Source organism: Brachyistius frenatus, unplaced genomic scaffold (assembly GCF_029030835.1).
Source record: "Brachyistius frenatus isolate BFR_SWC_R1_liver_20210118 unplaced genomic scaffold, ASM2903083v1 Contig_68, whole genome shotgun sequence".
Taxonomy (NCBI): Eukaryota; Metazoa; Chordata; class Actinopteri; family Embiotocidae; genus Brachyistius; species Brachyistius frenatus.
Genome location: NW_027210667.1, coordinates 46543 through 168438, shown reverse-complemented (window position 1 = coordinate 168438; position 121896 = coordinate 46543). Strand labels below are relative to the sequence as shown.

The 121896-nt window shown below is 40.7% G+C and overlaps 11 protein-coding genes across 17 annotated transcripts; 9 read left to right on the top strand and 2 right to left on the bottom strand.

The window, feature by feature from the left end:
* Nucleotides 1-601: 601 nt before the first annotated feature.
* Nucleotides 602-42624, top strand: fndc3a (fibronectin type III domain containing 3A). 4 transcript variants are annotated; one of them, XM_069707356.1, is made up of 26 exons: nucleotides 602-1057; nucleotides 3781-3921; nucleotides 14135-14210; nucleotides 24137-24213; nucleotides 24316-24556; nucleotides 24860-25159; nucleotides 25546-25604; nucleotides 26874-27040; nucleotides 27165-27224; nucleotides 27309-27447; nucleotides 28831-28884; nucleotides 28971-29095; nucleotides 29289-29463; nucleotides 30160-30246; nucleotides 31671-31809; nucleotides 32396-32464; nucleotides 32768-32886; nucleotides 33766-33871; nucleotides 34081-34256; nucleotides 34388-34501; nucleotides 34672-34821; nucleotides 35692-36038; nucleotides 36811-37023; nucleotides 37278-37444; nucleotides 38871-38995; nucleotides 40057-42624. In XM_069707356.1, the coding sequence occupies exons 2-26, from the start codon at nucleotides 3811-3813 to the stop codon at nucleotides 40369-40371; spliced, it is 3711 nt and encodes a 1236-aa protein (XP_069563457.1). In that variant the 5' UTR covers nucleotides 602-1057; nucleotides 3781-3810; the 3' UTR covers nucleotides 40372-42624. The 4 variants fall into 4 exon arrangements, with proteins under 4 accessions (XP_069563457.1, XP_069563456.1, XP_069563458.1 ...); XM_069707355.1 differs by having other exon boundaries at nucleotides 3778-3921; XM_069707357.1 differs by lacking the exons at nucleotides 602-1057; nucleotides 3781-3921 and adding an exon at nucleotides 12114-12880.
* A 3553-nt stretch (nucleotides 42625-46177) lies between these two features.
* mlnr (motilin receptor) lies at nucleotides 46178-49797 on the top strand. Its single transcript, XM_069707341.1, has 2 exons — nucleotides 46178-46961; nucleotides 49490-49797. The coding sequence occupies exons 1-2, from the start codon at nucleotides 46178-46180 to the stop codon at nucleotides 49795-49797; spliced, it is 1092 nt and encodes a 363-aa protein (XP_069563442.1).
* Nucleotides 49798-55518: 5721 nt separating this feature from the next.
* On the top strand, nucleotides 55519-68965 carry LOC138625990 (capZ-interacting protein). Of its 3 annotated transcripts, none has more exons than XM_069707353.1 (6): nucleotides 55519-55638; nucleotides 65650-65733; nucleotides 65930-66001; nucleotides 66470-66538; nucleotides 67381-67608; nucleotides 68165-68965. In XM_069707353.1, exons 1-6 carry the CDS (start codon nucleotides 55633-55635, stop codon nucleotides 68573-68575), a joined length of 870 nt encoding a protein of 289 aa, XP_069563454.1. In that variant the 5' UTR covers nucleotides 55519-55632; the 3' UTR covers nucleotides 68576-68965. The 3 variants fall into 3 exon arrangements, with proteins under 3 accessions (XP_069563454.1, XP_069563453.1, XP_069563452.1); XM_069707352.1 differs by having other exon boundaries at nucleotides 55520-55638; nucleotides 65647-65733; XM_069707351.1 differs by lacking the exon at nucleotides 55519-55638 and adding an exon at nucleotides 55672-55771 and having other exon boundaries at nucleotides 65647-65733.
* Nucleotides 68966-70428: 1463 nt separating this feature from the next.
* LOC138625989 (TPA-induced transmembrane protein) lies at nucleotides 70429-73827 on the top strand. Of its 2 annotated transcripts, none has more exons than XM_069707350.1 (7): nucleotides 70429-70920; nucleotides 71400-71477; nucleotides 71761-71847; nucleotides 72067-72199; nucleotides 72442-72554; nucleotides 73226-73296; nucleotides 73403-73827. In XM_069707350.1, the coding sequence occupies exons 1-7, from the start codon at nucleotides 70870-70872 to the stop codon at nucleotides 73587-73589; spliced, it is 720 nt and encodes a 239-aa protein (XP_069563451.1). In that variant the 5' UTR covers nucleotides 70429-70869; the 3' UTR covers nucleotides 73590-73827. The 2 variants fall into 2 exon arrangements, with proteins under 2 accessions (XP_069563451.1, XP_069563450.1); XM_069707349.1 differs by having other exon boundaries at nucleotides 72394-72554.
* Nucleotides 73828-79598: 5771 nt separating this feature from the next.
* On the top strand, nucleotides 79599-81362 carry guca1c (guanylate cyclase activator 1C). The gene is made up of 4 exons (XM_069707333.1): nucleotides 79599-79793; nucleotides 80259-80408; nucleotides 80864-80951; nucleotides 81226-81362. The coding sequence occupies exons 1-4, from the start codon at nucleotides 79599-79601 to the stop codon at nucleotides 81360-81362; spliced, it is 570 nt and encodes a 189-aa protein (XP_069563434.1).
* A 2173-nt stretch (nucleotides 81363-83535) lies between these two features.
* thrsp (thyroid hormone responsive) lies at nucleotides 83536-84169 on the top strand. The gene has a single exon (XM_069707345.1). The coding sequence runs from the start codon at nucleotides 83600-83602 to the stop codon at nucleotides 84017-84019; it is 420 nt and encodes a 139-aa protein (XP_069563446.1). The 5' UTR covers nucleotides 83536-83599; the 3' UTR covers nucleotides 84020-84169.
* A 76-nt stretch (nucleotides 84170-84245) lies between these two features.
* ndufc2 (NADH:ubiquinone oxidoreductase subunit C2) lies at nucleotides 84246-85252 on the bottom strand. Its single transcript, XM_069707346.1, has 4 exons — nucleotides 84990-85252; nucleotides 84726-84869; nucleotides 84328-84402; nucleotides 84246-84281 (listed from the first exon to the last, which is right to left on the bottom strand). Exons 1-3 carry the CDS (start codon nucleotides 85126-85128, stop codon nucleotides 84353-84355), a joined length of 333 nt encoding a protein of 110 aa, XP_069563447.1. The 5' UTR covers nucleotides 85129-85252; the 3' UTR covers nucleotides 84246-84281; nucleotides 84328-84352.
* An 899-nt stretch (nucleotides 85253-86151) lies between these two features.
* Nucleotides 86152-94956, bottom strand: LOC138625988 (tudor domain-containing protein 15-like). Its single transcript, XM_069707347.1, has 5 exons — nucleotides 94892-94956; nucleotides 94064-94132; nucleotides 87911-93688; nucleotides 87433-87572; nucleotides 86152-86734 (listed from the first exon to the last, which is right to left on the bottom strand). The coding sequence occupies exons 2-5, from the start codon at nucleotides 94093-94095 to the stop codon at nucleotides 86721-86723; spliced, it is 5964 nt and encodes a 1987-aa protein (XP_069563448.1). The 5' UTR covers nucleotides 94096-94132; nucleotides 94892-94956; the 3' UTR covers nucleotides 86152-86720.
* A 553-nt stretch (nucleotides 94957-95509) lies between these two features.
* Nucleotides 95510-99880, top strand: rab30 (RAB30, member RAS oncogene family). Its single transcript, XM_069707344.1, has 5 exons — nucleotides 95510-95647; nucleotides 96820-96918; nucleotides 97005-97088; nucleotides 97211-97394; nucleotides 97707-99880. The coding sequence occupies exons 2-5, from the start codon at nucleotides 96826-96828 to the stop codon at nucleotides 97955-97957; spliced, it is 612 nt and encodes a 203-aa protein (XP_069563445.1). The 5' UTR covers nucleotides 95510-95647; nucleotides 96820-96825; the 3' UTR covers nucleotides 97958-99880.
* Nucleotides 99881-100080: 200 nt separating this feature from the next.
* prcp (prolylcarboxypeptidase (angiotensinase C)) lies at nucleotides 100081-112078 on the top strand. Its single transcript, XM_069707343.1, has 9 exons — nucleotides 100081-100937; nucleotides 104766-104906; nucleotides 104992-105093; nucleotides 105441-105622; nucleotides 106064-106221; nucleotides 107393-107565; nucleotides 109428-109595; nucleotides 109711-109898; nucleotides 110621-112078. Exons 1-9 carry the CDS (start codon nucleotides 100773-100775, stop codon nucleotides 110889-110891), a joined length of 1548 nt encoding a protein of 515 aa, XP_069563444.1. The 5' UTR covers nucleotides 100081-100772; the 3' UTR covers nucleotides 110892-112078.
* A 3164-nt stretch (nucleotides 112079-115242) lies between these two features.
* LOC138625978 (protein FAM181B) lies at nucleotides 115243-117076 on the top strand. Its single transcript, XM_069707340.1, has one exon. The coding sequence runs from the start codon at nucleotides 115369-115371 to the stop codon at nucleotides 116329-116331; it is 963 nt and encodes a 320-aa protein (XP_069563441.1). The 5' UTR covers nucleotides 115243-115368; the 3' UTR covers nucleotides 116332-117076.
* The last annotated feature ends 4820 nt before the right edge of the window (nucleotides 117077-121896 follow it).

Below are 121896 nucleotides of genomic sequence, written 5' to 3'. Positions count from 1 at the left end.
ATAGATAGATAGATAGATAGATAGATGTGCATTACATTCATTAGGAATTAATTTGATGTTTTGTGAGATTTGAGCACTACTATAACTTCTACAGATATATAGCTAGAGAAAATAATAGCCTGCATCTAAATCCAGTTTTCTTTGTTTACTATATTTTCCGTACAGCAGGACACTGTATACAAATGCATGAATACCAGTGACAGTGCTGTTTACAGACACCGAATATTCCCATTAAAAAAACAAAACAAAAAAAAAAGCTGGTCACGGATCAGCACCGCCTGAGGTCATCTGGAGTTCAGGTGTGCAAAGACCGAGCCTGGCAGGGTCAGCACGATGCGACGCAAACGTGGGTCTCTTCAAGATATTCTTTATGAATGAAGTCGGCGAACCGTCCACAGACACGTCAACCTTAAAGTCGTCAACATGTTGGTAGACAAAATTAAGTTAATTAAAACAACAATGGATATTGACCACGTACACGAATCGGGGGGAAAAAATAAATAAATAAATAAATAAATCTTTCCCATGTGACAAACCTGGTAAATGTTTCTCGACGCTATCTCGGACTTTGGGATTCGTCATGAGTTGCTCCACAACGCATGCGCACTCAGTTCCGTAAGCGATGGCGAAATTCCTGCGTTTTATGCGAGGAACAGGGTTGGATGGAAAGTTACCTCGATAAAACCGGCAGTTAGGCTGACATTATCGACGCTTTGAATCGTCGCCGTTGCTCGCTATTTACTCAAATCTATTTAAGGTGTAATTCATACGAGTCATCGCCGTCCACATTTACGAGAGAAGCGCGTATTGCTAACTGTTAGCTCTGGTAGCATTTAGGTAGCTCACGCTAGTATGCCACATTTTGCCTTGTCGTGTTTATCTCGGTAGCTGGAAAGTTTGATCAGTCTCAGGGTGAACAGTCAACAACAACAACAACAAACAAACAAACAAAAAAAGCAGCCGGTCGTCGGAGCTTGAAACATTTCCTGCAAAGGAAAACCACCTCTCTGCATCGGCGGGTCGGTCGAGACTGCTGCTGCTGTGCCAACAGACCTGAGTGAGTAAAGGGAGCTGCGCTTATTGGGGATAATTCACTTGTGTTACGTCAGTCTACGAGTGTATTAACTTTGGGAATAATCTGTAAGGTTATTGTTTGTCAATACGTCATCTCCCGGTTAGATAACCGACAGCTATGACACGACGGTGAGCGCGCGCGCACACACACACACACACACCTGTAGCCAGAGTAAACAACCGGACCGTTACCGAATAAAATAAATAAATAAGAGGCACTATCTTTCAAATGTTATATTTTTAATATTAGTAGTTGTGTGGCACGGTAAATATGACGACTTCGTGTCTGTGGTTGTTGGGCCTGCTAACAATAGATGGGCTGAGCTTAGATGAGGATAAGTCAAATGCATGCATTTGTTGGCTGAGCAGCTGTTACACCAGGTGTCCCAGATAAACCTCACATTTGGACACGAGCTGAATTCACGTTAGTTATGAGACGTGGACGATCAAAATGTCCCCAATTCGTGATACTCCCGAGGCCTTATCCGTCATCACGGTGTTGTTCTCCGCCACGGTCCAATTCATGACAATTATGATTAATCAAATAAGAGTTGGCTCTGAAAAACACCCTGTTATTCGATCAAGATGTTTCCCCCTTTTTTTGGGGGGAGAGAGGGGTGGGGGGGCAAAACTGTAACCGAAAAACAGCTGCTGTGTCCTTTTTTTGACTGCTCCATCAGCTCCAAACAAATATGATGTACAGTACAGTCAGGGCAACAACAGCTGTTACCACGGTTTGGATACAGAAGTCGTGTTTATTGTGCTGTGATACAGGCTTTAGGGCCCTGCAACCCAACAGGAATGTAATAATCGAGCCAGCTGGTGCTGTGGTGGTAACTCCTGATTGTGTATATGAAACTTTTATGACTTTATCTTTTCCTAGGGAAGGGGGAAAGTACGCATGTCGCTCATGCAAGTATTTAGTAAGTGGAGTATACAAAGCACTTCATGGTTACCTCCACACCAGATCAAAATGACATCAAATTTGGAAAATTAATAAGGAACTCTCATATCATCATTTCCTGTGGGGGGAAAAACAAAATAAAAAATGCCCCTTTTGACTTCACCAAGTGCATGAAAGGTGGGTGGTCTGGTCAGGGGGGGATATAAAGGAGATACGTTCCTGTCATTAGGGATTCCCCCTCTGTTACTTATTTCCAGGTAGTTGTGAATGTGGTCTTGGCCAATCATTTTGAAATTGAAAATGCATTTACTTTCAAAAAATTTGGAGCAATATGCCAGTTGATTGCAGTAACTGATTTGGGGACCTGAGGGGGCACAGAACCGGCCTGGTATTTATCTAAAGCCTGCAAGTGTTCCAGTAGTTCCCTCAGATCTAGTTCATTGACCATCACACTGTAAACTGACTTGGTCGTTAAAGCTTAAGCAGGGGAGGGGCTAAAGCTAACAGATAAGCCAGATCACTGTGAGGTTTAGGGACGCATGCGCTGGAGTGTAATTAAGTTCAAGGACATGTTACATTTCTCTGTCTTAGTGTTCTCTTGTTTTAAAGAGAATTTTGATTTGCCATGTATTTTTTATTTATTTATTTTTTTTCATTTTTATTCCACAAACAGCCCGTCCTCAATCGGACACTTTGGCATTTTAATCTTTCATTGCAGTGATTTATAAGAAACATGGTGGATTTGCATTTGTTGATTGCTGGATTAACTGACATAACTCTTCTCCATTGCCATTTTTTTTTTTAATGTGAAGGATGTGAGAAGACGTTGGACAGCTCTGAGTACTTGACTCTATTTTCTAGAGGAGGAGATGGTTAAAAAAAACCCAAAACGGTTTCTTACAATTAAGGGGTTAACAATTATCCATAAGCTATCATTTCCAATTTGTTTTCATTTCTCATGCTGCTCCCTCCCAAATGTATAACCATGATCCAGAACTAAAACACTGCTTCAGACAACTCTTGGGAGAGTTTCGGAAGCGAAGCGAATTGTGTGCTCTGGTAGTCGTTAATTTCAAGATGTGAAATACGATTGAAAGTCCGTACAAGATGTTTTATTTTTAAAACAGATTGACCGGATGGTCTATGCTTTCGTTTAACTGAATTCCTGCCTGGCTAAACTGCTCTGTAGAGATTGACCCAATCTCCATCCATCTTACATTGGTGCAGTTTAGAGGGGACAGTGTGGCAAAGACAGGCTCCGAGTATACTTTCAGTCTCTGCTCACACATTGGTCACATGCCAAGCCACCCACCACCGAAAGCAAATTTTCACACGTGTACTATTGCGCAACATATTTGAATTCTGCATTTGCACCCAGTTTATCCATGCCAGGTATCCATATATCACTTTATTTAACCATGCTTTATACACCCATCCTTCTAAGTCTCTTTAATCTTACTGCCAAAAGCAATGAGATTCCCCAGTGTGAATTTTGCATTTTGAATTTACAAAGTACAGTATCTGCAAAAAAAAAAACGTTTGAAAATTAGTTTCCATTGTCATCAGAGAAAACATTGTGAATCACCATTTTACTTGTGGAAAACTGTACAAATTGTCTATAAATTTAGGTAATGATGCACTTAGTGTGTCCTAGCAGAGAAGCTGCATCCTGTGGAAACTCTGGATAAATGTATTCATCAGCAAAGGTCAAATGAGTGTCAAGAATCAAGAGGATGATGCCACAAACCTTCGTAGTATACTTTGTACATGTCTATTGATTATTTGTGTCTTTGTTGCAGCAGTACCTCTTCAGTGGTGTGAATGAGGGAGACATGGCAGACCACACGCCACCTCTGGAGTCTGGCCAGCTTCTCAGCCCTGAACTCCCAATCCTGGCCTCACCACCACCCTCAGCTATGGTCAATGGGGAAGGACCCCAGCAGGTACTCTTATACCTCTCTGCCCTCTCAGCCATTAGTAACGCGCGCTGCATTAAGTATGTTACGCCCAATTATAGTCGAGGGGATTTGTCAGAAGTGGTGCTTCTTAATTGTCTTGTCTGTTGTTGGCCTTAAGTGTGCAGTTGTTGAACTGTTTGACTCCGTGTAGTTAAGCTCACCAAGTGGGAAACGAGGGGATAATTGCACGTGTCGTTTTTTGTGCTTGTCAGAATTTGTTTTGGAATTGTGTGCAAAACACTGGACTAAATATTAATGTAATGAAATGCACTACATACATGAATCACCTATGAAATTGAGAAATTTGCAGTGGTGCACTTTGAGTACTTGAGCACATTCTGAAGTAGTAACACCAGAGGTGACAAATGGAATAATCAAAAAATATAGTAAACCCAGCTGTAAGAATTCTTCCACTCTTGTGTTGCTATAAGCTTATCTTGTGTTGTAGTTGTAAAACTGTGTCTTCTGGTACATTCAAATTTGCCTCTAGTGAAACCTGAGGGTTTTGAATGCTTGTTTCAGATGCAAAACAATATATGCAGATAAAGTTCTTTCTTGGTTAAGTATTGAAACAGCCCACATAGATTGCTGTCCTCCCTTCAGTAGCTCATGTAACATTGTTCATAAGCAACAGGTGCTTGTTACTTATGAAACACAGCTCTCTCAGTTTTGATGGCAGTTTTGCCTTATGTGCACAGGATATGGGGTTGACACTATCCACACATCATCTCTTGTCAGAGGGATATTGAGCTGCCCTGACAAGATTGGGTGATTTTCCTGTCATTTTAATGGTCATCAGTTCCCTTTGTTTAAATTTCCCTGACTTCCTGGGGGATAGTAGGGAACTCACAGTGCTAATCTTTTCAGCCATTTCCTCAGTCTCAGGCAGTTTGTCCTGATACGGCTTGCTAATATTAGCGCTGCCCTATGAACATGCCTTTCCACCTATCTGTGTCGTCTTCCTCAGTGGAAAAACCCTCACCTGAATCAGGCTTTGTTCGCGTAGAGATCGAATTCTGCCGGTTGTGTTCGTGGTGAGGGTGTTGTTCTCATGGAATTTAGTTACTTTACTACCTCCCACAAAGGTTACCTGATTGCCTGAACATGTCCAGTGTCACTGTTTACACTGTTTTATGAGGGCTAAAGGAACAAAATGGTGCTCTTCCATCCTGGCTTACATCATAACAACCCTGCTGCTTAGACCGATTTGAGCCACTGCATGTTCATGATCACTGAGATACATATATTACAATTATATACAAAAATGGTTTATTGCAATTGAGTTCAGATTTGACATGATTTCACATTTTGAACAATTTAACTATGCTTTAGACTTTTTTTGTTTTTTGTTTTTTTTGCAAAGTTTCACATGTTTACTATTTCTAACTTTTAAGACTGGAGAATTACTTTTCTTTGGTACACATTCTAGAATGTTCTGGTTTTGGATCGTTTAAAAATAACAAGATTGGTTTGTGGGAAATTATAGAGGGAAATTTGAATATTTGTTTTCTTTTTGTTGACAAAATTATTCAGCAAGTTTTCAGATCAATAACACTCTTAAAATAGAAAATAACAATAGAAAAGAAGATTTTTATCTCCAGTATTATGCACCTGTGAGTGAAATGAATCAGGTCTGCCACCCTACACCGACAACAGTGAACAATGGGGAGCAGTAGTTAGGATTACCTTTTCGGCACCATCCATTATGTATTTTTTTCCTGAAATGACAGAACTGGTTTTTGAGGTTGGTGTATTCCATCCGTGTCCGTCATTTTGAACAATGCTAAATGGTTGCATATCCTTGAAAATACAATGGCCTGTTATTTATCTTAATAAGAAGTTGGGTGACGTTTTCTAACATGCTAGTAGCAGCTCTGCTTCAGGTTGACCTTTCCTGCAAGAGACTTTCAAATCGATATTTAAGGCACTCTGCTTTCTTGTGTTCGATTAGTGTTCCTTAACGCCAGAAGAGTGGCGGTACACACACCAGCACACTTAACTCTTAGTTAAATTTCCAACAAATGGATTTCTCCCTGCACGCCCATAGTGTCTGTGTTTTTTTTTTAATTCAGTAAACCTTTTCAACGTATTAACATTCAAACTCTGTTCACCTGCTTAATGTAAATCTGCATTACATTACAATGTGTAGAATACACACATGACAAAGGTGACTGTTACTGATTTTGTGGCAACAGTCTGACCACTCTGTTACCACCTGTGATATTGACCGAGGGAGGAAAAAAAAAAAGGTTTGCCAAACCATTAAAAAAAAAAAAAAAAAAATCCACCGTGAAGGGATTTTCAAGAATTGTTTTTTGAGCGACACTGTGACTAAAGTGCAGTATATGTGTGTTGTGTAACTATCATGACAGCTGCAGAGTGAAGACTAGGAACCACTGGAGGGGTCTGGGTCCCGACAGAATGAGGCAGGACTGTGGTGACAGTGAAATGGATTCACAGCGATGGCTGACCCCTCTGTTTCTGACCTTTTTTTAGTTAAAAAAAGCTTTAAGGACACTTTATTCTTGGTGTTTTTTTCTCCCAGTCATGGCTTGGTTTTACCACTCTGGACCAATTAGTCAGTGAGAAGGCTGTTGTCGTGGAGTCATTACCTGAGATGATTCCTTTTAAGAGATGACTACAGTATGATTCACTGCTTCCTTCCATTTAAGCTCTCTTCCCCATTTAGTTTTTCCTGCTCTTGCCGTTGTGTTTGTAACTAAATTGGAGTAACAGATGAATCTGCCTGTTTCTGTCAATGTTTAAGCCTAGCTAATGGCTTATGTACCTAGCTGTTGGATTTGCTGATGGATATACATGTTTTCACCCATTTTGTTCATTACTCTTTGTTGTGAGACTCGTCATCTAATGTTTTTATGCTTTTTGTGTTTCTGGTTTTTTTTTTTTTTCTAAAATGGATTGATTTTAAAGCTGTGTTTTTAACCCAGGAGGCTGTAAGGGATTAGTAGGACTCCTTCATACAGACTACTTTCTATGCGGTTTCTGTTAGAAGTCCTTCCAAGGAATGGTCCAACCTTTTGGGAAATGCTTGTAATAACTCGTTCTTTTAAGACAGCATAGCACATTTGAGGGATGGCTCAGAAATAGCAGTGAATGGAGACGGAGGTGTTTTGCTGTTCAGTTGCTTGGAATTTCACATATATTCCTGCATGATCTTATTCTAACGTAGCCCCGCAGTTTTGACAATTTTCAACGGGAGTTCAGATTTAAAAATCCAAAACCTCCTTTTGTGGAAAACATGTAAAAGCACACAGCTACATAAAATGAACAGGGAACACACAGCCTTGAATATGTTGTCTATTTGTGACTACGTGTCATGCGTGGGCTAATATTACCGTGGGATAGTGAGACCTCACTCCCAATTCATCTGTCTTTTCTGCTGGCATTGTATGCTATAGCCAGACACAGGAGACAGGGCCTTGAACATGTGCCCCACACAACTTGCCTGAGGGCTGGAGATGTTGTGACAAAAATGCAACCCACTCTGCTTGTCTCTTGGTCAGCCACTGAATCATCTGTGAAGATGGGGGTGAGCCCAATATTTGTCAACTATTGTGAGAAGGCGGACAGTGCGTGACTCAGCAGTGTTTAAGAACACTTTCTCCTGAGCCAATAAGACAAACTATACCATTATTACAGCACCAATAGGAACAAGACCGACACAAGTACATGTAGTTCAGTGATGTGGAGTTCCTTGGCTGCTAACAGTAACCAATACATATTTGTTTATTGTGGCTGATAATGATTATTAAGACCAGACAAGGCCTTTCTTTTGACATGTGAAGTCTACAGATGCACTGTGATGTCACATACTTCTGGATTAAACAATGGTTTGACCGTGTTGTGTGAGGCTGCAAATCTTGTCTCAATAAGCTTGCTAATAGACCTCAAGCATCATTCATCCCCTCAGTCATCCTCACTGTGCTGCTGTGAAGAGACTCACTGCTTGACAGTTACTTCTGGTTGTGAGGAGGGGCGGATCGGATCGGTCTCACCTAGCTGTCAACAAGGATTCAACTCATTTTTAGGTGGAGAAAATCAGCTCTTACTGTTCTACGCAATTAGAGTTTGTTTTTAGCCTGTTTTCCTACAGTTCGCTGTTAGCATAATGAGCAGCATATGACTGTAAGAAATAACAGCTGTGGATTACAAGGGTGTTGACTGCAGGCAGAGTGGTTGCAGGCGTAGCACTTCTTCAAGATTTACTTCTGATTGTTTAACAGGTGTTTGATGAAAAAAAAAAAAAACTGCATGCAGACAAACTCAGCAGAACATTAATGTTAATATGTTGAATACAGTTGGAGCACATGGGCTTCATCATTAAAAGTGGACACAATGTGAAACTACCTGGACTTATGTTGGAGCAGGTTGACGGACCAAACAGAGTGACCAAGCCAGAAGGTACCTTGGCCTCCTGGAAGCTGATCTTGAAGGACATTTTAGACAGGAGTCCAAAGTGCCTTCAGTTTGATGACGGATTTCTTTGGAAGGACTAGACTCAGTACAGCACTTCACAAGTGTGGGATATGTGGTAGAGGAGCCAGATGGAAAGTGCTCCTAAGGAGGGGAAAAAAAAAACCCACATGAAAGCAGCACTGAAGTTACAGACGTCTATGAAAAATGTTCAAATGGCCTAAGTGAAAAAAAAATATATATATAGTCTGATTGAACAAAATTAAGAGTTGAGCTTAGATCTCTGTATCATTACTATCACAACATATTAATACCAGCTCTACGGTGAACAGTGGCAGCATCAGGCTGTTGGATATTTTTTGTATGATTCGTTAAAAAGAAGACCAGAGCCAAGTATTGGCAAAATCCTGAGTAAAATCTTATCAATAACATCCTTATTTATTTGAGATCTGATTTTGCAATAAGCAGGGCAGTGATCTAAACAATGCACCCATATCGATATTTGTAATCGGTTACAAAAAAAAAATAGAAGTCTGATCAAATTAAGAAAGAAATGGCGATTAAATAGGAAGTCCAGCTGCTCTGAATCAGTTGGTGCTTATACACACTTTCTTCTAAGTGTTTGACTAGTTATTCAACCACTAAAAAAAGGCTATTGGAAAAAAAATAATCTTGCAATTTTGTCCAAAATTGAAGTTCGTCTTCGTTATTATTCATTATTAAATGATATACCCAATAGCATGTTGAATTGGTATTTTTCAAACCAGAATTCAAAATGTTGAATTCTTGAATTTGTGCCTAGGTAAACCCACGAGAAAACATTTCAAGTGTTTATGAAAAAGAAGATTTTTGTTACAATCGTGAAAGTCTCTGTTTTGTTGTCTTTGGAGACACCTATGGTGATAAGTAGTAATTGCAGCTGTATTTTGGGGATTTCACTTTCCAGACATCCAAACAGTGGTGCCTGTGTAATATTGCTTATTTTTCTTTCGTAGTTGTAGTGACTCTTCTCTTTGTTTGGCTTTAGTAACCATTTACTTTCAACGCTAGCACAGACCTGGAAAAAACTTTATCCGCCGCCGCTGCTGTTTCTCAGTGTGCTGCTTCATACACAAGTGAGTTGAAGAGCAAGCATGTTGCACTGCTTGTGATTTTTCTGGGAATTTCGCAACGGACAGCCAACTCGGTCTGTTCATAATACTACCAATTAAAGGGCTTTTTTATTACTGGGCCTCAGGCTCAATCACCATTGTGCTACCCCTTTAAAAGACAGATTGCGACTTAACATACATGAAAATGGCGGTTTGTTCCATTTGCACTGTTAGTGATATTTAATTTTATTCACTTTGTTAAAACCTAATATTTGTCGGAAACATGAAATCACAGTAAACCGTGTCCATGTATTAAATAGTACTATTGGCTACTACAGTATATTTATATAATTACATGCATAATCACCTAATGCAAAGGCCAAAGTTACCATGAGTCAGTAGTGGTTGGTGACTATTCATAGAGTCAATAAAGTATGCAGAGACATAGCTAATTAACATAGTAAATAGAAAGCTAGTGGAAATCTAAAGTCTACTAAAAAGATGATTATTCACAAGAAGGTGCAGCAGCATATACGCCTCTTAGAAAGATTTGTTTTCCTGTCTTTTTTTCACCCTACTATCCATTATGCAACGTTTCCAGGGGATCTTGAAGGGTGTACGATCATCAAATTGCTTTGAATCATCATTGCACACGTAAGTGTATGCCATCAGCTGCAGGCAGACTGCGTTAGTTCCTGGCTAGTTCCGACTCCGGCAGAATTTTCCCTGTGTCATTTGGCTCCCGTTTCCTGTGCACCCAGCTGCTTTGTCACATCAATGCACAGTAAACAATTAGGAGGAACAAATAGTGAGAAACCCAAACTCTGAGTCACCACCGACTGAAAAACGTCAGAGCTAATAGCCCTGAGCGCACAGAGCAGGCCTATCTCCTGGGTAATAAAACATAGCAGTGGCCACCTGTATGACTGTGTGCTAGCTGATCCTCATTTTCTTTGCATACCTAGATGCAAATCTTTACAATGATGGGAACGAGATATATTGATATATTGGTGCTTTTGTCTTTATGAAAGATTTTGTCCACGCAATGTTCTGTTAAAAATATTTTCCCCACTGTGAATATGACCAGGAAGCCATTGCACATTGTGCTTAGTCATCTGTATTAAAAGTAACCTTTAGCGGTACCTTAGCAGTTTTTTTCAGAGTCTGTTATATTTACAAATAAAGTCCCCATACAGTTGGTCTATGATGGCAACTAGACATTAAGTATTTTACAGTAGAGTTGTTTGTGTACATTTTTATCTGCCTAGTGGAGTTATCAGAAGAGGAACTTGACTTATCTAAAATGTTATTAATCTTTCATTGCATCCCTTTTGTTTGTTCTGCAAAACAGTCAATTTATACACTAGATGCATTATAGATAATGCCTCAAACTGAGAAAGTAGAGTTGGTTTTTTTTGCCTCTTCTGAATGTCTGTCATAAGACTGAGGCCATTCTGAGGATGTTCTTTTAAATCCAAAGCTAAATAGGGAGGAGAATATTAGCAGTGAGATAAAGGAGAAAAATATATTGAATACCCTTAATTATCAACTCAAGCTTTTCACATCACAGTTTAATGTTGTTGTAACGTTTAAAGGAAGAACATTTAACAACAAACACACTGCATCTTGTTGCTTGTTTTGGAAGTGCAGAGGTAATGATTCTAGGTTTGTTTCATTTTGTTTTAGATTGTAAGGCTGCTGAAAGTTGTCCTCAGGCTGTATGATGTGGTCACCATCTAATTAGTGTTTCTCATGATTATTTTATTGTCAACATCTACAATTTGTATTTATTTTGACTTAAAAGCAAGTAAATTCCACCTGAAGGAGGGTCACCAGAGTTCACTTTATGCTTCAGTTAATAACAGCCTGCAATTGTAAAAGAAGAAGAAGAAGAAAAAAAAAAATTCCTAATTTAACAGATTCTCAGCATGATGAACAGATTAGTTAATACAAAATTGTAACCCCTGATCCATGTCTGCCATGTATCATTTCTGTTTCGTATTATTCGTCTTTCAAAATCAAATTTTTTTTTCTCTGTATTTCCCTGAAGCCACCTTACTTCTTAAGCCTCTAATACTTGGGCATTAGTGATCACTGCTAGCGGCTGTTTTTGCATAATTCCTTAAATCTAGATTTCGTACATATTTAGGCTGAGTAAAACCAACCGTTGAATTTCCATTTTGTTGAGCATTTTGATCTACCTATAGCACAGCAGTACCGGTGACGCAGAGTAGCTGTTAACTTGACACGTGCTGATCAAGTGATCAGCAGTGTCGCTTTAAGGAATGGTCCATTTAGAATGAATGAGGAGAAATACAGAAGCTTGCAAGCTGTATTTATTGTCCAAATGTGCCTGTTTTGACTGTCAGCGTGCTGCTTTTTTGATGTTTGAAGACTGTAATGAACTTGTTGCTGTATTTGTCACCAATGCTGAAGCCCTGCAATTGAACTCCCTTCCCTCATCTCGTCTCGCATTGATCGGAGTACTAATAGTGGATGTATGGCATGTTGCTCTGTGAATGAGAGAGAGAGAGAGAGAGAGCCAGAGAGAGTATGAGGGGGAGGGAGATAAGGGAAGGCGGGAGGGCGGGAGGGAGAGCGACTGTAGCGTAGTCGTATATGTCAGATCCAGAAGCTGCGTGGGTCGCTCAGCTCCCTCACGCCATTGTTGTTGTTGTGAAAAAGACAGAACAAAGGACTCCCCATGCTATGGACCCCACGTACCTTTGCCGGCTTAGCTGTGCTATGATCACACCCTGGTGGAATACTATTGAAATCAACCATATTAAGGAGCGTAGCAGGCGTTAACTGAGCTGCACACATGCCGTGACCGAGGCAAGAAGGAAACTGAATAGCAAACTGAGGCATCATCCAAAGTCCTTCTCATTTTTGGTCCTGTTTTCCTGGGTTCATCGCCTCCTTTTCCGGAGAGTGGCAACTGCTGATACGGTTTAAATCCCTCTGTGAAGGTTTGGCACGGACATCGCTGTGGCTTATTTGTTAAAGGAGTTGCTGTGGATACTGACGGTAGGGAGGCTGCACTGGAGCCAGAGGCAAGAGTGAACAAGCCGCCTGCTGCAGAGTGTGCCGCTATTGGAGCAGATGCGGCTTAACCAGGCTAAGCAAACATGAGATTCACGGCACACTTTCTGTGACGGCTGTATCAAGTGCAAGAGACCAAGTCGGCACGGCTGCAGTCCATGCAGCTTGTCTGATTCTTCCTGGACTTTGTGCAGGAGTTGATGGAAGTGAAGGGTGTAAAAGACCAGCCCAGCCAGATGTGATAGCATTGCAAGTCATGTGATTTTTCACAAGGGTTGGGTGATGTGGTGGAGGGTCTGCTAGACCCTCAACATCTTTTCTACTCATTGACTGCACGTATAGAGACGCTTGAATGAGAAAAAGAAATGCGGGCAACAGTAAGTAGCAGTCGGATCTTTTGCGAGCAAAATGTCCTTCTTTTGTTATTCTTTTTTTATTAATAGGCAGTAAATGTCACTGTCGATTTCAACTGTAACTTTCAATTTAAATTAAATGGGAAAAGAGAGAAGTAGTCCTGGGAGGGGTGTTTGCTTCACACCAAAGGGAGTGCATAACAAACACACTCCTGCACCCGACCGTGAAGTGGCCAGACTTTGATTCAATTAGACCTCACTTGCCCCTCCCACCACCACCACCATCATCTACACTTACTGCTGACGCTGCTTGTGATTCTTTGTATGAACATATGAGACCGTGTGTGCAGTCAAAGGGCTCTTTCCTCTCCCTGCCAAGCGCATGAATGAGAGCTGTATCAGAGATGGAGGTGCTGATGATTTCAGTGCTCGAAGGGAGCCATAGCCAAATCTGCTTGCGAAAGGAGGGTAGATTCTATGACAGCGACTTCCACAAGAGTGAGGTAACTAGTGCCCACACACAGCGCCAGGCAACAAAAACCTAGTTATGAGGGTTTTTAGACTTTATAAGGATGAGGTTAAAAAACAAAAATGTATGCATGATTTGAGATTATTTGGAAGGAGGTGTTTCAGATTATTGTAATTTTTGTTAATATCATCAGACCTGTTGCTTGGGTGAATAATACCAAAAAAAAAAGATGGTCTGTAATTGTACTTTTATTTGGCTGTTAGAAAATATTCCATTTACAGCAACTGAAATCATTTGAAAAGTTTACCGATAAGGTTTTTTTTTTTTTTTTTTTGTTCACTGTTTGCTTGACAGAAGCAGCATGACTCATTGTACGCAGCAGTATGTACCTGATCTTTCATGATGAACTGATTTTCTTTTCAATTCAATAACAAATTATGGTTCCTTTGACCATTTTTAATTTAAAATATTGAATTTCTGGAGTTTTAGACAAAGTGACTACTGGGTATTTTTGTTATTTTATGTAATTTTTCTATGCTAAAAGTGGGTTGAAATAATAATGGCATCATTTGATTCCTGACTTTTTTATCAAATTTACGGGTAATTTTTGATGTCATGTACAGTAATTTTAAGATTAATTCATTATTATCATTAAACATGATTAGCTTTTATGTTGTTGTGCATTTTTTCAGAAACAGCATTGCAAACTGACATTTCTTTTTGTTATCTTTTTCTAGTTATTAGGTCATTAAAGTTAGTCTATAATATGGTGTGTACAATGACTGGAATGCATCTCTGTTTCCCCACAGGTAATCCTGGTGCAGGTAAACCCAGGTGAAGCCTTCACTATTCGACGAGAGGATGGTCAGTTTCAGTGTATCACAGGTAAGAAAGTTTTTCTTCTACGACGTACACACCTGTTTTTTGTGTAATACTTGATTTGAATGCATATTGTCATATTCCAGTTGTAAAAGAGCCGAAAATGTTCATGTTGTAATCCATTTCGGTGTATTTGACAAATGTTTAATCATTAATGTCTTAATACTGGGAGAAAAAAACAAAACATGTTTCTAGCCTTCAAAAACTAAATGAACTGAAACAGTGACATCTATTGATGTATTTGTAGAGCACACACTTTACATAATTAAAAACAAATTTTGATTCGTTTTACATAGTTTTATACAGTTAAACCTTCTCTAAACAGATTTTGAGTTAATATACTGACAATATGAAAAGCTACAATATGTGAAATAGTATTTGATTAAAATTGAATTAAAGTTTCAGCATTACCCTCTAAGTATATATATATATATATATAACCATGCAGCAAACTTCTCACCTTTCATCGGTTATTGAATGGAAAAAATGGCACCTGTGTGATTTGTGCTGGACTGAAGGGCTTCCTCTGTGATGGCAGTGGGAAACTCAAACTGACGTTTAGCTGTTATACACAACTCATTTTATTATTATCTTTTCTAAATTCAGCCGGGAAATCATTAACTGAAGATAAGTATTGTATGTTGTTGATATGTCTGGTTACACACCTGTACAAACAGATTGTGTTTAAAGAAAACGTTTGACAAGTTAGCAATTTTTTTAGGAGCACAATAACACTCTTGAAAATCAGTGAGGAGATTTTTACTATTCATTTTTGTTTTGACTGAATAACAAAATGTAAATAAACTGAAACACTTTCCCTTTTTGGGAATTTAGAGAGAGACACGGAGGGGAAGATATATTATATTTATAGAAGATTACATTCAACAAGCACTTTATTGGGACCTCCTAGCAAACCAATACAACCACTCTGCAATACATTTTGCAAAGCTTATTGATTTTTACTTTTTGTTGACATTGTCAGAAAAGTGATAATTCCACTTTATGTATACTATCTTGGTGAGTATATGGAAGAAAAGGGTGCATTTTGTCAGTTTATGTGAACGTAATCTGAGTAACAGAGATAGAGCTAATTATTTTTAGCAGTCACCTTCACTTGGATTTATTCACATCTTTTCATTGTGTGCCTTTAAAAGGTAAGACGTTATTCAAGATGCAATGACGTATCTTTACAGAATTGATAGCGGGATGACAGCCACGTCTCGCAGCTCTCAGCCTGCTCCTTGACATGATTGCATCTTATGGTTTAAGCCAATACAGGGCATATTACAGCTTGAAAGAATGGGTTATGCAACAATATGTTTTAATAAAATTAGATGATATTTTTTTTTTTTTTTTTTAGAGTCACTTAGTTGATTAAGCCTGATCTCATCGATTCACAGGACTGATTCACATTCTGTTTTGAAAAAAAAAAAATTCACATGCCCATATGTACATTGAGACATATTTTGCTTGCTGTAATCAGTCCTTTTGTTTGCACAAACTGATTCGGTCCTTTGCGTTGTCACATACAGCTTCTCCAGGTAATGTCGGGATAAGTTCAGGTTTGCAAGACATGTGTAAGAGCAGATGAACACTACTTTAAAATGGCTGTAACTTTAAAAAAGTACCCAGTTGATTTGTTAAACTAAGACTGCTAAATTCTCATATTTCCTTTGCTGTGCTTTAAAAGTAAGCTCTCCTTACATTGAGGACTGTAGACTTATAAGCGCAACCAGAACCGCTTCATTGTTCATATGGTCACACGGTTGCTTTTTTTGTGAACCTATCTTTTTTTTTTTTTTTTTTTAATTAAGGATGGTAACCAAACAAGAGTTAAAAAGAAATGTGTAGTATCAGACCCCCAAAAATGGACCTTAATCTTTAGTTCAGTTTTTCTTTGTTTTCTTTTAAACAGTAACTCTGGTATTGTGTACACATACATACATCCACGATATTTATCTTTTTATTACATCACTTCCCATATTTCAATATGTATCATTTGACAGGCTGCTCTTGCTGTTTAATTTGACAGCTCATAAATGGTATAGTGTAATGATAATCTATTGTAATGTTAAATAAACGTATGGTATAATTACAGTTTTCAATCAATGAGATGAGTCAGAAAGGCAGTGTTTGAGTATAAAGTGTTACTCATTCTTCTTTATCCTGATGGCAGTCATTTCCTTTTGCACAATTTTGGATGATAAGGCTGGCTTTGAGACCGCAACAATGAAGTCTAGATCTAACATGTTGCTGACAGCATGAACGGAAGACTACTAGAGTAATTGTAGGAGGTAGAGTTGCGGTGCCATAATTGTTAACTATTATTCAAAACTGTAATTGCCTGGGAAAATATTGATCTGAAAAGGATTTGCTTGATATAGGGCTTTCTACAGAGGACTTCCTGTTCTGTATTGACATTTCTGTGAGTGCATAGCCGCTCCTTTTTCTCTCTTAAATTGTGAATTTAATTTAATAAGGCAAATTAAAGATGTTAACATAATTAAGGTTTGCACGTGAATAATGTTTGATACCCTTTGTGACCCCAGCAGACACAGGCACACGGCACTGTAGCCTAAATGTAATGACCTATGCTTAGATCGGTGTTTACGGTCTCGCAATTAAAATACACTGGTATGTCTTTAGCATTTGTCTATACCTTGTGGCGTGAATTCACATCCACATTTAGATGACAAAAGAAAAGATGGAAAGTGATGCTGCCCAGTCAGGAAGCCAGTTTGTTTACAGCACGGGCTCTGCTCCCCACTTGGGTCTGAGCTTCCACACCAGCCCCCCATTATGGACTGAATAAACCTTCCTAATAGGGAGAAAGCATACATAGTTTTTCAGTCACAGGAGAAACAAGGAGCCGAGAGGTGCCACATAGATCAGTGTGTCTGCTACTAACTGGCCTGTCACAGGGTGCACTCATCTCTCTGTCAGTTAAATAGAGGGATGACTCACCGCTTGCAACACAAGGAGGGAGGAAAAAGTGTGTGTGTGTGGTTGGTTTGTTGCGTCTTCATGACGGACTAGCTGTGTTCACTTAAGTGTTAGTTCTGCATATGTATGCTTCCATTTTAAACTCTCGTGTGTACTGCAGGACAACATGGCACAGTTATAAAGCCAGAATGATCTGGTTTGCGTGTATTTTTCAGGATCTGTCTCCCATTAATTTGTGTATTCAATCATGTATTTTTAGCAGCTGGATATGCGTAATTGCGACATTTTAGGGCATGACAGCCTGCGTAATAGGAACAGACAGTCTGGTAAAATGCAGTTTATAGAAGGCATTTGCCGTTTTTGATATCTGCCTTGGAGCAGGGACCTTTAGTGGGGGAAGCTAATTAGAGAAGCCATTTAGCATCCTCCTCCTTGCTATTAGGAGAGCTCTAAAGGGGTCGTGGACATGCCCTCGTAGCTTCAGCCTAGACCCACAGCTCTCCCTGGATTGGTCTTTCTTGGCATCTTCCACTAGATGCTAGGTCTGAAGGCTGTATCCCTGCCATCTTTAGCCACCTGATAAGCTTGGTGAATGATGAGGCAAGTCAGCATTGGGCCCATTGGGTTGATTAGATCCACTTCCTGATCTGACTAAGCCTGCTGGTGATTCACCATCACTTTGGATGATTCCGTCTCTGGTTGATTGCATACACTGTCTAGATCCACGAGGCTTATTGAGCCTGATAGAGATGTGCCTTCTCCACAAAAGTCAAGACAGCCATTCTGGCATTCTTACAGGAAACTAAAACGAGAGTGTGAACCTATCTTCACAATCCCATGTGCATGCATCCACCTGGCTCAGTTTGTAGCCATGTTGTGAGTTCACACCACACTCAGATGGTCCCACTGTCTATTTGTCCCTCCGAAGCCATAACTTTGAAACGGCTCATCTTATTCCTTATTGAGCTGCAGGTATGTGAAGTCTTTCTTTCTATCGGATGGACTTGAGGCTAACATGTCCTCTGTGTCTAAAACTCAGCAGGCAGGATGTGCACTGTTGAATGTCTGACAGATGGAGGTTAGGGGAAATCTATGCTGTAAATACTAGCATAGTCTGTGATGAGCGAATTTCTACCAGAGTTTAATTTTAGGAGGTTTAACAACAGGCATTTTCCATTATTTGTCTGTCGAAGACAATTTTGAGTTGAAGTCGGGCAAAGCAGCACCATCAACTTGAACTGCTTGAGGCTAGTCGGGCCTTGTTATCCTCTGAAAAATGGACCTTGGGCATAATACGCATTCTTAGGTTTTCTCTGAGTTGGCATTTATGGCGTTGCACTTGGCCACATACGAGAGGTATCCAAAACGTTTAGAGACTGCTCTCGTTGCATTGAAACGGAGAGCAGCACAATGTTGTGCACGGAGCAGGGGGAAGCTAAAGCCTTTATAAGTAAATAGTTCAAGTTATTTTGCGTGATCAAAATGAGCAGGTGAGTTACACACAGTTTTGTTAGCAGTTGTCCGTGGGTATTTGTGATTTCAACCTGAACTTGAGCTGACTTCAAATTGTGTGTCAAAGTAGGCAAATCAATAAAGAAGAAAAGGTGAATGGAAAAATGTAGATGATAGTGTATCGCAATTAGTGGCATGGTCTAAAGTGCATGATGCAAGTCGTGTCCAAATCTACTTTAAGTTTTATGACAGATATTGTGAGTGCAAAGTAACTACATGGTTCAGAGGGGTTGTACTTATTTCTTGTTAGGTGTGTTTTGGACGTCACATAAAATGAACCAGTGTTATCAACCATTGCCTTTAAAAGCCGGGTGTCCTTTGCACTTTGGCAGATTGCTATGACAGCGGATTTGCCAAGTAGTCGGAAAGGAACGCTGCAGAGGAACTGGATCTGCTTGTCCGCAGATTGATTGACACAAACATTATCTTTTATATTTGTCACCATTTTATTTTCAATCCTTTGCACATTTGTGCTGCTGTGTTGCCGTGTGTGGAACGAGCACATTGTACTTGCGTTCAGATGGACGCAAGTACAATTTGCTATTTAACCATCATGGTGTCTGGATGGGAAAATGACAACTGCATTTGTCTAAAACCAGTAAAGAGACTTCCGTTGCGTTTGGCACCACTTTGTGACGAATGTAAGAAAGAGCCTGTCAATTAAAAATGCATTTAAGTTGCACAATTTCACGAGCACCTTAGATATTGGATTGGATGAACTCATTTCAGTTTATTTGAAATGACTAAATATTCTACCATATAAGTATCAGTTTCCACAAAAATGACATAGTGGCATTATTTATCCTGTCTCGAATTCTATCCTTTGACCGTGCATCACTCCACCTCCCTTTCTTCATTTTCCTCCCTCTATTCACTCAAAACATTCGCTGAGCTTACATTGTAGCTGGAGAGTGGGCAGGTAGGACCACCATGAAACAATTGGCTTGCCCCGGGGACCTGGTTGCACCTTTGGTGCGTCCATTATTTTAACTGGGAATACACTGCAAGTTGCATGGACTCGTGTGACCATGAAGGATCTAAAACCTATGAGCACAATTGTGGCGTAAGTGGGTGTTTCGTTAACCACAACAGCCTCACCCAGACCAAACTCGTCACATACGGTTCACATAATTTGACTGCAAACATCAGACGCATTAGCACTTTCCTTTCATACGCATCACCTCCCCCACCTACTTCCAAGGACGTATACACAAACATGTGCGTGCAAATAGTTCAGTCACAGCTGTGCCAGTGAGTAAGCTCCAGGAATGACTGAGCTTGAGTCATTTTTCTAAAGCTCCGTTGGTACCACGGGAGACGGAGCAGGGGGAAAGGATGACGGTAGATGACGCCGAGAGGGAACAATATTTTTTTCTTCTTTTCGTCAGGGCTGGAATGTCCGAAGCAGGGTGATTTCATGTCCACTTTCTGTACTTGTGAAATCATTACCTCTGGGTGTGTGGGGTTCGCTTTTTGTTACATGTGGAAACGATGGGTTTAGAGTGAAATATTTATTTGTGAAATTGTTCAATATTTTAAAAATAATAATAATCCAGCCCCTGTAGTCATGGCCCTTCTCTGCCTCTGGTTTGGTGTAGTTTAGAGCAGCAGCAGCAGCAGCAGCATGATGTTCTGTAATAAGCACAAGCATGAAGGTTACTGATCCCCTCCCCTCCTGTAAACGTCATTCATACCGGTGGGATTGTAAAACCGTGTGGATGCCTTGACATATTTGGAATTCAGGCAATGTTCACCAACACGTAGGAAAAATAGCTACTTTTATAAAATTGTTCTGTTGTTTACCGTGCAGCTCCCCCCCCCCCTACCCCCCCTTTAGGCTCTGGTTTGCACACAGATCAACAAAGGAAGCCATTTTCCTCTTTCTCCTCCCCTGTCTGGCTGGATTGGTGATGGTTGGATGCTAACGGGTGTGTTCTTAAGAAGCAGTCTGGTCGAGGATGAGTCCACACATGCGTGGCTTCCTTATCTGCTAATAGAATGTTACGCTTATTGCAAATTACTACCCTCTTAATTGATGGAAGATATTTCCTGCCCGCGAGAAAAATGTGCTAAGAGGATCCTTTACGGTAATGCCATCACTAAAAATCAAGGTTATGGTTTTAAGTTGTAATTATTACATTTCTATTTCATTGACAGCTCAGTACTTGACTTGTTTCCCTTGCTTGCCTGTAATACTGATCCTATGTCAGGCAGCCTGCTTGCATTCCCTTTCCTTCCCTGTTTCTCCTCTTTATTTGTTGATGGAGACAATTTATTAGCTCTAATTAATAATCAAGCCCACTCTGTTTTTATGGGCCTGCAGTCCATCATGCTGCCACTGACAGCTCATTGGAAGCTCCGATATGAAACGGCTCTTGTGCTCGTTATTGACCCCTCTGCCTGTGTGCGTTCCTTGATTTTTACACCCTTCTCTTAACCCACACAGCCTCTATATAGTTTATCCTCTGCTTCTCTTTATTCTCCAAATCTTATTGACAGTTCATTTGCACATCGGATTAAACCTGACAGTTTGCTGGGATTGTTTCCAGTATTTCAGCGCCACGTCTGCCGAGTCTCCTGTGTTTGCAGTACGCCTTAGCAGACCTGTTTGAAGTCCCACTTGATTATGTTCGTTATGATCTCTATCCATTTTCAAACACGAGGAAACAGGTGTGTTCTCAAAGTGGCCTTAAAACCTTGACACATCGGGGAATGTATATGTATGTGAACATGTAGCTGGCCTTCGATACCTCTCTCCCTGTTGTTGTTTTTTGTTTTTTTTCTGGAAGAGACTGATGGTTTTTTCTGTGCCTTCTTCCCCTGGAAGGCTGGCACTCCACGGCCACGTCAGCACATCCAATGCTCCAGTTGACTCGGGGAGGGGGAGGGGGAAGAGAATGGCCCTTTTGTTTTGTTTTTTAGTTTTTTTTTTTATCTGATCTCTCAGCACTTGTGCGTCACTTTGATGTAACAGAGTGGGCGTCTTCCTCCCCCCCCCCCCTCCCACACACACACATCCCATTCTCCACCCTACCTCTCATTTCCCCACTCTTTTACAGTGATTAAAAAGTCCCTTGTCGTGGCTCTCTCACCTTGTTCTCTCTGTTGGTCTTTGTGTCCTCATGCTCACCAAGTGGGTATACACAAAGCCTTTCATTTAAAATGGACAACCTATAGAATGCTAATGTGATTCATCAGATTTTCAATCAGTCAGCCTCAGCTGGACTGGCAGGAATTATTTTAGCTAGTCATTAACCTAATGACTAACCCTAATCCTAATGCACAGCTAAGCAGTCTGCGGCCTAAACACAAGATCATTTATTTTTCTTAAGTGAGTAGAGTTAAAAGTACACACTTTTGAACTTGTTGTAATCTGAAATCAGTGATGGCTGAACCAGTGTGACTCCCCTCATTCAGGTTGAGCTCTCCCCTGTTTCCTGAATTGAGGTCTTTGTCCTCGCATACTCTGTTCTTAGGTAGGGAAATGACTCGCCTCTTATTTCCCCATTTGATTTTTGTGTAAAGAGGTCTGCCTGTTATCTGTCGTATCCGAAAAGGTTTCTTAGCGGGTAGCGGGTGCCCTGCAGTATAATGAGTACACAGTTATGTCTTCGTGGCCTGATTATAGCATGGTACACTGAGTCAGTAGGATAAAGTATAGAATGCTTTGTGCTTGACAGCAGTAAAGCATTTGATGCCAGACAATAGATGTGCATATAATGCAATTCTACTCATTGTTGTCCCGGGGTTGGTCCTAGTCATTAGACAGTTGTCACCCTGCTTCTCACTATTGACAGATACGTACACATCACATTTAAACCAAAGAAGTTTGACTTTTAACTTGTCTTCATATGCACGCTCCCTCTCTTGCTCACCCATGTTTGCAAGCTTTATGTTTCTCTACTCTCTATCAGTCTGTCTCCCTTACTTTTTTTTTTTTAGCTGGTTGGATAAATTATATTGAACCATCAATGTCACAGTATTGATTTGAATTTCCAAAAAGCATTGCCAGGCCATGAAAGCTGGGTCGCTATCAACCCCCAACCAAGAGAGGGTTGACCGGGTTGACCAACACATATGTACCCGACTGTGACGGTCTGAATGGGCGTTGTGCATCACTACTTTAATTATAACGCTAACATTGCTACACTGACTTGAAAGCATAGTCTGCCTCTGTATTGAGCTGTTGAGTAAAGCAGTGAACTCTGGGCCAGAGTCGGTCTGTTGTTGAGGTGTACTGCTCGCTCAGCTGTTTGGTGATTAGACTACTGCAGTCAAATGCAATAGCCCAACACTAAATCCTCCCTTCATGAATGTTTGATTTGTCATTTTGGAGGTTGCACTTTATGGTGCTTAAAAAAAAAATCTTTCTTTAAAACAGTTTCGACAAATACCTTTATGGAGGTACGGTTTGTTAAAGGGCTGTCTTATTAGACTGCTTTAGTTTTAGTTAGTCCACCTAACAAACTATCAACTGTATTTTTGCTCTCCCCTGAGAGCTGAAGGCTGGACTTAAAGGGGTGGTTTCTGGTGTCACTAAGTTGTGGGAGGTTTCAGTGTATCATCACACAGGCCAGCCTCTGTAGTCCTGGACCCATTGTGGCTGCTCAGTTAGAAGTGCTTTCTCTCCTCACACCACTTTTGGCCAAAATGAAGGAAGGCTCTTCCTCAAGAAGTTTCTGAGGAGGTCAGTGTGTGTTGCGAATCCTTTCGGTCTCTCCTGCTTAGCATCTGGCGTTGGGGGCCGAGTGCTTCTGTTTTACATTTGTAAGAAGAGATATGTGTGAATGTGCAAACTTGGCTCAGAGGGGGCTCTCTCTTTCTCTCTCCTCGGCTTTCTGCTGAGCTGTCACTTCTGTGAGCTGAGCTAAGCTGTTGAACTGGCCCTTACAAAAGAGCAGCAAACTTTGTTGTCTCTCAGCACTTTTGTAAAGTGGTATTCTTGCATTTGCTAGTATTTTTAAAAGTGTTTTTCTCTGCCAGGTCTTACTCAGGTATTTAAAAAATGAAGTAGTCATTGAAGATCAAGCTAATTTTGAAGAGTAAATTGACAAGAGGTAATGTTTGAGGTTAAAACCATTGCCATATGCTTTTAGTGGCTCAATGTGGGGAGTTTTTATGATTGTCAATCATTATTGAAGTCTATTTATTATCTGCGTAGTAGGGTTGAAGGTAACTGGAGAAAGTACTGACAGAAGTCAACAGACACATCCGATCAAGTTTACAAAAATGTGTTACCAATTTTGAATCCATTCATCAACTACTGAGTGACATCTTTATTGCGTTTTAAATTTACTACATTTCTGGTTTGTGATTCTGGCTGCCATTTTCTTCATAGCTATTGAGATCAGGCTAACGTTTGAATGCAAGTTCAACCCCGTGTACAACTCTTAACACTCTCAGCACATTTAACACAAATGAAACAGCTGTTTGTCCTGAGGGAAAGTGTTTGATTTTGCTCTTTCCCTTCTTCACAGGTCCTGCTCAGGTTCCCATGATGTCTCCAAATGGTTCAGTGCCTCCAATCTATGTGCCTCCTGGATACATTTCACAGGTAATCATTCTCTACTATTTCCAGTGCAATGTTTCTGACTGACTTCTTATCAAGCTCGGAGCAGCTTTGAAATCTGCTTTCCATTGTCTTGTTTCCTTTTAGATCATAGAAGAGAACGGCGTGCGGCGGGTTCTGGTTTTACCTCAGCAACCGGAGTTCCACCCAGGGGGTCACTCTCCTCTCCACCATCCTCCACCCCATGCCCACCTGTCTGCCTTTATCCCACACCCTGCCATGATGCCCCCTCCACCTCACCTGTACACAGGCATGGCAGGGGGTGTGGCTGACATGAGCGCTCAGTACATCCCCCAGTACCATCCAGCTCATATCTACTCAGAGCAGGGTGAGTTGGAGCCGGCAGTGTCTGGACTGTATTGTTATATTGAGATCTTATTTATTTGTTCTCAGCCCTTTATTTGCACAGTCAGTTTATACCATCAAGGCCTGAGTCAAACTGTTTAGTCTGTCAGCTTCTTACTCTTTAAGGAGGTCACCTCACTATTGCCCTGTGTGTATGTCTTTCTCATAATAACCTGAGAGCTTGGCCTTTTTGGCCTGCTTCTCTGGCCTCTTGACAGATCTTTTTTGTACTCCTCTTGCATGTGTCTGTACAAACCCACAAGTGTTGCCTTTTTTCTTGTTTCAGTCTCTACAGATTCTCACTCCCAACATGGACGCCCACCGTTTGTTCACAGAGACGACCGAACCAGCAAAACGCACGAGCGTCTGCAGAAGAAACTGAAGGAGCGTCAGGGAGGCGGAGGAGGAGGGCAGGTGAAGGACAGCCCTCCCCCGTCACCACAGAAGACTTGCAACAGCCCCCAAACAGTGGACATTCATAACGGCATCGGAGGGAAAGGGCTGGAGGCAGAGCAGGGGCAGCTGAGGCACGCAGTGGGCTGCCCTGACAAGCAGACAGGCAAGGGAAAAAAACGAGAGTCAGAAGGTAAGGACGGAAAATGGAAGAGGTTTGTCTGGGGTTACAATTGGGACAACTTATTAACAGAGTTTAAAACCGCTTTGTAAACTTGGCGGCTATTAACTAGTTTCTTTTGGCAACAATGTATTTGATTTAGGTCAATTGAAGCTGCTGTCAAAAGTGACAACCTCACCTTAGTTTAAAAATTTAAAAAATTCCCCCCATACCTTACAGACATGGCATACATAGCTAGATATATATTACAGTGGAGAAACAATTGCAAGCAAAACAGTTTTTTATTAGCTATTGAAATAGACAGTTAAATGTCACATGCTTTTTTTTCTTAATTTCAAAATGATGGTGGTATTTTTTTTTTTCCTTAAATCTGTATTGACCTGTTTTTCTCTCTTTAGAGCTGGACAAAGAGGCTCAGGCCCTGCAAGCACTATTGAGTACCATCAGTAAACCAGAGGTTGGTATTTGCGTCTATCAACAGTTTTTCTTTTCTTTTTTCTAATTAATAGAGTTTATATGATTTTATTTACACTGTGTTCACAAAAACCTGTAATGATGCTACTGCGCTGCATCATTAAACATTCTATTAACATTCATGATGAATTCTTGCATGGCATCTTCATAATGGAGTCAGACCTGCTGACTAGCATCCATGTGGGGATTTCTATTCCCAAATGTGCCCCCAAACATCTATGCCAGCAATTACTAGAAGCTTGTGTTTTGCTCTGAAAGGAGTGCTGCTTTTTAACTAAATAAACCCAGAGCACTCACACCTTCCTGGTAATATTGTTGGTGGTTCATAAAAAAGTCATCTATTTTGTGCGTTTACATATATAAAGAAATATATACATATTAAAAAGTATTTTATCCATTGAAAAATGGTGTTGGGTTCACAGCAGCGTTATATATTATTAAAAGTCTTTCCACATGGTGGGGGTGACAAATCAACGACGCAAATATTTTGCATCTAAACTATTCGCACCAGCAGCAATGCAAAAAACTGTATGATCCATCCGCTCCATGAAAGTTGTGGGTGAGTCTGCAAGACCCTTTGCATACGTGCATTAAATGCAGCCTGTGAATGAATATGCACCACAGCACAGTAGAAATGACACAATACTTGAAATTCATGTGACTGGTTGTTGACTTTATTTGCAGCTCAGAAAAATCAACCTTCTTCCAAAAAAAAAAAAAAAAAAAAAGAAATATATACACATATACATACACACACACTGGTTTGTTAAAGGACTGTGAATTGTGAAGTAAAGGACTAAGGTGAGCACTCAGGGCAGAGGGGAGGAGGCTCAGACTTGACCTGATTTAGTTGCTCCACATATAAATCCCACCTACAGCGTAGCTCAGGGTATTTTTAAACCTCCTCCAAACAGAAAGAAAAATCTTACGGTGGCACAGCATATCCCTGTCAAACGCTGAAAAAACCTTTTCCCAGTGTGGCATCAGTTTGCATGTTTTGATCACCATCTCTTTTCCTCTGCCAAGCAATGTGATTGTTGTGATAGATGCAAGAATGAGACATTTTATGTATAATACATTTGTAAGACTTGAAAACTTGGTACAGTATTTCTTACAAGATAACAATTATAATGGGGCTTTTTAAAAAAAAAAATTATTGGCTATATACTGCAGTTAAGGAATAGTTTGTATCCATGTTGGGGATTTGTGGTGTTACATAGACCTAATCATGAGCCTTGAAACTGTCATATAGGTGTCAGACATCCAGGCCAGAGGGGCAGTAGTGAACTGGAGTACACCCACCAGGCCAGAGAGCGAGAATGGCAGCGTGGAGGATGACTGCAGCCCCCCGGATCCCCTCAGCTTTGAGGTTTCCATCTCAGTTGGCGGCAAAGATGAGAAGTACCAGAGCATGTACTGGTGAGCACAAGCAGCAAGATAACACAACGCCAAACAGGAACTGTTGTTAGAAATTTGACATTGACGTTTATCTGAAAATATTGACTTTTTTCATTTTTTTTTTTTTTTTTTACATTCGATGCAGTGGGGAAGAACTAAGTGCAACTTTAGAAGACCTTCGACCAGCAACAGACTATCACGTCAGGTTGGCAGAACCCCCCGCCTGCTTTTAAATACAGTGTCAATACAAAGAGGAACAGTGTGTAAACACTTCGTTTTTTTTCCTCAGGGTCCAGGCGATGTTTAACTGTTTACAGGGAAGGCCATCGGAGGCTGTGAGTTTCACCACTTTAAGCTGCGAGCCAGATCCTCCCAATCCTCCCAGGAAGGCCAGTGGGACCAAGAACACACTTGTACTCCAGTGGAAGGTAAAATTGGAAGTTGTGTGATTGATGGAGTTGGGATTTAGAGCCACAGTTTTAAAGGTGGACAACAAGTAGCGACAGCATCTACAGTATGTGATAGAAAAACAGAATTCAAACATACAGTGTAATAACCAAACATTCAGAGCGTGGTTTCATTTATATGCAGTAATAATTCACAGGTTTTATGATTAATTATAAGTGGTGGTTGTGTTTGTGATACCTTCCACACAGATTTGTCCTCTCAAAGGGTTTGTTGGGAAGTGGGGTTGTCGGAGGATCTTCTCAATAATTAGTGTATTAACTCCAGTATGTCGGCTCGTTCCCAGTTTGGAGAGGCGGGCAGCTGTACTGGCACAGAAGCTCAGCAATGTGCGCTGTGGACGGTTCAGCATCAAAACGTGTTTTAGCCATTTATAAAAAAAAAAATTTAAATCCCCGCTTTTGACACCTTAGTTTGGATTTGGACTGATATGTTAAAATACCACCAGAGTCACACAATCTAACCCATCAAGGCAGTGGTAAACAGAAACTCACGTGTTCTGTGAAGTAAATTTAACATTTTTGTCAGAGGAGTCTGGTGGCTTTGATGCGAGACTAGATGGATATAACAGTGCAGTTTCCTTTTGGAAAGGTCTGTCTGATGGCTAAAAAAGATGTGAAAATATTCTAAATTTAGCATACACTTGAACTGATGAGGATTTTTTATTATTATGGTGGTTAAAATATATATATTGTTGCAAACCCCCAGAACAGCAGCACAAGCGGTCTGCTTCACCAAACATCCCATTCCAACCCCCATCAATTGTGGCTAATGCACTGCTTGTAGTTAAGAAGTTCATGCAATCCCACTTCAAACAATCCAAACTGTCCCTTTTAAGGTAGGAGAATTGGATTAATGACTAAAAGGTCACCCAGTTAAAATGCCCAAACTGGCTGGAAAAGGGAGAAAAGGTCAATCAAACAGCAATCCAACCTTCCTTCACAATTGTTGCTGGGATCCTCTTCAGTGTGGTAACTTGTTTTCCTTCTGCGGCTTTGTTAAAGTTGTTCCCTTGAGTAAAAGATATAGGTTGGACAGATTACCCCGCAGATTAGCAAAGCACCTAAAGAATAACTGTGCATGCTCAGCAGACTTTGAGGATCTATTGCTTAACATCTCTTATAACTGCCACCAAATACAGTGACAGATGGTGGTGCTTGGGCCATCTAAAAACAAACATACATTTCCTTCACTATGTTCTGCTTTATCTTGTCTGTTAAATGCATTTGTTTTCACTCTGCGTGCATAAATTCAAAAGCTGAAAACCCATTAAATTAATGGGGCATTGCTGTATAATATATTAGTAGTTTGTGTATTTTTATAAAACTGCGTGATTTCACCCACAGGCTCCTTGTGACAACGGCTCCAAAATTCAAAACTACATTCTTCAGTGGGATGAGGTAAATAGTTGTTTTTTTTTTCCTCATGACTGATGTTTTATGTGTAATTCTGCTCGTTTTTAAACTAACGACTTTGTTCTCCTCAGGGGAAGGGCACTGGTATTTATGAACAGTGCTACCATGGACCTCACAAGCAGTACAGAGTGACCAAGCTTTCTCCAGCTTCGAGATACTCCTTCCGCCTTGCAGCCAAAAATGACACGGGTGTAAGGTAGGCACGTTAACACGCTTAAGAGTATTTCCGGGCTGCCGCTCTCCCTGTTGTCCTTTTTTTTTTTTTTTGTCACCGTTTCTTCCATTCACTGTCTCCATCTGTTTTTGCATGTGCGTCTCTCACTCTGTCTCTCCTGTCTCTCTCTCCCTCCCATTCTCTCCCATCCTCCGTCTCTCTCTGCCCTCCCCAGCGAGTTCAGTGAAGTGGTGGACCTGTTCACCTCATGCAGTGTGCCATTGCCACCCTTCCCTCCAGAGCTGGAGATGGAGGGAGTGACCTGGCTGTGTCTGAAGTGGCAGAGGCCCACTAGTTCTCCAAAGGAGGATGACATCTTTTATATTTTGGAGATGGAAGAGGAAGGCACGGTATGTCTCTTGCTTAACTCGGTTAAAATGGCCGAATCAATTAGTCGTTGGAGATTGAAACACAGAAATGTCTTGGCGTTATCTGCATTTAGCGTAAATGCACTTTTATGACTGGTGTAAAAAAAAAATTCTGATGATATTTTAAATCATATTTACGCAGAAATCTAGAAAATTCTTCAGGGTTCACAAACTTTCAAGCACCACTATGCATACTGTTTCTGTGTCAATCTGTTTGACATTAGTGTATCTCCAGACAGTATAAGATACATATGTACACCATTAGCAAAGGACACCTACAGTTTTCACAATTTCTAATCAATTTCTGGGAGATGGGATATACTGGGACATGTTTCCTGGTTGATATGGATCCTTGTGTAGTTATTAATTGTCTTCAGGAATTCTCTTATTTATTTCAATCTAGCTAAAACGTTTTTTGTTGTTGTTTATTTAGTTTATTTTTCCTAACGCTGTTGCTCTAAAAGATACATTGACATTTGCTGCTACTGCCGCCTCTGCATGCATCTTTCCTTAAGCTGCTACCTGCAGATATAGTCGCTGCCATGGAACACAAAAAAAGCTCCCGTGCAGCTGCTCCTCCTGCAGACCACTTTGTTGTCTGTGCTACAGTGATTGTCTTGTAAGTCATTGCTCACCTGGTTGTTTTCTTTATCCTTTTGTCATTTATCTTTGTCACAGGGATATGGCTTCCAGCCAAGCTACGACGGTGACGAACTCTCCTGCACCGTGAGGGGTCTCCACAGGAGCACCAAATACAAGTTTCGGGTAAGAGAGCCTTCCGATGTGTTCAGTCAAAACTAGTGATCTGCAGGGTTAATTTAGGCTGAAGCAGTGCGTGTGTGCGTGCGTGGAGGGAGCAGATTTCAGTGAGGGAGGAGTGCTGAGTCCTGCGTTGGCCCTATGACTCATCTGTTTAAAGGATTCTGCCAGCCGAGCAGTGTGCAACCGACAGCATCAACAGGATGACTCCACTGCTGATCACACAGGGGGTCGCAGTGAGGAGCGAGTCGAGCAAGGCCTTTTGGCAGTAATATTACAGGGTTTGGGGACAGACTGTTCTGTTGTCACCATTTTCTTTCTTTCTTCATTCTGTTGCTCTTACCCTCTCCCATATTTCCACCCTCTCTCATCCTCTTCTGATAGCTCTATGGGATCACGGGTGACCATTGTTGCCATGTTATTGGCCGACAGCATGTCACTGACACGCGCTGCTCCTGCTAAAATCACGATTACTGGTAATCCAGTGAGAAACACTGGCGCAGATACTTTTCGGTCAATAAATTGAAGACCCTGTGTTGTATCTGCCTGTGAGGTGTCAACATCTGGAATATACAAACACAGGACATCTTTGAAAAATCTCTCACCATCTTCCCACGTCTATTTATTGGATAGATGGACAAAAATCAGCTGGATCTGAGAGCTGTGTTCCTTAAGTGACAGTAAATGCACTGTTGGTATCAACCATAAAATGACAGGATAATCCTTTAACTCGGATGCAGGGTTGTTCTGTCTTACGAATATGTTTTACAACTTCATCATATTCACTTTAGCTAAATAACTGTATTTGTAATCTGCAGTTCAACTCGGTTAACAGTTAAAGCTGAGAGCTGGATCACAGTTTCTCGAAGTGGCTCCCGTCTTAATACCTTATTTTCCTGCAACAAGTGGCAGTAACAGGTGCTCTTTATTTTCTGTCTGGGTGCTTCAGAAACATGAAATCCTAGTAATGCATAGATTTCTCATAGACATTGTAAGCTTTACTCACATTGCCAGAAGAATCCACAGCACAATATTCCTGAACGTGACGCTATTACCCAAACACACCATACACTTGAATGATCGAAATATCCATTCATCTGTCCCAAGCCACCCATCCTGCCTCATTTCTAATTACCCTGCTACACGGCATGAGGGGAGGCTGGGTGCTGTGGAGGTTTTGTCATGGTCTACTCTGCAGGCTCATAGGGATTTCTATTTAATGGCTGATGTGGCACACTGAAATGCAAATGCTGCTTATTGGCTCATTTCATGATTGCAATGCTTGTGGTGTTCAAACAGTTTTGTTGAAATCTTTCTGTAGATTTAAGGGGCAGAATCTTTTTGATAATTTGGTGTTTGACTTCACTGACTGCCTATGCAAACAATGGCCAATAATTCTTACCTTGCTTGTATTTGTGCACATCCTCCAGGTGGCGGCATACAACTCAGAGGGGAAGAGTAATCCCAGCCAGGTGGTGGAGTTCATAACAAACCCAGACAGACCCAGCAGTCCCTGCAGGCCTGTCATCAGAGGAAGAGTCCTGCCCAACAGCTTTAAGATGGCCTGGGGTGAGATTTCTTCCCAGCAGCCCTTTCTCTTATTAATATCCTTCAGTCTTGCGTGCAGTTGACATCCTGTTATGTCCAGTTTACTGTTTCAATTTTCACCTCGAGCCATGCTTGAACATAGATGAGACGGATGACATCCCAAATAGTCTGTGCAACACCAGACTGACAATTCTCTCCTTCATTCTCCTCCATTCAGACATCAGCATGAATTCTTCACACACTTCACTGGACAGACACATCACTCACTGCCGCGCTTGGTCTCTGCTTCCAGATTTCAAAATGAAAAAACATGTCTGCAGATCTGAAAAAAATCTGAATGAGTTTCAGAAGAAATTTGAGGGGCAAAAAAACCCCACGTCAACAGCAAATCATGCTTTATTTACATGTGCATTTCCTACTCAAAATACTTACTAACGAGTTGGGAGTTTTGAAAGACAGCGAGATTAGCTGTCATGAAATCGGTCTACATATTTCATCGTTTGTTGATCTGCCTGAGTACACATTTTAATAAATGAATACATTCCCAGACAAAGCATAATGTTTATATACTGAAAATGACTTCTTGGTTGTCTGTCTTCAAACTTAGAGCCCCCTAAGGATAACGGTGGAGCAGAGGTCACAAAATATGTTGTGGAGCTGTCAGAAGGTTTAAGTGGTAAGTTACACATGGTGTCAGAAAAAGGAGGTCAAATCTCCTTTCTCAAGTTCAGGGCATACATTTGCATAAGTCCCCTCGACCCTCTCATTTTTTTATGTTTTCGCCATGTCATAAGTGCTAAAAATGCAATTGTTGCAAGTAACTCGCTATAACTATCCTCATTCATGTTTTAAGACGTAACCAAATTATTTCTAGCTTTTAAAAAAAATAAATAAATAAAAATGGAAAAACCGGCAATTATGTCTATCAAACATTTGGACACTGAAAAAAAAAAATCATTTGAAATGTGTTTGCACTTAGGCTCATCGTGGGAGCTGGTGTACTCAGGCCCAGCTACTGAACATGTGTGTGAGGGTTTGAAGGCCGGCTGCTCCTACCAGACGAGAGTTTACTGCATGAGCGAGGGGGGGCAGAGCCCGGTGAGTCATTCAGCGTCGGTACACGTGCACACACCGTTGACACAAAGCCTGGTGTTTCACCACAGGAATTCAAAGAGATTGATCGGTAACAATTTAATTTGATTGCAGGGAGAAAGCATTGCACTTGTTTTTTTTTTTTTTTTATTAATATACTGCCTTGCAGCTATTTAAAACCTGATTGTTTTCCTATTGGCTTGTTTACTATTAATACAGTTCTTTGGCTTTTACTCAAACTGTAATTGTTAGGTCAGCCAGCTAATGTTGATCTGATTAATTTTTACACAAATTATTCTCGCTATGCATTCTGTGAGTGGTGAATTTTAGTAGGAAATGTTAATTCAGTCAGTCTCGTATGTGGGAAGATTAGACGATGCTTCCTGGTGTGCGAGTACGAGACAAAGCCCATTAATCGATTAACCCTCGCTGCATGTGTCGGGGGATATTTTTCCTAATTAGTTCAGTTCACAGACGCTCTTCATTAATATCTTCATCAGCTGTTTGTGCATGCATTTATTCATGACGGGGCTCGTAAAGAAACATGAGTCATGGTGGCGAGTTCCTGCATTTCAATGCAGCACAATGTGACATAACACTCACATGTTTCCGTTTGTCGTTGAAGTTGACTGTATTTTGCTTGCGAGACAATCTGTCTAACTTTATCTGTGAAAACCAGCATATTTCTCTGTATGCTCGTGTACTTTTTGAACGATGCATTCACATTTGTCTCCTCTCTCGTCTGCTGTAACCTGAATTAGTCTGATAAGCCTGGTGAAAATTGACAATTTGTATCCAGTGATACGTGTTATGAGAGGGAGGAGTGAGATAGTCAATCTGTTGTTTTCTGTGTTTCTTAATTGGTGTGTTGTCTTCCCTTGCAAGCTGTCAGAGACCCTGCAGGTCCAGACTCCCGCAGTGCCCCCAGGGCCCTGCCAGCCCCCTCGGCTGGTGGGCAAGCCCAAAGCCAGGGAGGTGCAACTGCGCTGGGGTGAGTCATTCCTCTCCAACTTAGATCTGTGTGGGATGCGTTTGGAGCTTCTGCTGATGCATTTATTTGTTTTGTAAACTATCTCAAAGCAGTGAACTTTGATTGTTCAGTTTGTATTATTTATCTGTTTCTATATTTTACCTTTGTGTATATGCTTTAGTATTTTCTTTGAAATGCCTTAAAAACATTGGTCTGCACAAATTGTCTAGGTCCTCCTCAGGTCGATGGAGGCAGCCCAGTGTCCTGCTACAGCGTAGAAGTGAGTGGGCCGCAGTCTGAGGAGAGCAGAGAGGTTTACCAGGGTCCAGAGCCGGACTGCTCTGTGGGAGGTTTAATGCCTGGCAAAATCTACAGCTTCCGGCTGAAGGCAGCAAACAAGGCCGGGGTGAGAAAACTGTTAAAAGTGGTCTATCAATAGCAGGAGAAGGAATTGTGTTGTTTTGTCCTGCATGTTTTCAATCCTCTCTTACTGAATGAATTTAAGTAAAAATTGATTTTGATGTTTTGTGTGAACAGTTTGGGCCTCTATCGGAGCGCTGTGAGATTACAACAGGCCCCGGGGCCCCGGAGCCGTGCAAGACCCCTTCCACCACATGCAAATCTCCCAGCTGTGTTGTTGTGAGCTGGGAGGTAAGATCGGCTTCATTTTCATTCCCTAAACAATGTACATGAATTTAATAATCACATGCGTCATTCTGAGAATATATTGGAAAATATGTATAAAACTGCATTATTTATTCATCACAATGACCCTATGTTATCTGTGCTGATGGGCAATGCCATTGGTGTTTACCCCGTAGGCCCCTCCATGCAATGGAGCTCCAGTGGCAGAGTTTCGTCTGGAGTGGGGAGCAGCTGAGGGCAGCATGCAGGTGTGTTACAGTGGATCAGGACTCAGCCATGAATTGAAGGGGCTGCTGCCTGCAACCAGCTACTTCTGCCGGGTACAGGTGAGGATAACAGACACTTTATTGCTTATTATTTATTTCCATTAAGCCTAAATTAACTGTTATCTGTTTTTCATCAGTATCAGTGTTTATAATACAGCTTAAAATACAATCATATCTCACCTTACAACCAATAAAATCGGACAAATTTAAATTGGTTTGGTTAATTCTGTGATAACTGTACTGATATTAGTTATCTCAATCAGAGTTTGCTTCTAAGAGCAGCAAAGATGACTGAAACAACTAAAACTCTCCCATGTGGCATTGTGAGCAATAAATCTGATACTCGGCCAACAGTCCTGCCTCAGTTGTCTGATCTTTTAAAGTACTGATTTAAACTTAAAATAAGCTGGTGTGCACAGATTTCATCATCCTTAGTAGGAAACGTATCACTCAAACCCATATTTCTCCCCTCAGTACTCTTTGCAACTTAGATAAATGGCATCACACCAACAGGTTGCAGCTGATGGTTTTGTATGATTATTTTGGAAGGCATTAAAATTTAAAAAAAAAAAAAAAAAATACAATCGATAAAAGACACGTTTCCCTCTTTGTGGTTTTAGTTGTTTTAGGGTGATCTGAGCAGTTGGTTTTAATCATTGAGCAGTTGCATAGAAGATGATGGTTTGTTTTTAGTGTTTACTCTATTGGTTGCCAGATGTTTAACTTTGTGCGCTCGCCTCTCCTTGTTTTTTTTAAATGTAATTTTATTTATTTGTTCCATTTTATGGATTAGCTAGAAAAACAAACACCTGTTAAAATCCTTACCAGTGATGTTTACACTGGAACTCCACCTTGTGGGCACTCATGGACGTTACACACGTGTCCTGTAGCGTGGCAGGTGAGAGTTGACCCAATCTTGTTGTTGTGCAGGCTGTGAACGTGGCCGGTGTGGGGCCCTTCAGCGAGGCAGTGCTGTGCCAGACGCCCTGCTCGGTGCCTGCCGCTGTCAGCAACATCTACGTCCTGAAAGAGTCGGAGCTGCGAAGGTACGAGACTCCAGCGGATGCAGACGAAGACGAGGAAGAGGAGGACGGTGATTCCCGGCCACCACCGGTCTACTCTCCGTCCACTTGCCTGGGTATTTGCTGGGACGCTCCGTGTGATCACGGCTCCGAGATCACTTCCTACCTGATTGACCTCGGAGAGCGGCAGCCCGTCGTCGTCGGTCCCGTCACCAAACACATCATCCAGCATCTGCAGCCTGACACCAGCTACAGGTTGGTGCTGCTTCACTGTCAACTCGAAGGTTCACAAAATGTTGTTTGTACTACGCTACATTGAGCTTTTCAGATGTCGATGAGCTCCAACAGTTTTGAAGGTGATAGATCTCTGTGTTTGCACTTCATAAATTGTGACAGAAATCAATTAGACAGACTCTTTAATCCAGACTTTTGTTCTGTTGTCTTCTCTAATAATGCAGAAAAAAACCACAAACTATTGTGCCTTATGTTCTGAAACTGCTGAGTCATGGGCAAGATCATCAGCTGCCTCGAGATGAGACGAGTTCACACTGCTGCAACTTTCTTTCACCTGCTACCTTCCAAATTGGTTTTTGTCTCGTGAATCTGCTCTGAACTGGACATTGCAGGAAACTGAAATTATGCACACTGAAATGGTGTATCCTTAACACATTTGTATTTTAAGAAAATTGTGTTATTTATCTTAAATGTCATTCACATGCTGTTTATGTTAGGTCACCATAGCACTGTTGCACTTAGATAGAGCAGATGAAAAGCTCGACACTGTGGACTTGTAATGAAGCAAAGACGGGCTGAACGAATTTGCTGGCTTTCAGCAAATGTGTCGGTGTTGAGAACCAGAGCCATTTCAACAGAAAATGTGACAGACGCTGAACACGACCCTCCGCCAACGAGATGAAATTCTGTTTCTGTTGATGATCTTTGAGAGTCACTGCAGTGCTTTCTGCTCAGGTAAACTCAGTCTTTGCAGCTCTCTGATGTCGTCTTATTCCTACCTTTTCTTCGTCAGGATCCGAATCCAAGCCCTGAATAGCCTGGGAGCCGGGCCCTTTAGTCACACCTTCAAGCTGAAGACGAAGCCCCTGCCCCCTCAGCCCCCCCGCCTGGAGTGCACCGCCTTCAGCCACCAGACCCTCAGGCTCAAGTGGGGCGACGGCCCGGCCAAAGCCGCCACCTCAGACGCCCTGCAGTATCAGCTGCAGATGGGGGACAAGAGCGGCAGGTCAGTGGCTGAAGTGATCTGACGAGAGATAAACCAATAACGGCGGAGACTGGAGTTTAAGCAAAAGCTCCTGATAACTATATACAGGATGATACACCGGAGAGCGCGCTGTCAAAGAAGACGCACTGCACTGACTTTCTGCTTTATGTATATTTCCTGACAGAGGAGTCGCACGTCTCATTTGCTTTCGGGCATATTTACCCTCATCTCATTAAATCCTCTCTCCCACTTTTTTCATGTCCCTGTCATTGCAGATTTATATCCTTGCACAAAGGACCATGCCACACACACAAAGTTCAAAGGCTTAATGAGTCTACCTCTTACACGTTCCGTATCCAGGCCTTTAATGAGGCGGGCGAAGGGCCCTTCTCCAATGTTTACACATTCACTACCCCGCGCTCTCCTCCAGTCCCAGTGAAAGGTACAGTGCCAACTTTCTTTCTTTTGTTCTTTCTCTGTCTGCCTTGTGTGTAACAGTCCTTAGTATTTTTAAAAAAATTTTTTTTTTTTAAAAACTCACCGCTGACAGCCAGTGTGCTCAGCTTTCAACCTCAGTTGACCCGAGCTTGACTTGCATGAGTAAGACCCAGTAGCCACAAATTCACTTGTCGGCTGTCATCACGAGTCGGGTTGCTCGGCGCTGTGGTCGGGACTCAGCCAGCCTCTGCAGAGCCTCTTTTGATCCTACGCGTCGAAGTTAGTCAGTGATGAGGACGTAAGCTTTTGTCTCGGCGCCTCTTTTCTGTGGCAGATTGTCGGCGTTACTCAACACTCGTCTCCTCACACTGTGAAGTGCACTCTGAAATATAAACAGTTTGAATTCAGACTAACCAGTTCAGCCTCTAGTATAAAGTAAAATATCATAATGCCACAAAGGACTAAAATCCTCAATGCCACGGTAGTTTTTAACAATTACCAGAGCACTTTGCCAGTTCTGTACAACCACAAAAAAATTTTTTTTTATTGTTTTTGCTTAAAATGCCACCTGCTTCTAGAACATGACTCAGAGTTATGGTTCTCTAACATAACAAGAATTCGCTCTTCATCCATCAGCTGAGTCACTATTTAAATCAAAGAAAGTACTCTTTTATTAAAGCAAATGGTTTCTGAAGCAGCCCCTCTGTCAAAAGTCTCCGGAAGCTCTGATTCAGACTTGAAGTTCACTTCCCATATAAAACAATGAGAAGTTAGGAACAATCAAACATACAATCGACTTCTGCGAATATGTTTTTGTTTTTGTTCTGGTTTGTTTTAAAATATTTTTAGTAGATTACAAATTATGTCGGACTGAGTTCAAATCAAACCAACCGCCACTCAGAGAGAAGCTCAGATAAACAAATACTCCGTTTTTAACAACATTTTTGCATTTCCCGATAGTCCGCCTGTGAGGCATTAGGGGGCATCTGTCAGTTGTCTGCATATCAGGCATTCAGGGAACATTGTAAAATTTAAGCATTTTCCAATAGTCCGCCTGTGGGTCTTTGGGGGGACATCTGTAAATTGTAGCATTAGCAGATTTTCCCCATATGAGGTGTTTTAAAGGACAGCTGTAAATAGTAATGTCTAACAATAAACTGCATGTGAGGCGTTTAGGGTGCATCTGTGAATTGTAGCGACTATGAAAATAACCGGGGATACTCCCTCACCCTCTAAACTGCGTGTGTCTGCGTGCACATCGGTCGTCAATTAATGAATTACAAACTGACCGTTTCCTCATCAAACTGCTCGGATGTCTTGTTTTAAACGTGACACCCGGTGGCAGACGTTATTCCAGATGTCGCTTACCTTCATTGTACGCTCATTACATGACCTCTCTCTCTCGTTGTCGTTCCACTTTCACCCTTCAGCCCCTAAAGTGGAGCGTCTGGACGACAACTCCTGCGAAGTCACATGGGAGGCCCTACCGCCCATGAAGGGGGACCCAGTTATCTACACTTTGCAGTGGATGTTGGGAAACTCCGAGTTTAAACAGGTACTGACGTTGTTGTGGGGAAGTTTGGTACTCCCTTCTTGTGTTTTATGTCCTTCCCTGTTACCTTCTGCTGACCTGCCATTCATCACGGTGGCCTTTCTATGCAGATCGGGATACAGATGGTTTCAGGGCCTTAATGTTTTCGCCGTGGCGTTTTCCCGTTCGGTGTTAGTCACCGCTGGTTTTAAATTCCCATTATGCAAAGGTCATCAATCCATGACGCATCCGAGGTGTCTTGCCCCTGCCAGCACATTCATCCCTCTCAGTGGCCTCCAGCCATGTTAATGCAGAATAATGGCCACTTCAGGCTAATGCTAAAATCCCCACATCGTACGTGGCAATTGAATCAGGAAGTTGAAATATGTGGCTGTTGTCAATGTTTGTTTCCCTCCCTATTGTCAATCTCAAAAGTCCACGTTTGAGAAAGGGGCATTATTCTTTTGCTGGTAATAGGAGGTTGAGTTTGGCTGTTCTATAATGAACAGTTCTATGATTTTCCTTTTTTTAAAACCAGGGTAAAAAAAAAACCTGCTTGTACCCTCCTACAGCTATCCTTGTCTCCAGTAGTTTAAAAAAAAAAAAAAAAAGTGTCACTTTAGCATCCAAACTGATCAGACTCACAAGGCTCACTGCAAACGTGTGGGTGGTCAGCTGGGCAAACAGCAAACGCTGATGGCTTTCCACATCTTCCAAAGAGACAACAACATTTTTACAAACCAATCAGAAAATACATCGTTAATTCAGAAATCAAACCTAAAAGAGCCTTTTATTTTTTTTATTTATTTTTTTTATTCTAATGTTCCCGCTGACTCGGTCCAGTTGGTCACAAGCAGCAAGATGTTGTTTTTTTCAGCTCCAGTACAGTTTCTTTAAAAACAGCTCAATTTCAGTATTTCCTCCGTTTGTTACGATAAACTTGTTAATGAAATGCAAGTAAAGATAAAACCAACAATTCAGTTGTTCTTTAAAAAAACAAAAAAAAAACATACTCTTGTTTTTCTCTCTCTTCCTTGTCACATATTCAGTTTTTAATCTCACTTCTCCTCCCTTTCGTTTCTCAGGCCTACAAAGGCTCGGCCACCTCCTTCCACGTCCACAACCTGCAGCCCAGCAGCGACTACCGTTTCCGGGTGTGTGCTATCCGGCAATGCCAGGACGCCCCAGAGCTGAGCGGTCCCTACAGCCCCACGGTGACCCTCTCCCCCCAGCGGAACGAGGTGGCGCTGGGCAGCGGCTCGGGGTCGAGGACCGCCACAGAGTCCATCCGAGCCAGACAGAGCCTGTCAGACGAGCAGTGCGCTTTCCTCCTCCTCATGGTTTTTGCCGTCATCGCTATCCTCATCGCTTTTGTCATCCAGTACTTTGTAATTAAATAAGCAGTTTGTGCCAGCCAGCTTCAGGGTTATAGCTTTATTGCCCCCTCCCTTTATTGCCCCCCTCCCCATCTCTGTGTTGTTATGTATTCTTTATTTTCTACTTCTACTACTACTTGCTGTTCTCCGGTTTCAACAGAGTAATTGCATTAGGCAAATTGGAGAGCAGCAGGAGGATGGGCGGTTGGTGAGAGCTAATTAGCGGTTATATAGTGAGAACGTAACATCTCATTTGGTACCTGTGATACCTTCCTGAATCTCCTGCCTTTTGTCACCCTGCTCCAAGTTTGTAGAATCTGTTGTTCAGTTCAGATTTCTACTCCATCATGATTACCTTCGTGTTAAAAAAAAAAAAAAGAGGAACTCAGAAAGCGTAGGGTTATGGTAAATTTCGGGGAGAGGGTTGGGGGGGGGGGAGGTGGCGCATATATTAAAATATATAGAAATACTCATTATTTATATTTCCATTTACTTGTCCAGTACGAAACTGTTTTTTGATAGACGTGTTCCAAAAATAGTATGTAGGTGTGTCGTTAGCCTATGTGCTATTTGATCCTGGGACCTGGTGGGCCAGTGTTTGCACAGTGAGGTGTGTCCAGATGTGTATACTGTATGTAGTTTGTGCCACGGCGGTACACGGCTGGGAGGGCTTCAGGGCCAGATGAAGGGACTCAACCCTCCCACGCTGAAAGTTCGAGGAGTCTAGTCAGAGAAGAAACGGAAACGAAAAATCTTGTTCACATTGTAGAGTGTTCATTTAGCACTTTTCAACCTTTTTGATGTTCAGAATGTTTAAGGATGCAAAAATGACTGGAGAAATGTTAGTATATTTTTGTACAGTGAAGACACGATGATCTGTAAGTTTGAGAAAAAAAAAATGCTCAGTAAACAAACAAAAACCAAACTAACAGTGAATTATAATTATTTTTACTATCATATAGTTATACTGTAGCTTGTTTTTACAATCATGCAGCTGCTTTACTCTGAAATATTGTTGGTCAGCACAAAAAAATGTATGCTTTCTCGTATGTTCTGTTTTATTTTGCCCGCCGCCCCCCTCCCCACCTCCCTCACACCCCTACCTACCCCCCCCCCCACCCCCCGGTAATTGATTTTGCACCTTAGTGAACGAAAACCTTGACTGACTGCGTCTTGGTCTTGTGTTGCATTTTATAGAACACACTTTGAGATTGTGCAAGCCCTACTTGTGTGTTGGGTGTTTTAAAAGTTGTAGTATCACATGATGTGTCACTGAAACAGCTAATGTATCAGCAAAAAAAGAAGAAAAAAAAACAAAAAAACCAGTATGTACAAGTTGTTTCGGAGGCCTTACCTTAATTGGAGAGGAAAAAAAAATCTTGGGGGAATCTTTTCTTAATTTCTCTTGAGTTTTGATGTTTTTCTTTTAGTGTTAGAAAACACTAAAATGTGTTCTATTTCCTTTTACTTTTGCAGCATTCATTTGATGTTAGTAAACCTACGTAATCGTGAAAGAAATGGAAAGTAGTTCTGTGTATTCACATTTATTTTCTTTTGTCAGGTCATACATGTGTGAAGTATATTTTTTTATAATGTTGAAGTAATATAAGTTAATACTCTCCACAGAAGATAATAAATCATGAGTAGTCATGAATCATGGAAAGCGAAATGGCGGATACAAAATGTGTTATGTACTTCCTGTGAATCGAAATTTGCCTTTTCTCCGTGTGTTAAGTAAATGTAACGGATTGCAAACACTGAGTTTTCAGTGGTAATCTGGCTTTAGGGTCTAGTGTTGTTTGGTTTTGGGCAGATAACTGCTATTGCATCTGTTAAGATTAAATACAGGTACCTTGCAAAACGTCCTGGATAATTACATGATTTGGTCCTTCAGACATTCTGCAAATGTCTCCGCTTTGTCATTTAAAGAACTCAAATTCCTATTTTTGATAGCGATCGCAATGTGTGCCATTTTAACACCCTTCACCCTGGGCTTACTACCTTCGGCTGGGGAGATAAACAAAATGCTTAAAAAATTAGTAAAATATGCACAAAATGAAGACCATTTTATGTAATTTTAATGTTTGCAGTTACCTCATACACCGTACATTCCAATATGAAAATTTGTTATACTATACATACTACCAGACATATCACTTTACAATGTTCATTATGGAAAAAAAAAATGTATAATCATAGATCTGTATCTAAAGTGTATCTGTATAGCCATGATATCTACAAAGGGTCCATGCACAATAAAAGATTTATAATTCTTCACCATGTTTGAAGTTTGGCCATATATTTGTCATTAATTACTCCGCGGTTATAAATGGCCCCAATATCACGTGTTTCAGTGGTCAGCGGGTGTTCTGTGAAATTATGGACAAGGAAACCCCAAATGTAGTTACAGTCAGCGGTTCAATTACCTCTATATATCAACGTGTAATATATATATATATCTATATATATATATAGATATATATATTTGTGTCGCCATCTCGGCAAAGCATGTAATACACCCATCAGTCCACCAGATGGCAGTCTGTGAAATGTTTTGTGTTGCCTAGGTGTGACAGGTGGCCTTAGGTTTAGCCACCAAAAAACCATGTGTTAGGTTGAGAAAAAAATGACTTGGTTAGGAAAATAAACATAAAAAGCAATTTTATGTCACATTAGTTATTATATGTTACGTGAGTTAAATAAGGTATTTAAAAAAAAAAAATGTGCCCATGTTCCAAAAAAAAAAAAAAAAAAATCCACCTTGCTTTGTCGTTGCAACTTTGTCACGTGACCATCTTCTTCAACCCTGGTCTGTTGTGCGTGTACTTTTCACGTGAAGCGAGGCCAAACGTGACACTGAGAAGATATCCTCTAGTGGACAGACGGCTGTATGACATGCTTCGGCGGGATACCGGGCTGCCGTACCAGTGCTCACCTCAGTTCCATCGCCAACTCTCACTAAATGATATGAACACAAACTGAAAAGGAGACGCAGCTTTTCTGGTGCAAAGCGCCGAGATATCCAAGATTCAAAACTTTTTTTAGCTGTGTAAATTATCGGAAAGTGATTAAGAAAAATAATAGTTCGGTCTTAATGCGAGGGGAATTCAGTAACTAATCGTCTTTGCATTACAACACAGAAAAAATCTCCAGTCATGACTTTTTATTGCCTGATGTCACATTTTATGGTGTGAAGTAAACGTTTTCGAAGAACCCTAATTGACTATGACCAAGTGGTATGGCCCAGCCTCAGAAACATAAACTCTCACCAACAATTGAAAGCCTCGAAAATAAATATTTTCCATAATTTAGTTGTAATTTAAAACCAGAAATCCGTTTTAAGTATAAAATATTTTGCCTTCGTTAATTTGATCAATTCTACATTAAGTACCCACTGGACTGAGAGCAAACAAAACAGCTCACCCTGTCAGCTGCTTTCATTTCATTAAGAAAGTCTGCACTGCTGGAATACCCTCATTTTATTTACACAGATGATAAAAAAAATTAAAAAAAAGCCGGGATGGTTGCAACAACATCCCACCAAACCTAGATGAAAATACCAGAAAGCTGAAGCTCTGCATCTTAATCTGTGATGGTGAGTCAGTCTTGACAGCTCTTTGTCCAGTCAGCAGATCTGAGTAAGATGTATACACCTGTCTGTCCATTATGTTCTGTATCTGACCAAAATCTGAATGGAAAAAGATTCTGTCCATTTCTTCTCTATCTCCCCCCTCCCCCCTAATTGTCTCCTTTTATCGCTAAAGACAATAAATTGTTTGTCCATTTAGACGAGGATGATCACATAATATCAAGATTTCAAATCTTAAACGTTACAGGGATGCTTCTTCTGTTTGGTGTTCAGAGTTCAACGCTGCTGCACGTAATTGTGTTGAGCGTGCGTGAGAGACTTCTGGAGTAAGATGCCAGAGTTCCTGTCAACTGCACAAGCACAACTAAGTGGTGTAAGCAAAGGTGCCGTGATTAATGAGGGGGGGGGAAAGTGGGCTTAGTCATCTCGGTCACTGCATTGTTAACAACATCGGCCCCTGTTGAGAGATTGATTGGAAACCCTTAAAAAAAAAAAGCAGACTAACAAGCTTTCCTTGTCGTCTTGGTTTGACAGGAGCAAACAATGGCAGAGGGAGGGACGTTCCTGGCTGAGCCTCTGAGGTCCGAGTGGTTCACCTGGCGATGGGTCAGCTCAGTGTAAACACACAGATACACCCTAATGTCAGCGTGTCTCTGGTTGCAAAGGTTCATAAAGCTCTAATGGATGTGGTGGCGTTGACCCAACACGGCACACCACCGGCTCAATCAGGCTTCGATGATTCACGTTACTTTGAACACAAAATATACCAAAAAAAAACAACAACCTGCAGATCAGGAAGTGAAAACACACCTGCGTTCATGACATAAACTTTTACCTGTGATCCACTAGTTGGGCAATCTGTTCTATAATAAAAAACAAAAAACTGAAGTGAAGAACGCTGTGCGCTAACTAGTTGGAAGTCACACTTCTGTTCTAATATTGAAAATTAGGTGGAAGAATTCAACAACAAAAACATCCAGCGGGACTCTAACATCAAGACTTTAAAGGTCTTTTATCAATTTAAGACGCCTCAGAGCACCGACAAAACCTGACGTGAATTCTTAAAAGGTTTTTTTAATTTTTTTTAAAGCAGTGTTGTTGAAGCCAGGTTTGTTATAACAAGCCTGACAGGTAACTCCAGGGTGAGGAGAAAGATATGAGGACGGTGGGATTGTGGAGTGAGTGCAGAGAGAAAAGGTGCTGGTGGACAATTAAGCAAACACAGTTCTCGTGTTTCCAGGAAGACAGCTTGGCAAACACAATGTGATTTCACTAATTGATGCAATAATCAATGTATTGGCTTCCTTAAATGGTTCTCTTTTCTTTGGTATTGATGGTCAGTCCCTTCAAATCTTCCAACTCTTGCCTTTCACTGTCATCATTCGATTATGAAGATTACACACACACACACACACACACACACACACGCACACACACACACACACACACACACACACACACACACACACACACACACACACACACACACACACACACACACACACACACAACACAGAGCTCCCCGTTTCTCCCTGACTCCTCAGGGTGCTGTGGAGGAGGAGGAGTTCATTTGTTCGTCTCTTGCCCCAGCTCAACTGGTTGTTAAGCATCAGGACAGGCTCTGCCACTTTCAAGTGATCCTCCTCCTCCTCCTCCTCCTCCTTCTTCTCCTCCTTCTCCTGCTGCTGCTGCTGGTGCTGCTGCTGCTGCTGCTGCTGCTCTCCTCTCCTCTCCACTGGCATACTTAACACGACAGGGACCGAGAAAAGTTCAAAGGTTGAGAGATCCAGCTCAATATTCAAGGTAAATTCACCAGCGAAGACTTCTTTTGCTCCAGCTTTCTGCTTTTAGAGTTGAAGTTCACAGGATTATAGCAGTGAGTTTGCATGGTTTATCCCTCTGACTACTTCAAAAAAAAAAAAAAAAAATCATGTGTTTCATATTTTTGAACACGTTTTGAACACATCACTGGCTTCCATTAATGTAAAAAGAAAAAAAACCAACAACCAGATCTTTGAGTCATGTAATAATGAATTGTGCATTTATCATTTAAATGTGTTACAATCACAAAAACCTACTGCTCCAAATCTCCTCATCATATTTGCATTCATGTAAAGTCTACAGAATCAGAGTTAAGGAGATGAGACTTCGGTTCTGGTCCTTTAACGTATTATTTTTGTCTCCTCAGCTGCTCGTCGAGGTCAGATTTCACTCGTCACTGTGACACTTACTGAGACTGGAATGCCCTGGGCCAGACCTCAGGTGGACGTTCCGGCTGGTGGAGCAGAGGCCATGGACCAGTACAACATAGACGACCACCACTTCGAGGGCTCCCTGTTCCCCACCTCCACCCTCATCCCCGTCACTGTCATCTGCATCCTCATCTTCATCGTCGGGGTAACAGGGAACACCATGACCATCCTCATCATCCAGCACTTCAAGGACATGAAGACCACCACCAACCTCTACCTGTCCAGCATGGCGGTGTCTGACCTCATCATCTTCCTCTGCCTGCCCTTTGACCTCTACCGCCTGTGGAAGTACGTTCCCTGGCTTTTTGGGGAGGCGGTGTGCCGCTTCTACCACTACATCTTCGAGGGCTGCACCTCGGCCACCATCCTTCACATCATGGCTCTGAGCATCGAGCGCTACCTGGCCATCAGCTTCCCCCTCAGGAGCAAGGTGGTGGTGACCAGACGCAGGGTCCAGTACATCATCCTCGCCCTGTGGGGTTTCGCCCTGGTTTCTGCTGCTCCCACACTCTTCCTGGTCGGGGTGGAGTATGACAACGACACACACCCGGACTACAACACGGGGCAGTGCAAGCACACCAGCTACGCCATCAGCTCTGGGCAGCTGCACATCATGCTCTGGGTGTCCACCACCTACTTTTTCTGCCCGATGCTCTGCCTCATCTTTCTCTACGGCTCCATTGGCTGCAAGTTGTGGAAAAGCAAGAATGACCTGCAAGGCCCCTGCATGTTGGCCCGAGAAAGGTCACACAGGCAAACAGTCAAGATCCTGGGTGAGTACGTGCCTTTTGTTATACGTCTCTTTTATGCAGCAGCAATCAGGTTACATCATGGTCAAAGAGGGTGAAACAACACTGATAATCCTGAGGGACGGAAGTATTTTTGCTCTTTTTAGTGGACTTTCTAAAAGTGTCACGTTCTTAACGATAATCAGAAATGTTTGTAGAATTATAAAGACCGCACTGTGACGCAAAGGTTGCATATTTGTTTTTGCAAATAAACTTAGATAAACAATAATAATCACTGATGTTGCAGAGAAGTGTCACATTATTCACAATTCTGCTTTCTCTGCTTTCATTTGCTGAACCTAAAACATCAGAAAGTTTGGATTCATCGGTGACAGCGTCGAAAACTCTCTTTGGAGGGAAAAAAGCTTCAACCAGAAATCTGTCTGTTTACAGTCAGTTTGCTTTTCATTGTTGCTGAATCAAAAACACGTACGAATCTGGGATTTCTGGCTTTCTGTCAACGTTATTAAATGGTTTTCACACATTTCGAGAGAACTGATTTCTGCTCCAGTAGTTTCACTCACTCTTTTTAGCCTAAAAATCTCTTTCACTGCTTCCCATGGCATTGTTCTGCTTCGATCTCTCAGCTTTGATGAAGCGAAAGCTGCTGCCATGTGTATTGTTGTTGATACGAGCTGGTTAATTATTCTGTTTTGTCTGAGGCTAATCATGTCCTGCCCCTGCAGATACTGATTGACTTAATATTCAGCTCTGGCATATCGTGCAGGAAACCCTGTTTTACAGTGAAACACCATTACCAGGCCTGTCCATATTAGCCAAATGTTTAATCATGATGCATCCATCAGGATGTTAATTCCATTCATTAGCAGAGTACATGCTGCATAGACTTCACGTTGTGAAACATGCTACCGTTTGTGTCCACAGTTGCTGAATACCAAATTGGTTTGTCATTATTCATAAATCAGCCCTAATGGAAATGTTTGTGCTACTACAATCCTCCGTGCCTTTCTAATCTGCTGGTGACACACATCTCAGGAATCAATGACTGCTGTTTACGACGTGGTCAATTCTCAGCACTGTTGCATCTACTCCCTCCACAGTGTAGGTCTTTAATTTAGGAAACTCTTCATGTTAATTCACAGATAAACCAGGTGCGAGAGGGCCACATATACTTCTTTTTTAATTATTTAGTTGACATTTATTATCCCAAGAGAAATTACTGCCTCCATTACAAATTGATCATGAAGTTATCTGCAGGGGTCTTTTTGATCAATACCAGTGAATCAGAGATGATCTCACCCAGCATGGAGGTTTTGTGTCCTGTTTTGCATCTTTCTGCCTCATATAATCGGTTGGTTAATAGCCTGTATTTTGAAAATGTGACTTCACTGTTGAAGCCAATTACAGGCTTACAGTCACTTCAGGGAATGAGACAGGTTGTGCACGTGAGTGTAAGTGTGCGTTCTTGTACGTTGGCTTCAGAAGAAGCATGATGTTGTATTTGCTGCTGGTAATCAATAAATGTCAGGGGTGACTGGAGACCATAAATCACAGGACCATCCTGAAAACCAATTTTCAGCCTTTTTTCCAAATGAGTCCAACATGAACACCATATTATCTTTCAAAGGTTGACTAATTCTTGCTGTTTTATATATTTGTGTTTGTATTCGAAGCACACAAGGTTCTCCTAAAAAATTTTTTTTTCTAAAAGTCAGGTATTTTGGTGTACCCATATGAATTCAAGTGCTGCTTATTCAGTCACAATTTCTCATGAGGTGTTTTGACCCACAATACAAGGGCGTATCTTTTGCACTTCACGATTTTCAGTCTGTTTCTGGTGTGTCAGGGTGGAAGCAAATAAAACACAGCAATATCTCAAATGATTAACACAGGAACTAACTAGAAACTGCAATAGATAATATATAAATAGTTTGGGATTTTATGTTTGTTTTGTTTTGAATAGTTTTACATTATGGCAAGTGTGGTCATTTGATAACTTGCAGAGGGTTGCAGTAGGCAAGACAGATACCGCTCCTATAATTGTATGGAAAATGTAAGCGAGTGTCAGCAGCCACGGTTCCTTCGCTTACAAAACTGGGGAATTCATAGCTGTGTTCAAAAATAAAATAAAAATTCACCTTCAAGCACCTCTGCAGCTCACTAATTGGATACATATTTTGTTCATTTAATCTGCTCCAAACTCAACATGTAAAAACATCAGTGCAGCTATTTCTTGGCCAGGTGGAGTTTGTGTTAGTTGCCTGGCAATCTCACGATGAAGACGAGACACGAAGTGACTGTGTCCTTCTTCACACTTCGGTTTTTGTACAGATAGATGATAAAAATCGTTAGTGCATGGATCGTGTCATCTTTGTGAGCTGTTTCAGTCTGTAAGCTGCTGCTGGCTTTAGGTTTACATCTACTGTCCAGACATGAGAATAGGATTTGTCCTCTCCTGTAACTCTTGTTTTAATCTCTTATTTCCCAAACTTATTTCCTGAAAAGGAAACTACGTTGTAATTGTTGCCTCCTAACTTATTTTCCCCTCTCAGTGGTGGTGGTGCTGGCCTTCATCATCTGCTGGCTGCCCTACCACATCGGCAGAAACCTCTTCGCCCAGGTGGACGACTATGAAACGGCCATGCTGAGCCAGAACTTCAACATGGCCTCCATGGTGCTCTGCTACCTCAGCGCCTCCATCAACCCGGTCGTCTACAACCTCATGTCTCGGAAGTACAGGGCCGCAGCCAAGCGCCTCTTCCTGCTGCACCAGCAGCCCAGGCAAGTCCACCGTCACCAGAGACAGCTGTGTGTGATCGAGCAGATCTCCACCCTGAATGAAAGCCTGACCGGGGTCTGAGAGGAGGCACTTACGGGTTTGACTTCACCACCAGGGGAGAGTTTTCAGGTGTCGTTACAGTTAAGTTCTAGGGTCAGGTGCTGAAGAGGAAACATGCTGAAGAAGTGTAGCGGAGAGATGTTTGTTCCATTTTATCTTTGAGTGGAATAAATAACAGGGTTGAGAGCACTTCAGTGCAAAGTCAGATTTACTACTTCTTGGAGGCATTCTGTTCACAAGGACACGATGACGACTGTCTGCCGCGTCACGCCGTAGCTATTGTCAAGAAAATATTCTTTGAGTGGATTCCATTTACAGTTTTCCTGCCTCAGTGTTGTGCACCTCATGCAGATGTATTTACATCAACGTTGTGTACTGCTGCATGTTTTTCTTCCTTGTTGTCACATGCACCACTTCAGCTCACAATTATCATCAATCCGCAGCGGCCCGGATTGATAATAAGTGATCCCTCTTTGTTTATGACAGGTGACGTTTGCCACACGTGAAATGACTGTTCATTTGTAATGTTCAATTGTAGCCCGCTACATGGTGTTGTAAGATTGAATCATTTTAATGTATGGTGAGCAACTGTTTTCAAAATGTTTGTTTGTTCTCGTAAATCAAGAAAAAGAAAACAAGTAAAACCTATTAGCTGCGGGCCATTAGTTGTACGGATCTGAAATTGGGTATTTGTGTGTGTGTGTGTGTGTGTGTGTGTGTGTGTTTGTTTGTTTGTTTGTGAATTCAAACATACACTTGATAAAAGCAGATTATTATGAATATGGGGCAGTTGTTGTTGGTGTGCCCGATACAGAGGCCACCTGAGGCCTGAGGTTTCGGGTCTGCGTACGTGCCGGTCATCACATATAATCTGACACAGCTATTATATTAAATTGAGCCAGAGTTAGATTTACACTGGCAGCCATTGTCCCTGCATTACCATAATCAAAGTAATGGCTGCTCTAAGTGCATTTCAAAGAGGAATAAAGGTATTAGGATGTCACCAGAAAACACATGTCATTGCTTTTGTTGCCTCCATTTGCATAATCTTGATCAAATTCTTCTTTGATGTTCACTTGTGTCTCTCATGCACTCTAGCAACAACAAAAAAAAAGGTAACATCAAAGTTATGTATCTTTAACTTGAACGATGTCTTACTGCAAAATAAAACTTTCTTTTTCCAGGTCCTGTCTATCATACTTCTTGTTCTTTAAAAAGAACTGTCGTGATTTTTGCCCATGAATCATTGGGCCTTGGTTTTGCACAAATACAAAGAGACGCCGTCGCTCCGGGCTGATTCATCCCCATGACAGTTTTTTTTCACAGAACCATTCATCTCTTTACCAGAGGAGCTGAAGCAGCCCGTTAAAGCTCATATCCCACAGACCGTCCTGCCATCACCTGGGGAAAGATCAACAAGCAGCACGACTCCTCTGTTGGTTATTTTCTTTACTGATAATGAAGAGAGTGGCTGTGAGCCGTTTGATCAGAGCTGTCAACACCTCCCCGAGGCTTTCTTCACACCACCTCCAAACATTCAGCGTTGGGAAATACACAGTTTGTTTGTTTTGACTTGTTATTTGAGAGCATGCTGTTATCAGCAAACCTCTAACATTCTGCACTCACCGCTTTGGGAAATGTAATTTACTGTATAGGCAGTGAATTAACTTAAATGAACTGTAAGGACACTTTTCCTGAGATTTATTAGGTTCATATAAAGTAAAACTCCTGAGCAAAGATATTTCTATTTTAAAACTGACAAGTAATCAGTTACTGGAATTATATTATATTGCTGTTGCGGCTGTTTTCAGATTAATCCATGTTTAACTCATCTCAAAGCTCTTTACAAAAATGTGCTCGTCCTGAGGTCTCTTATTACGTCACTAAAATGAAAATATGAATGTTTATATTTGAACCAATTTGCAAAAGGAAGTACCGGATGGCTGTATTTGCCCTTTTCAATGTTTGGACATTCTATAATTTGTTATTACAACACAAATGACGCAAAGCCTTATGAAATGTCGTGACGAGGCAGAAGCTACATAGATTAGCACACATGTTCTCTTGCAATGCCATTCTGTTTTCCAGTATGTTCTTCTTTTGCATTTGTCTCTTTATGAATCTGGCTGCCTTTTAAATTCATCTCTACTGGGAAATTAATTGTTTGATTCAGCTGCTGACATCCTTTAAGTGTAATGACCCTTTCTACCAGAAGAAGGAGCCAAAGTGTTGCCTTGAGAGACAGCATGTGCACAGGCAACTTATTTCCTGGGATCTAGATTGGTCACACATTGCTTATGAGCTACATCAATGCTCAAACACGACTCTACCAGTTAAAAGCGTATTATTTTCCTGTAAAAATAATCGTTATCAGCTTCCCCTGTCAGCCCATCTCCACAAATTATCAGCAACACATCCACTTCCTGTTTGCTCCCTGGCCCTACTGTCTTATGCACATGGCCCCAGGAAGCTGTGTTAAATGGAGGTTCTTTGACAGAGGAGTCTGAAGAACAACTCCCTCTACAAAGCCTGCAGGGGCTCACCGTCTTTCCTGCTGCTTTCTGCTACAGCCGCTGCCCTCCTTATGGCCTCTGGTGTCGTGTGTTTCTCTCTCTTTCCTCCCCAAACTGAAAGTTTTTCCAACCCCAAGCTGACTGCGAGATCAATCGTCTGAAACTGAAAATGTTCCCTGTGAGAGCTGCTCTAATGTAGAGCCTAGGGAAAAGTCACCACCCAGTATTTTGAGGTGTGAGTTGATTTATCTTGTGCCACCATAAAAGCCTGAGATGGTTTATATAAGTCACCCATTCACAATTTCTCTGCCACAAAGAGACAGACGAATGTCACTGCCAGCTCTGTGCCGTTGTCGTCACAGCTGGGTGGCAGTGGGACAATGAACACAAAACCGTCTTTCCCTTTTACAAACCACCAGGCACTCCCACAGCTCTTTAATGGCAGTGATAAGGAAAATAAACGTAATTTATAAATCACTAATCACCTCGTCTCCTAAAGCTTTTAGTACACAGCTTTCATTGTTTAATGAGCTGTGTCGCACAAAGAAGAGTCAATACCCATTTTTTTTCTCCCCCCACACTTCCTGCAATTTGGAGGCTAATTTACATCTACTTTGTTTTCGTAAAAGTGTTCAGGAGAAGTGTTTAACATTTGGTCGACTGAGAGACAAATCTAAACTAACATTGTCAGTTTCAGAGCTGTCAAACGGATCACCTCTTGCTCTTTGGCTATTTGACAGCTGAACAAAAAGAGGTAGCTGCATGATGTTGGAGACACATTTCAGGCTTTGATTGGGATCAAAAATATATTTTCCATGTGAACAGATTCAGCAGTCAGTTTAAAAGCTCGGGAAATGTCATTTTTTCATGTGGCTTTACGGTAAGAAAATATTTTTGTGGCCGGTATACCAGCAGGAGAGACTGCTTTCTCTGCAGTTGTGTGGTGTGTTATTGGTGAGTTAGAAACCAATCCATTAGATGGTCTCTGTACATTTCCACAGCACAAACCACTTGAGAAACTGGCTCTACTTCCTCCTGGCCACAGGCAAGGACAGCAGAGTCACTCCCAGATATTTCGCATTCACATTAAAACTCAAAATGAGGAAAAACAGACTAAAAATCGGGTAATGGTGGTGTAAGTTTAGTTGCTCGCCAGCTGCAAGTATCCTGGATTTCCATCATTGGAGAATCAGACCGAACATTCAAAGAGAACACAGCACCAAAATGTGCACATTTTTGTAATGTTCCTGAACATATTAAAATATCTGCAGGTTCAAAGGTATCATAGCTGTATCATGGACCATGTATCATGGTTGTTTGATTCAATCCCCTCAGGCCCATCTTTGGCTCCTCCTCACTGAGGGATTGGTTTCACCTGTGGAGGAGTCTACATAAGGCATGTTTCTCCCAAGATGTCTCTCCAACCTGGAAGTCTGGTGCCTTTCGTCACCCGACTTGGTTTGTGTTTTCTCTCCTTTCGTTATGCCACATGCAGTTCTAGGTTTGTACTTTCTATGTGTCTGTTTGGTTGATCTTGAGTTGGGGTTGATAAACTGTTGGCTTCATAAAACTGTTTCTTTGTGAATCTCCCTTTGTTGTTATGCCCTGAAGGAAATGGGTATGACATTTAAACCTTGACCTAAATGAAGTGACCTTTGACCTCATGTCTTTTACTTGTGGATACTGAAGATGTAGAAGGTCGGCTGTCTTTAAATTTGTCACCTTTTATCTAATTAAGTCAGATCAAGGTTTAGAGACACTGCAGGGATTGTAGGACGGTTATAATAAAAAAAAACTAAAAACTGAGTGCTACAAACCAGCCAACAAACACTCGTGTACTCATACACGAGTGTTTGTACTATTAAAGAAATTCTTGTCGGGAAGGACCCAACGCCAGTAGGTTATGCACAGCACAATTATACACACTGTCTAACTGATTACCCACCTTATACAGGTAAGTACAGAAAAACAGAAATATACCAGATGTGTGAAAATTCTGCCTTCAAAATAAAAGTTTAAATAGTTATAAGCATGTAGGAAAATTCTCTCTACAAAATGTACTTTTTTTTTTTTAACTACGAGATACCTCTGGCAGAAAACTACTGCTGCTTAACTGCGCTCTGATTGACACTTTCAAAATGTTGCTCACCTGGCCACATCTGTTACTGATGTCACAGCTGATGTTTTCCATCACCTGTCAAAGACAAAAGAGGCTGTGACAGTTGATTGTGGCTTACTTGCTTGAAGGTTTTCCCTCATAGAAATCAGGACTGGCAAATGCACTATTTTAAAAAAAACAATTTCATTTGGGGGACAACGTGCTTTTTATCCACTTTCTCCCTCCTCAGTCCAAATTAAAAGTTTCTGTCCCATTTCTGACAAGAGAAGAGCGAAGAAAGTGGTCTTTTGCATGTTTTCTGCTGTGCAATGAGCATGGAAGCTGTGGACTTTTTAGATTTGCATACTGTCACTGTGTCCATCTAATGGTGTAAAACATCAACATCGGATGTGGCTGCTCTCTTCAGTATGTGGTTAAAATGTTATCCAGCATTCCTTTCTAATTGGCATCTGCCAATTGAACCTCGAAGAGAAAACAAATTTAAGGTTTAATATTTAAATACAACCATTTTCTCTGTTCTCTGTTCTGCCTTCAGCATCAGTTTGTGCAAATGTATACTATACTGTATATATATATACGTACATTTATATATATATAATGTTATTTACTTATTTATGCTCATTCATATATATATTTATTACTCATATATACTCATAAACCTAATCCATATAACTAATGTGCAATATCATGTCCAATACACAATATATCCAGTGCAAGTTACAATTTACTAGTGTGACCTAGGTGCTATAATAATCTGTTTTTTTCTTCATTCAAAAACTTGTATAGTAACAGTTCACAGTAAAAAAAGTGCATTTGGTGTATATAGCTTTTATTTTAATATTCTATTCTATTTTATATTGTATGTGTATTTTTTTTTAACTTTATTTTCATCTTTCTTGTATTCTTGAGCTGCTGTGACGACAACATTTCCCAGCTGTGGGATTAATACATTCTAATCTGAACGCTCTCTATGGAACAGCGTTTTATTTTGAAAATCTTGAAGCGAAGTGGAATTCTTTTAAGCTGATTGACTTGACGTCGCCGAGGTAGCCAAATGTGCGCAAAAGTTGTCCGCTCCTCCTCCACGTTCATGAGGCAGATTTGGCTCCAGATATAAACACGGAGCTTCGCTCTGTCTCCTCACTACCAGCAGCCACTTTGCTCCAAGAGGCCGAAAAGGAGGGGGAAAAACAGGAGGGGACGATCTCTGGCACATTTCCCAGGATGGAGGTAGCAACTATGTGACTCCGAGCGTAGCTTTCTAGTGCAGCCTGTACTTTTACGCCAGATGTTTTTAACATTTAATGCGGTTTTGTGTCGACATGCTGTGGTTGAAATGGAAGCATTACATCATAGGAGCTCAGTGAGTGAGTTTACAATATCTCCTTGTGCTCTGTGTTGTTGTGATATTGCTGCAGGGACTTGCTGGTGCAACAATGTAACAAAATATTGATATTTTGGCAGCAGTCGACCTACGGATCATTACGCATGTAGTTGTAGTTCATTATGATACGTTTAGGCTACAACGAAACTGTGTGCTTAATTTATTATGACCAGCTACACGTGAGAGTTGTATGATGTAAACGGAAACTCTTTTAAAGGATGACTGCACACACACACACACACACACACACACACACACACACACACACACACACACACACACACACACACACTGGGCCACAACATTCACTAAAAGCAACAGGAGTTTGTGTCTTCACCTCTTTGGCTCAGTATATTTGAGCTTCAGGCTAAAATTTGTGGTGACAATTTCATGACAAGTATTCCCAGTGCAGGAGGAAGGAAATGGAACTGATAAAACATCTTGTCGGGACCCACTACGTGTTCACTGTGATGTGTGCAAATGAAATGTAGTTAGTAATTTTCTTCCCTATAAGTGTGCTCTTTCAGTTTTCTGATGCTTCCCCGCCCACTTCTCAAACACCAAACTGTCAACTTGAACCGAAGCTAAAATTAAAAAAAAAAAAAGTGTATTTTGTAGTGAGCCTGTCCCATGTGTTTTTTCTGCTGGGTTTGCTCACAAGGTTTGTGGTCTCCTCGCTGCAACACACAGGCTGTTTCCTCCAGACTTTTAAAACTTAAAGTAGTTCATGTCATGTGGCAAATAGAAAGAAAAACACCCTATTTGTTTCCCTTCACAGTACGTGAGGGAGCACATAAGTAATCTACCTCAAAACTACTCTTACATACTCACAACACTCAACTTTAGGGTTCAAAAATGCAACCGGTTCACTTTGGATTTAAGATTTCATTCTAATACCGCTGTTGCTAAAGTGGAAAGAAACAAAAAATGGACTTCCCCCAAATCTGTAAATATTAAAGATAAGGGGGTTAAATTGGGAAACAACTTTTTCTATTGTTTTGAATGGAAAAGCAGAACACTAAGAGGGATTCAACTTTTATTGGTGTGTCCAACCTTTTGTGGGTGAAGATTTTATCTTGGTGAACAATTACCCGACCAAAGCTGCTATCAGTTTCAGCATTGCTCACCAGATTTCTATAAAAATAGATTTCTATTGATGGCGCCGATAAAATATGAGACCTCCTTGAAAGTCGCCATGTTTTCCCAGCCTTAAAGGTTAAAGTCAAACCGCTGGCCAGTGACTGGAACATTTGTTCAGTCAGGTTCAGATGTTTGACGTTTCCGACAGCCATCTGTTTCCCGCAAGGTCTTTTTAGTCCTCATCATTTGATGACACAAGAAAATGCTTATTGAGTCTGTCTACCCACATTACCACAAATAGTGAAGTGAAATTTAGTTGTGAAAGAACGTGTTCCTGCTTTTGATGATAAAATGTCAGTTTTGCTGTCGATTTTTGATTTCTATAATTTCCACTTTGCAATGTCCTATTTGATGCTGAAAAGGACAAGATGGATGAGTTTCTCCGAATGTTAACTTTTTTTTTTTTTTTAATGCTGCATTAATTTGGCCTCAAACGCCTTCAAAGCAGTGTTAAAACTGTCTTGTAAAGTCAGTCTTACACTCGCTGTCATCTAAACTGCTTCAGTTTAGCACAGGGATGACATCATGTGTGTGCGATGTATGTGTGTGTGTCTGTGTAGCTTTGGCAAATAGTGATTCATATTTACAAACATTGACTTACATCAGTCGCCTCGAGCGGGCCTTAAAGGAAGATTTAACACATGGAAATTATTACATTCAGTGGTTCCCATGCGGCTGACGGACTAAATGGAAAGTTGTGAGGGCGTGAACGTGTTTGTGTGTGCGTGTGTGTGCATCCACCTGAGGACTTGCACTGTATGTGTGTGTTGGTTTGTAGAGTTGCGGTGTTCCTTTTGATGGAAAAACAACACCGCAGCTGGAGGAGTGAGTATTTGGGATCGCCTTGCCAACCATATGGTGCGCACATTTGTTATGTAATTCACAGCAAAGTTAGGGGACCAATAACACAGGAACTCAGTCTGTACCAGCCAGACATTTGCTAATGAGTTAGATTTTCCCCGTTCGCTTTGCAACAGTATGTCATTGAAATATTTTATTATGAACCAGCACTACTTCTTTCACAGGTAGTAACTACTACTTGTGCTTCACTCACAACCACTGGAACCAAAATGTCGTCCGGTTTCATGGAAAAGTAAGAGGTTACTGTCAGTGAAATCTGTGTTGGCAAACACTGTACATCAGGCTGTATTTGTTTCAGTGCAGGATTAATGGCTCACTCCGTCGCGGACATAAAACAGACACCTAACTCGCCGTGAAGCTCAGTGGAATGTGAAGCATCAGCAGCGAAGGAAAACCTCCGAAGCCGGTTGTTCAAGTCGCAGAGTTGTTATAGTTGGATCTCTGTTCAAATCACACAAAGTGGGGTGTGTACAAAACGTTTCCTGGAGTAACAGGTAATACTAAGGGAATGCTAGAGGTCCCACGGTACAATATAGTCACGATACTTAAGTCATGATGTGACATCAGTGATTATTCAATATTTTGCTTTGAGTATTTTTGATAAACTTGCAACTGCAAATTATGTCACCAAAGGAAAACTTGGTCAGCATGTGTTATATCTGATGAAATCAACTTTTCTGTCTGTCCATCAGAGACGGTCAAGCAGACAGACTGATGAACACTCATAAAAACAGGTCATGAATCACCGGATCATTTCATTTATTTACCTACGGGTGACGTCGATAGTCGGCGTACGTGCGTTGATACAATATTGCACATTTCACGATAAGGAATCGAATGTTTGCTCCTGCCACCTCCAGCTAATACAAGTCATCAAAAGGCTTTTGAGCCTTGATGAGTTGGATAAAGAGCACATAGTGATAATAGGATAAACTGCCAACATTACATAGGACTTTTAAAATTTCACTGATGCTTCCTGTTGTGGCTTTTTTGTGTAACTGCCTCTACACAACCTCATCTGTCTTTAATATCATCTCTTCGTGTGCTTTTGACCTTATGTCCAGATATTTTAACTTTATTATCTTTTGATGTGAGCTCTTTATAATGTCGAGAAAGGAAGCCGAACCGTCGTGTCCTCACTGTAGTTACTGCCGTTTGTCTTCACTGTTTCGCAATATAGTTAGTTTCCCTGGGGGAATACCAGTAACTGTGTGAAAACAATAACTTTTTTTTTTCCAGGCTAAATAACTGTCGTTGCCATGTGAGTTCAGCTACACTCCTCATAAAAGTAAAAGATGATGTAAACAAGGCAGGTTTCAAAACACTTTAAAAATAGGGTGTTTTCAAATGTTTTATACGGTATGAAGTGCATTCAACAGATTTGTCAGGCCGCTGTTTGGGTTGACAAATTGTAAAGAAACAGAACATTTACAGTATTTCCTTGATGATTGTGCAGTTTTCTCTTCTGAGATTCTAGTGTGCCCTAACCAGCTCGCTGAGGCATTTCAGTTGTTCCCGTTAGACATTCCCTGGAGTTAATAATCTAAAACATGAAATTTGCTCTGTTGTCAGCATGCAAAGTTTTACTCTGGTTTGCTGTCTGAATTTACTTTTTTTTCAAAGTGTGGCAGCTTGGCACATTGAAAGATATTTGCACCTTAATGACCAATCAAATGGTTCACAGAGCCTCGTAATCTCTTAACTGCTTTTGCCGCTTTCTATTGCAAAGTGGTTGTTGTTCTTTTTCCAAACAATGTTACAGTATTTGCAACCCTTACAGGCACTCGAACTATGCAGTGTGTGTGTGTGTGTGTGTGTGTGTGTGTGTGTGTGTGTGTGTGTGTGTGTGTGTGTGTGTGTGTGTGTGTGTGTGTGTGTGTGTGTGTGTGTGTGTGTGTGTGTGTGTGTGTGTTTTTCTCTGAGTCTGGCTATCAGGGTTCTGCATATGGCAGAAAGATAGGTGTTGAAAACTACAGAGAAGATAGCGAGGAGACAACACCGATGCATGTGAGGAAAACATCCAGGCTGTTGGCGTTCAGGGAAGTTATGTCATGAATGGATACATGGAGACTGGAGGGAATTCCTTGGAATATGAAAACAAACCACACCACACGACTGCTGCCCCAGTTTAGTTATTCCAGACACGTGTTCATGTCAGAAGGGACTTTAAGCAGTGTCTGTTATTGACATCAAAGCTGGTTAGATCATAGCAGGTCAGACATGAAGTCTTGACAGATAGTCAAACATGTTGAATTTTGTTAGTGTAAAGTCTAAAAATGTGAAGTCCATGCACATTGGGTTTGAGAACAGAGGAAGGTGAAACATTTTATTTTTAAACAACAACATCATCCCAAGTTACTTACTGATCTCCCTGCAGAACAGTTAAAACAGTTAAAACTGCACCTCCTCAACCACTCACTTCTAATTTTGGCTTCTAGCCACATTCTTTCCTTTTTTGGCAGAAAAGAGTGCAAACACAATAAGTGCTCCAAGCTGCTTGTACTTTTCAAGTGCCTTCTTGTGTTCGAGTCAGGTTTTGCATTTTTACTTAAGGTGGATGCTGCAACCTAAATTAGATCGAGATTACTGCTGTTTCCCCTCATCTGTGCTTCATCATTAGTATAGTGGGACAAATATTGAGAGTTTTGCATCCTGCAAGTCTTAGCAAGTCCATCAGTCTTTTAAACGACATATGATAAGTGAGGAAAAACTTCAATTTAGACTGAAACGTGCTTGGCCTGCTGCCACCGCGACCCGATCCCGGATAAGTGGAATAAAATGGATGGAATAAACTGAAAAAAAGACAACTTAGAATAAGAAAAGACCAGATACAAGTGCACAGTGTCAGCAGAGTTGCTTAGAAACTGGACTGTGACCGTCTTCAGAAAGGTCAATCCTATTGGAGCTGTTGCTGTGATACATACAGTCTGGAAACCCTGCTCGCATTAACATTCGCTCTGCCTTTCTGCTGAGCGGACCAATCAACGACCAGCATGGGCGGCTAAGTGTGATTGATGACTTTGAAGTCAAATGTTTGGCAGTGGTAGATCCAGATGAAGGCACACAAACAGTTGTAGCAACGCCAGCAAAAATCAAAGACTTGAAGTCTACGGTAGTCATTTGCCGACATGCTGTTGCACTTTGCTAACATTGGGTTCGGGTCTCGGTTGTTTACAGCTTGGTGACATTCAGTGCACAGCATACATCATATGGTGGTCAATGCCGATTAGTTGAAGGCTGCTCACATAGTTTCAAAATTAACCCGAGGTCTTCGTCCAATATGATGTAACGACTGGAATCAATCTCCAATGATGTGTTTCTAGACTCGTATATTAATGAAATGAATTTAGTTCTTGTAATACCAGACTACGGCCATGCATGAACGGATTCCTAACCCTGTGGCCGTCTGCAGGAACTACACAACACTACAGTGGGGAAAGTGCAGGGCTTCACTGAATGAAGTCATCCCATGTCTGTCTGCACTCATCGCTCTGATCCACCGTCCAGATGGTTTTGGTCGCTGGGATCGCTGGATCAGAGTGGGTGAGAATAGCGGAACGTGTAGATTCCCTTCAAGTTTTCCTGCAGAAGTTCAAATGTTTTGAGAGAGTAATGTCTACTGTGAGTTGTTTACATTTTCTTAATGTATTATGTAATGAATTACTCTCAACAACTCGGGTCATGTTAAAAAACAGGCTGCTGTAGTTATCATACTAAAATATCACGGTGCATTCCAGGAACAGGCTTGGTTCTGTGATCTGTTCTCATATCTTCATCATTTGTCAATCAAATTGCAGTTGAATAACATCTCAAAGTCTCTTGGGATCTTGACTAATTTTGCGGTGCATTTATTAAGAGAAATACACATCTCGTGTTCTTTCTCGGGGAGTGTAGCCATCAGCAAGTTTCTGTTCTCAGGTTATCTGAGGGTGTTTTCCTTCTTCGTGAATGCTTATTTTATTTCATACAGTACAAGACTGTGTCTGCAGCAACTCCCATTTCCCTTGAGGCAGCAGCAGCTTGTGGATCAGTGTGTCCATTTACCTCATCCCTGTGATTCAGGACCTTGTTTTTTTTAAGGCACTTCTACTCACACAATGTATGAGAAAACACAGAAAAACAGTGCCAGTGAGGGCAGTGGAAAAGTGAGCTATTCAGATGAGGTCTGGTCCAAAAACACATCATGTTTTCCTGGAAAGGCAGCGAGCAAAGAAAGTGCCTGTGTGCTGTCTTAGCACTTAACAAATGTAGGCAGAAGGGAGCTGCTCGCCGTGGTGGTTTCCCCTTGGCGGAACACGCTGACTTGTGAAAACAGAGTCTGCAGACTTAAAACTGAAGCCATTACGCTCGGTGAACTTATTGAACAAGATCCTGCTGAACAGCTGTGTGCTTCATCTATCTTCACTCCAACAGATTCCCACTGTGGGGCTCACCACTGAGATCTTATGAGGATTGAGAGTTATTCTGAGTAAAAAGAGCCTGAGCCAGACCGCGTCTTTATCAGCTCCATGATAGATTTACTTTGCCTGTTGCTCTGTGACCAATGTTGGTATATCAAGCTGATATGTTCGGCTTTACTGAGACTAATAATCATGTGCTTCTTCTCTCCTGCCTCTGGAAATGGGAATCACAGGAACAGACAATCACAGGCTTTGTGTGATCTGTTTGTCTCTCCCTCTTCATCTGTCGGTCATACAGTAAACCTCGTGTCCCCATCTGCAGCCTTGACATGATGACACGGGTTGGGATTAACCTTTACCTCTTCAAACACAGCTCACTGAGCAGTTGTCGAGCTTGTCAAAGTATCTAACGCAGTAACGGGATGCAGAGTGTTCATGGCTCCAACTAAAACTCCATGAGTTTCCAGGGAAAAATGAATATCTTATTTAGGCACCTAGGAATTTAGCCTTACTTCAAAGGAAGTATTGGCTTTAAATTTAACCCTACCATATTTTGTTAGGGTTAAATTGGTCTGGTCTGGGGATTTAAACAAACAAATTATTTCAGTTATGACACTTAACTGTGCTTTTGGTTTGGAATGTTTTCCTGAATGACAGTCTCACTGCAATAATAAACCTACTTTCTATAAAATCACCTGTTAAATATTAAAAGGATCCTAATATGTCTACAACATTATCATGTTTTGATTACAGTGCTTTGAGTGGGTACTGTAACAGCAAGTCCAAACGGTTTCCAGGGAAGTCAGAGTTCAGAAATAGGTCCTTTTTTTTTTTTGCTATTGGAAAACTTCAATCACACGGTTGAGGCACTGCTTTAGGAAGCTTTTTTTTTTTTTTTTTTTGCATCTCCTTGTTTAGACATGCTCAATTGCTCTGTATGATAGATTACAGTATGTTTCAGATGTGGTGTAGCATATCCAGGGATGCGCTCTCTTAGGAGCTGAGGGGTTACAGAGCAGCACTGTGATCCAGGCTGCCTTCACTGCTCTGGGGCTTTTTCCCAGGCCTACAGCCCCAGAAATAGTTTGCCCCGCTCTCTCCTGCAGTGGAACATAGTTTCCCACTCTTCCTCAGAGCTCAGGGTCCCAGCTGAGCTAAACATGTGCAGCACTGATAACCATAGGCCTTGTACAGGTCAATGACATAAGTATTGTTTTGTCATCTCAATGACACAGTGAGTGAAACTATTTGTTTACAACAAAATATGCAAGATTGTAGCTCTTAAGTAACCGTGAATGTTTTGATACTCGTAACACATTCCTTATACATTTTTATTTTAAATATGAATAAAACCGCATCTATCACCTTTGTATACTGACTGCATGGTGAGTGTCTGTACAGCCATGTCTGAGGTTATTTTCATTCTGCATGAAGAAGCTCATTAAAGATAAGGCCTCTCTGTGAAAGACGCATGAAAGAATATTAATGGGTTCCGAATGACTTCTTCTGAAACGATGTAGTCGATGAATAGTTAACATGTACGAGTCATGTTTTATTTATGTCACTTTTGCAAGTAAGTGGTGAATTATCCAAATATAGAAAAATAGAATCTGTGCTGTACATGACCAAATTACATGTTCAGTAGCAGCAGTACAAGTGCAGAGGTCACCTTCAACATATACATTGACATTAAATGTTTAAATCCATAATCACATTGGAAGTTATTAAACCAAAAAACAAGTTATTTATTGTGAGTTTGAGGAGTCAACAATGTTCCATTTAAATGTTTAAATAAGTTAAACACCAGAAAGAAATGCCTGAAACATCTGAGCAGAGATTTGAACAAAGAGCTGCACTTCCTCTGGCTGCACTGTTGTGACTGGAGTTTGTGATGTGAAGGGGGCATTTGTTTTGGAAGGACAGGAAAGAGTTAAACAATTAGAGGTTACAAAATAATGGAGTGGCGGGTGGGTGGTCCCACGTAATTACTATTTATCACGTATGAGAATAGAGAACGCAGGAAAAGGGCGGGGATGTGGATTAGGACAAGGACGCACTGCAGGGCTGGAGCTGTTACACATTTGGGTGGAGGGAACAAGGTGGTGAGGTCATGTTGAGAACAAGGGGAAAAAGGAAAATAAAGCGTGTGATTAAAGTGTGGAATGCGTATATCTGTGGAGCCCAGGAGATCCATGTTTCCATGAGCCACGGTTCAAAATGTGCAGAGAGGGAGATGAAGGGGGAACTGAGCTTGCACACCCAAGAAATGTGACAGAATTTGCAGCTGTGAGGAGTGGCATGAGCTTTGTAGAGCTCAATAAAAGTACGGTGGAAATGACATGTGGTATGAAATCCGAAAAGAGAAAAGGAGGGGCCCGGCGAGCACAATGCAAATCATGAAATGGCCCCATGATGCTTTAGAACCTGCGCAGTCCTGGCAGACGGCATACGTAAACAATGCCTCGACCCATTCCCAGCTCAAACACATGGCACAAAAATGAACCTAGGACCTGGGAAACAATGCAATACTAAAGTGTTGTTTTCAAGACTTACACTCATGCACATTCCAGTCGGACGCCAAAAGCCAACTTATCACTTCGGCCCACAGATATGTGGAGTGAGTTACTGGTCATCAAAGGCAAGCGGGGAGGAAGGGGGGCGTTTAGCAATCAGCTCGGGAATAGTGGGAGAGACAGAAAGGAGAGGGGCCAAGGAGTGATAACAGTGTGAGGAAGCAAAGACAGGTCGGTCCTGCCAAAAGGCCGCGGCGTGATGTTGAACAGCTGCAGAGAGTGGGACTCACTGCCTGTGCTTGTTAGCGGGAGAGGAGGCGAGTTCCTCCAACGACAGTACCGAACCCAACGTTGTCGCCCTTCCTGCTGTGTTTCTCAACCGTCTGCATTTTCTTGTAGAGAACAAGGAAGTGAAACACTTTCTTTATTTTAGGACGTCTTCAATTGTGTCCTGCTGCTCTCTGCACACACCATGCATATTAAAATGTAATTTTTTTTCTTTTTTTATTATAGTTCTTTAAATCGGCAGGTGTCTCCCCTGTAATGACAACATTAAGCTTTTATGGCGCGTCTAACATGTCAAAGCTATCAAAACTGTTCCAAGGTTTCATGCTGGTTACTTCTGTATACACTATTAGTTTGGCTGGAGTGTGCATGTCACGGTGCATTATTATTATTTCAAGGTTCAGGGCTAAAGCCTGAAATCAAGGATGTCATCTTGTCATGTTATCATCTTAAGATACATGTACACAGTGCACTTAATATTATTATATAACATTATAATTGGTGCAGAAATGATGGGATATTCACCAGTCTTTGACATCTATTGTAACAGTGTTTAAAAAATGTTTTATCTGTTTTTTTTATTTCTAATTTATATGAGCATGTATTAAGACTTAAGAACTTTTTCATGTGTTTTGCTTAAAAAAAATAATTCCAGAAGGATTCTCCATCCAAGCCATCAGTGGCTGAGCTGGCTGGAAGGTTAAAAGGTCATATTCTACCAATGCCCAGCACAAACGATGAGGTAATCTACTCTATGTCTCAGACGGTATCTATTCCAAAATCTCCAAATGTGTGTTTGGCTCTGAAGTAAAACGACACTCAATATTCTGTACATAGTTTTTTTTTAAATTATGTTTAAACCAAGTAGCTGTTGAATTCGTACAAGCTGCTTGTCAAAACAGCTTTTAGTCACACTTCCTCCTCCTTTTCATTTGTAGTTGCCCTTTCGAAGACGACCTCCGTGTTCCCTGAAGCTGCAAAATCGAACAGATGATAATGAAGAGTCAGATGTAAGTAAATGTCTTCTTTTAACGACCTATGTGCTGCATCTGGTTTGTTGATCTGTGCAGGAAGTCTCCAGGAAACAGACTAGGATTTGTTTACGTTGCAATTTAATTGGAACCTCACAATTTCAACACAGTGGACAGTGTTTGCCAAATCTGCAATGTTATCTTTTTTTTTTTTCTGTCTGAAACATTTAGAAAGTGCTGCTGTTTCCCCCCCCCCTCTCCCCAAGTAAAAATGACACAAACACACCACACAAACCTATCTTTGTATTTTGACCGATAAAAGCACAGCAGAAATGAAAGATGCGTATATCATAACCAACAAAGTAATACAAACATTGTTTAATAATGTTGATCTAATAAAGTCTCGCAGGAGCTGTGCTTGTATGTTCCTATATAATGAATATACATGACATGACAGACATGAATTTATCTTCTTATTAACTCTCGTCTAACTGTGTTCTCTGGCAGAAATCTGTTGTCTCCCCAAATCCTTTTAAAATCAAGATGAAGAACTCCGCCATCTTTGAGAAACTGCAGGTTGGCGCATCTTGCGACATTTCAATATTTTTTGAGGGAAATGGAAATCAAAACCACTGCTAAATCTCAGATTATATGTTCATACAGCATGCAGTCAGGAGTTTGTACAGTCGGGAGACTGAGATATTTAGAGCATTACTGCCACCTACTGTTTAGAGTACACTGGTACCTGCAGAGAAAAAAGGGGAGGGGCTCGTGCCTGCTGCCACAATCGGCTCAGATTAATGAGCTAATGGGATCATGGGCCACAGAGGCTGTGGTGAGGCTCAAACTTGCCACTTGAGTTCCTTTAGTTAGCAGTTCACACGGTGGGCAGCCATGGGACAAAAGGGCTGCCGATTCTCCCTCTTCCTCTTCTCGCCAGTGCAGGTAAGATTCACTCTGAACCTGAACCCGGGTTCAGGGGCTAACGCCGAAGTACTTCACTTCTGAGTATTTCAGGTTCTGTATGTTACACTTACAAGGAATTTGGGGTATTACATCTGTTAGTGAGGAAGGTGACAGGTGCATTGTAGTATGTGTATACCTTGAAAATACTTATAACAATATTTATACTCAATTTTAAAGGAAGACTGAAGCTGGAAATACTATTAGTGGATAATTTTTGTTTAAATACATGTGTTTAAATGAATACAATTGTCTAATTTTGACTTTGCCTAATGATGAAGTGTTTATCTCCTAATTAAGTAAACCCTATGTTGAACTAACCTCTTTTTTCTAAAACACTATCTCAAATTTTACTTTTATTTGAAGTTTGTTTATTAGCGATCAAGTGTTATTAGAACAAACTGTACTGGAGATTACAGTGTTGAGGCTTCAGGATCTTCTCTGACCCCCTACAGGCCAACCTTGCTCTGTCACCCACTGCTCTGCTGCCTTCACCCAAGAGTCCCGAGGTGAAGCTGCAGCCGACACCGTCGTCCCCCACCGCCGCGCCCTGCAGCCCCGTGAGCCCCCTGAGCCCCTCGTTGCGACCGTCGCTGCGACCCTCACAACTGTCCAGTGAAGAGGAGGATCCCCTCAGCTTCAACAGCCCTCCTGAAGGCACCCCACTGCCGAGCTTCAACAAGGTAAACACATCAAGCAAAGCTGCACATTAGCTTGACAATGTTAATGACAAATAGATCGGGACAACTTTAAAAAAAAAAAAAATCCAAGATGTAGCCTATATCTCATCATGTTTGTGTGGGTTTGTGCACGAGTTCTGAGTTACGAAATGACAAACAGGAGCTGCTGTCACATTGAAGAGTTTCTCACGCTATTCGCTGAGTGAGCTGTGACCTCACAGCCGGGCACGTGCCCTCACCCCCACTGACGTGCTTCTCAGCGGGTGTGCTGCATCTTGTGTTTAAGCAGCCCTCGGATAACCTGGAGCAAGATGTCACTGTAGTACATGTGAGCCGCTGCAAGGGGGATTGAAGGTGTAATCCACTTAGCCTAGTTAGAGTCCATCAGTACCACTTGTTTGGTGCTGTCACGCGTATGCTGTCTAGACTTGGATAGTTACCAGAAATATTCATTCTCACCTTTAAAAAATACTGGAAACTTGCTCTGTCTTATGGATCTAAAATGATTTCCAGATTTTTGTTTAAGACATGATCTAAATTGCCCATCTTTGCCACACAGACTCGTGCGCGACTATCATTCAAGAGGCGTCCGCCCACGAGACAGCACAGAAGGTCAGCTGGAGAGGAGGCGGGAGCCTCTGGGACCAGTCTGTCCACGAGTGAACTGTGCGATCCAAAAGATAATGCGGACAAGGACCAGGTTTTCCACAGCCCGACAGAGGAAGCTGATTGTGGGCAGCTAGGCAGCCTGAGAGAAGCTGAAAACCAGGATGGGGACTGTAAAGTCACAGAGGCTGAGGTAGCAAAGACAGACCCAGACGACATGGGGGATCTGGAAGAACAAGCCCTGAGCTCCGAGGCTTTGGAGCCGGAACAGCAGCCTTCAGCGCTGGCCGAACAGATGCAGGGTGATGAGGGACAGGAAGAGAAGCCTCAGGAGACACACCAAGGAGGAAATGACAGGATGTGAACTTTGAATGTTTATGTTAAGAAAAAAAAATATATATATATGAATAAGTTATTCAGTGCTTTGATCAAGGGAACTCTTTGGAGAAAAAAAAAAAAAGAGTTCATGTGTTTTAAATTTCTTGGTACCTTTCTCTTTTAAGTCCCTCTGTCGTCCTCTTCTGGCTGTCTGAACAGGTCTATAAACACTGGAGAGTCTTGTGAAGCAGCTGTTTTCTGCACATGTAAATGACTCATCGCAGTTGATACTGTAGCCACAATCCCAGGAAATTTCCTTCATGTTGTACCAAATCTGTAAGACTCCTGTTTTTATAAAAATTGATTTTTTTTTTTTTTTTTTTTTTTTGCTGAGATATCAAAGACATTGTTAACAGTGCACTTCTACATCAGGAGTCTGTCAAATAAACACAGCTTTGAACATGTTGAATGCTGGGTTGACAAAATGATCAAATATTATTAGATTTCATATATATTTTAGAGGACAATAAATGTTTCGATGTCATACCAAATCAATTTTTAAGTTGAAATTATATACTTTGCTTAGCTTTCTTTTGATGTTCAGCGTGTTGGTCTATACACCTTGTCTTCTATTTTGTACACAAAATATCCAAATCACAGTGCTGCTGTGGAGTGGCTCAGGTCCTCAGAAATGACACACAGAAATGTACAACAAATAAACAGCTTCCTTCTTCTGTAAAAACAACTTTATATTACATGTTGTCATTCAAATTTTGATATCAATTTAGAATAGTTGAGTCAAAATTATTGAGGGCAATGTATTTTCAGTCAGGTGTGACCAAAACGTTAGATTTGAGAGTTAAAGGGTATCACTGATGAGGAGTTAAGGCACTGATTAAATACAGATTTTAAAGGCCCTGCAGGCCTTTAAAATGCCCACACGGGTGATTTCAATTTCCCCCCTGATTAGGCTCTTCTCAGGGCTGTTAGTGCGCAAACTACATTTGATACGGCTTTGTTGCATCTAGTCAGGTAGGACCAACTTCACTATGATAACTTTCAGTAGCACATAGAGTCACATGATTTTAAACTACAGGCATTTTCGATCTTTTTATATACAGTCTGTTTTCAACCTGAGCAGAATTATCTCATCAGAATTACTGAAAACATCTGTGTGCAAAAGTCTAAGGATATTCGATTACACATTAAACAGATCGAATGGTTTTAAAGAAATGAAATGTTTTATTCCGTTTTTCCTTTTTTGACACTGCGCGCTCCTGAGAACATCGTATGGTGTGAAGACTACTGTAAAGAATAATACATGCAGGTTTATACCTGTGGATTTTGTCAGTCTCGACTGATGACTATTAAGAGTTGCAGCAATTCAATAACTAAACTGTATCTTAGATGCCTGTAATTGCTAACCCTAGCATGCATCTTTACGTGGGTATCCATATGTAAAAAAAAAACAAAGGCCTACCTTAGTTCTTATTCACAAAATTGTTTTAATAATAAAAACAAGTATTTGTGAGTAGCAGCCGCAATAGCCATCTGTGCACTTATTGTAAATGAGGTCTGGGTCAAAGTTTCCTGTTCAACTAATTATGGCACATGTTTTTGTTTAATTTTTTTTTTTTTTTTTTTAAATGTTATCACTTTAATGTAAACAGAATAAGTGAACACGTAGAGTTTACATCATCAGGGGAATCTTGACTGAACCCATCTTGGAATTTTCCATAATGTATTATTTAAAATGGACAGTTATGGTGCGTAAACAGTCGCCAACAGCCACTATGAGCCACAATGCTTCATTTTACCCAAATATTCAATTATCCACAAAAAAAAAATCCTCAACCGTGGGAAAAACCTCGGATCAAGTGGAACAAATGTAAATGATCTACGTCAAAAACGCTGACTGATAAAAACGTGTCGATGACGCACTAATTTCAGTTAACTTGATTTAATTGCGGCATAATTTCGTCACATCTAAAAAAAATGCTTATGATGTGTTGTGCATTCCGGAGAACGGTTCCTCCTCCCTCCCCTCCCCGGTGTCTTAACTCGGCACCGCCTCCCGAACAATCAACCGGCAGGGACCACACCTGTCTGCCTGGAAAACAACGGGCAGCGGAGACGGACACGAAAGACACTCGGTGGCCTCGTCCGGAGACAAACTTTGCCACCAGCTGTCAGGGCGAAAGACCTGAACTCGCTGTTTCTGAGTAAATGTTGCATTTTTGAATTTCAGCTGAGACGTTTACGGCCCCGCGGATTTAGGACTATTAATAGTTATAACGTGTAGGCATTTCCGGGTTGGGAGCGTCTTACTTGGAAAAAAGTATGGACATTACTGAGATAAATGTCAACGATGAAGAAACATCTGATGAACTGGTGAGTTAATGGGAATAAAGATTATGTTTAATGACCTGCTTAATTATTGTAATCATTATAATATGAACTAATAATCTTATTTAAACATATAAGAAAACTCTTGATAATAATTACAAGCATACCATGTCTATTTACTGTATTTACAACATTTACTTTTCAACAAGTAACATATCAGAGCTGAAGTCAGTAAATTAATTAGTCGATTGTCAGAATATTTATAAAAAAAAACTGCCAAATTATTTCCATCTTTTCGATTGTGAAGATTTTCTTCCTTGTTTTCTGACTTGTATGATAGTAAACTTGACATCTTTGTTGTACAGAATCAGACAAGCATATTTTTAGTTTTATAGAAAGGTTGAGTTTAATAAAAACAAAATGGTAATAATCTTTTGTCTCAGTTGGCATACATAATCATCATTTTACATTAAAAGACCTTTTGTGATTTTCAGTATTTCACAGTAATATTTGCCAACTCCTAGGTGACAGCAGGCAATGGAAATGGTGCAGTCAACAGAAGTCCTGATGCAGCAGAGAGTGATGTGTTGCTCGCTGTGCAGGTGAGCTTTTATCAAGGTTTTGCTCTGGTTTGTCTGGTTTTCGTCTGGTCTGTCCCTTCAAGACAATAACAATGGCTCATTCACTTTGTTTAACTTAACCTTTCGGTTTCTGTGCCAAACAAAAAAAAGAAAAGGATCCGTCTATCTGAGTGACACCCTGCTTGAGTCACTTACTTTCAGTCCTTCTCGAAGGGAAAGAATCAACACACTGCCCCTTCATCGCTTTTTCCATTTATGGTAGTGAGGAAAGTGACATGCCTGTTTATCTTTTGTGTTTTTTCAGATCTCTGGTGCGAATGGGGAGGCGGGGCCCTCTGGCAATGCAGCAGAAAGTCACAATAATATAGAAAATAACGGTGCTCCTCAAGAGGTATGAGAGTTGCTGTTTCCTCCTATGATGCGTATAAAAGAAGTGTTACTTATCTATTAGTTATCTCATTTTATTTAGCCTACTGTCAACAGTATATCTTGAATTATGTCTCATGAAAGTGATACTTCACTCCAAATGTATTTTTTATGTCAAACTTGTTCCCTTAAGGACTCTTGCTACATCTTAAAAAAAAATGTTTTATTTCATTTCTGCTTTTAGATGAGCTCAGTGTGCCGGATAAAGAAAGAGCTGAATGAGAATGTCTACAAGGGGGTCAAACTATGGATGATTATCGTCATCATCTTTCTCCTCATCCCTGTTGTGATAATAGTTTCGCTGCTCGTGTGCTCAGGTATGGTTTCATGATGAGGGGTTTGGATATAGCCGGGTGCTAAGTTATGCGAATTATTTAAGCATAAAGGAGCAGAGTGACAGTATAAATGTTACATGGGCTGAAGGCCAGACTCACTGTTAGTTATTTCTGAACAATGACTGATAAACAATGTTCCCATTTTAAAGGTTTTGACCCAGTTTCTCTTTGAGCAGCGATCCATGAAGATGTGGATGAGAAGTTTGACCCTTCATTGTTTAAAGTTCCTCAGTATTTCAAAGGGAGCTTCCAGATGCCAAATTTGGTCTTCACAGAGGAGCTTTTCACGCTTTCTTCCAATGAAAGCCAAGCCCTCGCTGCACACCTTCAACATGAGGTTTGACCGATTATAACCAATATTTCAAATCATGTACTTCATAATATTCTCTTGGCTGTATTTAGAACTAACTACATAGGGTAGGTATAAAACACTATGGAATAGCAGTTACACCCATTTTAACATCTTGAATACTAAATTTATTTGATGCACACATGTCTGACTGGCTTAATAAAGCCTCAACAGAGGGGAGGGATGCTTATGTGTCATTTTATTGGAAGTATATAGTACATTTCATATTCATAACTTACCTGTATAGAAGTGAAAGAAATGCATTGAAATACAATTTAAATTCTAATTTGCCAAATCTTTGACCTTAAGGTTGAAGTTACTCTTGGCTTAATGTCAACCCTGTGTTACAAAATCCCATCTCACTATAGTCATGTTTGTTTGTATTTAGTGAGAGCTGCAGGGCCGTTTTCATTCGGACTTGATGGCAACAAATGTATATTACTTGGATTTAAAAGTGGAAAAACGGCTGGACTGAGCCACAATCTACACAAAACAGAAACCCAGCCCTCTGTAGCGGCTTCAATCGCTTACAGAGAAATAAACTTAAAAGCCTTTAGAAGAAGCTGAATGGCAGCTCTTATTGAAGTAAAAGGGAGGTAGGTTAGTATCAAGCAGAAACATCTTCTCATTGCTTCTGCGTGTTTCAACCTGCCCCACAGCTGTCTGACATCTACAGCTCCTCCCCTGCTCTGGGGCGATACTTCTTTAAAGCCGAGACGTATGCGTTTAGGTAAATACACATCACACTCAGCGGTTAGGAACTATGATTTTTGCTGTCATTCACATGAAACCACCGGATTTTGTGTTGACCTGGAAATGTTTTACACTCCCTGCAGGAACGGTTCAGTCATCGCTGACTTCAAGCTGACTTTTCACTTGCCTGAAGAGCAGCAGGATCAGCTGAGAAACTTTACCCTGAGCAAGGAAATGGTGTACAACGTGTTCAGACAATTTATATATGACCAGCAGCCAGCTGAGTCTGGGACAAAGTACATCGATCCAGTTTCCATAAAATTTGTTTAAGACACTGATCACAAAAACAAACTGCAAAAAGCGGCGTTTCACGCTTCTTTTGTTACATAAGTGAGATACTGTGTAAACACTAAACCTCCTGCAGTAAGCCGCAGTTGTTGCATATGATTTTTCAGGCATGATTTTCCCACGAGTCTGCATACGATGCATTTTTACCACAGGAAGCTATGTGGCCACAGCTTCTCTCTTTCTCTCTCTGTGTGTGTGTGTGTGTGTGTGTGTGTGTGTGTGTGTGTGTGTGTGTGTGTGTGTGTGTGTGTGTGTGTGTGTGTGTGTGTGTGTGTGTGTGTGTAAAACAGATCGTGATGATTGCAAATCTTCCATACCCATATTCAATAGAAAATAGAACAAAGACAACATATCAGTCCATCTTAAATAACCTAGGACCCAAAGAAGGCAGTGGTGTTTCTGGACCAGGTGTCCTTATATGCTTTTTTCTTTGGATGGTATTTTATTTAAGTTTTAACCTGCATTTGTGAATGCAGCAACGAACTGTGTTCACAGAAAATGGTTCTCGGCAGTGTTCCTGAGCCTATGCAATGATTTCTACTACAGATTTGTGTCTGTTTTTAATGCAGTGCCTCCTGAAGGTCTGAAGATCACGGCCATCCTATGTTAGTTTTATGCCTTGTCCCTTGCTTACAGAGATTTCTCCAGATTCTCTGAATGACATTATGAACTGTAAATGATGGAATCCCCAAATTATTTACAGTTTTATGTTGAACATTATTCTTAAATTCTTCCACTATTTGCCCATGCAGTCTTTCACACAGTGGTGAACCCCTCCCCACCTTCACTGCTGAGAGACTGCCTCTCTGGGATGCTGCAATCAAATTCATAATGACCATATATTTTTCTTAAACCAATACAATTTCTCAGTTTCAACATTAGATTTATTGTATTTCCATGTTTACATGGTTTGGAAATCATTGGATTGTATTTTTATTTACATTTTACACAGTCTCTCAATGTTTTTTTAGAAATGGGGTTGTACTGAAGAATGTCAACAAATATTTGGGCTTTCTCAAGTAAGAAATACCTTTTTTAAATATGTATTTGGGATTTTATTGGATATTACTGCACTTTGTCTTACTGCAAGTGTAGTATTGATTTAAAATGTTGGTGCTGTCATTTTATATTCATAGCCTGAATATCAGTGATTTTGTATATGATCATTTGTATGTGTGAAAAACTGCCAAGTCTTTTCTTTCCCTTTTTTTTTATGGAGAATGAAAGTGTTTATATTTGCATATCTGTGCCATTTTTTTTTGCATCACTAGAAATGATTTGGAAACCGTAACTAGAACGCCAGAGAACTATTTCGATAAAGAGCAACAAACACTGCCTACCAACCTCGTCGGTCATTTACCTGCTGAACCGTGCTTAAGCCCACCTGAACAAACTGACAAGTACTTTGAGGGTCACATTTATTGACTTTTCTAGTGCTTTGGACACAATCAGGCCGGTTGTACGGTGACTGTACATTTAGTATATTTATTATCTTGGTTCTTCTTAAATTCTTTGTTCTTTCTGTCCTGGGGCAGATGTGAATGAGTGTTGTGTCAAAATGTCCCTGTGGAGATTAATGAAGTATTTCTGATTCTGTGCAGGAACATTTGTCATGTGCTTGTATTTAATAAAGAAATGCTGTGCCTTCCTATGCAAACCTTGTTCCCTCACTGACCTGTGTATCTGATATTCTTGTGGGTGAATGGTAGAGGGAGTGCCTGTCCCTCATGCAACAGTTGCAGTCCGTTATTTATTTCATTCTGTTCGAGAACTGCCGTGTCATTGATATTTTCCTCCTAAGTAGAATAAGTAGCAGGTAATTGCAGCTAATAGCAATGGTGGCACGTCATCCACAGGTTTATCAAATAGAACTGCGTCAGTATGGCTCATTGAATTGTGCTGGCTGGCAGCGATCGTATCAATAAGTCGGCTTCCTAATGAGATCAAGGCTATGGTTAATTTGCATGCCAAATTGTCTGTCTCTTTCACTAAGTGGTAATTAACGTGTCCTCACTCTGGCTAGTTGCCCTCTACAAAGCACATTTCTCAAATACAGAATATTAACTTTCTAAGTGCAAAAGTTATTGCAGTTATTCTGTTACAGTTTAACTCCACAGTTTTAATAATCGCCTCCTTTTTACAACTGATGTAATAATCAAAATACCAAGATACTCTATGGTTAGGTTGGCCTGCATATTACACTGACATTGCAACTTATCCATCAGTAAAAACATAGCCTGTCCACTTTCAACACTTTTTTGGAAATTTCACTGAAAGACCACATTAGACAGATTTATTGAGGGCCTAATGCTGTTAGAACATTGGCTGATGTGACACAATTGGATTCACTTGAAAGGAATTATTATTAATCAATACAATAATTTCTAAGGTTACTGCACTTGGAAGGAAGTGCTGACCTTTTTGTTTTCTCTTTGGTAACATTCTTCTTCTTTTCCCTGAAGGGGGAAATACATCTTCATGTCCACATATCAAACACTCTTTCTGCATGATTGTCACATGCTGGTCAAAGGTTCAAGTTTAAACAGCAGTGCATCAGTGGGATCCAAGAATTTCAACAGCTCATAACGACATAAAACCACATCATTCGCTCTGCTCTTTGAAACCATCAAAAAGTGCAAACGTGATTAACAAGGCACATGTTTGTTTGGAGAGGATTTATTGATTCAGACTGGATCACTTCAGTGGACTCGGCTGCCCTTAGTGTATTTTTGGATTGGAGAGACTATTTTCTGTAGGTGTCATGTTCTGTTACGTTAAAGTAAACACTTTTTTTTAATCTATTGGCAGCAGTGTGAGACGATGTGGCACTGGGCTGCAGCATTGCTTCTGGTCGTGTATATCGTATAGGCTAACAGATAGGCTTGTAGTTACTGGTGGTCCCTCTTCTTAATCCTATTTTGAGAATTGTTAATCGTCTCAAGCCAGATTTACCACAATAAGCACCTGAGCTTTGATAGCCTCGATAGCAGTTACTCTCAAGCTTCTGTCCAACCTTTGGTCCTCTCACTGGTCAAACTTAGGTCAGCCTTAGGTCAACAGTGCTTGTTAAACATATATCAATCCATAATGAAATGTGTGTGCAAGAACTCTGCTGCAGTTCAACTTTACAGGTCAATACGTTAAGTATAAAACTGATACACTACATGCTTGAATTGGTGTCATTGATCTGATGATTATATTCTGCATCCTATAAAATTATTTAATATGTTTAATCCTCTTGCTATTGCAGTGTCACACAACCATTTTTGATTTCTTAGCATTAACAAACATATGGCAAAGCCGACTTCTTTTTTGCTGGTCATGGTGAGAATGGCAAACATGACAAAATGATAACGGGCCCTCGCACTCTGCGCGCCGCCTCCCCGAAGCCATCTCCCTGATGTGCAGCGCGCGAGGTTACCGCACATCCCCGCTTAAAGTTGCTATTTTTGTCTCGTTTCCTGTCTCCAGCAGGGGGCGCTACGACTATGACTGAATATTACTATCAGGTGTCTTCAGGGCTGCACCTGGCGAGCTGTTTGGCCACGCTCACTCGCAAAACACATATCAGGTGTATCGTCTCACCACGCCGGATGTATGTGACACGTTTCGTGAGGTCTCAAGCATCCTTTGACCTTAAACATCAACTTCCTGTGTCACGGCGAGACATCAAACTTTGCCACATCGTCACGGCGACGCCCATTGACAAAATCGAGCGAAAGTTTCAATATATCATCAACTACATGTTTAGGTTATTGTGACCCGACTTGATGTTTGGAGAAGGTCGGTCCATCTACATAAGATTTAAAGCAACTCGTAGTTTCATGGCGAGGCCCTTAAAATGGCCACCTCTTTACGGCACACGCCGCACACAAGGTCAGTCCAAAACAAATTCTTTTGATAAGATTTAATCCCAAACATGTTAACTATCCATAGAAGCTAAATTCAAGTCGGTGTGACAAAATCCTGAGGAGGAGTTCGACAAAGTACAACGTGTAAGAATGGCCCAAAATGGCAACTAAAATCAAAATGGTGGACTTCCTGTCGAGTTGACGTAACGGTGCGATGTAACTTTTTTGTGAGTCTCGGTGTGATACACGTGTCCACCGGATTTTGTGAATTTAGGTAAATGTGGCCGCCGGGGCATCTCTTTAGGGGGCGCTCTCGAGCCATTTGGCCACGCCCACTCGCGACTCCACTAGAATACGAAATCTTTCGCCGGGAGACATATGTGTCTCCACTTTCATGAGTTTTTGAATATAATAAAGCCTCCAAAAAGGCAAATCACTTTTCGTAAGAATTCCTTGAATTGAATTGAATTCCTTGAAAAACCATCGGTGCTCAGGCCCTAATTAGGCATTAAATACTTTACTGACTTACACTGAGGACATTTATGCTCCTTTACATTTTAGTGTTGCTGTTGCTCCATGTATAACTGAAAACTCATTCAAAACAGGGTAACAAAAGAAACTACAATGATATAGCTTTATTACTTATAAATTGTAGGACAAAAATTTCAAAATCGAACTTATTAGGTTTCTGAAAAATATGTACATGCATTTCCATAATGTTCACCTCGTGCTTCATACCGGCCTGTTGGTAGCCTGATATCCTCAGACAGTGGACTTTTAGAACCTGTTTCCATTTGGCAACATCAATCTGGACATATGGACCTGGCCGTGATGGGACCACAGCTAGCCAGCAGAAGTACAGACTCAGGAAGTAGCACACTCAGGAAGCATTGAACTCTGATCTGTTCAGGCCACCTCCGAATGTGGCCTGAACAGATCAGAGCTCAGTACTTTTGCTGGCCACTTGTGGTCTGATCACTGCCAGGTCGCATATGTCCGGATTGATGTCCGCAAATGGAAACAGCCTCTTATCTGTTCCTGAGACACGGCTGAAAACCAACGTGACAAAGCATTCGCAGCCGGAGCCAAAGTTATGGAGTGAGCTGCCATCAAGTCAGCAGAGTCAGTGACAGCTTTTAAAGTCTTTTCTTAAAACGCACTTTTAGCCTTTGCTGATTTTAGTGATAGTTTTATATATATTTTTTTACACTATAACTGTGTTTATTTGTTTTATGGTTACTTTTACAATCACCGTGATGTTGGATTTTAAGGCTTCTTTGATTTGATAGGTTGATGTTTTTTTTTTAATGGCTCATTTTATTTGAAGCAGTTTGTACCTTAAGTTCAGAAAACTCCTCTATAAATAAAGTTTATTTTATTACTAATCTTCTTTATTTAATTTATACATAGAATGAGTTAATATGTAAATACATCACGAAAAACAATCATTTCATTCGAGGCTTAATGTAAGTTAAAGCTCATAAATATCCTGCCTGTTTGTTTGTAAAAGAGGGTAAGTCGTTTCCAGAGAAGTTCCAGTGGATAATTCTCAGGCTGTGTTATAACTTTGAGTGGGCGCACAGCCGTGTGGTTAAATTTAGCCTTCTTTTTTTTTTAATGCGCATGCTTAAAGAAATGTGATTTTGAAGAATGCAAAAATAAATTACCTCGCAAAATGAAATAAATGAAAATACCTCAGTAAAGGCAAATCCAAAAACTGTAAAAATAGAAAACAAAAAAGCTAATAAATGGAATAGAGACATGGTGGGAACATGTAACTTCGAAGAATGTGGAACCATGTCATCATTAATTATGTTCTGCATTTCTCTATAAACCAAACCTGCAGGAATTTGCTTTGTTCCATATTTTAAGCCCACCACCTAGATATCATAACCAAATCCCACCTCAGTCATAGAACATACAATGTCCTGAGGTTCTTGGAAGACTTCTGCAGTTATCCCATTAAAGGGTTATCTCCCCTTTTGGCCGTCCCTTACACTTAAAGATTAAGGCGGTCGTTGCATGAAGTTTCAGCCAGACCTCAGAGCTGCAGGTGCTACACTGTCCTCTCCGGTCTCAGTTTCACCAGCAGCTCTCTGCAGGATTCTGGACAAAAAAAAACCAATCCTCTGGCCGAATCATGGGCTCCTACAACTGCAGCCTGGATGATATTCTGGAGGAGGACATGCACCATTGGTACACAAAGTTCATGAAGGAATCTCCTTCAGGGCTCATCACACTCTTTGAGCTCAAGACGATGCTTGAGATGACGGGTATGACGGAGGAGGCCAGCAGCTACGTGGACCAGGTCTTCTTCACCTTTGACATGGATGGAGTAAGAAAACACCTCACGATATTTCATTTTTGGAATATGGATATTGTGATGTTCTCTCAAAAAAGACAAAATTAACAAGACAGACAACTAAAGAGACAGTTTCTTGGTAAATTACTGATGTAAAAACCGTGTTGAATAAAACAGATCCAGTGTCATAGGCAAAATAAAGTATTGCAATTAAACTTAAATGGTTTAATTTCCTTACACCGAGGACTCTAAGAGGGTTCAACTGAGGTTAAACTCTACTCTCCATAGTTCTTAACTCTTTCACAGGTTAAAGTCATGATAAAAGCCATAGATCACACAGTTTACAGTGTTTGGAAATATCTGCTATAGTTTCCTCCGAAATACAAACACCCTATAGTCTTTGTATTGATTGTAAAAATGGTAAATGATTCTGATTTTTTAAAATAATTGAAATCTTTGCAGGAACAGAGATTTACAGTCTTTGTCTCTCCTCTACAGGATGGCTATTTGGACTTTGTCGAATACATCGCAGCAATAAGTTTATTGCTGAAAGGAGAAATAAATCAGAAGCTGAAGTGGTACTTCAAGCTCTTCGATCAAGATGGAAATGGAAAAATTGACAAGGATGAACTGGAGACGATATTTAAGGTATTGTATAGTTTCTTTGAACGTTTCGAAATTAGAAATTTGAGAACCTGAGCAGCTCACAGTTCCCTGATGTGGAAAGATGATCTCTGAATGACTAGACATTACACCTAATCCAGGGGGCTTCTTATTTAACCCCTACTCTAAATACGGCCTTCACAGACAAACTAATCACTCAGATTATAGGAGACCTTTTTACCTATTATTAACTGTATGGACTACTTTTCACCAGGCGAGTTAAATCTTGATCTATTTATTATGGAATACACTTCCATTTGTAGTTCAGGGAGATAAACGGTGTCGTATAACCAATATACAGTTGTAGTCTGAAAATATTGATTTACATGTTACTCATTTGTTACATCTCCTGTTTAGTTCTTCTGAGACACTGTGGTACATTTAAGTACTAATCCGCTGTAAGTGTCTGCTTAATTAACCTCTTTAAACTCTTCTTTCAGGCCATTCAAGATATCACCCGCAGCTACGACATCCCTCCAGAGCAGATTGTGACTCTAATTTATGAGAAAATTGACATCAACGGAGAAGGTAATGAATGAACTGTCCTTCCAGTGCTAACGTAATGATGTAAAGATTTATCAGCCCTGAACATGTCAACAGTGTCTTTGGTTGGAAAATAATGTCACCATGACCAGACGTGTTCAAGGGCTGCTAGTTCCCAGACTGAAATTAATACGAAGCATTAATAACCATATATCTTAATATATGACTTGTTGCCTTAAAATCTTAAACCCCATCGTGACAAACCCAAATATTTAAAATGTGCAAGATGTCATTTTTACCTCTGCTATCACCTCCTCAGGTGAGCTGACGCTGGAGGAGTTCATCAGCGGAGCGAAGGAGCATCCTGACATCATGGAGACGCTCACTAAGATGATGGATCTTACCAATGTCCTGGAAATCATTATCAATGGTCAGCAGAGGAAGGCTGTTAAATGAGGTGGTTATCAAAAAGCTTGATTCTGTGGAGGATTAACGTCACAATGAGGGATGATAGGGAAAGACTGCATGCACTTGACGGACAGCCAAGTCCCATCTCAGACTGTAGAGTGAAGTGACCGAGCCACGTAGACGTCTACGTGGCTCGGTCACAGAGTCACAGAGCATGTGCTCTCTCGTCACCAGAGGGATGCAGGGAATTTGCCCCTTTTCTTTACCTTTGCTTGTGATCTCCTATTTCTAGTATGCATTTGTACTGTTTTGTTAATGTTTAAAACGCTTTAATGAGACACATGTTTGGAAGTCTTGGTGAAGAGAGGCCAATCTGCTTTTAGGTTCTTATTATTCCAGAGGACGTTGCAAAGTATGGTGGAGAAAAAAAAAATCACTTTGATTTGAGCTGGAAATGTTGTTTGTTTGCACAACTGTCAGTTAAAAAGTGGAAAGCAGAGTGACTTACTTCAATCCAAAAACTCCTGGATGCTTTGGGATGATTTTTTTTTTTTCAATAATTGATATTGATATATAATTGAATATATTGACTTTCAAAATGTCATTCTGATTAGTCCTGCTGAAGACTCCCAAACACGTACAAAATATTAAGAAAGTTCACTGCCAGCCAATGATATAATAGCAGTATTTGGATGTTAATGCTGTACGTTTAGCGTCTAAAACACTCACCGGGATTGTTTGTTCTTTGTTTTTTCGTTGTTCCTTTAAGATCTGCATAAAACCTACTCTACTGGTGAAAAACTGGATAGTAAGTAAATGTTGTCTAAATGTAAAAAAAAGAAAAGAAATGCTGTTATTTACAGAGAATGTAATGTGTTTGCTGTAAATAAGTGCACAATGTTGCCTTAACAATGTTTTTGTTTAAAAAAAAAAAAAAAAAAGGTCCTTTTTAATCTATCAATTTAAAAGAAAACAGTGCTCATCCTGATACAGGATTTTTCAAGTTTTCCCCAGTTTAAGATTCAGGAGTTAAAGCTACTCAACAGGTTCCCCCGTTGCCCAAACTGGACTATTTTTCCTTGAATGGATGGCTTCACTTTTTCTGTAACACACAACATGTTCTACATTGTTATGCAGAGTTTACTTGAAAATAGTGAAGGCACTGTTCAAAAATTGTGGATGAGGAATGTTAGAAAAGGATTACATAAAACCGTATTAACACAAGCAATGAATGCAGTTTAATCACCGGATGACTGAACGAATTTAATTGAGTGAATTTAATTCACTTTAAACAAAATGTGACTTTATGAAATTATAATCTAAAGACAATGGCAGTAGGTATGATCAAGAGGAGGTGTTACTTGTAATTATTGGGGTTTATAATATCTGGAAAAATGTATCAATCTCTTGAGGCCCTATTCAAAACTATGCCTGGCATCAAAAAACAACAAGACGTTTTCAAAATTCAAACATAATGTATATCACGGCACAAAGATATATTCATAATACCACTTGATAACCGGGACCAGTTTTAATGTTCTGAACAATAATCTTTGTTCTCTGACACGCGGCTCCTCCTCTGGTCTCGTCTGCCAAGAGACTGCTGTCTGCAGAGCTATCATTTTCATTTGTGTGGGAAAAAAACCCAAAAAACAACAGAGCTTCTAAAGCATTTAAAATGACTTTGTAATTCTAGTTTGAAGAGGAACCAGAAGCAGAAACAAATGTTTGCACCAAAGCCCATTCAGACCCAATTCATCCAGAGGGGGCATCCCTCATTTTGCAGCACGGCCATCACAAAGAATCTAGTTATCCAAGTACCCTTTTTGTTTGCAATGTTATGTGCAAACAGACCAAAGACCTTCGGGTTCATGAGATAACCTCTAAGTCCAAACACAGCCGGGTTCATCCAGGGTTCTTTAAGGTTTATTTGATATTCGTCTGCTGAACTTAAAAGAACTAAAATCACACCACATAGTCTCGATACCGAGATCACCCAAACATCACGGTTTCTGTGGTTAATGATTTGACGGAGGTTCTTTTTGGTAAACGCCGATCAGACATTATTATGATGTCTGAAAAGTTGCGGGTTGTGTAAATCAAATAAAGATAAGGGGTTTGACTCCACATAGCACTTGAAGCGTTCCTATGCGTATCGGATGACTCGGTCGTGTATCTACCCACCTCGGCTCTTCGTATAAATACCGGCGTCTGCCGTCACGACTGCACTGCACATTTGTTTGCCACCACAGCGCAGGGTCAGTCAACCACACGCACCTGGAACCATGCAGTCTGCCGAAGCCAAATTCAACAGAAACAGCCTGCTCTTGGCTCTGAGACTATACAGCTCAGCCGTCCGTGACATGGAGCAGACCATTCTCCTGCCAAGCCTGCTGAGAGACGTGCCCTCCGAAGAGGTGTGGGACTGCGAAGCAGCAGAAGAGGCCTGCGGAGACTTGTACGGCTACTACTTGATGCTCAAGGCCATACGAAACACCGCGGAGAGCGGACTGGTTTCCATGGATGACCGCAAGGCCAAGAACAACGCAGCACTCATCAAGACTCTGGAGCCTCTCCTGGACACAGATCCTGAAGCCCTGTTTCGCTTCCATCTGAAAGGACTCTTTTCTGTGATGAGCGACCTCACCAAGAAGACTCAGAGCCTCACTGAGAAATACATGGACATAATCGGAGTGACAAATTAACATCAAAACACAAGAAATCAAACTAAACATCTGGTGTTTTTCAAAGAGTGGCGAAAGTCACCAGAACGTATCAAACTGTTAACATTCAGTGACATCTGGCATCCAACTTCATAAACTTGGAATAAATGTGTATTGCCAAAAAGAATCAAACTCGATCTCCTCATTTGTGAAATTACAATACATTCTTACAAAACTTCAGTCAGAACCGTCGTAATTTAGGTTTTGTTTTTATTTACATAGTTCACACAATATACGACAGAAAGATTCCACAAACAGTTTGCTCAAGACAGATTCCAGTCTGAGAACATTTCCTCTCTCCCTCCTGCTTTCATCTCAGCGTACAGGATGGAAAGGCTCCACAATCTCTGCGAAGGTCTTTTTCTCTGGGGAGGAAAAAACAAACAAACAAACAAACAGAAAAATGTGATTACAAATACACCCGAGCCATCAATGTTTTACTTTTTAAACGCCACAGAAAATCTGGCAAAGCAACTTGTACAACAATGTGTTTTTTAAACCCTCACGACGGTCTGATCAATCAGTGCTCTTCAATGCAATTTCTTTTCAGCTGCACACGTGAATATGTTTTCCCCTCCGCCCCTTTTGAAAGCTATAAACAGGACACACACACACACACACACACACACACGTGTGTGTCAAACCCTTCGTATGCATGAAGGAAGCAGTTGAACACCGACCGACTCACCCTTTGCTGCAAATTCCTCCGGGTGGTGCCGGATGTACTCGCTCATGTCTCGATCAAGTTTGGCGTAAGTGTAATTTTCATATTTCGTGAGATGGTAGCCGATGAACCAACCGATGGTTGCGAGCAAGAACTGTCGGTGAACACCTAAAAAAAAAAAAGGACAATTTAATTTCACCTGTGTTTGAAGCACACGAACAGGAATCGTAGCCTTTTATTTTTCAAAAAGTAAAAGCAGCTAAATAAATAAAATAAATAAATGCCAACCTGATCTGAGAGGCGGCCTGTGGTTGATGGCGTTCTGGAGCACCGCGGAGCACCAGCCGACGCCGGCCAGCCACACCGAGTTCCTGTTGACGACCCCCGGAGGAGGGAGAGACTTCCCCTCGTCCGGAACGAACCCCATTATCCGAGAGAACCGCCCTTCAAGTCGGGATGTGTTGTTGACCTCGCGGCAGCCTGCTCAGCTCCTACTGCTTCTCGGCTGTCACCTCTCGCAGGAAGTCAAGGGCATGGTGTGCGACCGAATGATAAGGTCCGGGCGCAACACAATGAAAACCGCTTCGGTTCCGACTGTTTTGCCATAAAAGTGATTTGTTTTCACTGGCATTACAGAAAAAAAAACAACCCCACAACACACACACACACACACGTGAATAATAATGTTGACATTAAACAAGGCTCAGGTTTGATATACTTTTGACCATTTCTCAAAAGCTTTTGCACTCAAATCATAACCTTTAATTTATCCCTGTACCACATTTCTTCAGACTCATCACAGGGGCCACAGTCGCTGCCATACCCCCATCCCTCCACACCACCAACAAAAGCTATGATGGAATAAGACAAGAGGAGGACAAAGACTGGGAAAAGAACGAGAGGGATAAAGGTAAGGAACAATTCATTCATGGTTCTTGATAAGAAAAGTTTTGGATTGAAGCTGAAAGCTCTCGAATACGGAGGACCACAAGAGTCACGGAAATATTAGTCAAAATGAATAAATCAATTTGCAAGTGCATGCATTTACACCTCAATTGCTTGATTAGTATTTCTGTGGCCCTCTTGGTCCTCCGTATGACTGCACATCACATACTGTGTTCATAGTTTTACATTCACTGAGGTAAAAACTATATGTCCAATGCAAACAGACACCACTTAATACTGTCTGAAAGGCTGCATGATATTGTGTCCCAACCATAGTGTATGGTCCAACAGCAGTGCCAGACAAGTGACTTCCGTTGCACAAACAATCCTGGTTCAACAGCACCACCTAGTGGCATAATATGAGTGCACAGGACCCTTATAATTCGCTTTCTATACACCCACAAGTGACATTTTTGTATTTCCACACTCCTGAATATCCCCTGCCCGCTAAGAAAACAAAATATCAAAAAGAGAGAACAAAAAGCATTAAAGTTTACACTTGAAAAGGCCTCAACTCAAAATTTATTCAAAACAATCCCCTGAATACAAAAAGTTCAAAGCAAATTCCCAAACATACTCATTAGTTTGTGACTGGATCATTTTCTGTGAATTTTTTTTTTTTTTTAAAGCTCAATAAAACTTATATGTACTTAAAAGTTCCCAATAAAATGTGTACTTAAAACAAATTCAATAAACCGTCACCTTGCCTTCTACATATTTAGTTTACATAATCAAAACCAAAACTTGCAGTTCTCAGCATCCAACCTCATGTTTGAACATAAAGTGCTGTTTGAACAGTTTAAAACATATATACAAAATGACTGGAACATCCATGTTCCTCGTCTTTTTAAAGAAAACGGTGTCAATAACGTAACGCATTATTAAAATGCACTTAAAATCAATCCATACAAGAAAATATAATCAACTTCGTCATAACTTAACACAACTAAGTAGTCATAACAACATTTTAAGGTTAATTAAATGGAGTAACTTAAATGTTAAGCAATGTCTTGTTTGGAATAATCGGATGCTGGTTCACAGGGAATCGCTGAGTCCAAGATTTAACAGCTGCCTTCACATCAGGAAACCTGTCAGAAGAAAACAAAATGACTGTTACGGTACATTACTGTCAACCCAAGTGTCCACTGGTCTAACAGATTCGATTAGTCTGAAAATGATTTGGGATAATGCGTTCACGTACTTTTGGAAAAACATTCAAAACTCGAGACATGGTGTCTGAACACCATTTTTCTTCAAATGAGAAGCCAATAAACCGAAATCCTTTTTTTAAATATTTGGCGTCTGTTTATGTTGCAGTTTTGGTTTAATTTTGAAAATATAGCTTTATATTATACTATTTGACTGTAGAATGAAATACTGTACCTTATCACCCGTGTAACTTTAAAAAAAATAATTTTGATGCAACAGTAATGCTATATCTTGGCATGGTCACTACGATTTTTCATGCAAAAGATAACAATCAACAATGATGCAAATATCACATACAATGTATATTAAAAACCCTTTCAGTTTTGTCTAATTAGACCATGTCATGTTATATTGTTACCTACTAATAAGCCATAGCCCTAAACATTTTTTAAATATCTTGTGAAAAGATCAGAGTACTTTTACATGTAATCGAGTACTTATACAAAGCAGTTATGTTACTTGTTTCATGGAGACGGTGAAACATTTTAAAAGAATATCTTCCAGCAGTTTGCAGTGATCAGCAAACATTTTCACTTGATGCCAGAAAACAAACTGTGTTGAAACTCCTCTTTCTTACATTGACTAGATCTGGATGGTCTCTTCCCCTTCGATTCTTCAATGGCCTCAACTTCATCAGAGCCTTCCTCTTGCTGCCCACAGTCTTCTTCACTGTTGTGGTTTCGGGGAGGAGTTTCACAAAGACTCTGCTTCTGAAGCCTAAATGTGTCAGACATAAAATATTATAAGTTGTTGGCATTTACCTTTAAAATCTGCCACAATTGAAAAATAACCCAAATTTTCTGCTGCAGTTTACAGTTAACAGCGTCGACCAGTAGGGAGTACTGCTTATACTGTTTTTTGGAGTATAAATTAAAACAAAAGATGTAGGAAACATGCAAAAGAACCACTAATACGCTTTTATAGAAATGAAAAGCAAAATAAAATGTCTAGTTGTGCTTTTTCCATGAATTTTAAACAACCTTTTAGTCATATTTAATCCTATTTCTATTAAAAAAATGATATTATATTATTGATTTACACTGATAAGAGCATACCTGACTCCTGGCATGACACCTCTGTAATTGGCGTGTCCAGCATCAATCAGCTCCTGGGCAACATTGACGCCATCTGCAAGAATGTCCACCTTCCAGTGTGTGTCTGCTTCAAATTCTCTGAAGAAGATGAGGAGGTTCTTCTGGTACAAACACTGCTGGAAGAAGACTACTGCCTCATCAGACCAGTGCCCATCCTCTCCAACAGGCTTCACCCCTCTCAGGATACATGGGTAAGTCCTCTTTGGGAGCTTTGTTATCTCCACTGGAGTCTTCTTCAGCCTGGAGCGGTCGCTAAGCGGCGTGCATTCGTAATAGCCATAATCCACGAGGTTTAGGACCACTGTGGTGTCGATGTGCAGGATTTTGGCCCTGCACCACTTGTTCCTAGAGGCTGATTTCAACAGGCAGCAGGTACCGGGGATGAGGTGGGCTTCAGGAAGAGGAGACAACTGCCCCGGCGAGTTGTCCAACATGAGGGATACTTTGTTCATCAGAAGGTCTTCAAGAACGACGCAGAACTCACAGGGGGTTGTAATTGCAGCAGCAAAGCCAGAGTAGGCTTTGTCTGTATCAATAGAAGCAAAGACAAATTGCTGAGGAGGGCTTGTGTCTGAGGTAGGCCCTTTTTCTGGGCCCTCATTGTGGGTTTCAGCATTTTGGATTTCAGCAAGTGAAGGTATTTTCTCTTCTTTTTGCTGCAGTGAGGCTTCGATTTGACAGATGGGGAACAGTCGGTTCATGACGACTTCAACCATCCAAAGGTTATCAGCTTCACTGTAACGCACGAAAAACAGATTGACCTCTTTGCCTATCAATGGTTTGAGAGTTTTATACCACAATCTCTGAGCTTCCTCTCCCTTGCTGAACTCAAGGCTGTTTATCTTACACAACATGGCAAAGTTTGGGATTTTTGTCAGTTTGCAACACTGTTGTCGAACGGAGCCACTTGGAATTTCTTTAGTTAATCCGTGATCCACCAAGAGGACCTTGCATTTGTCCTCATATATTTGCTGCACAACAGCCCTTCGCCACTTCTTGTCCTTTTGTACCTGAACTAAACACTTAAGTTCTTGTTTGATATCCTCTCTCGCCACCATCTCGCACTTGTGTAGGTTCTCAGCCATGTGACTTTCTAAAGCCGTAAGGAACTCACTGGAACAAGTAAACCTAACGTAAAAACTGCCATTATTCTGGACCGACAGAATGGTTCCCTTCTCTGTATCGTTGACTTGAATAGTTGGAGGTATGAAAGCATCTGTACCATCTCTCATCACTTTGACAGCAGATGCTTTCGTTTTCCTGTGACTCCTCTTTAAATCGTTCATGTTTCTTTTGGCTCTTCTTCTACGGCACCTGCAGGTTCTTACCTTCAGTTTGGCTGACTGCTTGGCAGGTGGTTTTGTCATCACATATTCACCCACAACAGCAGTCATCGCTTTCTCTGACTTACTTATTTCAATGTCGCACACTTCTTCTCGGAAGTATTTCTGTTCACAGGGAGTTCTTTTTTCTTCCGCCTCAGATGAGCTTGTAGGAGGATCTTCTTCCATTTCAGTAACAGGACTCCTTTCAACATCTGCTTCAAGTGCTGTATTCAGGTTGACATCGTCATCAAGAATCTCAACTTTAACTTCCCACTTAGTTCCACATTGACGGACAAAGTTAACCACGAGTGGTTTCTCCACTGCAGCGTCAGTGAAAGAAGCATCATTTTCAAACACGCTTGCTTCGAACAGTGAGCATGATATGCTGAACCTCGGCTGAGACAGATAGTCCTTTGGTATGGCGTAGATCTTATCGTTCCCTACGACTGCTGAGTTTCCATAGTCCACAAACTCAATTTTGATAGAGGAATTACCCTCATAGTTCTTCACAACTGCACGATACAGAGCGCCATCCTCAAACTCAGACAAAACTATGTCATTGATTCTCAAAGAGGTGGTTGACTTCAAGGAATCTCTGAAGACACTTGAGTTGAGATCTTCCACCATTTTCAAGATGGCAAGTTCATCTTCTGAGAGCTGAAGGAAGAAGCTGTTAACGGAGTCAATGTGAGAGATGAAACACTTCGCCCTGAAGCCTGCACTCATGTTCTTGTCAGGCAAACACGAGAGCTGGGGAATCTCTGTTTCCTCACTGCGTTGTGGTTGCTCTGACTTTGCATCCTGGTCCTCTCTTTGTTGTTTTACTTCAGAGGTTTCCTGAGGTTTTACAAGGGACCAGGTCTTTGTAGTGTCCTCCTTTTGTTGCTTTACTTTTGTGTTCTCTTCCTGAGCTCTCCCATGAACAAAGGGATTTGTGTTTTCTTTTTTCTCGGTGTTTCTGTAGTGATTAGATGTATGCAAATGTAAACACCGCCCTTTAGGTTGCCTCTTACTCTTGACGGAAGGCTGTGTGTTTCTCCCGTGGTTAGATTTCTGTTTTGTCTCTGGGCTGCCTTTCTTAGGTTTAGGTGCAAGACTGAGAATGAGCTCCTTTACCTTCTCATTGATGTTAACCTCTCCATCAAACAGCTCAACATCAAATGAACCATCGTCATTCCTTCCATGTATGACGGCTCTCACTAGTTTGTCGAGCACAGCACTATTAAGCCATTCCTTGGCATCTGCATAAACCTCTTCCTTGGACACAGATTTGAGGCTAAATCTCACAGCCTGCATGGGTGTGTACAACAAATCCACAGAGTCCCGGGGAATGAACATGATGCTGCTTTTCTCCGATATGTTTGTGTTTCCATAATCCACAAAAAACAAACCGAGATGCAGAGGTGACTGGACAGGATGTGCGATGGCCCTGTACCATTGGCCATCACAGTATTTTGCAAGGCACATCTTCCTCACAACAGCTCTTGCGCTGGCTTGCATAATTGTTTCACTCTCCTCTGAGATTTTCTGTTGAAGCTCTTCAAACGTTTCAGTGTTTCTCTCAAGATGGCAGTAGACTTCACACTGACTGCTAACATGGGTGACGTAGACTTGTTCTTCATTTCCAGGGCTTAGAGCAAATGAAGAGTAGACAAAAGATTCAGGAACTGCTGTTGACTGTTGCTTGGTTGACATTTTTGCTTCTCTTGCCAGGCCCTGTTCTATGAGTGTATTTGTAACACTCTGCTGGGTTTGGGTGTTGTAAAGATCAACTACATTGCACAGCCCTATGTTTTTCACATTTAACTGGGAGACAACTTTACATTTTAGACTTCCGGTGCTTTTGAGGACAAAATCTATCAGCAAGTTATATACCTCTGGACTCCAATCCACACAGTTCTTGGGATCAGCAGGTTCAATCAGGTTGTAAAGGCTGCACCTGAAAGCTTGTCCTTCCAAATAAACAAATTCTGGCACGATCACCTGAAGGTGCTGGTCACTGACTTTAATGGTGAAGCCATAGTCAACCAACATTACTGCGCTGTGGCCTCTCTGTTTTTCTATAATGAAGGCCCTGTACCACCTTCCATCTTGAGGTGATCTGGCAATGCAATAGGAATCTCCTGCCTGGAGGGGGATTGTGTGAGCGGAGTAATAGTGCTGAATTTTACCCATTAATTCCTCCAAGACTGGAATCTTATCTAGAAACTGGCACCAGAAATCTGATGGAGAGTTGATGTAAGAGCAGCGCACAGCAAACTCACACCCAGCCTTGATCCGGAAAACTTTGACGCTTGCAGGAGCTTGAGCTTTCTCGGCTTCATTTTTGCACATGTTCTCTTCCTCTTCACAATCCTTCCATTGCTCTGCGTTTCCACTGATGTCTGTTGTCACACTACATTTTGAGCTTATTTTTTTCATCACGTCTGAGTGCATCGCAGATTTTTTGGAAATGTATTCAGCTTGTTTGGAAGAGATCAGGAGCTCTGTGATACTCTGACTGTTGTCACTTCCCATCTCAAAGAGGTTAACAACCAATTTGTTTTTTTTCAACTGAAAAACATGGATTTGCAGGACTTTGTTTGACACAGCTTGTCTGAAAAAGTCATTAGTGGCACTGGTCCAGGAGTCATCCAAAGGAAAAACATTGACAAGAGTACAACAAATGGCAAATGCTGATTTTCTGGCAAATGTATCAGGTATGTTCTTGATCAACATGCTTGGCACTTTTGCAATGTTCCCAAAATCAATAAAGAGAACTTCAGCTCCATGCTCAAGACTGCTTGTCACTATACCCCTGTAGAAATGCATGTCTTCCTCATAAACTGCACAACACAGTGTCCCTGGCTCAGGGTTCAAGAGTACATCTTCATCCAGCTTCACTTGACTAAAGTGATCTGCCATTTTTGACATCATTTCTTCAAACTCATCATTGCGTTTTTGCGTCCTGATCCACAAGTGGTTTGGATTCTGGGCGTGAACAACATAACCCACGAAGACAGAGTCTATTTGCATGTCTTCTTCTTCCAGCGTTTTATGTAACACTTCGCCCAAGACTGTCTCATAGTTCAAAGAGTTAACTTGAGGTGACAACTCTTTGGCCTGAAGAACAGACTCAACCTTCAATGAAGGAAACCTTTGAATGGGCTCTGGTTCCTTTAGATGATTATCTTCAACGCCAACTATACAGACAGAGTACAGATGGTGTTTTTCGTCAAAACCACGGATCTCCACATCCAACACTCCTCCAAGCAAGCCTGCTTTGAGGAGACTCAACTGTTGAGTTTTGAGCTCTGTATCTTGGTCAATCAGGGCAGAGAGCGTACATCGAAATGCCATGATGGGTATTGAATAGAAATCAGGTGGCAGACTGTGTACATCCTCAAGTTTGACAGATTCAAAGAATCCATAGTCAATGAACAATACTCTAACCTGAGAGTTGACTGGGAGAAACTTCAAAAAGCCTCTATACCATTGCCCACTTTTACCTTTAACTGAGCACAGTAAACCCATGTTCTCTGGAGTCTTCTGACTTTGTTGTTTGGTTTTGTGCTCAAAAATCGCAGCGAACTTCTTTGACATTTCCCAAAGATCTGTTTCCATACCAGCCATCTGACAGTAAAACAGCCCAGGGTTGACAGCAGCAGTTACACGTACTTTAGCACGTGTCCCACAACTCAATTTAAGTCCAGAGAAGGACAACATGTCTTCATATCCCTGCAAACTGGATGGCTTGGAGCAAAATTCATGTCCCCTTAGCTTTCCATGGGGTAAGTCAGGAACTGAATTGAGGTTTTGTCTGAGTGGCACCTCTGTAAGCATCCCAACCAAGAGGAGGAAAGTATCTGTGTCCACATGCTTCCCAAAGCCATTTCTAACAAGGTCACTGTTGATGTCAGGAACTTCCAATAAGAGGACATTGTGGGGAAGCAGGGCATGAATGTAACCCGTGACATTTCTTCCTGTCAGACTTGAGAAATACTTGTCCACTACAGAGTGAGGACAATTTTGAAGCAGCAGCAGATTGGCAAGAAAGCCACAAACTATTTTTGGAGGCAGGTTGAGCAGGTCCTTTGAACAGGGAGATATGCGGGCAATGTCCACACTCAAGATGTTACCATGATCTATGAGGAAAATATCAAACAAGTCCTCCTTTCGGTTCTGAACTCTTCCTCTGTACCAGCGGGCTGAAGTAAAATCTTCTACCAGGCAAAACTCTCCAATGCCCGCTGCAGCTTTAGTCTTTGGTGTGCTCTGTATTTCTCCATGCAAGATGTTATAGTCAAGTTCACGTGTGTTGGGGTACTGTCCCTGGAAGTGTATCAGGGCAGCTTCAGGGTTCCAGTCCAAGTGAGTTAACTTGAGGTCCACTGGCCAAAGGGCGCAGGGTGCTGATGGAACTGAATCTTGCAACCTGCAATTTAAAGTGGCTTTTTATTTATTCAACCCTCATTCATACCTACAAAACTGTTGCTATGTGTGGTGTTTCTTTTTGGATGATTAAAGGGTTACTTTGATCAGCATATTGACATTTCTATTGTTATTATATCCATAGCAGATTTGTAAGAAGTGCTGAAAAATATCTCTATCAATCTTAAATTTTCAGATTTAACTGTAGAATCGAAAAACTGATATTCCATAGAATCATTTACTTTATGTGATAACCTGAGCTGTCAACACATAAACTCATCACTTAACAGTTAAATAAAATCGACCTAAATGATATTTTACACTATATGGACAAGAGCACGTGTGCACCATTTTACTTTTGCCTCCATGTTGTACGTACATTTGATGTTTGGAGCCCAGCACTGACTGCATGGCAGCAGAATCATAACAGTCACATCCCAAACAGAACCTGGAAAAAAAGATCATGTTTATGCACTAATCATAGTGTAGCCTATAAACTGTGCATGCAAACCCCCCCCCCCCCCCAAAAAAAAAATCTAATAATTATCGGCTGCTAAGCATTTCTCTCATCTGCTTTCAAATCTGCAATTCAGTAACACTTCCATACATTATTTTCTGATTCATGGAGTGTTAAGAAAACAATATTTCCCCCCCTTTGACTGTAATTTGTCAACAAAATAAAACAAACATTTGGAACTTCCCTTGAATCAATATTTAGTCTGTTCTGTAAATGCATGCAAATCAGCAGGTATTGTATTACTCTGCATTCATTCATGAACTTGGGTCAAATTCACATAAGAAAAATGAATAACTGACCGAATTCAAATTTGAATTTTACGAATTTAGCAGAACAAAGTTACAAGACAAAGTGCGCCAAAAACGGACACAAGTCCATTTCCGAGCAGCTTTCTGGGCCTGTTAACACGTGCGCGCGAGTTTAGCTCATTTAACAACAACAACAACAACAACAACAGTTCAATAAGAGCTACCCAAAATAAAGCGGCCCGGTTGTTATCGGAGTGAGCTCCCAGCAGTTGTTAGCTGTCGGGCACTATTTCACCGGATTCAGGTGAATGACCTCGCCGGAAAAAAAAACACAAAAAAAACCAGGAGACTAGTTTGCAGATACAAGTGTGTCCGTCCAAATAGAGCACATGAAAGACAGATGAACCCTCCTCTAAATGGGTTGAAACAGTGTGGGACTCACTGTCCGCTGAGGACGCCAGAGGTTCACAGATGTTCAAAAATGGCAACCATGGGCACTCCAGCCCGAGTCCAAGTCCGAGTCCACATCCATTACGCCAACTGTGCTACATTCAGGACAAATGGGAATTTAGGAATTTATTATCTAGTTTAAATGGCTGAAGCAAGTCGGGGCGGTGTCCAAGGTTCGGCTGATATTTTCAGTATCAAGGCACCATCTGGTGGTGGGATATTATTAATACTGTACTGCAGCCTCGAAAACACATTACAGCAGTACATTTGAATTACAAACATTGCCTGCATATATATTTCATTAGGATTCAATTTAATATTGGCCTGTTAGTTGAATTAAATTAAATTAAATTACACACAAAACAAGGGTTTTATCCTTTATAAACGGTGAAATTGACAAAGGAAAATCTCCCGTCTACAGAACGTTATGGAGTAAAAATGTTTATATTTCATGAAAAGGATAAAACTCAAAAGGTTTAACAAAGAATAAATAAATACTTGAATAGACATGCTGAGCTACTTTAAATATGAGCTGATGACATCATTGAGTGCAGCCGCTCCCCCCCCTCCACCAATCCTCCTCCTCCTCCTCCTCCTTTTCCTCCTCTAGCAGACAGACTGCTGCTGCGCTGCTGAGGAGACACAGCCAGAGGAATTATGCTCTGCCCAGCTGCGGCTTTGCCCATTTGAAGAGGTGACCTATGCATACCAAGTAGTCACAAGTCCGGGGACATCCCCGTGTTTTTTGGTAAGTGCAAACTATGTCCTTGCTCGACGCGCCGGACTGGTTTTGATTTGATCCCTCCTGCATCTGCAGATAGAGCCAAAATGGCTCGGATCGCACCGTAGCTGCTCGTTGCTACTGTTGCTAGCTTCGCCCTAATGGCTCAGGTTGAAAATGAGACATTTTTTTTTTTTTTTTTTTTTAGCCATTAAGGTGGCGTTAACCTAGATTAGGTACGTGTAGGATGCAAACATTTTTACTTGGCTCCAAAAACAATTTAAAAAGGGTGAAGAGGCAAATGCGACACGGGAAGAATGTCCTTTTTGAAATACAAGCGAGGTTTGAATTAATGCCCCCCCCCCTCCATGTATAGTGATCTGTTTAACGATTGTCACTTCGCATCTTCTTGCAAGCAACAGTTTGTTTGCACGAAGATGCTTTGCACTGTGATCCATTTAGTTTGCACGCAGCTCCAGGCCCGATTCACCGCGCTGGTGAGCGGAACAGATATAACGGTACTGCAGTATAAAATGGCATGTTACTGAAACTCGGACTAAGAAAGTCACGTTGTGCGCATATTTTATTATATAAAAATGGGGGGGAAAAAAAAAAAAAAAAAATCTGGTGCAGCAGTGAAACAGAAACGTTTCTTGTTCTCAAAGTTCACAGTGTACAGTGTTCTTACAAACTGAATATCGCCTAAAGGACAACAAATGAATAAAACATGTATTTTATCCTCCATATCAGGACCAGATGGTAACTGTTAATATACAACATCAATAACCTGTCCATTTAAAATGAGCCTTGAGGAACTGAAACTTCTGCTTTGAGTGAGTTAATAGCTAAATGGACATTTCTTTTGGTCATAAATAGCCGGTGCAATTAAGGTTAATCTCAACTCAAATTAACACACGGTGCATTATTCAAACTGTTGCATGTGATCCTCACACTTCCTCTAGTATGTGTTTGCAAAACTTGTTCAGATCAGGTGACAGAGATGTGATCTGAGTCGTGAGGTCGCTGCCTTTGGTGGCAGTTTTACAACACTTTTGGTAGTGTTGTCAGCATCTGCACTGTCTCTCCTCGGTGCCTGTTGATGCTACAGGCACTGGTGACATGGGAGCGCTTTAGTGTTTAAGCTTTAACTTATCACCTGTTTTTTTTGTTTTGTTTTTTCCTTCCTTTATTTTTCACAGTTTAGCATGAGCATGGAAGATTATGACTACCTGTTCAAAATAGTTCTGATAGGAAATGCTGGAGTAGGGAAGACATGTCTCGTCCGGCGCTTTACTCAGGTTTGTATTCCTCAGTCTTTAAAAGTTTGCATTTATTGAATGAAAACGTATACAAATATTGAACTTGAACATGTCTGCTCTTGTAGGGCCTTTTCCCACCAGGACAAGGGGCCACTATTGGAGTAGACTTCATGATTAAAACTGTGGAAATCAAAGGGGAGAAGGTCAAGGTACTCTAACATTAAAATATATATATATATATATATATATTTTTTTTTTTAAGTGCTAATGTGTATGCAAGTTTATGTTTTATAACAGTTTAAATGGACATTTGACATGTTATGTTTTCCAGCTGCAGATATGGGACACAGCTGGACAGGAGAGATTTCGCTCCATTACTCAGAGTTATTACCGTAGTGCCAACGCCCTCATTCTTACGTACGACATTACCTGTGAGGATTCCTTCAGGTGCCTTCCAGAGTGGCTGAGGGAGATTGAGCAGTATGCCAACAACCAAGTGGTGACTATATTAGTCGGTAAGAAAGCGATGTGCTGTGCTTAAACATCTGATAAACTTGTTGTGTCATCAGTGCGCCATGTTTTAGGAATAGTTTCGGGAAAACGCAGAACCAGTTTTGTGTTGTCAATGTCTCTGTCAAATTCTTGTTATTTCTGTCATTCTCGTGTGGAATATAAAGCTCCCTCTCACTCACCGTCTTTGCTCAAATCCAACCCACACATGCCTGCTCACGCATACACCTCCCATTTCCATCTGTCAGGAGGATATGTGGTGATGCAAGATGCCAGAATCCTACTTGTGTGTTGACAGATGATTGTATGTTTTATAGGTAATAAAATAGATCTGTCAGAGAAGAGAGAGGTTCTCAGGCAGAAGGCTGAAGACTTCGCAGAGGCTCAGAGCATGCTGTATCTGGAGACATCAGCCAAAGAGTCTGACAATGTTGAGAAACTTTTCCTCGACCTGGCCTGCGAACTCATTCGAGACGCCAAGCAGAACAAGCTGGACAACAGTGACACTGCCCCAATGCTCGGCGAGGGTAAAGCCATCAGCTACTTGAGCTGCTGCAGCCTCAATTAGAGAGAGCTCAGGCGCCTGGCCGTGGTAACTCGGTAGCAATTGACTGTAAGAGGGTAGATGGCTGAGCCCCAATGCCTCCGTCCCACTAAGATGGCATAATGCCACTTCTTAGTCTGGTCATTTCTTGTCCCATGCCTTTTAAAGCTGTACTAGGGAGTTAGTCAACTTTAGTTTGGCCTCCCAGGAACAAGCATTTTAAGATGCTGCCATTATAGAAAACATTATCCTCAGTGCAACGGGATGCAAAGTGTTTGCCTGATGCATCCCGGAATCTGAGTAGGGCTCCATTTTATCATCATCATGGTGAAATGGCAGAATTTTCCAGTTTGGGTTTTAGGATCTATTTTCATCAAACATTAATATTCACCAGCGGTGTTATGTCAGTGAAAAGCCAGTTTTTTTTTTTTCCAGATACCATTTAATTTACTAGAGGTTTCATGATCATGGGAGCTTATCAATTAAAGGGATAGATAGGTGTTTTTTTTTTGTTTTTTTTAAATGGGATTGCATGAGGTAATTATCCATACTTTAACTAACACATTAAAACACCACTAAAGTCACGCAATAACACAAAGAAACTTAGTTTGAGGCAGCGGTTGACCAGCAATTCCTTTGGTCTGAGGGGGTAAAATTACTGTTTTTATCAAGAGGCTTTGAAAAACACATAAATGGTGCACATCCCCGTCAGAAAGGGCTATCTGACAGAAAGGTCAAGCTTTGAAAATGTTTTTAAAACATAGCTTACACTTAACTTAAACTGATATAGATGTTTTCAGGTAAGCCTTTTTTATGAGTGGCAAAAAAATATTGAATTGCTGACTGCGTCCACAGCAGTACATTGCTTCTCCAAACTGGGGATGTGTCGACTCCTTTCTATTGCAGACCATTGACTGTGGAAAAGTACTTTGTACAACCCCACTTAAAAAACAACAGCATCCAATCCCTTTGTTGGTAACGTGTTTAAATACTGTATGTTTGTGAGATTACCAAGTTTGATTAAATTGCAAAAAAAAAAAAAAAAAAAAAAAGGTTTGTAAACTTACCCTGAAATCTGTTTGCACAATCAGTTATTTTCCATCATACAAGAATGACATACGATGTTATTTACTGTCATTATTTCATTTCTAAGTCATTATTTGCACCTGTCATTACATACTGTGAAATATTTGTTCCCAATAGATGATTTTTACTTGCTGCTAAAATATGTTTTTATTTCAAATAACATGAACTGAAAAAAACATATAAATACTACAATGTTCTGTGATACCATTATTTTTTTTAGTATACTTGCAGTGCTTGTGATTAGTCAGTTGATTTAGTTTGAAGCAGTTGGAAAGGCTATCATCAGCAGAAATTTTAAGCAGTTTAAACAATTGAGATTATTTTGATTGTCAGCTGTTTCTTTTTGTTACCCATAGACGTGAATATTTCTTCCTTTGTCGTTGCTGCCAAGCCATAAAATTATTCAAGGGGTTTGTTCATGTAGTTTTGTATGACTTGTTGTATTTCATATGCTTTTATTGTGAAATTTCTCAATTGTTCAGCATGTGTAACCATAATTTATAGTGTCTAACTCATATATTTGCCATAACTGTAATGTGCTGTATTGCACAATGCCATATACTGCACACTTATTTTTAATGTAACATCTCGTCTTTTGTTGTACAGATTTAGTACTGTAGTTCATCTTGGCACTTTGCTTTTATAATTTTGTATTTTCAGTAATCCCTTCTTAAAACCGGTGAGCGTTTTGTTTTGCCTTTTACCTTTAGATTTAACAGCTGTTGGCTAATCCCTTGCATTTTCCTGTCAGCACAATATGGGAAATACAAAGGAAACACTATTGGGATGTTGTGCTTCTTTTTCCTTTGTGTACAAATAATCCCTGAAATACTCTGTATAACATTAAACAATTACACTAAATATTGTGTATTTGTCATATGTTACACTGAACATTTTTGTTTTGCTACACAAAACTAAAAAGCTGGTCCTTATAGTTCATTTAATGTTGAATTTGAATCTGTTTACAGCATTTTTTTTTTGGAGGGGGGGTGTACAGTGGGTTTAGTTTTTCTGAATAAGGCTTTTGTTAAAGTTTAAACATGTACATACCTACTCATGAAGTGTCTAATTTTGGGCAACCGGGGACAGAGAAATCCTGAAAACATTTAGATTCGGCGTGCAAACATAAGAAGCAGGTATTTTTTTTTATGATGGGACAAAACCTTTTACTCCATAAGAATGTGGGCTCGACCCTCCCTGCAGTATTTTGTCTGGCAGTAGTCGCGTGCCAACTTCTGTGACGTATTTCCGGTATCTTTCACAATGCCCAAATCTTATTTGGTCCTGAATGTCGCATCACGTGTGGCTCAAACGTACTATGTGATCGCATGTGTCCAACGCTTTCGCCACAACGCGTCGCGAACGCGTGCGTCAGCGCCGAGGCGGACTGTTTGGAGCGTCGTGCCCGTGGAGAACTCACACTCCCGTCATCCCTTGCGAGCTACAGTAGGAACTCGTCTGCTGTCTACTCAAAAGACAGGTTTGCGGCGCTTGTGTGAAAGCAGCCGACTAGAGATCAATTAAAAGTTGTTAAAGTGTCGGGAAGACTTTGAACCTGCTGCGGACTGCCTCTGCTGCGTTGCTGAATTTAGGTCACAAGCCGCGTGGTAACACCTCCCTGGATTTGCTGACAGGACAGTCTCGCTTCCTCCCTCTCTTACCAGACAAGTCTCTTTCCCAGTGCCAACAGATACGATCATGCGACCTCGTTAATCATGTGCTGAAGACCTCATTGCGTTTGATAGTTGCAGCAATGCTGGCTGGAGTCAGGACGCGGGTTTCGACCTGCATCCTAACGCTGTGTTTTGTTTGTTTACACGGGACCGCCCTCAAACCGCAACTTTTCACCAGACTGGGTGGGCTGCCTTTCTCCACCGAGCCCCCCATCAGCTATAAAACACTTTACTTTGACCAGAAGGTGAGTTTGAAATATTTGTTTTAATTTTTTGTTTTTTTGTTTACATATCTTATGTCATGTCTTACACTCGCTTCTTCCTCTTTTACTTCTTTCTCTTTCACTTCACTTTTTACATAGTTGATTTGTACCTTATGAGGGCTGAATTTTGTAGCAAGTGTAAACGAGTAATGATCCAAAACAAAGAATAAAAGATCTCCATATTGGGCTTTAAAAATAGTGTGATTTAAATTGATATGCTCAGAGTGCTTATGGTGCAAAGCAATGTTTTCTGGAAATGTAATTGATTGTATTGAGTGATGACTCCTGGCTCATATCTAGTTTAATTACACTTTTATTTGCCACTACATTATTTGGGGTCATTGTTTTCTGTGTACAAATAATTTCGCCACTTGCTCTTTCTAAAATTCCCAATTCACTAAATTGTATAGAAGTTCATGCCTTGTGTCTGCAGACAATGGGGGTTTCCATCTGGCTTCCTGTAGTGAAGGGGAAACCATCACTATTGCCTCTGTTCCTGCCAGCAGATCTGTAACTCTCCTGCCTGGCTGCCTGCCTAAAGAGGTCTCCAGGGCCCAGTGAATGTGAAACACTTTACCTCAGGGGGGTTTGAGAGATCTTCACTCAGCCTGTACATTTTCCTTTTTTTTTTTTTTTTTTTGTGACTTCATGGAGATCCAGGTTGCATGTTGAGGGTTTGTGGTGGCATGCAGCACATCACCAGGTTTGGAGTGAACCTGACCCATACAGTCACAAGACTTTATCTCACTCTCCCATCACTGCAGTCAGGGGTGTTGTGAAAGGTGAACTTGACTGCTTTACTTACATTGAAAGAGTGGCGTTGGTTTAAATCAGAATAATTGTAATGATTAGAAAATGGCCAGGGGACACTCTTCATTGTGTACCGAATGTTCAGCTGCTGATTATGGAAACTTAATATTTATTGATCCCTTAGATCCTAACTCTCTATTAAACAGACTATATCTGAAGTTATCCCTCATCTGTGTTTATATGGTTGTTCTTCTGTGTGCACACTCCTGTTTAATGTAGTGATATTGATTCATTTAAGGCTGTTAGTAAAGCCTTTATCCTTCAAACTCATGTGTTTGTAAGCATTTTCAAGGAGTCTGGCTTAGAGGACAATCAAGTGCGCGTTACTAGCAACAATCCACACTGTTGTTTTGACCAATCATAAATATTCAGTGGTAGAAGATGAATGAGGTCAACAAATTCAGGTTCTTGTCCTCACTAAGTTTTAAATGTGGGCTCATACTCCTAATATTTCAGTATATTAGCAAAGTAGTGATATTGTTACCAGATCTAAAAAAAAAAAAAAAAAAAACTAAAAAAAACCCAAAACATGTTAGTTGTTGCAGCTTTTTAAAATAACAGTGATTTAAAAAAAAAAAAAAAAAAAAAACATTTTTAAAGCCAAAATGGGAAAAAAAAAAAGAAAAAAAAAGTTTGTTTTCAAATCTAGGGGGTTACTGCATTATCTGTTTTTTTTAGACCAGTCAGATAAAACAAGACATTTTATTGTACCTTTATTCTCTGGGACATTGTAATCGGCATGTTTCACTTTTTTCAAATGTTTTATTGAGCAAACAACTAATTGAGTTATCAAGAAAAAACCTTACATTAATTGAAAATAAAAGAAACAGCTGCAGACCGAAGTATTTACATACTATTAATTATGTGTGCGCACTAATCAGTGTTTGGCTTTTTGGACAATGCTCCACACCTGGTCCGACCCACGGCATCCTGTTTAATCAGCCATGTTGACAAGAAGATAAAGACCATTTCCTCCCTTCTGACGCCCACTGTCTCCTCTGATGTTGGGTATTTTAGCGAATCAACAATAAATTGTGTGCTTCTGCTTGACACGTACAACAAACAAAATCCTTGTAAACACCTTTTTTAAGTATCCGTTGCAAGTATACCGTTATCACAACAGAATCATCAATCACGCAGCCTTCTCTATACTTCGCTGCGCAAACTGCTGTGAAGAGGAGAGCACCAAGTGATCCAGCAGTTGTCGTCAGGAAATCCTCTTCACTGCATTCTGCTCGAAGACAATGAATGGAAGTGTCCTTTAGCATCCTTCAAATTAACTGCTGTGGTTTACTGGAGCTCGTGCTTTGGTTGCTTCCCTCATGTCTCTGTTTGCAGTACAACACATGGATACTTCTGTTCTTACGGATCAGTCAGCGTTCTGGCCGAGTGGATGTGCAGCTTATGCATAGAATTTTAATTGGAAGTAAAGTGCTGAAGTGCTGCCTGGAGTAACCACATGGTGGCACTACTTATCAGGGTGTGGGTGCGTTATGAAACCAATCTCAAAGGTGTTGTGATGTGCATACTGAGTGGGAGCGAGTGGTACAGAGCCTACCCGGGGTCCTTTAGCTGAGCCACTAATTGTATTCAACCACTTTAGTTTTGCCATTTAGATCATAGCCTTTGTAGGACCATTTTTCATCTGAGCTACAAAAGAATTTAGCTTTCAGTAAGTGAAGAGTTTTTATTCCCAAAATCAGATACAGTTTGAAAACTCAGGTTTAAATAGAGGATAACTTAAAAATTCTAAGTCCTTTATGTAACTTTTTAATCAACACAAAATACATTTATTTAAAATTTCTAACATCACATGTTGACCACTTAAACTTACTTTTCTGCCAGACTGCTGAACTTTTCCTTTAAACTGTCTCATGGTCCCCTCGCACTTAAAAACACTGCCAAGTGTGAAGGAGTCGAGGGCTGAATGAACACATTGAGGCCCCAGAATCTATTTTGCTGTCATTGGCTCATAAAATTACTGCCTCCTTTGTATCCACCGAGGAGGGAAGAGAACGAGGACGAGGGTGGGGGGGGGGACGACAAAACAGAAACATTTTGTATTAAGTGTTGGGGCTGTTTCAAGGGTTGGACAGCTCGGTAGCCTCATGGGGTTGTCTGCTCTGTGAAGTTGTTGTTTTCTTTCTGCCTTTGTTTAATAAAGAACACAGGAAATATGCTTGAAAGGGGAAGACACCCCAGAATCCCCGAGGTTTTATAAAAGGACATTTCAGAGCTCATCTAAAGTGGAACTAATGTGGCATCCCTTAAAATGGCTCCAACATTTTTTAATACAAATTGGGGCTAATTACCCAAGAATCCAACCTCGGGACTGTCATTTCACAACACCATAGTTGGTAAAGGGCCAGGTATCCAGCGATCACACCTAGCCCAAAGCAGTTTCAGTGGACCGGACTGCATCCCCTTGTATGTTGTGTGTTTGTTTGTTTTTTGAATCAACATTTCTGTTGACAAATGTGAACAGTTCTATAAAGATTGTCTTATTTTTATCTTCAAATTATGTTTTACATTTTGCACCAATGGCTTGTTCAACTGTTTTGTGCTTAAAAGGGAGATTTGAATGCTTATCATTAGTCTCACTAAGTATGAATGTGTGACAACAACTGGCTCAAACAGGATCGACTCAACAAGTCTCTTAAACAAAAACGGAAAGGTAAAAGCTTTTCAAACGATGAGTGGACATGTATCTAATGAATGAGTACCTCATTGTAAATGTCAGTCAGTGAGCTCATAACATAATCTGTAACACACGAGGGAGCAGAATTTATGGAAATACTCTCTTTGTTTTCTGGAATAGAAGTACCATTTACCACAAGCATACACAATGTCTGAGACTGTCTAAGTAAAGATTGTTTTCATATTTAATTGTTTCTGAAAATATGACTTGATACGAACAAGAAAGAGCCGTTCACAGTTCATTTGCTCTTCTGAACGCATTTATACTCATTTCATTTATCGTCTTGCTTTTATGCGTTACAGATTGATCATTTTGGATTCCTCGAGGATGGCACTTTCAAACAGAGGTACCTTGTGGCTGACCAACAGTGGCATCAGCCGGGAGGACCTATTTTATTCTACACTGGAAATGAAGGCGACATCGCCTGGTTCTGCAACAACACTGTGAATATCCAGATCGGATCTTTTTTTATTCACACTGCAAGTAATCCTCAGTCATATTCAACACCTGTTGTGGTTTTCTCTTCAGGGCTTCATGTGGGAAATTGCAGAGGACTTGGGCGCCATGCTGGTTTTTGCAGAACATCGTTACTATGGAGAGTCCCTGCCATTTGGACAAGACTCTTACAGTGTAAGTGAAGACACAGAGTGACATGCTACATATAAGTCTTCTTAAAATCTTTCTGATTACATGTTTATCTTTTAACTTTTTTGGTTCCAGGCCAGTAAATAATTGATATCATTACCAAAAATGTGCCTTATTTTTGAACATATTAATGATTCTTTACATGAAAATAAATAATTTAGCAGATGTAGACGTTCATTTCTGAAAAATAAAGTAGCTTAAGGTGTTAAAATAATAATCAGCCAAAGTAAACATTACATTCAGTACCTGAAATTAATTTGACATGAGTTTGTAATTTTTTATTTATATAATGTGTCCTTAATTTTGGAACTATACTCCTCATTTGCTTGCAGGACAACAAACACCTGAACTACCTTACCTCAGAGCAGGCCCTGGCAGATTTCGCAGTACTGATTCAGAACCTCAAGAGCACTTTACCTGGGGCTCAGCACAGCCCTGTCATCGCTGTCGGAGGTTCCTACGGAGGGATGCTCTCTGCCTGGTTCAGGATGAAATACCCAAATGTAGTTGTTGGGTAAGGTATTAGTGCATTTCAGGGAAATTACAGGTTAAAATATGATGTTTACAGTTCTAAATAGTGGGGGGAAAAAAGGATTGAAAACATTTGCTTCAGTACCCGAGAAACCACATGATGGTGCACGAACACATCGCAGCTTTGTGTTTACCTAAATGATTATTTCACACCGGAGGATACTGAAGAGACAACAAGCTCTGCCTACATTATCTCCTGCTGGCAAAAAATGTCTACAATAAACACTAGATGTTAACTTGAGCCAGCAGGAAGAATCTGCAAGGCACAGCACAAGTGGAAGACATTTGGTATCACAGCCTTAATCATCATGTTGTTGACCTCTATGCCAATTTTATAATCACAACTGAAATGATAGCTGTAGGGTTTGTGTAGTTTGTGAGAGTCCAAAATCATTGAAACGTTTTTCTTTTTCTTGTGTTGCAGAGCGCTGGCGTCCTCCGCACCAATATGGCAGTTCCCTGGTATGGTGCCATGTGGAGACTTCTACAAAATAGTAACACAAGACTTTGCCAAAAGTGGCTATAATTGTGATGCAAACATCAGAAAGTCATGGAACGCTATTAATAATGTCTCTTCCACTGGTAAGTCATGCAGTCATGATTAGCTGATTTGTCTCAGCTTTTATAGTGTAGGAAATACTTTCCAATTTTTGAATTTGAGTTATTGAAATAATCTGTTATGCAGATTTTAACATTACACTAAAAGAAGCATGTTTCATGCTGAGAGGTTTACGATGTTTATACTTTACGGGAAAGCTGACAGACAGATACTGGTCCTCTTCCACTCTCTATTTGTGGAGAACATTCTAACTTTTTCTGGTATTTCTTGGTATTTCTTACTGTCTGTAGTTGACAAGAGGAAATTCATTAAGACTGTTTGTATGTCTACCAAGATTGCGGGTCAACACCAACATTATATGACACTTTCTAGAAAGCTGCGAGGAAAGAGAAGGCAATCTTCTCTGTGGTGACTGTGAGTTGTTATCGTCAGGAGGAAATGGACGTGCAGACTACCTGTGTTCAGAGACAACTTCATACTTTCCAGTGTAGCTCTGTTACACCAATCCTGGTATATAATAGTTGTGTCACTTGCAGTTTATTTTTTTTAATCATTGGTCATGACCCTGAAACAACAAATTCATGGTTGATTGTTGGTACATTGTGTGAATGTCACCTGTTTTTTGTTTGTTGCAAAAAACGTCTGACAACTGAAAAAGTTTGTATGAGAAAGAAAGTATTTGAAGAACCAACGAGAGACTTGGAATAAAAGTAGAAACTGCTCTCAGGTTTGGTATTTGATTTGAATTTGATGGCTGAAGTATGAAGTATTTTCACAGGAACTTATTTAGGTGTCGGAAAGAGTCAATGTCCTGGTCCAGTTAAATTATCCTCCGTTAGCTTTCACTTCTGTTTCTTTTTCTAAGGATCTCCATCACCTCACACTAACAAACATGTTACTGATGTTTTACTGTTTGTATTTTAACTAAATGCGTATTTACTTCTGTCCTGGACAGTTAAGTTTAGGCACACTGTTACTTTAACTAAGATAAATTATGGATATAAAGTTCCAAGACTCATTGGAGCTGTAATCATGTAATGCTAAATAGTCATTGTTCCCTCTTGGGTAAAATGACAATTAAAGGTTTTAGTACCCAGTGGTGTAGCAGATACAACATTGAACATGCATGATACATTAAAGAGCAATTACTAATTTAATGACATTTAATCACATTTTTCTCTTTTTTTTGACAAGCGTCTGGTCTTCAGTGGCTGTCAGAAGAATTCAGTTTGTGCGCCCCTCTTAAAAACAAGAATGATGCCGTCAGCTTCAAGAACTGGCTTCAAGAGACTTGGGTGAATCTGGCCATGGTGGACTACCCGTATGAAGCTAATTTCCTCCAGCCACTGCCTCGCTGGCCGATCCAGGTACAAGCAGCAGACAGTAGAATACCATAACTACATTCAAATGAGAAAAACTGGGTTTGGTTGCTTTCCAACATGACACAACATTTTGTCCAATAAAATAGAACATTTAGTTGAACTTTATATTGATTTTCTTTCTTTTTTTTTTTTTTTTTACTTTATTGCAACTTATTTCTCTTTGGTTAAGCACCTAATTTGGCCTGACAGCCTGTCGGCAATTGAAATGACTGTGCGATTAAACCGATTGTGTTACAAGTGTTTGTTGTGTTCCTCCAAGCTTTTGTTTACAACAGCTGTCAACTAACTTCATTAATATTCATAAGGATCTGGTTTCTTTTAGATTTTAAGTATTCTTTAGATGAGGAGCTACAAGTGAGCCACCGTTCTTTTCTTGTCTCGCCCCAATAGTCCTTTCATTTGCACACTCCGTCAGATCTCTGAGGTGTTCCTGTTAGGACGCTCACATGGCACCGCAGAAAGAGGACAATTTGCCCAGTGTGGCTCATGAGGTGGTCAAACAAACGTTAACCACTTGTTTGAATGGGACTGTAACAAATACTTAACTGGACACTTGATGTGAAAAAGTAATCACAGTAACAGTAAAGCTTGTCATGTTATATAGGTGATGGGGAGAAAAAAAAAAAGAAACTCTTCCTGTTGTCAACATTACAAGATGTCTTTTGTTATCATATAAAAGAGCTTGTGACAGTACAGCGGCTGTTTTCCAGAGGCTGATTGACTTGGTGTAGTGTATTCTACCAGTCACCTTGGCATGTCACGTGTATAAACCGACCTCTGCTATTGACCCCCGACTCTCTGTTTGGGGCTTCAGTATGCCTCCAAGTGGATCACACGGGAATCTCATACTTCAACTTTTACCAGTGTGATACATTTTTAGATATTTATTATTAGGTCGCTGAATAGATCCAGGAGCATCATGTGAGGTGAAATAAACACTAAATGGTCATTTTGAGTTTTTTGGCTCCTTGCCTTTAATGTATGCGACCCCTATGGGTGGTTTAAGCGGTTTAGGCAGTGGGTGCAAAGAGGAGCTTTTTTAATGACAAAGCTAATGTGATTATCTGAGTGAGTGTGAGAACGGGGTATTGAGGGCTTAGAGGAGGGAAATCTGTTGGCAGAGATGAATGTATAAGCCTAATCCTATCTGAAAAGTAAGGAGAAGATGCTTTGGAGCTATTGCAGTGTTTTTTTCACAGTATAAATCTTTAGTTGGACATGCCTGTGGCCCTCCTCATCCATCGACCACCAACTCCTCCCCGGCCCGCAGACAAAAGCCTTAGTAACAGACTCCACACTAGTGCAGCTCCCCTCCAACCTCTAAACAAGAAAGCCCAGTTTCTGTGCCTCACAAAGAGTGCAGAACAACAGCCACGGCCAACTCTGCTGCTGCAACCATAACAACACGCAGTGAAATCAAACAGGAGCTGAAACTCAAATATTTATCATCCATGCTATTAATTCTGAGAAATCAGCCATGGCCAGACAAGAGCAAAACCTGTAAATTTAAAAATCATTTAGATCATTGTCTTCAAGTAAATGGATGGTTTTGTTTCTCTTGTGCCAAGATTAGAGCAATAAATTCAAGTTCATTCCAGGGAATTGCATATGCAAATCAGGCGCCACCACTTTTTATGTGGAAAAACACTTTCCCAAGAAAGCAATCTTCAGTCCTGTAAACAACTTGGGTGTCAAGAGAATTGGATATTTTAGTTTTCTTTTCTAATCTTAGTTAAAAAAAAAAAGAAGAAATCCTGTATCTTTCAAAAGATAGAATAGCTAAGTCTAAACTAATGTCATCAAACTACCAATTACTTATTGTTGTTTTTACTTTTTCTGTTTTCAAGGTGGTGTGCAAGTATCTCAATTGCCACTCCGCCGTGTCTGACCACCAGCTGCTGCACGGTGTGTCCCAAGCAGTGAAGGTCTACTACAACTACACCGGAAGCTCCCCCTGTCTCAACACATCTCAGACAGCAACCAGCAGCCTTGGTGCACTCGGCTGGTTTTACCAGGTGCATAACACGGTGCAAGGATTAGTCATGTCATGCTGAATAAATCGGTGCACAGAAATGTCAGTGGGCAGCTTTACCTGTCACGATGAATACGTGTTCAATCCCTCATCCCCAGGCCTGCACGGAGATGGTGATGCCCATGTGTACCGATGGCGTGCAGGACATGTTTGAGCCCGAGGAGTGGAACTTCCAGGCCTTCTCTGATGAGTGTAACGCCATGTTTGGTGTCAGGCCGCGGGCTGACTGGGCAGGCACAGTGTTTGGGGGAAAGGATATCGCCTCTCATAGCAACATCATCCTCAGGTAAACATCGCTTGCAAAATGCCAGACTTAAGCAGAACGTTTCCTGTTTTTTGTTGGTTTGTCTTGGGAAGTGAAAAACAAAACTTTTATTGGAGGAAAATTAAGACACAGAAGGTAGACATGTAAAACTAAAATGACTTTGTTGCTCCATCACAAACATTTAAGAGGGTCATATTAGGTTGAATGCAGCTCTAGCTTCTGCCAAGATATAAAACGGTCTGACAATCAGCAATTTGACATGTGAGTTTTGAAAGTGTCGTTTGATATTGCTTTAAAAACTGGAATAAAAACATATTGAAAGCCATAACATATGCTAGTCATCATAAAAGCACAGTCAATAAGGACCATGGGTGGTTCAATCACTTAAAAGTACAAGTGTTTTGTTATTTCAAAGATTTTAATTGGCAAAGCCCAGCAGACACAGAAATGAAAGAACATGAGGAATAAATGCAATAGGTTGATACATTATTTTACTTCATATGCTTTCTTTTTGTGTTTTCTTTTTTCTTATTTGTCTCTAAAGCATTGACACATTTTTTTTAAGACACCACGGTTCACTGGAAGTTCACAAAACGTGTCCTAATTGTTTACATACTGGTACTAGAGTCTATACAAAAGGTTTGTATGCCAGACATCAGCCATGATGTTAGTTTCTTGGTCATGATCATGCTTATACGTTGTGTGTGGTTCTCAGTGCACATGTGTCTGCTGTTGAATTTCAGTAATGGAGGACTGGATCCATGGTCGGCGGGTGGAGTCACTCACAACATAACAGACTCTCTGGTTTCCATTATGATTCCTGACGGAGCCCATCACTTGGACCTCCGCTACAGCAATGACCTCGATCCTCCTTCAGTCCGTGCTGCCCGGGCATTAGAGGTGAAGTATTTTCGGGAGTGGATCAAGCAGGCTAAAAAGACACATCAAACTCAATCGAGTCTCTCGTCTGCAAAAGCGGCGAATTTCTACCCAACAGATATTCATGATGTCTGAGATTTAGCTTTAAGTTGTGTGACACGGTGTTTCACACTCTCTTTCATTACACCAAAGTTTGTCCCTTTTTTAATCAGTTTCTATTCTAATCATAAAGCAACGTTCAGCGCTGGAATATCAAAAGACTTTGACATATTTACACTCACTCCATTTATTTTTGCCAAACTACAAATTTTCAAGGGCTTTGAAACAAGAAGGTACTTTATTATCTCAACTTACAACTGTTTGTCATGTAAAAACTATTGATAACACCGCTGTGGTGTAAATATTTACTCATGTAATCCCACTGTCATCATCCAAACACTGGATGATCCTCATTAGTTTTCTTCTGTCATGGAAAGTTTGCCAAAACCCAGTGAAGCCTGTCTGCATATAAGCTATGGTTTTCTTCTTTTTCACTCGATGTTACAATCAGGGCAGCATTCACAGGGACTCATGTCCTTGATGTCATTTAGATTAATTCTTACAAATGTATACCCCTTAAGTTTGTTGTTGTCATTCTTTTTATTTAGCTGTTGTTTTCATTTAGGTGTATTTGTTCTTTCAAAGTAGGTGTATTTTGTAATATGCCTCCTAACACTTAAATAAGTCTCAGGAGAAAAGTATGACACCAAATATAAATCAAATCCAAGTTTTTTAAGACGTACGCTGCACTTATAAAATTAATTTGTTGTAATTTATTGAAGATCAGTGCCTGCTCTGCTTTTTAAGTTTTCTATTTGTCTTATACCAGTGAAACGGATTAAAATGTTGCCAATCTATTGCCAAATAATCCTTCTGACTATCTTTTGATGATATATGGATGTACTGTTCTTCTGCAGAGCTGACCCTTTGTCATGTTTCAGAAAGACTGAGGCCTTTAAGTTCCGTTTCCACCCAGCAAGAACAATTGTACGTGCTTGAGATTTAATAAAAACCCAATCGGAGGAGGCCAATAAAGTGAGTGGTGGGAGGCTATTGCAGCTATGCCTGCTGACCTTACCCCTGTGGACCAACCTGTGGGATTCCCCCTCGGCACGCATTGATTCACTGGCTGCCATTAAAGCCCTAAATTGTGGCACCAAGGCAGCTCATAGACTCTGGTTTGTTCCCCCCTGCAAGTAATATTATTAATACAACGCCTGTGGTGCCAAAGAGGTTGAGAAGGGTTGATGGAAGGTTAAGAGTGAGGCGCTGAGTGCATGCAGGAATCGGCAGGGACACAGAAGCCTTTTGTAATTCACCATGAAGTTACTTTTTCTTTTTCTTTTTTAAATGTCACGATAAAAGACTCGAATGTCATGAAAATCCTTTGAGACTAAGAGTCTGACTGCCAATGAAAGCACGTCTTCTTGCTTAGTCATTTTCTTTGAACTAATCTGACCACTTCTTTTTTCACTCTTCATTCTTTTTCATTCTTTTTTTTTCTTGTTCCCTCTTCTTGTAAAGCAAAACTTCCTGACATGACATGACCCTGCGAAACAGATGGGAAACATGTCCTGCACTGGTATGTGGGTTGATTTTCTACCGGGAGACACAAAGCCGGACTTTTTGTCACAGGCTTGACTGAATTTCGGACACCTCCGTGGAAAGAAACATAGCTAAACATGGGGGAGGACGGGGTCTGTGCCACTAAATTCCCTCCTTAAACTTTTCTCAGGACTTTGAGAGGTCATTAATTTTGCTCGCCTTTTCTAGGTCTCTGACACTGGCCATCAATCAGAGATGTTATTAGTATTCGCTCAACCTCAAACTCTGTGCATGTCCCTGCTCAGACAGGGACCACACACTAGTAGGAAGAGATTAAGCCTGTGCGTGTCACATCACGTTGTACTGAGCACCCCACTGCCTTAGGGATGGGTGCTGCTGCATAAGTATTGTAAGGGACAGAGGGTGCGATGTTAATTTTTAATAATATAGAACCATATGCTTGTTTTGGGAAAAGTCGCAAAATGTCACTAAAGATTTTCTCTAAATTCATCTTTCCCCAAGGTCCAAACTTTTGAAAATGCCATCCATAATTTTATGATTTTAACACTAAAATAAGCAGTGTTATATTACAGGAATAATTTTTTTTTTTAAAACTTCACACTTTAAGTCTTAAGAGTAGTCAAAAAACCTCATCTGTGTGCTCTCTGTTTATTTATATATATATATATATATATATTTTTTACAGCTAGTCTGCCATAGCCCATCCCCTCCCACCCTCTCAGCCTTTATGCCACAATGGAAACTTGTTTCCGGGATCTGTGCGTCAGGGTCTGTGATGTGAATGACCCACCAGCACAAAAGCCAAGACCCCCTGACTAGACAAAAGGGGGATATGGCTGCCATGACTGTGATGATGTCACTTTGCCAAAATTGTGCTGCTAGCAAAGAGAGGGAGGCAAAATCACTTTGCGCAGGCATTAAAAAGCTCAGTACTCCTCCACGGAAACCATAAGATGCTGTGATATACTGCAGCTGTTTTCGTCCTACACTTATAATAAACTAGTAAAGTTTTTAATATCACCTCAAAGCTTTTAGTCGAGTAAAGTATTAAATTTGAATTTGAAAATGTAAGCCAGGCATTTATTTTGATAAATATATGCCTAACAGGTGAAAAGAGTACAACTTAATATTGACCGTCTCACATGCACTCTCTTTTTTTAGGTAAAATCAAAAATATTTTTTATTACGAGCCGTGTAAATAGCAAATAATCTCTGTTTTGTAACCATTAGTTGCTTTTAGATTGAAGTTTTTTGGGGATTTCTCAGTCAAAGACTTGTATTGGGCCACAGATAATTAGCACCATCAGTTTCACTCTCCCTTTTCACTACAGGAATTAACATAAGAAAGAATTTTCCACCGCTTCAGCCTTTTTTGTCTCTCAAACCCTTAAATGACTCACTGCTTCACCACTACATGGATTTTTGAAAAAAGGGAGAATCTTCAGTTTTTATCCTTTCAATTACTCAGCTGCAACATCTCTTTGAATAGGAAAGATAAATGAAGGTTTAATAAGATCAAAGGATGCGCCAGAGAGATAGATAGTTAGCATTTTCTGGTAACTACAGAAACTAGAAAATAAAGTGTGCAAAGAGGTTTACATTTTTAGTTGTATAGTTAAACTATGTCAGTCAGTCCAATCTCTCAAAATATTCTTGAAGTGCAATTGAAATTCCACTTAAATCCAGATAAGTGCTGGCAACATGACAGTCTGGCTCTTGGACACATCCTCCATTGTATTCACTGCTGGCCAAGAAACTTCCTGTAAATACGTTATTGTTTACAACAGAAGTTTCATACCCAGGATTTCTTTAGGTCAACATTTCTTCTGGCACACTGAGCCTGAACTGCACTTTATTCCGCTTTAATTTAACAGCTCCGGCAGCTTTTCTAGTTAAATCGACTGTTCATTATTGAGACCCATTTTACGAAGGGGCTGTGAGGTGCAATTTAATGAATCTCTGGCACAAAGCTCCCTTTCAGTGCTGCGCGAAGAATAGAGGCTATTTAGACCCTGTAGGGCTTTATGTCAAAGGCAGCCCATAATAGTTGTCAGGCCAGGGCAGAAATTCCCACTGGCCTGGGAATGCACTAGAAATCAACTTTTGCCATGAGCAGATTAAGACACAAGCAAGCAGTTGGGAAGATTCTCCCAAATAGTGGCATCTGTTTGGGCACAAAGATTTTCCCACAGAACGAAGCCTTTCTCACTACTGTATAGCTGTGATTTGATAGTTGGGTTTGTTTCAGTGACTAAATGAACAGTAATTAGATTACAAGTTAACTCTTATTTGGCAACCCAGACAGGAAACACACTAGGTATGATGATTGCGTCGTGGTTTAAGTTGTTTTGAAAAGCAAACAAGGATCACATAAATAGTGAATAAATAAATAAATAAATATACGAACACTCGTATAAGTTGAGGGTTTTTGAGGGATACTTAACTTTGAAGATTGTTTTGTATTTATTTTGGTTTTAAACATTTTCTTTTTGATAATCATAGAAAACAAAAATGAAAAATTGTTTCACACAAATAGAGAGATTTCTATACTACAATCCTGCCTGGCAAATACTTTCTACTTTAAAAGCTTTTCTTCTCACTGTTACAGTAATATCTTCCAGTTTCACAAGAGCTTTTTTGGTCCAGAGCACACACAAACAGTTAAAGTAGAGGGGGAAAGTTTTGACAGAGGTTATTGTCTTCAGCTCAGCAGGGAATTTCAGACAAATCCCTCTTAGATGCAGGTGGTCGGGCACAAGCAAAGAGTTAAGTCCTGCGGTCCTTTTGCCCCTCCTCTTTGATGTTCTGACATCATTAGTCCAGCCCCCTGAAAGATCTTGCTTTCCTCAGAGCCCCTCACTTCTACCCTGGAATGTTTACAGGAACTTCATGAGCAGCATCAGGACCAAGTGTTTGTCAAAGGAAAAAAAAGACATGCTTTGAAGACATTTTCAGTTCAGGGATCACAGTGGATGCCACAGGTGTAGTTGCTGGACTCGAGAGAGTAATGGCTGTTCAGACTGCAATCATGAACCCTCAGTTCATGAATTTCTGCTTTCCTGGTTCTGTGATGGAGTACGACATGGAAAAAAGTCTGGATGGGAGTCTCCTGGGTGAGACAGAAAATGACGAGGACTACAGAGAGACCACTAGGGACTTGCTGAGCTTCATAGACTCAGCCTCCAGCAATATCAAGTTGGCTCTTGACAAGCCAGTGAAGTCTAAGAGGAAAGTCAACCACCGGAAGTATCTACAGAAGCAGATCAAAAGGTGCACTGGCATTATAACACCAGGAAACGTAGCAGAAGCCCCAGTTAAAAGACAGGGCTCCCCGTTGACTCAGCAGAGTCCTTTGCAGAGCAAAACTCTACCTAAGCGTGATGGGGTTCAGGCCAATTTACAGAGCAAGAGCTTGGCAGCTCTCTTCAGCCCTGTGAAAGATATAAGGGGTGAAAAACCTAAGAAGCCACCCCTGAGGCATCGCAACCTGCCCCCTTCTTTCTTTACTGAGCCTGCTAACTGCTCCAAAGTCAGCTCCACGTCTGGGATGACGCTGAAGGACTTGGAACGAGGCAACCCCGAGGCTGCAGAATTCTTCGAGCTCTTGGGACCTGATTACAGCAACATGGTCAGTGACCAGGATATTTATTCGGGCATGCCGCTCCGGGTGCAGCCAGAGTTGGGAGGACTGGATCCTGCTTCCTACGATGCTCACCATTTAGTCGGTGGTCTCCTCTACTCGGAGCCCTGGACTAGCTGCTCAGGACCCACTAAGAAACTGGGGGAGAACCTGCGTACAGGCCCGGCCCAGCCTCCTGTCTACTGTCAGTCTGAGGCTGCTTCGGGCCCCATAGAAGACAATGCACTGTGCACTTTGGCATTCCCGAACTTCTTTACAGACTGCTCCATACCTCAGGTCACTTATGATTTAAGTGGTGGTTATAACAGACCTAATTATTCATCTCTATGAGAAGCTGACAATTCTGATGTTAGACATGCAGGTGAAAATTGCAGAGACAAGTTTAACAGTAGTTTAAGAGAGTTTAATATTACTGTATCTTATTTGTTTATCTGTTGTGGAAGTAATATTGCAATTGGAAAATATAGAGCATCATCCCTGCTCAACAAAATATGTTTTTTTCTCTCTCATTAGAGTTTAAAAAAAATAAATCTGGATATCCCAGTTTCATTTCAACCACAGCTTTGTTTATTGTTAAATTGCTTCATGGAATTTTGTTTTTATTTTTTATCTCAGGCAATTTTCAATCCCATCTTGAATGAAAATGCATATGATTTTAGATTCCATTTTGTCAATGCAACTTATTCTTTTGGGAATTTGTTAATCAGAAATTAGGTTACAACATTACATATTTTACAAAAAGAAAACACGAGCAACAGAAATAGTTATTCATTTTTCATTCATTTTTGCCAGAAAGGAATATTATAGAGCTGTACAACAACAAGAGGCACTTTTAAAAAAAAATCCTTGTTAGTAACAGTTCTGTGCAGCAACGTGAAAGGGAAAAAAAAAAAAAATCATCTTGCTGTAAGAACATTATGATGATGTTTGATGCCCTGTTTGCTTTACAAAATTGAATAGCTCTGAATTCATTTTCAGCTGGCAGACTGACCACTTGTGCCCTTTTTTGGGGAAAATCCTTCAATGTATCTAGGTATTGTAAGAAGACAAAATAAAGCTGGTCTTTATTACTGTGTCTGTTTTTGTGTTAATCAAAAACCTGCATGAAGACTGTGTATGTCTGTAAAATATGTTTGTATAGTTATGTGCAGTGTTGAGCAGTGTTAGAGAAACTGCGCTGTATGATTATTTTAAAAACGTCTTTAGGGTCACATAACAGTCAGATACCTCAAAAGTTCATGTCAATGTTAAGCCTCTTAAAACCCTTAATTGACTTCTTAATTTTTGACTAACAAACTTATTTCTCCAAATGACCAAAGATGGAAGAAATGTGACCTATTTATAGTCAATTAAATTTACACTAATCCACTGGTTTATTTGGTGGCTCAATGTTTAATTATTGGCCTTGTGCCAATAATCGCTGATATATGTTGGAAAGTGTTTGAGTTAGGTTGACTGCACGGGGACTTAGTCTTAAAACCTCTCAATGTAAGTAAGACCTGCACAGGAGATCTCTCCCTGGAGGGTTGAACGCCACAATCCTACTGACATTATACATTAACACCCCCCTCTGCTGGCTGTTGAAGGTTCACTCATTTACATTCTAACATGGAGGACAATCTCATCGTGGTGCAGAAATTCTGGTCAAAGTATCCCTCTTAAGTCTGCATGGTGAACTCTTGATATTGTGAGACTGTGGCAGGAAGACTGATGAATTACAGGGTCGTCGATAAACCTGCATTAGGGCCTGCAAAACAATACGTTCTGGTTGTTGTCACATACACTAGAGACAAAAATAACATCATCTAAGTCTTTTCTAAGGAACAGGACTTCTCCTGTGATCCCTCTGTTTCAGTGTTAACAGAAACTACATAAGAGGAATTTGAATTCAATTGAAATTCTTGAGCTTATAATTCATCAAGCCAATAGGTTTATACATTTTGAAGAAATAGACTAACTGCTTTGTGTTAACTCATTGAACATGCACGATAGGTCTCAGCTATATCCATTACACTACAGTGTGACTGCACTACAGAGATTTGAGTTGTCCAGTATTTGGCAGCTCAGATTGAGTTCACAGGAGGTGAAAGTGCCAAGTTGTTGAAAAAGGTCAGACCGATGTTCAGCTTTTCTCCACAACTCACTGACCCATAGCTTTAAAACCCGGCGTCGGGGGGCGGGCCTGACCGGGTGATGCCCGCCCATTGGAACTCCTTGCAGGCTGAGTGGCCCCACCCTCACCTGTAACCTTTGTGATTGACGTAGTTTTTGACCTGTCACAGGCTGTAATTCGCAAGTGACGCAACGTTGTGAGTCACGACATTGCAGCTGCGCACCGGTTTTAAATTTTGGCGTGTAGAATTAATACGTTTGCAACTAATAGCGTTTACATCTACATTTGGAGCCTCCGCTGCCACCCGTGAGAATCTTCTTCAGCACTGAAGGAGCACAGAGCCCCCTTTTACTAGAGCAAAGCTTATGACTGCAGAAAGACTATTTACAGAGGAGATTCAATCCTGCAGGCACCAGCCGTGTCCAGCTTTTTCAGGGTTAACAACCACCACAAAGGGTGAGTTGAGTATTTTCTTATAGCCAATAAGATGTCTACTGCAGGTTGCTGTTTTTGGTGAAATTTGTAACCCCACGTTCATTTGTTCATTCATTCACCGAGGTTGTTTGGACCAATTATAATTTCGTTTTATTAAATTATTGTAGCCTAATAGTAGTAGTCAATAATAACTTGTCCAGTTATAAAAGGCTTTTAGAAAACATTTAAGTGCAGTGTAGTGTAGCACTGCACATGCACTGCTGTGTTGTTGCTATGTTGCAGTTGCCAGTATGATTTTGTGTGCCCCCCCCCTCCCCTCACAAAAACCAGATGCCCGTCCTATTGATTTGATAATCGAGAAAATATATGAAATGGCCCAGAGGACCGGTGCTGTGTGTGCAGGCCTTTTAAGCAGTTGCTCCACAAATACAGTAGATGGCAGTAATGTTCTACTGAGAACCCAGTTTAAACACCACTCCCATCCGGACAGGAATGATGTATGGCATTATGTATGTAAGTGAGGAGTTGGAGGTATTACAGCTTTCCACAAAATGAATCTGTCCTTAATTAAGTAAATTGGAGGGGAATGACTGGATGTAAACCATGATGTTCAATCTCTCAATATATCTCAGCTTTGGTTAAAAAAAAAAGGATTTTCATTCATCACCATTAAGATGCTTTTATCCCTGTAAGCATAACATATGATGACGAGCATATTCCTTTTAATGCACGCTCTACTTTGAAGGTAATATTGTATGAAAGTCTTTTTTTTTTTCTTCTGAAATTGGTCATCACTTCTCCTATGTCATATGCCGGTCAAAACAATATTTAGTGATTTGCAGTGTAGCTACAGAAAACTATAGACACATAAAGCATACAGATGTTCTGTTCCTGAGTTAACACCAGCTGATGCATTCAGATTAGGCCTGCTCTGATGGAACTGTATCCTGCTTTGATTTATGGCACACTGGAGATGCAATGTTTGTCAATGTGATTAGCAAGATCTGTGTTGGTGCAGACCTGAATACCAAGACCCAGATATCTAGGTAAACTAGATAATATACACCAGATTCGCTCCAGCATGTGACGTCCTACAATGAAAAAAAATGTGCACAAGCCGATAGTATATGACATATACACATATTAAATACAACCAGTAGTGAAGTCCACTGCAGGAAAGTTAGCGTCCAGTGGAAATTGAGTATTCACGTCTATACTTGCCCTCCCACTGACCTTTCACAGCTAGTCCTCATGTCTTGTTAACACCTCCAGGGTGGAGGCTCTGTGCAAGATGATATTCACAAGCGTTCATAGCTCTCTGGGACATGAAACTTTTGCCTCTGAGCTCATGTCAAGGAATAATTTTTACATTATTATATTATTAATATTTTTAACAGTAGATATAATATAAAATAATTTACATGTAGGCTATTAATGCATGACCATTATCTTAAATTAATTGCAGGAACTACAACAAATTAGTTTCATGCTTTGCTTTATAAAATTACCTGTAAATCTGTCAGGTCATCTGCTAATTATACTTTATCTGCTTATCAATTATACAAACCTTTGAAACTTCATGTTTCTTTTTACATATCTGCTCATATATATATATATATATATATATATATATATATATATATCCTCCATAATCCAGTATCGGTGAATAATGTCCTGACAGTGCCTTGCTATTTCCAGCCCACAGTGTATTTGATGTATTTTTTTTTTCCCTACATCCTTTGAAAGATTTTTTTTTTAACCCAAGACTTCAAATATGTTCTTTGTCCACAGCAAACTAAACTTTTGAAATCGTAAAATTCGGATGTGGTATTTCATTTCGTAGGCTGCTTGCCACCTTTCAAGGGCAGCCCACTGCGAGATGTGACTTCACAGTTACATTTCTTACATCTTGTATTGCAAGGTCTCAACCTGTGACAGCAGTTAAAATCCTGATCCGGTTTTTTGCCGAGTGGCAATGCACAAACGAGGAATTTGCTTTTGGTGTGGCGGAGCATCAATAAAAAAATGGAAAGTAAGAGGAAAAACTCGAATATACAAAGTATGATTAAAAAAAATAGAACAACCTCTATATACAGGTGATCAGTAAGCATTCGTTTTAAATTCGTATTGTATCCCTGCCTGATCCTATTCTCGTCTGTGCTGTGAGATTACCCCAAAATACAGTTTGCTCACAGCACAGTATCTTTCCATATGCATTTCATGTCTCAGTGCTTCTCATTTAAATCTGCACTCATTTTCAGCAGCTATGATGCACTGTTTTCCTCCTTGGGGTGTTGTGCGTATGCCTGCTTACATCTGTGTGTTTTTGTCAGTGTGATAACAATTGCAAGCTGTGCAGCTGACAAAAGTCTTTGAGATTAAAGACAATGCTGCCTCAATTTTTTTTTTATCTCCAGCAGATGCTTTCCATATTTACAAACACAAGTCTCATTCAAATCACGCTAATAAATCTCAACCTAAACGCCATTCCTTCCTCGCAAGACAGATTTTGATTGGTGCACTTGCTTTTGTTATCACTTCAAGAAATGTTCACTTAAATAAGGTTGAATGAATCAACCTGAGCTACTAAAAGAGTACAGGGAAGCGAAACTAGAATGTCACCATGGTAATTTCAATGTGATGCTGAAGGGACATTATGTTCTCATGATTCTGAAACATTTTCTTTTTCTCATTTTAGTATCACCACATTCAGAAAAGTAAAAATGGAATAAGATAATGAATAGATTTAATATGTTAAGTGTCTTTCACTTCCAACCCTCCATCCATCGTTGTCAGCTTCATGCTTGATGGAGCTAAGTATCAGAAGAATGTTTTGGCCAAGCAATTTGCACAGGTTCATCTTTTCATAGTTGGCCATGCTCCATCAGAGTCACAGCTAGAGATTTGTAGCCCCCAAGACAACAGCTAAACAGGAGCTTTAATATGCTGAATATCTGTTATCCCTCAAGTTTTCAAGGGAATTATTCACATTTTCTTCACCAAACTGTGTTTCTGTGCTTATTAAACCCAGACAGGTAACTTTGGCTCTGAGGTAAACTTTTTGTCGTTATCCATAACATGTGACCACAGGTGACAGTCAGAAAGAAGCTCTGCATTGTGTTCCTTTGTTATTTTTAAGATACAGTGCTAATATTGATGTGGTTAATGTTCCTAAGTGGCAGTCAAACTCTAAAACCTTCTTGGCCTTGTCGTAGCTCCACGCTCTCTCACGTGGATGGACCAGGTGACCTCTACCTGAGCTACAACCGCTGAATATTGTGGAGGTAATCATCATTTTGACTACTTCGTGCTGCAAAACGTTTGAGTTCACAAATGGTGGTGGTAAC

Coding starts and splice junctions, on each gene's coding strand:
- rab30 (XM_069707344.1), top strand. CDS start 96,826: ATGAGCATGGAAGATTATGACTACCTGTTCAAAATAGTTCTGATAGGA. Junction 97,089..97,210: donor TCAAAGGGGAGAAGGTCAAG/GTACTCTAACAT, acceptor TATGTTTTCCAG/CTGCAGATATGGGACACAGC. Junction 97,395..97,706: donor AGTGGTGACTATATTAGTCG/GTAAGAAAGCGA, acceptor TATGTTTTATAG/GTAATAAAATAGATCTGTCA.
- LOC138625978 (XM_069707340.1), top strand. CDS start 115,369: ATGGCTGTTCAGACTGCAATCATGAACCCTCAGTTCATGAATTTCTGC.
- mlnr (XM_069707341.1), top strand. CDS start 46,178: ATGCCCTGGGCCAGACCTCAGGTGGACGTTCCGGCTGGTGGAGCAGAG. Junction 46,962..49,489: donor GCAAACAGTCAAGATCCTGG/GTGAGTACGTGC, acceptor TTCCCCTCTCAG/TGGTGGTGGTGCTGGCCTTC.
- fndc3a (XM_069707354.1), top strand. CDS start 13,243: ATGAGAGCTGTATCAGAGATGGAGGTGCTGATGATTTCAGTGCTCGAA. Junction 29,464..30,159: donor AGATGGAAGAGGAAGGCACG/GTATGTCTCTTG, acceptor TCTTTGTCACAG/GGATATGGCTTCCAGCCAAG. Junction 37,024..37,277: donor ATGGGGGACAAGAGCGGCAG/GTCAGTGGCTGA, acceptor CTGTCATTGCAG/ATTTATATCCTTGCACAAAG.
- ndufc2 (XM_069707346.1), bottom strand. CDS start 85,128: ATGGGGTTCGTTCCGGACGAGGGGAAGTCTCTCCCTCCTCCGGGGGTC. Junction 84,870..84,989: donor CAGGCCGCCTCTCAGATCAG/GTTGGCATTTAT, acceptor TTTTTTTTTTAG/GTGTTCACCGACAGTTCTTG. Junction 84,403..84,725: donor GGAGGAATTTGCAGCAAAGG/GTGAGTCGGTCG, acceptor TTTCCTCCCCAG/AGAAAAAGACCTTCGCAGAG.
- prcp (XM_069707343.1), top strand. CDS start 100,773: ATGCTGGCTGGAGTCAGGACGCGGGTTTCGACCTGCATCCTAACGCTG. Junction 106,222..107,392: donor TAATAATGTCTCTTCCACTG/GTAAGTCATGCA, acceptor TTTTTTGACAAG/CGTCTGGTCTTCAGTGGCTG. Junction 109,899..110,620: donor CATAGCAACATCATCCTCAG/GTAAACATCGCT, acceptor GTTGAATTTCAG/TAATGGAGGACTGGATCCAT.
- thrsp (XM_069707345.1), top strand. CDS start 83,600: ATGCAGTCTGCCGAAGCCAAATTCAACAGAAACAGCCTGCTCTTGGCT.
- guca1c (XM_069707333.1), top strand. CDS start 79,599: ATGGGCTCCTACAACTGCAGCCTGGATGATATTCTGGAGGAGGACATG. Junction 80,409..80,863: donor AACTGGAGACGATATTTAAG/GTATTGTATAGT, acceptor CTCTTCTTTCAG/GCCATTCAAGATATCACCCG. Junction 80,952..81,225: donor AATTGACATCAACGGAGAAG/GTAATGAATGAA, acceptor TCACCTCCTCAG/GTGAGCTGACGCTGGAGGAG.
- LOC138625989 (XM_069707349.1), top strand. CDS start 70,870: ATGGACATTACTGAGATAAATGTCAACGATGAAGAAACATCTGATGAA. Junction 71,478..71,760: donor ATGTGTTGCTCGCTGTGCAG/GTGAGCTTTTAT, acceptor GTGTTTTTTCAG/ATCTCTGGTGCGAATGGGGA. Junction 71,848..72,066: donor ATAACGGTGCTCCTCAAGAG/GTATGAGAGTTG, acceptor TTCTGCTTTTAG/ATGAGCTCAGTGTGCCGGAT.
- LOC138625988 (XM_069707347.1), bottom strand. CDS start 94,095: ATGCAGTCAGTGCTGGGCTCCAAACATCAAAT. Junction 93,689..94,063: donor CTGGGCTCCAAACATCAAAT/GTACGTACAACA, acceptor TTTAAATTGCAG/GTTGCAAGATTCAGTTCCAT. Junction 87,573..87,910: donor GGTGTCATGCCAGGAGTCAG/GTATGCTCTTAT, acceptor TGACACATTTAG/GCTTCAGAAGCAGAGTCTTT.
- LOC138625990 (XM_069707351.1), top strand. CDS start 55,697: ATGTTTTTAACATTTAATGCGGTTTTGTGTCGACATGCTGTGGTTGAA. Junction 55,772..65,646: donor CATTACATCATAGGAGCTCA/GTGAGTGAGTTT, acceptor AAATAATTCCAG/AAGGATTCTCCATCCAAGCC. Junction 66,002..66,469: donor ATGATAATGAAGAGTCAGAT/GTAAGTAAATGT, acceptor GTTCTCTGGCAG/AAATCTGTTGTCTCCCCAAA.